General features: G+C 44.2%; 1 protein-coding gene across 3 annotated transcripts; it reads left to right on the plus strand.

Moving 5' to 3' along the window:
* The first annotated feature begins 31,037 nt into the window (after positions 1–31,037).
* On the plus strand, positions 31,038–99,176 carry Trpc3 (transient receptor potential cation channel subfamily C member 3). 3 transcript variants are annotated; one of them, XM_057756927.1, is made up of 12 exons: positions 31,038–31,390; positions 50,978–51,749; positions 59,729–59,896; positions 68,691–68,855; positions 71,008–71,224; positions 72,417–72,650; positions 75,014–75,278; positions 78,693–78,888; positions 80,785–80,994; positions 84,531–84,614; positions 94,783–94,858; positions 98,340–99,176. In XM_057756927.1, the coding sequence occupies exons 1-12, from the start codon at positions 31,209–31,211 to the stop codon at positions 98,480–98,482; spliced, it is 2,712 nt and encodes a 903-aa protein (XP_057612910.1). In that variant the 5' UTR covers positions 31,038–31,208; the 3' UTR covers positions 98,483–99,176. The 3 variants fall into 3 exon arrangements, with proteins under 3 accessions (XP_057612910.1, XP_057612911.1, XP_057612912.1); XM_057756928.1 differs by lacking the exon at positions 84,531–84,614; XM_057756929.1 differs by lacking the exon at positions 98,340–99,176 and having other exon boundaries at positions 84,578–84,614; positions 94,783–94,823.
* The last annotated feature ends 2,886 nt before the right edge of the window (positions 99,177–102,062 follow it).

Here is a 102,062-nt window from a genome sequence, read left to right on the forward strand (position 1 = left end):
GAAGGCACAAAGGAAACTCACTAAAATTTCTAAAAAACAAAGTGTTAAAAAGCCACCCCAAACTGAATGAATAGCAAGAATCTGCTTCTAGATAGATCAGAGCAACACATCAGAATAAAGCAAACTTTAGGGGCCAGGCATGCGGCCCACACTTATAATTCCAACACTTGGGAAGCCGAGGCAGCAGGATTGTGAGTTCAAAGCCAGCCTCATCTACATAGTAACACCCTTTCTTAAAGCAGAGCAAGAAAGAAGAGAAATGCTTAAAAGCCCACCCAGGGAAAAAAGTCAAATTACCTTCAAAAACAACACCCTTCACCCGACCTCATAGCAGTCAGTGGTTGATCCTGGGGTGTAGAGAGGTGTGCACAGGTCTGCCAGCCACGATAAGAAATTTTCATTCTAATGAATTCAAAACCATTAAAAAAATTGTAAGCCGAGGGATGACAGAATCTGATGTAAGTTTTACAAACTTAAATAACCCTGAGGGCTTTGTGAAGGGAGAATTTAAAAGAAAAACAAGAGAAGGTAATTAAAAGGCCATTTCTGTAGTCTACACAAAGGCCACACTTAGAACACATTAGTATATGAACAGATAACAACCAGAAGAAGCCTTTGTCTTGGTCAGCCTGTTTTTAGTTTTATAGAAGATTTTATTGACATTTTCATATATCAATATAATATGTTTTGATCAAATCCACCCCTAGTCTCTCTCCTCACTCCTCCTCTCCCCTGGCTACTTTCCCCTCTCCATCTTAAAAACTTAAAAAACAAAACCAAACAGAAAACCACTGCATCTACGTAGTGCTCTCTGTCTGCGTGAGCGTGGGCGTCTGCAAGAAGATGGCAGCCCCTCAGGGCCTCGTGGGAAGACAGCCGCCTCTCCCTCCTATAGATCCATCAAATGTCAATAGCTCCTGAGCAGGGGTGAGAAAGAACTTGTGGACACTCCCACCCCCCACACAGCCTCAATCCTCTGTGCTTTTATCCATTGTCAGCATCTGAATTCACTGCCAACGACTGCAAGGAGAAACTTCTTGTATTTAGGGTGCAGTTTATTACTGTGCCCGTGAATTTTATGCATTGTATAAAATTCTTAGATCTAAATGTATTATTCTTATGGTCTAACTATGGAATGCCCTCATTAGGCTCATAGTTTGAATGCTTGATCAGTCTCCTGGTAGTGATGCACTATTGGAAGGTTCTGAAGACTTGAGGAGGAGGGCTCAGTGGAAGGAGATGGACCACTGGGAGCAAGTCTTTGTGCCTATCGTCTTGGGTCCTTTCCTATCTCATTCTCTCCTTCCTAGCTGCCACTGTGGGACCTGCACTGTCTGTCATGCCCTCCCGCAGCATGAGCAGAAACCACGAACCGAAGGAAGACTTCCTCCCTTAATTTGTTCCCATCAGGCAACTGGTCACAACAATAGAAGTAACACACAAGTAGTCAAGATGCAGATACATCATAGAAACAACCTGAGTGGGGCCCAGAGAGATGGCTCAGCAGTTAAGAGTGCTGGCTACTCTTCCAGAGGACCCAGGTTCGATTCTCAGCACCCACAAGACTGCTTACAACCATCTGTAATTCTAGTTCTAGAAAATTCAATGCCCTCCCCTGACCTTTATAGGCACCAGGTATACACAGAATGCATAGATATACAAGCAGGTGGAGCACCCATACACACAAACGAATAAAATAAAAATAACTTTTAAATCTTACCAAATCTATAGATAATGTGCAGTTAGAAACAAGAGACTAACTTTAGGTGATAAAAATCAGCATCCCAAAGACTTCAGCTTTTTGGTATAGGGAACATAGAATAGTTTGAAATTAAACAGGATAAATGCAACTTGGGATAGTGTGTATATATATGTATATATATATATATATATATACTCACAGAGATCCACCTGCCTCTACTTTCCTAGTGCAAAGATCAAAAACATGTGCCATCATGGCCTGACATGCCATATCTTAATGAAGCAAGTCTACCACACCATAGATGAGGTATCTCCACCAAATAAGAGTCACATTCAAGGTAAGGGGATTGCCCAAGATCATAAGTAGAAGGATGTGTGTCAGGGAGCTATCATTTGGGATTTTGTCAAAAGCTTCTTGACATTCTGTAGGAGTTTAAAAAGATGTGCTTAGAAACTCAAGGAAGTTGTGCTATTAGAGGAACTGAACTGGGTCTAGTAAATAGGAGGAGGATTGTTTAAAACCCAGTGTGGTATTAATGTTCTTTGAGAAAACATCTATTTTACCAAAAATTTACTCCAATTATAACCCTAATAACAAAATCCTACAAATGTAGCACAAAACAACTACCAAACGCAAGTGATTTAAAATATCTTAACACTAGCAGAGAAATTAGTCAGGGCAGAGCAGTCCCCGGGGTGAGGTACGGCACAGCCACGTGGAAAGGTCTGACATCAGAAAACATAACGGGAGAAAATGCCACTCACTGCCGCTTCACACGGGCCAAAAATGACAATGAATTCAACAATCACCCATCCCTGAATACGAAGTCTTAGTTAAATAGGGGAAAGCATTTTTAGGAACTGTTTCAAGTGGCGAAGAGTCTGGGATGTGATAGGCTGACAGGTGCGGGCTCCAGTTAACAGCTTCCTTACATTTAGGACTTAAAATACCCTCCAATCAAGAGTGATGATGGCCCATTTCTCAGGGTCCTGAGTCTGAGCTGGCTTGATTGATTGCTTTGGCTAATAGCAGGCAATGGGTGTGAACTTCATGCCAATTTCAAATCCAGCCCTCGAGCATGCTGTAAGCTTCCTTTGACACCTTGGACTCCTGCCTCCACCGTAAGCAAGCTCTTAACAAGCTTGCAAATGAGTGATGAGGCCCGTGAAGTGGAAGGAGAGCCAAGTAATCCAGACCCAAAGCCAGCCAGGCCCTGGGGCAGAGCTACCGGGAAATTACAGAGCTGTGTGTAGACCCCCGGGGCCAGGTCAGCCTAGCGCCAACTGCCAACTCATTTGCTTGTGTCAGCAGCTGAATAAATGGTTGTTTTAAACCATTAAGCTTTGGGGTTGTTTGTTATACGGCAATAACAAATGAGACAGCAAGTAAATCCATGAGCCTTCTTAATCAATTCCTACCAATGGTAATTTCTGATTGGGAGTACTTCCGAGTCTCTGTTAAATTAAGCAGAAGTATCATGCATTGTTACTATTAAATTGACAACTAAGAGACAGATAAGGATCACTTCACATCAGAGATCTTATTGTTGTTTTGTATAAGTGATAAGCGGTTATTCTTCTTGTAATAAAGTTACTCCTAAGAATGATCTGATAAACTTGAAAGACAATCATCAGCCAGGTACAGGGCCTTGCAACTGTAGTACCATCACTCAGAAAGCTGAGCAGGACTAGTGCTTCAGCCTGGACAATATAATGATACCCTGTCTTAAAAGTAAGCTAATTAGTCAATTAACTAATTCTCTAAAAGACATTTTTTTCTGATTAAGAATTTTAGCTATTTAGTATTTTCCCCTTACACCTTGAGACATAGATTTGTGATCATTACTTAGGCTTTGTATTCGTTTTTGTGTGTTTTGCCAACATCTTTGTTATATGTTACACTTTGGATCACATGGAGACACTACATATCTAGAGATGGATCACACCAACTACCTGACGCTTTACACCCAGATGAGGCTGATCACACCAACTACCTGACACTTTACACCCAGATAAGATGGATCACACCATACCAACTGCCTGACACTTTTCACCCAGAGGAGGCTGATCACACCAACTACCTGACGCTTTACACCCAGATGAGGTGGATCACACCAGCTACCAAGATAGAGCACACCAACTCCTTACTGCCTGAGACTTTTCATCCAATACCCCCTGTCCTGTGTGTGTGTGTGTGTGCGCGCGCGCGTGCGTGTGTCATACAGAATTTTCTGTAAGGAAAATTACAGCTCAAACATTTGAGATTGTGTTTTGAATATTAATCATTATTCTAGTTACTTTCTTCCCTAAAAACAGACCCCTGGATTAGTTCACACAAGACAATGCAAATCTGAGTAAATAAATGGTCTGCGGACTAGCTAACATCACGGTTAAGAAGTTGAGTGATCCCTAGGCTCTCTTTAGGATGAATTTAGGCTCCTTGGAGCACCCAGAACACAATACCCCTGAAGTAGATGAGTTTCAAACCTGCTTACACACTCTGAAACTTAGATTTCCCTCTGACTTTACTCCCAATCTCACAATGAATGAACCAGTTATCTAGAGTGAACAATCTTTCTTCTTTTTTTCTACTCCTGAAAAATCTATTTTCTTTTCAGTTTACAGAGAATAAGATGTGTTTTCTTGGCATGCATGCTTTAGAATTATGTCAGTTGAAGCCTTTCCAACTTGGGCATTTTCGTTAGAATTTTATACTTATATTTATCTTCTAGATGCTTAGAGGGAAGCTAATATAATCGGGACACTAGACCCATGAGGAAGAGTGTACAGGAAGAGTAGATACTGAATTACTTACTGTCCTTCAATCCCAGCCCTTACCCAGGAGGCAGACGCAGGTGGACTCTGGTCTACATGTGTTATAAGCCAACCAGGGCTACCTAGGGAGGCCCTGTCTCAAAATAGCAACCAATCTACTTTTAAAGGGATAGTTCCCTGTATTATCAAGAAGATTTGGCATATCTGGAATAAGGGAGGCATTCACAATACTTTTTCTTGAACAAAAAAGACAATTATGTGGCAGCGAGATGCTGCAAGCTCACTTTTGTTGCTTAGATTGGAAAATGAATGCCCTACGATTGATAGCCAAATCCTGGAGACTTCACCTAGCTGCTTGGCGCTGGCCCAGTCGCGACAGCTCTGACAATAAGCTGGAGGATGCTGAGGGGAAATGAAGTCCAAACATGCCTTGCTTTGCAACACAGTCTCTAAGATGCACAGCCTGCCTCCTGCCCAAGCTGTACAACTGTTAACCCCAAAGAAAAGGAGTCTGTTTGGGGTAATTCCACCTACTTCCATCTATATACATACATATGTGAGTGTGTGTGTGTGTGTACATTACTTTTTTGTTGCTTGCTTCATTCTGCTACACTTATCGACTCAAACCAGCCTGCACATTGGAAATCATTTCACTATCAATATGACTGTGTAGAAAATGTAACATAATGTGGAGATGATGGAGCTCTGGGACTGGATTTGGTGACGCTGATTTTAATCGCATCAGACTGGCATGCAGCCTGAGCACCAGGCTCAGCTTCAGGAGCTGTCTCTCCAGGTCGTGCCCAGCCCTGATTCCACCTTCACTCTTCTCCTCTGTGCTGCTTTTGCCTCTGGCTCGCCCTCCCCAGTTCTAGCCAATCCTGGTTTTAACCATCTTGCGGCTAGCCTCAGTCATCTCCCTGACATACTTCGGATCCTTTTCTTTCTCTGCGCCCTACAGGATAGCAGACCTCTGCAGCCCCCACCTGTCTGGACACAACCTATTCAAACAACTCTCTTTTCTCTGACCTTATCTCTCCCAATGCCCTTTGCCCTTCTCCGTCCTTCAGCTACTCAATGTCAGCACCCTCCTCATCACATCTGGGACGTCCTGTCTTCTCCTCACAGGTCAAATCAGATGCCAGCATCTGGAGTCTTCCCAGTATCTCCCTACAAAAGTAACTGTTCTGTTCCCCTTCCCTTCTATGCAGCACAGGGAGATATTTTTCCTCCAAACCTACCTGAGATACTTTCAGTCCTAACTCACATGATGCGGAATGGCTTTTATGCCAGGTGGCGGCAACTCTGGTGCTCGGAGCATGCTTCTTCAATCCCAGGGGGCAGTGCAATTACCCGTCTCTAGGAAGGTAGGGGAAGAAAAGATGGAGGAAGGAAAAGAGCAAGGGTGAGAGTGTGTCCAGAGTGCCCCATCTACACCATGGCACCTTTCTCCTAGTTTCTCACAATTCTCATTATTGCTCTATGGTAATTTTGAACAAACAAGTCTGCTCTGGTTGTCTCTGTGTATTGTTTTGTGTTCATTACTTAAGAATCTTTGTCACCCTGCTATCCTGTGCCATCTCTGTCCTTTGAAGAAGTGCCCAGAGCCCATGTTGCGGATCCTCTCTTCCCAGGAGAACAAAAGGCAAGCCTCTTGCTTACTGGTCCATCCAAAGTCTTCACCACAAACCCCACTTCCTTGTAGCCTGCTCTTGGGTTTGCTGTGAGCCTGGTGGTACAGGCAGCTCTCCATTCTAGACACTCCTTCCTTTGCTGCCCAGCCCAAATCTCACTCAAGACCCAAACTTCCTATCCTCCTGCCCTAAGGTAACTCGCGGGCTATGGGGGAGGGGGACAACCTACACAATGATCCTGGTGGGAGTGAGAGGCAGTCACCACATCCACCGGAGAAGAATTTTACTCGTGCCTTACCCTAGCTGCTGTCTTTCTGAACTGATGCCGTGGGAATGCCTCATATTCATCGATTGCAGTCTCAGAGAGTCCTGCAATATTGCCCATTGTGTGGAAAGCTTTCAAAGCTCACAAACACAATGCCCAGCCAAAGCAGCCAACACAAAAGAGGACACATATTACATGATTCCATTTATATAAAGTCCACAGACATTCTGTTGTATTAAAAATGGGAGGAGTAGGGACTGGAAAGGCGTAGGTGGGGATTCTGGGGTAACCTTCTGTTTCTTGATCCATGCTACTTACTGCGTAAGCTTTGCTTGAGAAAGCACATAGACTCATACCAGTGTGATCCATGCACTGTCCAGGATGTATGTACTTACTGTGATTAAAAAGCTGAAAATAAGAGAAATGAATATGAAGTATTGTGATGGCTGTCCAGTTACTAATATGGCACACAGTTCTTATTAATTCAAGGGCCTTCAGCTTGAGTAGAGTTTGGTTGCCACCGGCTAAGCTACTACTACCCACTACTCTACAGTTCCGGGTGCACCAGGATACTGGGTGGGCATCAAGCCAAAGGTGGGGCTCGAGTGGTGGTGCACTCCCATAGTCCAGCACTCAGGTGACTGATGCAGGAGGACTGTGGTTTTGAGACAAGTTACACAGCGAGACCCTGTCTACAAACCAAACAAGCAGCAAAACCAGAAGGTGGGGTGACTGTGCACAACACAGTCCGGTTTTGTCTAGGGTAGGAAATGCTGGGAAGGAAATGACTGTTAGTTACGGCTTCTATTGCTGTGAAGAGACACCACCATGATCACGGCAACCCTTATAAAGGAGGGTTACAGTTTCAGAGCGTTAATCCATTGGCATCATGGTGGCATGCAGGCAGACATGGTGCTGGAGAAGGAGCTGAGGGTTCTACATCTTGGTCTGCAGACAGCAGAAGCAACTGTGTACCACACTGGGCATAGCTTGAGCTAGCGGACCTCAAAGTCTGCCCCACAGCTACACACTTCCTCAAACAAAGCCACAACCATTCCAACAAAGCCACGCCTCCTAATAGCCCTATTCCCAAGAGGGCTATTTTCTTTCTAACCACCACACAGACCTAAGAGGAGTTCCCTACGACTAAGTGTTGAAGGAATTTCTAGACTTCTCTCTAAGCCCTTCCATGTTGTTTCTTATTTAGATTGTGCTAAGGAGGTGGGCTTTATCCTAAAGCAAAGAACAGTCACAGACTGTCCCATAGCCAAGGCGCTTCTCTGTGTCAAGACAGGGGAAAAGTCATCCTTGAAGAGATGGCAGGGAGCAGGGCCAGGCTGAGAGAAACCAGAGAGGAACTAACGTCACCCAAGGCAGACACCCAGCTCGTCCTCTGCTTCACTGAGGAAGAGCAGAAGTCCCACCTCTCTGGGGCCTGACTCTCCTCACTGAGGTAGTGAAATGTCTGCCCTGGTCTGCCAAGGTCTTGTCTAGCTCCTTCCAAGATTCGTTGCTATAATTAGGGGGCAAATCCTTCATGTAGAGATTAAATGGAAGTGGGGGGGGCTAGTATCGTAAATTATACGCTGCCTTCCCTGAATTTTATAAGAAAAAGAACAGCCTTTCTAACCTTTGCTTTTCAATTTTACAGGAAACTAAATATTACTTAGTAGTAATTAGGGAGACAGAGATTTTTCTAAAGCCAGACCTTTGTATGTTTTTAAGCTTTATTATTAATATCAAAAAATATCAGTAAAAATTATTGCAACTTGATAGAATAACTTCTATAAACACTTATGTATGATGTATTACTGTGGTTTGGGTCATTAAAATAGCTTTTAGTTTCTCGTTCCTTCCTAATTCTATAACCCTCCCAAACCCATTCTATCTTGTTCTAATCCAGTGAAACCACCTTGGGGCTGTGACTGGGTATATCCACCCTGGGGCTGTGACTGGGTATATCCACCCTGGGGCTGTGACTGGGTATATCCACCTTGGGTCTGTGAACATCTGGGTATATCCACCCTGGGGCTGTGAACATCTGAGTGCATTCACCCTGGGGCCTTGAACATCTGGGTGCATCAACCCTGGGGCCTTGAACATCTGGGTGCATCCACCCCAGGGATGTGAACATCTGGATGCATCCACTCAGGCATGTGAAAATCTAGGTGCATCCATCATGGATCTGTAAACATCTGGGTGCATCAACCTTGGGTCTGTGAACATCTGGGTGCATCAACCCTGGGGCCTTGAACATCTGGGTGCACCCACCCCAGGGATGTGAACATCTGGGTTGCATCTACCCTGGAGCCGTGAGCATCTGGGTGCAACCACCCTGGGTCTGTAAACATCTGGGTGCATCCACCCCAGGGCTGTGAACATCTGGGCACATCAGGTTGGGTTGGGGTGTGCTTCATTGTTTTGCTATGGGTGATAACAAATGAATACTCAATGATAGGCAGTGATGAGGTTTCTGTGACCCGACTTTCTTCTGCCTAGTGAAGGAAATGATCTTGCGACTTAATGGCTCCATCCGCGTCAATCTCCCGTGTTTGAATGGTACACTCCAGATCTTAGGCATGGTATCTGTGAGACGAAGGGGACTGTAGGAAAGCAAAAAGAAGGGATCTTCTTGAGATACCTTGGCACTGTTAGAAAATGTTTCACAGGGCTGGAAAGTTGGCTCAGAGGCTAGGAGCACTTGATGTTCTTCCTAAGGACCTGGGTTAAATTCCCAGCACCCACATGGCAACTTAGAATCATCTGTAGCTCCAGTCCCAGGAGCTCCAGTGCTGTCTTTGAGCCTCCATAGAAACTGTACAGGTGTGGCACACGTACACACAGGCAAAATACCTGGACACATTTTTTAAAAAGTTAAAAAAAAATAAAAACAAATATATTGCCTGAAGATAAGTAATGCAATTATTAAAACTACTTCTTTTATTTTTTTTGAGATTATAATGTAATGGCACCATTTCCTCCTTCCCTCCCTCTTTCAAGTCCTCCAATAAACCCCTTCAAGCTCTCCTGCAAATTCCTGTCCTTCTCTTACATTAACCATTGTTTTACACACACACCAAGGTTTACTAGAGTGGCAGCCCCCAAACCTCTCAGGGTCCAGAGGAACGCCATAGCAAGAGAAAACTGGTTAAAACGGTCTGAGGTGAAAGGAATGAATCAGTCCACGCACGTCTTCTCATCACGCCTCTCCGTTCTTCAAAAAGGTTTCTCTCAATGCTCTCCCTCGATTTGCTCTCCATCCTACAAGGTTTCCTATTTACATACCCACACGGACACAGCTAGCAATTCTTTGGCAATAGCGGGGATACCAGGCATGCATTTCACAGGGCCAAAATAGGCAGATAGGGCTGACAAGACTGGTGCCTGTTTACTTAGTCTCAGAGGGGGCGTGGCTGTGAAGCACGGGACGTGTCTGAAAAACATCTCTTTGTAACAGAAGGAGACGTTTTCAGAAAGCTTCACCTTACCAAAGCCCAGGGCTGTCGGGACTGGGCTCCCTATACAGCACAATCCCTGCTCAGGGATCTTTTTGGAAGAGAGAGAAGAAAGATTAAACATGGGAATGCAGAGAGTACGTAAAATGTTCTTTCCTAAACAAGTGCTCCCCGCACCCTGATTCATTATCCAATACTAAGTGGTCAGCCCTGAGATTATATACATATGGAGATATTATACAGACTGAGCAGATTGCGAGTGTGTGTGTGTGTGTGTGTGTGTGTGTGTGTGAGAGAGAGAGAGAGAGAGAGAGAGAGAGAGAGAGAGAGAGAGAGAGAGAATAATTGACAACAGTTGAAGAAAAAGAGGCCATGAATTTGAGAGGGGGCGAGAGAGAACAAGAGAGGTTGCACAGGAGGAATTGGAGGTAAGAAAGGGAAGAGTTATGTAATTATAATTTAAAAAAATAAAAATTATATGAAACAATTTTAGAATTTGGGTTTTTTTTTTTTCTGTCACTCCTGCTATAATATTGCTTGTGATGAAGATTCATCATGTTTTTAAGAGTTTAAATATCCTGGCTGGGGGATGTAATGGGAGAAGCGACTCTATTAAATAAAACCCAAAATTCTCGCATCTGAAGTCAAGAATCCCCCCTCAGAGATAACCATAGTTAAGGGGAACCGTAAACACCCAGGAGGATAGAAAAGTGGGACAACCAGCCTTCCAGTCAGGACTCCTGAACTCCGTTTCATTTCCTCGGAAGATTTTCCTCAACAGCCACACTGTTCACTGGGAAGCATAGCTGGATGTAATAGGGTCCTGTAATTCCAAATGTCAGCCTGGTCTCTACCCAAGTAACCCCAGAGCTCCGCTTCCGCTGTCAGGAGTGATGTTGCCTTGGTATAAGGGAGAGAGTAATTAATTTCACCCTAGGAGAGATGCCGTACTGTGATTGGATGAGACTTTCAAAGCAGCTACCTTGAAGATGGCCAAAGGAAAAGAGAGAAACCACCCAGACAGGGAAGAGGATGTGGAAATCAGACATGAAGCCTACAACACAAAGCACGTGACCAGGAGCCGGAACAAGATGAGCAGTCTCAGAGATGGGAGTAGAGAGAGATGCTTCCTGAATGACAGAGCTGCGGCAGATGCAGAGACCCTGGCGTCCTCAACACGTGACTGCCGATTGCAGGAGAGGATGTGACTATGAATGACATATTTATCAGCAAATAGTATACATTTATTTATTCATTCATTCATTCATTCATTCATTCATTTATTTATTTATTTATTTACTATTGACTTACTCATTTTGAGATCTTGATATGTTGCCCGAGCTAGACTCAAGTTTGCAATGCTTCTGTCTCGGCCTCGGGGGTGCAGGGATTACAATATGGGCCATAAGTCAGCATGTTTAGCAAAAGATACAAAGTTTTTAAAGAATTATAAAATTATTATATTTTTAACTTATTTATTTACTGTTTATATAAACACATGTACATGCATGTGCCATGCCGTGTGTGGGAGTCTGTCCTCTCCTACTGTGTGGCTTCCAGGGATCGAGCTTCATTGCCAGCCTTCACGGACTGCACCTCTATTTGATGAGCCTTCTTGTTGGCCTAAGAAAGATAAATACTTTAGGTGACCAGAAAGGTTTAAAAATAATCAAGTAGAAAAAAAAATAATCAAGTAGGAATTCGAGGCCAGCCTGATCTACAGAGTGAGTTCCAGGACAGGCTCCAAAGCTACAGAGAAACCCTGTCTCCAAAACCAAAAACAGAAACAAAAAATCAAGTAGGATGTTTAGAAACAAAAGTTTTTAACTTTTAATTGATTTTTATCTACCTTCTATACTCTGTACACTTTTTCCACTTACTGTGTGTGTCTGTATAAACTTGTTGAAGGGAAGAGCCTCCTCAAGACGGTATACCTGCTTTATCAGAACACCCAAGAACCTGAACCAACACTGGCCACCCAGTGCAGCAGAAGGCCGCTTGTTTTTCCTGGCCACCCAGACTCCCAAAATAACCACTATGAAACTCTATCAAGTAAATCACTGCTTTGCCTGTTAGCTCTAGCTTTTTATTGGCTAGCTCTTACATCCTAAACTAGTCCATCTCCATTAATCTGTGTATCTCCACGTGGCTGTGGCTTACCGGCAAGGTTACAGCTAACAGCTCTCATCTTTCCCTTCTGGCGGCTCCATGGCATCTCTTCGACTCTCTCTCTCTCTCTCTCTCTATATATATATATATATATATACATGTGTGTGTGCATATACATACACATACATACCAGCCTGGCTATATTCTGTTAAGCCATTGGCCGAAAGCAGCTTCTTTAATAACCAGTGGTATATAGAGGGGAAACATACATCAACCCAGTGAAATCCTGAATGAATGTGTTGAGTAAATGAATAAATCTGTAAACAATGCAGCACACAGACATAAAGGCATGAGATATGAAGGATGTTTAAAACACTGAAGACAGAATGAGGCTTAGCGAACCTGTCATTTGAAATCCCGGAAGAAAGGAGAGGGTATTCTTACATCAGCCTGGCTAGTGATTTTCCTCGGGTCTTACATCAAAGTCTTAGATCCCCTTTGAACCCATTTTTATGTAAGGTGAGAGGTTCATTCTCCTGAATGTGGAAATCCAGTTCCCCAGCACCACTTGTAAAGGGACCATCTCTGCTCCAGTGTGCGTCTTTGACAGCTTTATCAACAAGTAAGAGGCCCTAACTCTGTGAGTTTATTTTGGAGTGCTCTGTTCTTCCAATCCAAAGGCCTACATGTGTATTTACATACATGAACAGGATCATGGCGTTCAAGGCAGTATAATTCTGTAATATAATTTGAGATTGGGAGTTATGGTACCTCAACTATCGATCTTTCTGCTAAGGGTTATTTTAGCTATTCCTTATTTTGTGTTTCCTTGGGAATCTTAGGATTGTTTTTCAATGGAATTTTTATGGAAATTGCATTGAATCTGTTGATTGAGTTTGATAATGTAGCCATTTCCACAATTTAATTTGACCTATCCATGAGCATGGAAAGTCTTTCACATGGATGGATTTTAGCAACACAATTAAATGTAAGGGGGACGATTTGACACAAATTTACAACGTTGAAAAAGTACAACTGAATGTGGACCAAGAGGAGATGCGCATGTGTTAGCCCTCTAGAGAGCAGCAAGGATGCGGTGAATTGTGGTGGGTGCTTTGAGGTAGGCGTTCAGACAAGAAGACCCCACGAGGATTCGACGGTGTGAAACATGAGTGCTGTGCCGTCTGTCTTTGCGGGTCAGCTGGGGTGACCATGGCGTTCACAGTTCAAATACTGTTTTCAGGTGTGTTGAGGAGGGTGTTTCTGGCTGATTGGCCACTCCTTGAGACGCCCCTCCTCCCAGTGTGGGTGAGCATTATCCAAGGCACTGAAGGCCTGGAGAGAACAAAGGAGGAAGGAGGTGTTCACCCTCCTGCCCGCTCACTTGAGTCAGGACATCCAGGCCCCTCATCTCCTGCCCTCAGACCAGGGCCTGCATCAGCAACTCAGCTGACTCTCAGACTTTGAACCTGGACTGAACTATTCCATAAGATTTCCTTGTTGTCAACTTGATTCTCAGCCTTCATAAGTAGATTGAGTCAACCCCTTAAGATAAATATGAAACTGTATTTCTCAAGTATATAAGCACAGGTATATGTATCACACACACACACACACACAAATACTTCCTATTTGTTCTGGAGAATCCCAATACAGAGGAGAACATAATGTTCATAACCTATATATGTTTTATACCCACTTTTTATTATTTTATATTTATCTATTTTTAAACACATGGTTCATTTATGTATCCCCAACTGGCCTAAAACTCAAAATTTCCCCATCTTCTTGTTATATTTGCCACACATTCAACCCCTTTGGATTCATTTGGAAACAAACCACCCTGGGCTGCATGAGAACCTATTTCTAAAACAGAATGCAAAAGGAAAAAGATCCTTGGCCTTAATTCCACAAGTATGAAGTATACTGAAGAACATAAAAACTCAGATAACAGGGTCAATCCAAAACCATTAAAAATGTCATAAAAGTTATTGTCCTTTTCCCATATTTGCACATTTTTCTTTAATATAGTTGTAAGCCCTTTGATATAAGAAACCTTGACAAAACAAACTTCCATGTTGTTTTGTATCTGCATATGATATATAGTAATCATGTTCTTATTGGAATTGAAATACTTAAAATGAAAAAAAAGCAACTTGGACAACAGGCGTGCAGGAGAGGGTCACAGGAGAGTGAGGGCATGTCATCCGGGTGTGGAGGATGATAGTGGCAGCAGAAGATGCCATGAAGTAGCCATTGGGAAAAAGAGACTGGAAGCCTGCACCATCAGGGCAATTAGGGAAGCACAGCAACTCGTTGCTGGATCTCAGGAGGCTGTGGGAGTAGGAAGCAGGAGGAGGGAGAGGGTCAGGGTGACCCGTGCTCTGGCTCAGGCAAGCCGAAGGACCAAGAGTGAAGGACAGGAAGGGGGCAGATCTGTAGGGAGTTCAGCAGTCCTTGGCTTTGAGAGGCCCCTCAGATTGGATCATGTCTGTCTCCTTCCTCTCCTCTGTGTATGGAGTTCCCTAACAACGCAGCCCCTCTGTGCCTCCACACTTAGAGGGGGTCCTCCTAGCCCACAGCTGCAGCATGGCACCTGCTCTTCACATCTGTGTGAGGTGCAAAGACCCTTGTTCAGGTCTTAGAACTTCCCTTTCCTTCTCACGAAATTATTCAGGACTTTGGAGCGGGGGGGGGGGGTTGTTGTCCTTGTTTTCATTTTGTTTTGTTTTGTTTTGTTTTTTTCAGATAAAAAACTTTAAGAATATTTTTTAAAATTAAAAAAACAAAAGCATCAAGAATATTCAGTTGGTCAACAATAGAGAACAAAGGGCTGCCTCCCATCTAATAAAAATCTCGGAGTCCCGACTCTGTCCTGGCTCTGGTACTCTTTACTTCACTGAACCTGGCGGCGGGCTGACATCGATTGGCGCCCCAGTGATCCTCCTGTGTTCATCCTCACCCCCACAACCCCTTGTTTTCAGGCCCCATGGATGCTGGGATCCATGATACTTCTAGTGCAGTAAGGGCTTTTTTTTTTTTTTCCCAGTGCACTGGCTCGTGTCAACTTGATGCAAGCTAGAGTTATCTGAGAGGAAGGAACCTCATTTCAAAACTTTCTGGATAAGAGCTGACTTAGAGCATTTTCTTAATTAGTGATAGGTGAGAGGGCCCAGCCCATGGTGGGTGGTGCCATCCCTGGGCTGGTGGTCCTGGGTTCTGAAAATAAGCAGAGCAGTCCACGGGGAAGAAGCCAGTCAGTAAGTTGTATCCCTGCATGGCCTCTGCATCAGCTCCTGTCTCCAAGTTCTACCCTGTATGACTTTCTGTCCTGACTTCTTTCCATGATGGTAATCCAAATAAATCCTTCCCGCCCCAACTCGCTTTGGGGTCATGGTGTTACATCACCCTAACAGACACCCTAACGAAGACGTGCATGTCTCTGCAGCTGCATCTGTAGCTATGCTGTTTGTAACAGATTTCTTTCTGTTCCACTGTGCAGCTGCTACTGTTTTTCTCTTTGAGCAAACTTACTTGTTTTGCCTCCATAAAGCAGTAGTTGTACCTTCAGGTGAAATCAATGGGGGAAGACACACTGCGCAGTCTTTGTCGAAAACCGGCTTCTAATATGGATATTCATCTGCTGCTTGAAAGGAAGGGAGGAGTGAGCCAATAGGCAGGAGGAGACTAGAATTTTCATCGAAACCTCAGATTTCTGCACAGCCCTTGAGTGTTAGAGAAGTATGTGGGGAAATATTTACCCTTCCTCATCCTCACCTACCAGCCTGGGGAAACATAAAGACCCTGCTATCCCTTTTACTGAAGCACTTTTTAAAATTTATCCTGTGCTTAAGTCACCTCTGGGGGAACATGCATATTTTCACATGTGGTTCTGAAAATCACTTTGAAGGAAATGTGTGAAAATTTATATAGCGTCATGGGATCATAAGATTCAACAATTATTCTGTTACCTCCCCACAGATGATACTTGCGGAAAATTAAAGCATCATTTTCTGATATTAAATGTAAGAAACACTGCATTTCATTGTTGCTAACTGGGTCAACAAACATTGCTAAATTGAGGGGGAGATCGATCTCTGACTGTCCTTATATAAATCTAGGGGGACCCCCTTGTGCAATCCTCTTTGTTTTGCCGCTTCACAGGCTGGCATGCAGCACTGAACTCTGATGTCCATGCACATCTATGTAGCTCTTGAGAACTGTCCTCGGGCTAAATCAGTTTGCTTTACTCTCTTCCGCAGCTGAGTGCCAGAGTAAAACGATGTTTTCCCTCCCGCATCAGGAGTTAGGTAAAGAAGGGCGCTTCATAGCCTCTGTCTGTATTAAAGTTTTGGGTTTAAACGGCTGAGGCACCGTGAAAATCACTTACGTGTAAGTAGAGTGTTTTATCATCAAAGCAGGGGGCCTCCAAAAATGGTGCTTTACCAAGATACTGACACCAAGCCCGAAAATGGGGTTATTCAGAAATGATGAGGTCACTAGAGAAACATGAGGGTTTAGTCCAAATGGGAAAGGAAAAACAGGGCCTGTTGGGTTCCTCCTGGGTAAGATTAAAAGTGATCCCCAGGATAGCTGCCCGTTTAATTAATTGCTTACTGTTCTCTACGGCTTTTCCTTCTGAATCATTGTGTTGTTATCACCTTTCTAATGTTTTAACTTTTTTTCTGTTTTCTCCTCCTCTTCCTCCCCCACCTCCTCAAAACAGGGTTTCTTGTAGACCAGGGCTGTAAATCAATGTGTAGACGCAGATGACCTTAGACTTCAGATCCCCCTGCCTCCATCTCCTGAGTTCTGGGGTTATAGGCACACAGTAGTATGGGAGCCATGTAGGGCAGGCAAGCACTCTGCCAACTGAGCAACATATGTCCCCAGACTTGTTTTTTAACTTTTTGAAAGATGTTTGTTTATCAGTTGTGTGGGGGGCGGTGCTGGTGGTCAAGGGTCTGTGGGGGCCAGAGGAGGGCACCAGATCCTGTGGAACCAAACTTACAGGCAGTCAGGAGCCTCCAAATATGAGTGCTAGGAACCAACGCAGGGTTTGGAAAGACGAGCACATGCTCCTAACTGCTGAGCTACCTCTCCCATCATTAATATTTTACAGTTACATCTTACATACAAATTCTTCAAAATGTATCTGGAAGTTTGCTCATAGGAAAAGTTGTCCTTTTAAAAATATCTTCCTGGGGTCTAGGGAGAAAGTCCAGTCAATAAAGCGCTTGACTAACAATCAGGAGGAAGAGTTCCATCCCCAGAATGCATGTAAAATAGCCAGGCATGGAGACATGTTCCCGCAATACACATGCTGAGGAGCCTGCTGAAGAGCTTCAGGCCAGCGAGAGACTCGGTTTCACAAAATGAGCTAGACAGTATCCTGAGTAAAGATAGCTGGGGATATCCTCTCATGCTCACACACACCCATGTGCACAGGCACACACAGGAACATGCGTGCACACACCCCCACATGCACAGGCACTCACAGGAACATGGGTGCACACGCACACACACACACAAAAGTGAAAACTGAAGTGTCTCCCTGTATATCTCTCACTGGGTTGATATTAAATTCTAATGGATTTGGGTAATGGAGTGAAATGGAGGCTAATTGTAGTTTGAGAAATCAAACTTCAAAAGGGATTCTATTTACAGAAACAATGGATAACCACTGAAAAACTTTGACAATCACGGAAAAACTACAGGAACGTTCACTAGGTCTTCAAAAACCCTGACATCTCTCCTCCTTCCTGCTCCCAGAGAATATACACAAATTTGCTGTCCTGTGTGTTTATGGCAACAGTTCTCACAGGAATCACATATCAGATATTACGTTATGATTCAGAATAGTAGCATAATTACAGTTATGAAATATCAATGATCATTTACGGTTGGGGTCACCACAACATGAGGAATTGTATTAAAGGGTCACGGCATTAGGGAGGCTGAGAACCACTGGGCAACAGGGAAAATGACAGAACTGTCCATGCAGCCCACACTGTTGTGCTCAGTGTCACCTTGACCTCCCCACATCTGGATGCATTCTTCTGTAATGTGTCTTTTCTAGCAGCGTGGCATCCTGCTGCATGGGAGCACCATGAATCCCACTAAACACCATCCTTTTGTTTTGGCGTATCTACTATAAGTTATCCTTCTGTGAATATTCATGTCTTTATTATATCCAATACACATCAGAGTTAATAATTAATCAGGTATTTTTGATAATAGAAGATATTTGATCAACAGGAAGCAAAAATTAGAACTAATAGTTTTTACAATCATGTATTAATGTTGCATTTCCTTGTGAAAAAATTACTAGGCCCTGAGTTCCAAACTATGACTGAAAAATAAGATGCTGAGATTTTATGGAAATAAATATACACATTAGTCAACTGACTGATTTATTTTCTAAGCATATAACACAGTTATAGAAAATCACAGTCTTAAATCACTTCACAATGGAGTAAACCAAAAGCTTAGCATTTATTAACTACACAATCTAGCATATCTCACTGAGTTACTAGGAAGAAATATGGGAAGAATTTTTGGTGACTCCAGAAAGTTTGCAGGCAAGACATTCTGGACAAATCGTACAAATGCTCAGTCCTCTGATACGTAGTCATCGGTGAGTTTCAGTCTCAGCTCTGTCGCATGCAGAAGTCTAGGTGGCTTTTCAAACTCGAGCATCACAGATCAGGATTATGTGCCTAGTCATGAGGTACAGACTGTGGCCGTTGTTACGGGCCGGCATCAGCTTTCTAATGATCCCATCACTAAAATAAATGGCGGAGAATCTCCCTCCACACTGGCTCAGAACCTGTCATTAGACGAACTGGGTCACAGAGCTAATTGTTTCTACTCCTTTTCATTGGCGAGGTGTTTTGGTAGCTAGTGGTTGCTTTGTAGAACACCAAATGTTTTATAGGTGGTAATGCATCAAATGATCCATGAAGAAATCCTGGGAGGGCCACTAATAGCATCATCTGTCTGTTCCAAATAAGATCCCCAGCTCCCAGAGTAGCTTCTCATGGGCATTCAGACCAACATGAATAATAAAGGAAATAGTAAGAGAAATAAGATGGATATAGGCCTGGGGTGGGGAGATTGACAAGGAATCTAAGACTTCTGCTCTAAACAAGTGTTCACACTGTTCTCAGAAATTGAAACTATCATCCAGACCAGGCCAGTGGTAAACACCCTTAGGTAGAGCTCTGTGAGTTCAAAGCCAGCCTGACCTACAGAGAAAGTTCCAGGCCACCTAAGACTTCATAGTCAGACTCTGCCTCAAAAAGAAGCAAATAAAAAAAGACAACTCTAATCCAGCCCTCCTATAAATGCATCCAATTATTGCTTAACAAAGCCACGAAGATTATCTGTCCAAAGGATGATGCTTAAATAAAGACATTTAAGAAACACAATGGTCCATGCCTCCAACACCAACCCTACTCCACTACAATGTTTATCAGTTTATCCCATTACCTACAATAGAGCAGTATTTTTAATTCTCAAATAGCTTATTAAACGCTAGTCTTTATTCTGAAAAAAAAAAAAGACACCTAAAAGGAAAAATAAAATGTAAGCGTAATAACAGTTGCCTAGAAAGAACACACATGTTTGTGCATGTTCTTCTGCCCCCATATAGAGCTGACCTGCGTATTCCCCATCACCCTCCATGTTATTGTTTGTGTCACACAGGTCAGGCGGCATAGAAAGCCACTTGCTCTTCTTGGCCCTTCTTTACTGTTACACCAGGCAATATCGTCCTGGGTTTTCCTCTGGGTCTAGCTGTGCACAGACAGCATAGTCAAGTGAACATAAGGAAGAGAAGAGGAACACAGGAGGGAATGCAGCAGAGAAGAGAGAGGGACACAGGAGGGACCACAGGGAAAAGGGACACGGGAGGGACCACAGAGAAGAGGAACATAGGAGGGACCGCTTTATTTAGAGAGCAGTTATGACCATTTGGATTCTCAGCTGGGTGGGAGGCATATGGAACAGAGGGGCAAAATGGAAGAGTGGAGGTTTGGGAAGATGGAGCATTGCTAGAATTATGCTACGAGAGAGAGTGTGTTTTAGGTAGTCACAATGACAAATTCCAGGATATGGTCAGAGAGCAATGGCTGAGGTACAGTGTAGAAGGAGACGGATGGAAAGGATTCAGAAACCGAGGCTGAGAGAATGGGAGGGATGCTCTGCACAGAGACCAAATCCCTGATGATCACTGCCGCAGTCTCTCTAAAGAGAGATTGTTGCACCCTTCACCTCCCACAGGTTGTTCACACAACTCCTAGGTCTCTGCAATTGGTTCCTCTGGAGCTCAGCGTCTGTTGCCAGCACAAGCTGCCTCAGCTTCAGCTTCTTTTCAGGAAGCTCCCTATACCTTCTGGGCTTTGCTCCAGGACCCTTCTCTTTCCTTGTCCCCGGTTTTGACATTAATGCCCACTGGCCTAACAAACTCATCCTTGTTGCTGTCACTGCTCACCTCCAAGATGTTCCTAACTGCTCTCTGATGTTAGTCCCCATCTGTCGTTCTCTTTAGAGAGACTGCAGCAGTGATCATCAGGTGGGAGATGCCTAGGAGGTTGATAACGTACACCCTGGGTGTGTTTATGCCTCTATTTTATTTCCAGAGATGACTTGGCCATGAGGGTGTTGGTATAATGGATAGTTATTTTTTGATAGGTTCACAGTTATGGTCTGCTGGGAGTGGTGAGAGGTAAGAAGATGGAAGCAATCACACTGTTTGGTGTTTTGGGGTTCATTCTAGATTTCTAGGGCATCATCCTAACCCATGATCAATAATAAGCAATAGTAGAAGAGTTTCTGGTGCTACCAGTGATGGTGATGATGAACATGGTGGTGGTAGCGATGGTGATGGAGATGATGAAGATAACAGTGGTGGTGATGATAGAAATGATGGTGGGGGTGAGGGCTGAGGGTGGTGAAGGGTGATGGAGGGTAATGGACAGTGGTAGCGGGGTGGTGAAGGGTGGTGGGGTGGTGGTGGAGGTGGTGGAGGTGGTGGTGGAGGTGGAGGTGGTGGAGGTGGAGGTGGTGGAGGTGGAGGTGGAGGTGGAGGTGGAGGTGGTGGTGGTGGTGGAGGTGGTGGTGGTGGTGGAGGTGGTGGAGGAGGTGGTGGAGGTGGTGGAGGTGGAGGTGGTGGAGGTGGAGGTGGAGGTGGTGGAGGTGGTGGAGGTGGTGGAGGTGGAGGTGGTGGAGGTGGTGGTGGTGGTGGAGGTGGTGGTGGAGGTGGTGGTGGTGGTGGAGGTGGTGGAGGAGGTGGTGGAGGTGGTGGAGGAGGTGATGGAGGAGGTGGTGGTGGTGGTGGTGGTGGTGGAGGTGGTGGTGGTGGTGGTGGTGGTGGAGGTGGTGGAGGTGGTGGTGGTGGTGGTGGTGGTGGTGGTGGTGGTGGTGGAGGTGGTGGAGGAGGTGGTGGAGGTGGTGGATGAAGTGGTGGAGGTGGTGGTGGAGGTGCAGGTGATGGAGGTGGTGGAGGTGGTGGTGGTGGTGGAGGTGATGGTGGAGGTGGTGATGGAGGTGGTGGAGGAGGTGGTGGTGATGGTGGTGGAGGTGCAGGTGATGGAGGTGGTGGAGGTGGTGGTGATGGTGGAGGTCGTGGAGGTGGAGGTGGAAGTGCTGGAGGTGGAGGTGCAGGTGATGGAGGTGGTGGAGGTGGTGGTGGAGGTGGTGGTGGAGGTGGTGGTGGAGGTGGAGGTGGAGGTGGTGGAGGTGGTGGTGGAGGTGGTGGTGGAGGTGGTGGAGCTTCTGCCGCTACTTCTGATGCTAATAAAGATGATAATAATGGTGATTTGAGACTCTGGTATATAGAGCACACTCTTATTGGATCTTTCAGAAATGATACACTATAGGTTTCCTGTAGTCAGATCAGACCTTTAATTCTTCTCCACATTTCTATCTTGGGATTGATTTTTTTTCTGAGACAGGATTTCCCTGTTTAGCACTGGCTGTGCTGGAACTCGTCTGTAGAGCAGGCTCAAATTCAAGAGATCTGACTGCCTCTGCCTCCCAAATGCTGGGACTAAAGGTGTGTGCCACCATGTCTGGCTCTCTCTTGGAATTTTTAATTCCTATAGGTATTGGTAATAATTTTTCTCGCTGTGCCTAACTCAGTTTTGTAATCTGCCATTATAGAAAATGAATTCTGAATTTAAATTCATGTATATCTTCTTATAAGTTTCCTAAGTGGTTACTCCAGCTAAACTCCCTCATTCTCCCCCACCTATCCCAATCCATAAATCCTTGGCACACCATTGCTATTCATGGCCACTTTTATCATTTCTCCCGAGTCAATTCGCTTCTAAATATTGGCTTGTTGCTGAGTTATCTCCAGAGCTGTCTGGGTTTTAATGCATTTGGCCACAGTGTACATCATGATTCTAGCCAAGGATGACTTGATTATTTTGAATGAAGCTTTATTGGTGGCAGAGGCCCTTCAATGCGGTTTTGGTTAGAATCCACCTATGATTCACTAATCTGACTTTGCATGAAAATCGGAGCCATTTATGGCCTGGGAGCCTGCCACCTTCTTGCAGTTGTGTATGAAGCTTCTCTCCCCCTTGGGATGTTGGAGCTTTAAGCTGTTGGCTAAAGGGGTGGGGGAGTCCCCAACAAACAAAATACCCTCCTGAAATGATGGATTTTGTTGTTAGAACCAAGGCTGATATAACTTTTGTAAGAAATGCTTTGGTGCGTAGGAATTGCTTGTTTGGCTTGGATCCCGAGTCTTTTATTGGTCCTAGGTTCTCAGAAGTACAGCCTTCCCAAGGTGTCAACAGAATCCACCAGACACAACTCCTGCTCCAGAATAAACCTCTGAGCTAAGATTCAAAACTTCTACTTTCCAATTATAATTTAGACTACTCTCCTGTGTTGTAGCCAAAGCCAAATCTATTGCATGCCAAGATATATATTATAACCTGTCTCCTTTCTGGTTTACCATAAAAGATTCTTGTTAATGGCTCCCATCTCCCCTCACACTTGTAAATACAATGGAATCTCTGATGGAGTTGTAGCCAAAGCTTGAATTTAAGGAACACACATTTCTGAGAGGATTGGAGTGCTTACTAAATCGGTTATTTGTGTGTGTTTAGTCAAAAGCATCACCCCAGCTCCCTAACACCCTTTAATACAAAGAGTCTGGATTATTATATTTGGGGGCCTCATCCCAGCTCCTGGCACCCATCTTTGGAATGGAGCAGGAAGCTCCATTTTAAGTCCCCTCCCCTGGGAGCTGCCTTGGTCAGGACTCCACCTCTGGGAAAGCCCACCAAGTGATGAATGACCCTCCCCAAGGAGGGTCAGGACCACTCCCACAGGCTATTTAGGCTGCTCTCCAGAGAATGAACATGTGGTCTCTGGGTTTTGCTTGGTCTCCCCTTTTCTCTTCCCCTGCCAGGCTTTCTGGGTGCCATCTGGAAGCACTGCATTAAACATGGGCATCTTTTATCTGGTCTAATTTGGTCTGATTGGAATTATTTGTGTCCATAGAGAGGCTCATCTTAAGAAATATTCCTAACAGTGTGTCCAGTTAGATGTCCCCAGTCTTCACACATACAGGTGGTGTTGCAGGTCCGAGCTTTCCAGGAACCTGAATAGATGTGATTTAAAGTTCCGCTGATCGCTAACCCCTACAAGGACAGACACCACTTCTTTAACAGACAGTTACAGTAAGGTGTCCATGAATTACCGTAGAAGCCACTCTGACATGCTTTGTCCTGGCATCTAAAACTCTTCTGAGAAAGCATTTGATGCATTTTATAGTTTTAAAAAGTGTTATATTTTATTCATTCATTCATTCATTCATTTCTTTACTCATTTTCTGTGTGCATACACAGCAGGATACTGGCAGGGTTGGGGGAGTCTACCTCAGCTCTCTCCTTCCCCGTGTGGATTCCAGGGATTAAATTCAGGTTGAGGTTGGTGCCAAGTGCTTTTTTTTTTTAACCTGCTGAGACCTCTAGGTGACCTGGACTCAATGCATTTTAAGAGATACAAAGAGGCAAGAAAAGTTACATTTAAAAATACATACATAGTAAAAATGTTTGTTGTGTAAATTAACCTGGACCAGAGATTCAGACCTTGTCAGGTGATGACCTTGAAAATATTTCAGACCCATACAGTTCATATTTTCTACATCCAGTAGTCTCCTCTCATTATTTTTTCTTAAGACCTTTAAAGGCATTATAATTTCACAAGTATTAACAATTGAGATATATCTTTGTGTGTTGTATGAATACATGACTTTAATGTTTATTTTTAATTTTGTGTATATGTATATGTATTTATGTGTTGGGGGAGTATGTGCACATATGTGCAGGTGCCCTTGGAGGCCAGAAGAGAACATCAGATCTCTAAATGTGACATTGAGTAGGTGGTTGTGAGTTGGCCAATAAAGGTGCTGGGAATGAAACTCAGGTCTTCCGTGAACGCAGGAAGTGCTCTTAATCACTCAGCCATCCCTCCAGCCCCTGTGACTTTAATTTTTAAACAAAATTGGCATTAAAGGAACCACTGACATGTGTGTAGGTGTCTCATAGATCTTTGAGGCAATTTATTCCATGTAAATACAGGGAGAAGTAGAAAACACTTTTGTTTTCTCTCCTGTTTGTCACTGTGCTTTACTTTGGCCTCGAGTTAAGAGTCACAGATAAAGGAGTAACATAGGAAGTCCAGGATAGTAGCAGGGAGATGCTGCCCTTTGTATATCCTAAGTGTGGCAAGCTCCACGTTCCCTTCCCTAAATCTGTGCTGCTCAGACAGGCAGTCTTGAAATGGTGTTTGTACCTGCCGCAGTGAACGGCAACTCATGCTTCTAGGCACAGGGAGACAAGCTGGTTCGTCACTTACCTGGTCATCTGGAGACAAGAGGGCCACCCTGATCCTATCACAGAGCAGATCGGAGCTGAGAAGGAGACTGTGCTGTCTGGGGGTTCTGAAAGACATTTGTGTAGCACAGAATGATTGTGACACAAAAGGGCTGCTCAGTCATAAAAACAGACTACGCTTGGGTTTTAGTACTTAAGGGAAATTTCTATTATTAGGAGAATGGGGCCTGGGTAGGGTGGATAAGCTCAATGACTGTTTCGAGGGACTGAAAAGACTGGGCTGTTCCTACAGCCTCTCCTCCCGACAGGTGACGCAGTGACGTACAGGATCTGCCTCTGCCGGTTCCCTGTGTGTAAGCGATTGGAACGCTCACTCGCCCTCAAGGAAGCACAAATATAACTTTGAGGAACACAGCTTTAAATAGCTTTTGGGAGAAGGTCGGCAGGGATCGCAGGGCTTAGGATGAAGCAGAGCCGTTTTTAACCCTACCAAAAATAAAGGTTGGCTAGCCTTCCTCTCTGAATGTTCACACTGAGTGGGGTCGAGACCAATAATGCAAAGGTTTTACCCACTTTTCCTCACATCTCCTAACACAATGGCTTTAGAAAACCTGGCTTAGTGAGGTGGCTTTTGAGTCGGCTTCTTCAGATCATCAGGAAAGCACCGTGATACTCATCAAAGCCGCCTACGAGGTAGAGAGCATTGATTCTTTGAGCATGGATTTCCCATCTTAAAGAATATGTTACTAAGTATGCAGTAGAGTCCTTAGGTATAGAGAAGTGGGTTAATAATAGGTCCGCTCATGTGGGAAAGTTATCACGAGCCCTCTCTGAACTTCATTTATTCTTGTGGGGTTGTGCTCTTCTGGGGAGGGTGGTGGGGTTTTTTTCACTGCAAGATCTAATACTCCTCCAGAGCTGTGACGAGTCTGGGTCCCCTTGCTTGTAAGCTAATGAAGGACCACTCACAATTTCCCAGACAGTGGCACAAGGATCAAAGCTCCTAGGTCAGAGACAAAGGACAGTGATGGCAGCAGCAGCAGCAGCCAGCGACATGACGCGGGCCAGAGGAGCTCTGCACCTGGAGAGGGTGGCTCTTTACTAACACACAGCTAGTGTTTCTACTCGTGTGGGGAGGGGGTTACTACAACTTTTGAGAACTATAAACCCGTTAGCTATTTATACACGAGTGTGTATCTGTGAGGCGTTTCCCCTTTAACAGCTAAGAATGGCCTGCCTGGAGGAGGAGCAACTCAGACCAATGGGGCTGCAGAGACCACGGTGAAGCCTGAAACTCTGCCAAGCAGGGATGAGCTGAGAGGCAACTCTGTGGGTGGATCAAAGTGATAAGACACCAGGGAAAATGGGGGTACCAAGAACATAGCGAAAGATGGAGAAGAAGAGCAGGAGATGCACCCAGGAGAAGACCCCGCCCCTTCTCAGGTGCCACGCACCGTCCGTCCGCACCATGTTACCTTCCCCTATCCAGGGAAGGACGGTGTCTCCCCACTCCTCACATAGATCTCTTCGCCTCACACATTTGCCAAATATCTGCTGTTCCAACTGCTGTGCTATTTGTCATCATCTTTTGAACACTCAATAGCTGCAGCTTCACGATTACACGAGTGTGGAAAGGCCAAATAGGACGTGTCCCGACTCCCCCGGTCTCCGTGGCCTGTCAGGATCTTGAGCCTAGTAGGGGCAACAGACAAGCGGGCCGGGATCCAGCATAGAAACGCACCTCGCTGACGCAGGACCTGCCTAGCATGCACGGTGTCCTCAGTCTGATTTCCAGCACAGCAAAACTAAAGTAAACGAAATGTTTGGGGTTTTGTTGTTCCTTTTTTGAGACATCTCACTGCAACCCTAGCCAACCTGGAACTTGCTACATAAACTGGGCTAGCCTCAAACTCACAGCGATCCACTCAACCTCAGCCTCCCAGATCCTGGGATAAAAGGCAGGCACCGCCACACTCAGCCTGGCTTTGGTTATCGTTGTTTTTAAGTCACGCACGATAGCACGTGCAAATAATTCTGGTGCTTGAAGAGCAAAGGCAAGAAAGTCAGGTGTTCGAGGTCATCCTAAGAACACAAGTGTGATGCCAATCTGAGCTGCGTGAGGTACCGTTTATAAGCATAAATTCCAAAGCAAACTAAAAGTAGGATTTAAACTTGGCAGGATGGGTCCTGGCTTTAGTACCCACACTTTGCAATTCTGTTGTCCTGAAGGTCACGATGGTTGATGACTAGTAGCTAAAGTTTATGTAGCACCTGGTGTGAGCTGGGCAGGACTGATGTCACGGTCAACATAATATCTTCACTGTTCTTACTGTGAGAATCATTCCCGTGATAGAAGCTCCTGGGGCTTGAGCAGTCTTTCCCAAGGCCCCTGAACCCTGGAATGGTGGGGGTGGGATTTGGTTCCTGACCTCTGGACAATTTGATATGCTCTTAGATGGTTTCTTCATACGGTTCCTGAAATTTTAAGCTAACTGTCCTGGAAGTACAACAATCGTTCATAACTTACTTCTACAATAGAATAAATTTCAAGTTCCAGACATAAATGAATACATATATGCATAAATAGACCAACACTCTTGAGTCAGTTTTTGTAGTTTGTGCGTAACGACTTCAGGGCTGACCACTTTGTATTAAACGACCAATAAGAGGCTTCATCCTTGAGAGAGACTAATTCTGTCTCTCCCAGCATCACTAGCTGCCTGTAATTCTTTGTCTAGGGATGGGACTCTGAAGTCTCTCCCTCTTCCTTGATGTAGCAGAAATCCTCAAGGAGGCCTAGGGTGTCTGCTGTTGGAATCCTTGCCATTCTCAGCAACTCTTTCTCACTTTTCCTTAATAAATCTGTCTGCTCTACTCACAAAAGAAAAAAAGAAACAGGTACAAAATGTTCTTAGAAATCAAGGGGCAAATTTGGAAAGCATCATCTGCTACCAGTTTTTTTAAGTACTATTTTACTTGGAATTAACATTAAAGTTCTGTTTCACGTATTCCTCAACGACTAAGTCTCTACTTGAAAATAGTTCAAGCTTTGAATATTGATTTTTGGTTCCCCAAAGAAGTAACAGGGTTTGAATGTTCCTCCGGCAAATGCATACTTAACAGAACACATAGGCAGCTGGTGGTACTTACCTGTAGTGAGAAAGCCTCTTCTGCAGATAAAGAATTGGGGTAACGCTGGCTTATGCCAAGAAGGGTCCACAGTTCCTCTTTCCTAGGAACTGTTTTCTTTGAGTTCTCCTCTCCTCTGGGTTTTCTTTAAGCCCAAGCCACGGTTCTTAAGAATCAGAACCACTGGACTCTAAGGGTATAGCTTGGTTGGCAGTGTGTTTGTTTAACATGCAGCAAACCATGCTTTGGTTCCCATCGCCTCCTAAGCTGGGTGTGACAGCACACACTTGTAAACACAGAACTCAGGAGGTTGAAATAGGAGGATCAGGAAAAAAATCCATCATCAAGTTCGAGGCCAGGCTGGGCTACATAAAACGGTGGGCCAATAAAAAGATTGTCAGCCTCTGATGGAATAGGTTCCTTGGACCAGAAGGGACAGCATGTATCACAGGCTGAACTGTGTGTGTGCCCCGAACTCAGGGATTGAAATCCTAAACCCCAGGATCTCAGAATAAGACAGCAGTTATAGATGGTTTTTCAAAGACACAATGAAGCTAAAGTAGGGTGACTGATTTAGTTGACCCATAATCTAATATGAATAGAGTCCCTATAAGAAGATTAAGATGGTAGACGGTGCAGAGGGAAGGACATGCAGGGACACAGGGCAAAGGTACACACATGCACATGCACACACATGCACACACTGCAAAGACACCAGAGAAGCTGATAAATAACCCTTGCTCACACTTATAACTCAGACATTCAGGACTGTGAGACTTGAGAGACAACAAAATTTTGGTTGTTTAAGCCACTCCATCTTTGAAATGTTGCTGTGGTATGTCCTTGGAAACAAATGCTGGGGACTCTGACAATCCCAGAGCCTTAGAAAGCCAGATCATGAATTCAACTCATTGTGTAATTTTAAGGCACCCAACGGACTTGCTAATTCATTCATTCAACATGTTCTGTCCTTGTCCTGGGCATGATGGAGTCAGCTAAAAGGCAAAGGCAGAAGAGAAGCTCTCAAATAGCCCAAAATAAGAAGGAATTCACAGTTGAAATAGGAGAGCAACGCATAAGGAATTAACCTCAAGTGGTAAGGCTGAGGGACATAGACACACAGTAGGGCAACCTCCAGTATCTCTGGGACCCTGAGGGCGGCCATCAGAGATCGCCAGACTAGAGGTCACCTCTCACCAACCCCTTGGGGAGAGAGATGAAAAGACAGTTCGGTGTTGGCGAATGGCACAGGCAGAGACAGGAATGGGAAAGTGACCTCAATGGCCCGTGATGAGCAGGCCTTACAGGGTTAGAATGTCCATGATGCAGAGCAAGAGGGGAGACTGAAGAATCTAAGAATCAGGGTCAGATCACACAAGGCTTGCGTGCCAAATGTAGATTTTGAAAATGAGAGCATGGGGGAGGGGGGGTCACCAGAGTTTGGTTTTTTGTTTGTTTGTTTTGTTTTTTTCCTTTGTTTTTGCTTTTGTTTTTTAATGGAGAAAAGTCACGACCAGACTTGATTGGAACATGATCTCCATCTTAGGGGAGAGGTGTACTCCAAAAAGCTAGGAGGGCAGTGGGGCCTGGCTGGAGGCAGGTTATCTGTGGAAACGAATGCTTTCATATGAAGTAATGCGTGAAAGGGGTTTCCGAATGTCCCCACCTTCCCTGAACCATGGCTTCCTTAGACATACGCTTGCTTACTGCCAGGGCAAGGCATACAGAGCACTCTGTGGACTTCCAGAGAACTAACTTAAAGGGAGCCGGTTCTGTACTTGTGTTTGTCCTGAGTTTGGAAAGAACTGTTTCTCCATGAAGCATGGTATCTGCTGGATAAAGTTAGAAGTGAACAAATCTTATTTCTCATTGTAACCCAGCTGGTATTTCTATGATTCTTCTGCGGTGCATTGCAGAAGGTGTCTGTCTGAGGTAACAGAAAGTCTTGAACACGCCCTTGGTCTGATAGGAGCTTTCTCAGTACCTGCTTACCTGGCTTGACGCACTCGGTCTCTCTAGCCCATGGTGTCCTCATCTGTAAGAGGCATACAGGCTAGTAAACAGCTGAGAGATAGAGACACCTAGCTCTGGACACTGGCTTCCCCTCCCAGGTCCATTGCAAACGGAACTACCATAACAAGGCACCTAGGTACTCTGATCCCTAAAATGCTCAGTGATCAAACTCTGTAACCGTTCCTCCCAGAAAACTGAGTGACCTTGGATTTTAAGGTGCATTCCTTTAAGTTTTAAAAATAATTGAGCGGGGACCTGAGTTCCCTACCCAGTCCACTCTTTAATGCCTGGCGTGGTGACACAAGCTGAGGAGGTGAGGATAGGTGGGTACTTGGGCTCCCTGGCAGGCCAGCAAGCCTAGCCTAAGGCAGGAGCGCAGGACCCAGTGAGAGATTCTGTCTCATAAACCAGGCTGGATGAACTTAAGAAAGGATGCCAGGGCTTGGTCTCTGGCCTCCGCACACACACCAACACCATGTGCACCAGTCGCTATAATTGAGAGAGGCTGAAGCGGAAGCGGAAGCTGAAGGATTGCGGTTGCGGTCTAGGCCAGCCTATGTCAGATACTGAGTTCCACGCCATCCTAGGCCACAGAGTGAGACCATGTCTCCAAAGAAAAATAACAAAACAAAAAAACCAAACAAAAACAATTTTCTTTTTTTTCTGAAAAATATTTCTTGGAAAGTAGAGAACGCTAGTTGGATGCTTGTAAGAACTAAAGCAGAGCGCACATTAAGAAACTGACTCGCTGTGAGGATCTGGGACTCAGGAACCGCACTCAAACCCCTGTGGATTCTGCTAAGCCTGACAACAGGGAACTAGCCGTGCTTTGGAAATCTGGAGAGCTGAGCGTGGGTAAAAACCGATTCCCGGAAACCTAACAAGTCAATGACTCCTTTTCCTTCCCTAGGACTCTTGCGTCTGCAGATGCAAAGGGGTTCTGGGGCTCCGGTAGAAAGCAGGGTGAGGGAAGTTTCTGCTGTTTCTCAGCTCCCCACCTGCTGGTCTGTCTGCTTCCTGCGCCGCACAGTCTGCCAAGAGACTGGTCCTCCCTCCCCTTCCTCCCTCCCCCCTCCTCCCTCTCCTCGCCGGGAAACCACGCCGTCTCGCTGCGATGCTGTCGGGCCGGCAGACCGCGCGCAGCCGGCATCGCGGCCGCGGTCCCCGAGTTCCGCTGCAGGTCGCGCGCTCGGCCGGGGCGTCCCCGTCGTCGCAGCCCCCGGGGCTTGTCGCGGGGCGGCTGGGCTGCTGACCGCTGCGCTCGGCCGCTATGTCCACCAAGGTCAGGAAGTGCCGGGAGCCCGCGAGGGTGACCTTGCCTGCGCCGGAGGAGGAGGAGGATGGCGAGGCCGAGGGAGCCGAGTCGCAGCGCCGCCGCCGGGGCTGGAGGGGTGTCAACGGCGGGCTGGAGCCGCCCTGCCAGCGCGCGCCGCCGTCCCCGGGGCCCGACGCGTGAGTACCCGAGCGCGGCCGAGCGGGGCGGGCGGGACCTGGATCGGGACCCGCTAAGCGCGGCGCCTTTCCGCTTGCCTGGCGGATTCGGGCTCGGCGCCCTGGTCCTGCTGAGCCGGGTCCAGCCGGGCTCACCGGCTCACGTGCATGCACTGCCCGCGGACGGTCACCGACGGCGGGACTCGGGCAGAAAGAGCGGCCACCCGGGCTAGGACCCCGGGAATCGAACCCCGAATTACCTGGAGGTCGTGGACCCTACTGTATGCGCACGACCCGGAGCGGCCCCGCGGCGGGTGGTGGATGCCAGTTGCCTCTCTGGCCCGTCAGGGTAGAGGGCAGGGAGTGGGGCTCGGCGGGGCACAGTGCGGTGCTGAGCGCATAGAGTGGGTGGAAGGCTTCCTCGACGGCGCACTCACACCCAAACCCCGAGGACAGCAGCTGAGAGGGTCGCTTAGGGCCAACTTGGGGCGGTGGTTCACAGATGGCACAGGCCCAGTGACTCTTCCCCTTCCCTCCAGTTCTGATTTCTTCTTCCTCCAATCTCTGCTTTCTTCTCGGCAAAGTTGACAAAGCAGTTGACAACCGAGTAAGTGAGTAAGAACCCGTTTCATTTCTAACACTGACAGCATCCAGGCAGCTTCCAGAGGCAACGACACAGAGGGCGCTGCTCTGCTTTCCCTGGCGTTGCGCTGCACTGCCTGGAAGAGCCTGTCCTGAGAGGAAGGGTCTCGGGCCTGGGGACCCACATCCGTCGTGGCTGCCAGGTGGCTTTCCATCCGGGCACGGGCTCTGCAGCGCCGCCTACTGCCCCAAGTCTGTCCGCTGCCGGGTCCGTGGCTGGGGGCGGTTCGACCCACGGAGAACTCAGGCCCTAGTCAGGCCCCGTGGGACTTAACGGGCTGGTAGGGAATATAAACAGAAATCAGTAACTGGGAGCGGATCTTTCAGGAAAGGCCCCGATTTAAAATCAGCTGCGCATCCTAGCGGAATTCAGTGACTGCTGAAAAAGCGTGCGAAGGAAATGGCCCAGGAAATGGAGAGAAGGAAGGCGCATCCTTTGGGATTACATCCCTGTTGGCTCGCTTCCACCATCTAAAGTTTCAGAATATCGTCCGTTTTTTTCTTTGTGCCAGACTTGGTTTTATGAACATGTATAGTTTCTTGATTTTTTTACAAAATTATTCTATTACCTCAAATAACAAGTAAAGAGATAGCACCCTTATCCGCGAGTAGGGCAGGTTAGAAATTACGGCTCTTGCTTCTGAAGTTTGAGGTCAGTTATGCAAAGCCAGGAGCTGGTTCTCTTGGAGTCTGACTACGTGACTGCTGTCACGGCTCCTTTCCCACGTGTACCAACTACACAATGCAACAATTGTGTCCTTCCTTATTTTTTTAAGGTCACCCAGTGTCAAGTAAACTTAAAGGAGCACTCTTTTCGCGTTTACTTGACACTTGGTGACATCAGAGACGGTTTGCTACCTGCTGCAGAGCCGCTCTGTTTCTCCTCTTGTGTTGGGTAAAGCCACCACGACGACGTCTCTGCATCAGGCACTGTTTAAAGGTGAGCGGTTCAGCCTTGGACTCAGCATACATGTCAACGGAGCGGAGCCAACCCCAGGGTCTCACTCAGTAACCCAGTGGCACAGCTGAGCTTAACACTCAGCAGAATCCTAAGAATAAGACCCCACTTTCTTTTCAAGTCCTTATTTTTTCATTTATTTTTTTTTAGGTTCTCAAACAAGTCATGGGTTTCCTTACTGTCTTTGTCGTTCCTTTCTTCCAACACTATTCTCTCCTGTGCCGTTTCCTCCCCTGCACTCGGTCTCCTCCTTCCCGTAATTTTCCCCTCTACTTATTGAACGTACCCCATTAATATATTTCCCTCCTCCCCGGACATTTCTTCCTCTCCACTCAATCTTCCTTGTAGTTTTATGACAGAATCAACACACACACACACACACACACACACACACACACTTCTGTTACTTATTTCTTTGGTCCACATGCCAGATTTCCACTTGGGAATTCTAATAGAACTGAAGGAGGAAGAATACCATCTGTTCTATCACAAGTGAGACAGACATCTTCATCCTTTGATGGGACTCTTGATTCAGCCATTGCCTCAAACAAAGCTGTTCTGTCTCATTTGTTTGCAAACTGGGACCAAATAGCATCATCAGAGGAAGCTCATTCATAAAATTTTCAATTATTAAATACATCTGATAAGCATAGAAAGGGTTGGAGGTGTCTTCTCATGAGTTTCTGCTCCAAGTTGTTCTCAAGGAGACCCTTGTGCAGGCATGATACAATAACCCACAAAAATGAGGAACGAAACTTCCCTCCGTTTGTGAGGCGGAGTGGGAAAGAGGCTGGGCATGGACAATGATGACATCAGTCTGAAGAATATGAGTATTATTCAAAACCATATGAAAGGAGGGCTGTGACGTGCTAAGTCCAGAGGAGAGAAGGTTATTTGTTTGTGGAGGTTTTAAGGAAACCAATATGGGCCTGGAGGGTTCACAAGATGAGATGAGGTGGGCAATTAGTCCACATTCACCACTAAGAATGCCAGGCATGTTTCAGGAGCATATTAGTTGAGTCTGGTTGGAGCATAAAGTATGTGGAGGAGAGCATGAGATTTGAAGACATTTTGATGGGCAGCAGGGAGCCTTCGACTGTTTAGAAGCAGAAACAATGTGATCGAAGTTACTCTGTGCAGCAGAAACTGCAAGGAAGTGGCCGTTGCCAGAACGTGAAGGAACAAATCGGGAGGCTGCTGTAGCTGTCAGTGCCTGGGATCGGTCACAGGGTAGTGTCAGTGCCTCAGAAGGAGTCTGGGAGAGGGAACATGTGAATGAAATCTATGAGGTTTTTTTCCCCAATGTACTCCGCATGAAGAGTTTTTAAAGAAGCTGGGTTAGGGACAGTTCGGGTATCCTGACATGAATAACAAGGGCCGTTGGTTCCATTGTTGAAAAGAAAGGAGCCGTGGGAAGATTCTGACTTTTCAGATGATTTTCCTCGTGGTGTCCAGCAAGAGATGGGAATTCCGGGCTAGGACTGGGGAGAAGGTGAGAGCTGGCTGTCAGGGGACTTGTTCAGGAGTTGTACGATCACACGAGACTGTCCCAAAGAACCGTGAAGACAGAAACAGAGGGAGTGTAAATTAGTGCCTTGAGGGAAAACTAATCTGATGGAGAGACGGGGAAGAGGGGCAAGGGCAGGGTGGTGCTAACCCTGGGCTGCCCAGAAAACTACGGTAAAGCATTGGCAGAGTGGTGGCAAATATCAAGACAGCAGATGCTTATGAGTCTACCGTAAACACGAATAAACCTAGTATGTGTGTTATCGCAGTTCTCAGAATGCTCTCATTAACAGAGGCCGACTTCTAGAAAAGGGAACTCTGTGCCCAAAACTAGTTATAATGAAAACAGCAGTTTGTGTTTATGTAAGCTCTGGCTTGAATCACAGCTCCTTAGAGCAGGTCTCGTCACTGTGGCTGACAAATGAGAAAATCAATACACACAGCCACATAGTTCCTAAAAGTTGCTAAGCAAGTCAACAACAGCAGTTGATGCGCAACTATTTGAAAGGGTGGTCAAGGCCACAGCGCGTCATATCCCATGCGATCTAGTAGGATGTTAGTTTCTGTGGGCTGATTTGGCTGTGGGATGAGGGCCTATGGTAGGGATTGGGTTAGTTATCAGACTTAAGTAACCCTCCTCCCACCCCTGGAGGAAAACGCAGGCTCTCAAGTGACTGTTGCGTCTCTCTCTAAACTGGGAAAATTCTGGTTATAAAGGAAAAGGCGGGCTGCTTTACAATAATTAATTTTCAAGTATCGCACAGAGTGGCCCTAAGCTGAAGACCTTTAGAATTTGACACCTTGCATTTTACTATCAGCTCTGTACCCTGGAGGCAAAGCTTCCTTATGTGTAAGAGAAAGTTGTCATTTTGTTGGTTTGTTCTAAATTATTTTTATACAATGTCAAAGTAATACACAAATATAACTTTGCCTGTTGACAGAGCACTAAAAAGCATTTGCGAATGGCAAGCCCCAGCCTTTCCCATTATCCTCCTGTCTTCTGTCCAGTTCTCCTCCCATCCCTGTTCCAGCACATCAGGTACTGACATTTTGTTACATATAGCATTGAGATAACATCAGGAATCTTGAGAAGTTTTGCTAACATAAACCTCTTATTTTCCCCTTATCTCCCACAACACGATTTGTTACAACTTCTGGCCAACATCTTAAAGTCTTCATTATTGAGTTGTGCGACCAAATTCCAAATTATAATAATATGACTACATTTCTTCTATAGTTCCATTTTTTCTTTCTTTTTTTTTTTTTTTTGGTTTTTCGAGACAAGGTTTCTCTGTGGTTTTGGAGCCTGTCCTGGAACTAGCTCTTGTAGACCAGGCTGGTTTCGAACTCACAGAGATCCGCCTGCCTCTGCCTCCCGAGTGCTGGGATTAAAGGCGTGCCCCACCACCGCCCGGCTTCCATATTTTTTTTTGAACTAACTATTTGTCACATTTGGGTTTTGGATTTTGAGCTGAGTCTTCTACGGTCTCCAACTGAGAATGTTTTTCCGAAAATATTCCTTCCAGATTTCTCTGACTTGCTTTGCATGTGGCCTTTTAGAATGGTCTCTGTATGCATGCTCTTCTGAAGCTGTGCCTTGGGGGGCGCTGTTTTTTCGCTGGGGAACCGAATACTTGGTGACCTGGAGTTCCTTTGTCCTGAGAAAATTGTCTTGTATTCATTCCTGAAATGTTCCTTTTGTTGTTGCAATGTTTCTTAATCACGATTTTCAGTTTTCCTTCTCTATTTCTTTCCAGAAATCCTATTATTCTAACGTTAGATTTCCTAAGCTCATCTAGTTTGTCTACCTCTTCTCTGCTATTTTTCAATATTTATCATTTATATTATTCTTCCCAAAAATCACATGCACAGGGTCTGGGTATTAAACCAAGGGTCCCCTGTATGCTAAGGACATGGATTTGCACTAAGCTCCACCCCCAAGGCCCAGCTAGCCGTTGCAATGTTTATCTCTAAGACCTCTTTACTTAAGTGTGTTCTTTTTGTAGCATGTTTTTCCTTCTTCTAAAAAGCACAGGGATGTGCTTTTAAAAATTACATTTCTCGAGTTGGGGGTGCAGACTGATAAAACTGCTGTCAGTGTTATGGAAGTGGGTATTTGAAATTCTTACTGATTCATGCCTGCCCTGGAATACCCACTTCTAGTGTGTCTTTTTTTCTGTGTCTTCAGAGAGTCCATATTCTCTCTTTCATAGAAGAGTGTAAGGATTGTCATTTGATTCAGGTTCAGGATCTAGGGAAGCACGTCAACCTATTCCTTGCCTAGACTTCAGCAAGTCACTCCTTTCAGATGCAGCCTGGTTTTTCCTTTCTGGAAGGCCCTGACCTTCTGGCCTTCTCTGCCAGTGCTGACCTGTTTTCTGCGGTGCTGTCTGGAATACAGCACCTTTCTTCTAAGTAATGAGCTACTCTGTGACCTCTCTTGTTATCTCCCTCATATATCATGATATTACAGATGTCTCTTTTTTTTATGGGCTTTGAATTACTCTTTGTTTTCTTGTCTGTGGAAGAATTTTGGAGAGAAGGGGGATAAGAAAGTCTTTTATTCCTTTGCTTGAAACCAAACACCCCTATGTTATGTTTTGTTTATTTACGTACTGACAGTATTTTTTTTAATAACAGAACCGAGACTGCAGAGGGAAGAATGCTTGCAGCCATGACATGGTTTTAAAGAAAGGGGTAGAAAATATTTCCACAGTGGTGTAAGGACCCCCACGCCCCCATCCCACCCTCTCTTAGAACTCCTCTACACTTAACAGACACTGAGTATTCTGAAGAGGGTTCTCATCTCTGAGATGGAAGCCATGCCCCTTGCTTTCTTTTGCAAATTAAGAAGTTGAAGCTACAACTGGATATCTAAGCCACAGCAGTCCCAGGTCATCTGAAATATCCAGGTTCCCAGGCTGTGCTGTTTGCACCGTGGCCTCCTTTAGTTAACACATTTATCTCTTCCTCAAAGACATTTTAAAATAAGTTTACTCCAGGGAAGAGCAATATAGAGAACTATTAATTAGTATTAACTCATTTGTGAGAGCCAATTAAGTCATGGTCGCCACGCAGCTGCTGATGGCAGATCTACTTGAGAACACTTGGGACGAGCGCAGGAGGATCAAGCCAGGGCAAAGGAGAGAAGAGGATCTCTCCAAACGAAAGCGACCCTGCCGTGTGTTACTGCCGTTATTTGTCTCAGTAATGCAGAGGTCCCCATCCTACACTGCCCGGGGATTTTCATTCCTGTGATGGGATAACAAGTTTCTCATTCTCCTCGTTCTCTCTCTCTCTCTCTCTCTCTCTCTCTCTCTCCTCTCTCCTCTCTCCTCTCTCTCCTCCCTCCTTCCCTCCCTCCCTCCCTCCCTCCCTCCCTCCCTCTCTCTCTCTCTCTCTCTCTCTCTCTCTCTCTCTCTCTCTCCTCTCTCCTCTCTCCTCTCTCTCCTCCCTCCTTCCCTCCCTCCCTCCCTCTCTCTCTCTCTCTCTCTCTCTCTCTCTCTCTCCATTAAAATTATCTTTAACCGTTAAGCTTTTCCTGTTTGCCATATCCCATAAACCATAACCCCAGTTTACATTAGGCAGTAGAACCCCATGGGAAATGTGTTGGAGGAAGAAAAGTGTTGGCACAACTCCTGTAGCCCTGGTAGGAAGAAGGCCTGCTCAGCCTGGCTCCTCGGGGAGCATAATCACCTTGCCTGGGCACAGGCGTCTGAGGAGAGGGCTCCGGCTCTCAGCCTACCTCATGCTGCCCTTAACATATACTGGTATTACTCTAAGTGGGGAATGTAGCTAGTGCCTGTGCAGGTAACCATCAGGGAGTTGGCCTTCCACAGAGCGACTGGGGTATGGACTGGGACTAGCTAGCTTCACACTTGTACAGAAGGGAAACAGCAAAGACATTATGAGAATAACTAGGCCGGCTACAGCACTCGGTCTTTAATTTAGCATCTAGGTCAGGAATATTTAACTACTGTTATCTAGTTAGAAACCATCCTATAAAGAGAAAACTAAGCTTCGCATAGTGACATCCCTGTAATTCCAGCATTCAGAAGGTTGAGGCAGGAGAATCACTGTGAGTTTGAAGTTTGGCTACATAGGAAAACCATGTCTCGAAAACAAACAAACAAAAGATATAGAAAGAATCCTCTCCTATCCTCAGCATTCAAAAATTAAGCGGTAAGATATATTGGATACAGGAGTTTTTAAATGATATTAAAATGCCCACAAATGTGAAACCTGTTAAGGAACGACCTTGACCAATGGTTTTTCTCACACCGCTTTTACACCTCTAGATGGATATTGTCAAATTAAGTTGGTGATCGGAACTTTCTGATGAAACACAGGTTGTAGGGTGATGAGATGGAGAGGAACAGATATCTGAAAACCTCAGGCTCTGGGCTTTGGACATGATGTTCATGAGGGAAAACGAGGTCTCTTTGTTTCTAATAAAATAGGAGGCAAAGCATGAAGAATTAATTAATAGTGATTAATATTTAAGTAGTCAAATATGAGTGTCTGGAATCAGTCGACTTTTGTCATTTGAATTCATTTTGTCTCTAGTCTTATTCCAGTATGCATTGAATTCATAGGAGTTTCTATTTTATTATCTCCAATCTTCTGAAATGATAAAAATCAGTTTCAAATGGTGTCATGAAAATGAATTTATTTTATAAGGAAGGACGTATTATTGATTAATCATCAGGGATTATGAATCTCATGATGTATCCCTTACTTTCCCTCAGATTTCCCTGGTAAGACATAACTTTATGTAAGGTTAAAATAAAAAGGCATCTAACTTAGCAAATGCTTCCGGGTTGGGGTGTACTAAAGAGCAAATGTAATTCAACAGAAATCTATAATTGAAAAGTTGATTGAAAGGGTGGTTGTTTATATTACTTTAATGACTTGTTATTAATTTTCATTAATACATTATTTATTCTTATTGAAAAGCTACCATTATTTGTACATATTGTCATATTGCCTAATGGTATTCTTTGGTCTGAGGCAAAATCTCTCTTCCTTGAGTCTTCAGACGTAGCAACTAGTATTGGCCCCATTCGTATACCCCTTTTCCAGCAGGTACTCTCCATTGTGTGAGAGCCAGGCTTGTGGGCAGAGAGGCAGTCTGTACTCCATGGGAGTTTTTAAGTCCTTGAGGAGACAGGTATGAAAATAGACAGACACAGTATTATGAAAGCTGGTTTAATGGCGTTAGACACAAATGCATTCCAGGAAGCATACGTAGGTACATTCTAGAAGGTGTATGCCTGATGTGTTCTTGAGATTTAAGAAGTTTCCTCAGGGGTCGGGCAGGAAATGCTGGCGCTTCCCTTTCTGTTCCTAGTGGGCTTTGGAGGGGACAGCAGACAGCTCAGATTTTTGCTTTGTCTGGTTTTAACTGCTAAGAATCTGAAAAATTACCATTCATGCTTCCGGAAGAAGATGAAGGGGAGTGAAGACTCACCTGAGCTTCCCTCCTCAGAATCTTCCTGTCCCCCACGGTTAACACACACCCAACAGGTTCACTACACATTAATAACTCTGAATGTCGACTGGGTACAGTGGTACACATCTTTAATCCCAGCACTTGGGAGTTAGAAGCAGTTGGATCTCTGTAAATTCAAGGCCAGCCTGGTCTATACAGTGACTTCTAGGCCAACCAAGGTTACACAGCGAGACCCTGTCTTAAAAAAAAAAAAAAAAAATTCTGATAGAATTCTGACTGGCAGTAACTTAGAGATCCTTCACTAGAAAGACCCAACTCCTTTCCAGGTCTGCTAAGTGTGGCAATCTCTACATAGTTTTTGTGGCATGGACATCTTTTTTGGTAACTTTTATGTATTTATTGGTGTGGCGGGGGGTGGGGGGGCTTATGGAGGTCAGAAAACAACTTGCTGGGGTCAGTTCTCATCTTTCACGACACGGGTCCAGGGAATCAAACTTGCCCACTTGTCAAAGAGCACCTTTATCTGCTGAGCCATCTCGCCAGCACGCTATAGGACTCTGGAGATGGAAGCTGTGCCTCCTTCTTTGTTACATGAAGCGTCTTCTCTTGCTGGTTTGGTTGTTATGGTGATGATGGGCTGTGGTGTCCAATGTGTGCAGGTCCTGACACCCTCAGGCGCTGCATAAATTCAGAGTAGCTTCCCCTCCCTGATCACATGTTTAGAGACACAAGTTTGGGGTAGCGCTGTGAGCTGTTTGTGGGATTTCTTTTATCGTCACGTGTATGTAGGCAGGCTGAATAACATCAGATGTTTCTAGCATTGGCTACGTTGATTGGCAGGCACTGCTTGCTGGGTCGTCTGTTTCTTGACATTTCATTGCTGATTTTCAGGTCCCGTGTCAGAGCCTGCAGTCACCACTGTCCCCAGTACCTCAAGTAGCAGAGTGGTTGACTTGTGATACATTTTCACTGCTCACCCATAGTTCTTTCCGGTCTTTCTGCCCCTCACAACATGGGGGGGGTCCCTTCTCACCTGTAGCTCCTTCCCGTCTTCCTGCCCCTCACCACATGAGGGGGAGTCCCTTCTCTCCTGTAGCTCCTTCTGGTCTTCCTGCCCCTCACGGCATGAATGGTGGGGTTCGCTTCTCACCTGTAGCTTCTGGTCTTCTGTCCCTCACAACTTGAATGGTGGGGTGGTTCTAGCCCACAGGTTCAAACTTTCTTCAGTGTTGCAAACAGACCCATGAAAGTATTTTTGTGTTATTCTCAGTGCCATGACCGTCGCTGGTGGTATTGCTTTGTTTACTTGCTACATGAACTGAATGTTTGGCTAATTCTTTACCTCATTTTAACAAAGAATCTGAGGTGACTAATATTGTTCATTTATCACTGAGTGATAGCCTCAAGGCATTGAGGAACCAATCCAGAGAGCCATTTTAGAAGCTGTTCACTGTAGAATCAAAGTTTTCCGACATGTAAGGTTAGTATATAATTTCACGATGCTATTTTGGTTTTCAAATTGATGTTTTTTTTTTTCCATGTTGGCATATAACATACAGAGTGTCTGAGAGAAGACTTCTGAGCTGTGATCCCTATGTCTCTGTCACCTCTAGGACCTTACTTAGCATTCAGACAGCCTTTTCAGCAGCAACAGTAGTATCACTAGCAAGTGTTTGGAATAGTGACGAGACTATTCTACACCTCGTAGAGAGCAAGACGTTTAAAATAAGCATTGAACACTTATCCTCTACGAAACGGTGCCACTCAAGAGCAGACAGGAAACAAGGAGAGCAATACCGTCTCAGTTTATGAAGCTATCCACAGCCCAGAAGTGCAGGCCCAGGTGGTCAAGAGTAATTGCCAAAAGGGCGGAAGCCCCCCACCACCACGTTTGAGAATGAACTCCCGGGCTTCACCCTGGGAGCTTAGCCTTCTATGTTAAGGTACAGTGTGAACTGGAGCATGGCAAGAAAAATTGATGAATGATAGAATTAAGACGTTCAGGGATGGAAGCAACCGCAGGAGGAACGTTCCAGAAGCAGGTATAGTAGAGTCAAGAAATCACTTACCACACCTTAGGTGAACAGAGCTTTCTCTTGACCTTCAATGGGCTGACTAAAAGAGACAAAATAACCCAATATCCAATATGTGGTGTAAATGAGTTTTAAGCTTTTTGTTTTGCTTCTTTGCTTACTAAACAGATACTTACTCAGCAAGTGAATTAAGCAATCAATCAATTAAGCAATTAAGTTAATTAAGCAATTAAGCAGTTACATGAGCTGACAGGGAGAGAAGATCTGCTCTGTGTCACCCAGGAATGTGGCAAACTAGATAGAGCAGCATCTTTCTGTATTCTGAGCCAGTGTGTAAGGCTTTTTCTTCCTGAGTCTCCGGCCAGTTTCCAGAGAGGTTCAGCCCTGCACGGCCCAGCTTTGCCTGTCACTGAGCATGCTTGGAGAGATGCTGGAAGGCTGGCCCCATTTAGCTGTTTGATGATATAATGAAAGTGTTCTTTGCTTGGTTTTAATACTCCGAGGAATTTGTTGGATTACAGCTGGCATCCCTGGTGTCCATGGCAGCCTCCGTCTCCCTCTCCGCACCAGTGGTCCACCCACCCTTGGTACATCACCCTGGCTTTGATGCAGGCTCCCTGGCCCTCATCTTCCATGGGAGTCGGGAGTGGCAGGAGAAAGCTCCCACTGTGCACCAACCTCTCTACTGACTCTAGGAAACACCCACTCATCCTGACCCTCCTGAATCCACATGTCACTTGTGACTGACGTTACTCTCTTTGTTCTTTTCTTTCCTGGGACAGTGAGCGTCTGCTCTGCTGTGGAAAATGGAAGGACTACCCTGTCCGTGTGATGAGATCATGCTGTGGTGGGGGTCCTGCAGACTGAATAAAAGGGGGAATTGAGCAGGTTCAGCCAAGGATAGCTTCTTTTTCCGCAAATTCTTCTCATGAAGCCTTACTTTTTCTTACAAAACCCAAAATAGTCATTTGATCTCTTGTGTTTCATGTTCACTCTCCCATAAGAAGGAAAGATACTCACTCAACAAGGCCAATGACCCTGTATTTGGAAACACAGAATAAAAAGGTGTCCTAACATATCTTTAGAAAGTATTCTTGATAGTACAGGAGGAAGAAGGATGGCGTGTTAACAGTATGGAGAGGGATGGATTTGAGAACGAGCTTAGCTAGGCCAAGTGGAGGGAGCTGTGGACATCCCTGAACGATAATGGGAGAAATATGTAGTAGGGGACCGTGAACTGTGAATGGTAGACCAGCGTCTGACGAAGACACTGTGCTGGGGAGATTGTGGGTGTAAAGAGGACTAGGAGCCCCAGGAAACACCAAGTAAACAGATTCCATGGTCTCCCAGACCTGCACTTTACTGGGTGTGTACCCTTAGGAAGGGGTTTCTTTCTTTTTTTTTTTTTTAAGGTCAAATTTTATATTTATGAGGTAGCGAAGAAAAAAAAGTTTGCTTCATAACATCGTTGGGAAAATTAAATCTGATAGTGCCTTGAAAACCCAGCATACATGTCACGTGCTAGCCAGTCTGGCCTGCTTTGCCTCCTGCTGCAGAGCTGCTGCGATAGCCTGGCGGGGATTTGATGAAGCCCCAAAGGGGGCTCAGGCAGGGATGGAAAGTCAGATCCCACATGAGAACAGCCTGAAGCTTCAGGACACTGCAAGGGACAGGATCAAACCCTGGGCCCCACATGACCTTCAAGCTGCCAGCCCGACTCAGACCTTGAGATGCACAAGCTAGGAATGCTAGTTTGATTTGGGTGTCTCTGAGTTACAGGATGGGTAGCAGCTGTATTGGGAAAACTCAAGTCACATCAGCTGCACAGATGCTCTATGAGCTCCTCTCCTCGGGCACTGGGATGATGGCTGCTAACCAGCTGCTTTAACTTTTAAATAACTTCAATGTTCTTTAAAATGCATGGAGTATAAGCTAAAAGACAAAACAATCATCTAGAAAGTGGCTTCTTGATGCACAGCAGTGAGCTGACTTTGGCACTTGAACTCTTTTTGTTTAAAATTGATATTATTGAGCTCTACATTTTTCTCTGCTCCCCTCCTACTTCTCCCCTCCCCTTCAACCCTCTCCCAAGGTCCCCATGCTCCTAATTTACTCAGGAGATCGTGTCTTTTTCTATTTCCCATGTAGATTAGATCCATGTATGTCTCTCTTGGGGTCCTTGTTGTTGCCTAGGTTCTCTGGGATTGTGGTTTGTAGGCTGGTTTTCTTTACTTTATGTTTAAAAACCACTTATGAGTGAGTACATGTGATAATTGTCTTTCTGGGTCTGGGTTACCTCACTCAAAAAGTAGCTCCATCCACTTTCCTGCAAAATTCAAGCTGTCTTTATTTTTTCTGCTGTGTAGTACTCCATTGTGTAAATGTACCACATTTTCCTTATCCATTCTTCAGTCGAGGGGCATTTAGGTTGTTTCCAGGTTCTGGCTATGACAAACAAAGCTGCTATGAACATAGTTGAGCACATGTCCTTGTGGCATGATTGAGCATCCTTTGGATATATACCCAAAAGTGGTATTACTGGGTCTTGAGGAAGGTTGTTTCCTAATTTTCTGAGAAGTTGCCACACTGACATCCTAAGGGGCTGTACCAGCTTGCATTCCCACCAGCAATGCAGAAGTGTACCCTTTCCCCACAACCTCTCCAGCATAAGCTGTCATCAGTGTTTTTGATCTTGGCCATTCTTACAGGTGTAAAATGGAATCTCGGAGTTGTCTTGACCTGCATTTCTCTGATGGCTAAGGATGTTGAACATTTCCTTAAGTGTCTTTCAGCAATTTTAGATTCCTCTATTGAGAGTTCTCTGTTTAGGTCTGTACTCTATTTTTTTATTGGATTATTTGTTCTTTTGATGACCAATTTCTTGAGTTCTTTGTATATTTTGGAGATCAGACCTCTGTCTGATGTGGGGTTAGTGAAGATTTTTTTTCCCATTCAGTAGGCTGTCTTTTTGTCTTGTTGATCGTGTCCTTTGCTTTACAGAAGCTTTTCAGTTTACGGAGGTCCCATTTATTAACAAGGGCACCCTCGTATGTAAAAAAAAAAAAAAAACACACTTCTAAAGTTTAAATCATACGTTAAACCACACACACTAATAGTGAGAGACTTCAACACTCCACTTCAACACTGGACAGGTCAGACAAACAACAGAAAAATAAGGGAACTAACAGATGTTGTGACTCAAATGGACTTAACAGACATCTATAGAATATTTCATCCAAACATAAAAGAATATACCTTCTTTTCAGCACCTCATGGAACCATCTCAAAAAATTGACCATATACTCGGTAACAAAACAAACCTCAACAAATACAAAAGAATTAGAATAACCCAATGTACCTTATCAGATCACCATGGCTTAAAACACTTGAACTCTTATGAAAGGCCTAATATATCAGTATCCTCGGCTGAATCTGCTCAGTATCTTCAACTCTTTAATTCAGTAACCTTTGTAAAATCTTATTGATGAAGCAAGAACACACCATTGAAAGGTCACAGGTAAAGACACTTTGTAGGCTGCTCTGGCAATCACCTTATGGAAATCAAAATTTCAATGGAAACAAACAAAACAGCAGCAAAAACTACACAGATATAGGGTCATACGTCCTTTAGTCTTTACTACTCAAATACGGCATTTGAACTTTAATTTTGACAGGGCCAGTGTGACAAGTGCTGAAAACCCTGATAACCCAGGGTCACTGGTCTATGGTGCAGGGTCCCATATTTCGGCATATAGGAATTACTAAAGGGGTTCATTTAAAATACATATCCCAGGGTCCCACCCCTGGGAGATGTAGAATAGTCAGTTCCCCTGGAATAAGACAGAAAATCTGCTTCTTAGCCCACGCTTCAGGTAGAAGTCAGGCCACCGTTGTAGAAACAATGTTAGGGAGGTCAGATGACTCCATGGAAAGTTATGACAACTGGGGAGTGTTGCTTGTATTTTTGCTTCTGAGAGGAGTGGAGCAGAAGGTTCCCAATGGCCGTACAAAAATAGTTCCCAGGAGAACTTTTCACCGGCTTAAATGTTTGTACAAATCCAAAGATCCCAAGGAACACTAAAAAAATTACTTAAGCAAATGTAAAGGGTCTTAGTTAATTCTGACTGTGCCAATAAGGCCCCATGGATTGTATCTTCAACAGAAAAACGTTTTCTGACCGTTTTGGAGCCTGGAGTTCCAAGATCAGGGTGCTGACATGGCCAGGTTCTGGTGGGAACTCTTCCTGGCTTGCTAACAGATACCTCCTTTCCCTGCATGTCCTCATATGGTCCTAGCGGCAGAAAGGAGAGGGAGAGGGTTCAGTCTGCAGCGGTCAAATGCTCAGGTTGTCCACCTTAGCACTAAGGAAGGTCCCAAACACAGCCCTGCAGAATTTGTACTTCAGTCAATACTGCTCCAGTGCTTTGTGGGAGCAAAGTCTCTCCAGAGCGCCCTCCAAGTGCTGAGTGGGTAGACCCTTTGTGGGAGCAAAGTCTCTTCAGAGCGCCCTCCAAGTGCTGAGTGGGTAAACCCATTGGTTGAGAGTCTGCGGAGAGGAAAATCCTGAGATGTTCTGTTAACATTGTCAGAGGCTGGCATCTTCTCGCCTTATTTCAAACGCTGAAAGTGACATGTAGAACACCTCTGACTCTGGACCTGTTTACCCACGGAGGCTGACTTCGCTGCATAGGCGCAAAGGAAGGAAGCTTATTTCAGCTCTGTAAGGAAAGCTAGAGAATTCACCTACTGTGAATCCCATGAAATAAGGAGTGCTCACTTGGCTCTTTCATTTTCAAGTGACCGTGTGAGGTATAGTTTGTTTAGCCTGAGAGATCAGGTCTCACCCTTAAGCCATTCAGGATCTTTTAAAGACAGCATGGGCCTGGCTCATTTGGCTGACTTACGCTGTATAGAATTCATCTTAGTCACTGTGGAGAGACACCACGACCAAGGCAACTCTTATAGAAGAAAGTGTTTAATTGGGGATTTGCGTATATTTCAGAGGGTTAGTCCATGCCCATCATGGGGGGAACATGGTAGCTTAGAGGCAGGCATATCTGGAGCAGTATCAGAGAGCTTTAGATCCTGATCTGCGAGGAGCAGTGAGGGGGGGTGAGGGGTGGGCTTTTGAAACTTCAAAGGCTATCCCACAGTGATATCGCTCCTCCAGCAAGGCCATACCTATCCAGCAAGGCCACGCCTCCTAGTCCTTCCCAAACAGTTCCATTAACCAAGCATTCAAACATCTGAACCTATAGGGGCCATTCTCATTCAAACCACGACAGTACTAAAATCAAACATTTTCCCTCCGATATATATTGTGGAGCTAAAGGTTCTGGAAAAAATAAATATTAAGGAAAACATTGACATACTAAGATAGTTGGTTTATACCACAAGGACTTTAGGTAGCAATATTGTACAGTAAATGAGACTCATGACAGATAAGTAGATTTTAGCTGCTCTAATCAAGCGACAGAACAACAAAAAGTAGTGACAGGTGTGTGGTGATATGTGTATTCCCCAGCACCATGTTCTTTAACTCGCATCTTTAAAAAATTAAAATATATATAGCTGATCATGGTGGCTCATATCTATAATCCCAGTACTTTAGAGACTAAGGCAGGCAGATGACCATGGGTTCAGGACCAACCTGGACTATATAGTGAGTTCCAGGATAACCCTGGCTAGAGAGTAATTGAGAGAGACATGTTTTAAAAGAGGGAGGAGCTAGGGGCTGGAGAGGTGGCTCAGAGGTTAAGAGTACTGGCTGCCCTTCCAGAGGTCCTGAGTTCAACTCCCAGCAACCACAGGGTGACTCTAGTGCCCTTTTCTGGTGTGCAGGAAGAACACTGTATACATAATAAACAAATAAATCTTTAAAAGAAAAAGGAGGGGTCTAAAAATACTAAGAAATACCAAGAGAAAAATTCATGAAATAGTCATTTTCTAGTATTCTCAACTCAGGCTCTTTTGCAAAATATTGTAAGCGTCTTTATAGCTACTTCTTTGTAAGCAAGTCATTAAATTAAAAATCTTGTTCATTATGATGAATGATAAAAATTCATTTTCCAAAGAAAAACATAATCCATATGTGTATAAGTTGGAGTTTCATAGACATACTCCGGATGTATATTTTGTTAGGCTTTAGGTAATATCAACATATTATCAATGGCAGAAACAAGACCTTTTATACAACATGGAAATTCTAGCCATTCCAAACTCAACTTATAACTTAACGGGAAGAGCACTGACCCAATGAAATTAGTACTGTCAATACCAATAAATCATCCTCAGTAGTACAAGATTTTCCTAAAGCCCTCATTATAGGGTTTGAAATTCTTCTGTACATTCTGTGATGAATGCCACTTTCTGCTTTGTGCCCATCTGAAAACCATCTACCAACCTTGAGTCCTTCCTGTGTTCCCCCACCTACATAACCTACCCCTACACTCCACGTCTTTAACTGCGGAAAGATTGTAATGTAGTGGTCACCAAAGATACCTACATTTTTAAATAATTGTCAATGACAAGGTTAAATGACACAAATATTTATACATTCTTAACCTTGCTCATAATTGTTCAAACTGTGCATGCGGGCACAAGAGCAAGGTGGAAGTCCCTTCCGTGTTCTTCAGTCCCATGCCCCAGAGTTCCAGGGAAACTGCAGCTGAGAATACAGTGCCTCGTTTTCTCAAGCTCGGAGTGTTGACCTTCCATGCCATCCAGACGTGGAAGTGGGATGTCCTTGAAGTACGATCTGCCCTGGGGTACATAAACACCTTCACTAGGCACCCCTGTTTTCTCAGCAGCAGGAACCCCCTCACTGGGCACCCCTGTTTTCTCAGCAGCAGGAACGCCCTCACCGGGCACCCCTGTTTTCTCAGCAGCAGAAACGCCCTCACTAGGCACCCCTGTTTTCTCGGCAGCAGGAACACCCTCACCAGGCACCCCTGTTTTCTCAGCAGCAGAAACGCCCTTACCGGGCACCCCTGTTTTCTCAGCAGCAGGAACACCCTCACTAGGCACCCCTGTTTTCTCAGCAGCAGGAACACCCTCACCAGGCACCCCTGTTTTCTCGGCAGCAGAAACGCCCTCACTAGGCACCCCTTTTTTCTCAGCTCCCGACAGCCAGGCTTGCTGTGTCCCAGGAGTCTACAGAACTGAGACGATCTGGGTGCCGGCACCCCCACTTCCTTTGCTGGGGAAGCTCCCTAATTTAGCCAGCCCCCCAGGGAGGCCGGTGAAAGGAGGCCTTTCCCATGAATTTTCAAACCCCAGCTCTGTGAATACATTTTTCAGTGGTAGGAGATGTTTCTGAAATATATAGAAATAGAGTGACTGCTTCCCCAGCCACACACTTTTAAGTTGAGTTTATTTGCTTCAAAAGTCAGTAATGTGGAAAAAAGCTTAAATGACATCTTTTGATATAGCTCATACTGAAAAAAAATCTGCAGTTTTTTTAAAAGAAAGTTATTTTGAGCATTGAATCAGAAAAAAATTCATGCAACTAGATAAAGGTAGAGATAGAGATTTGTATATTTGTACAATATTTGGCCAGTAAAATGTATCAGTCATTGAGCTGTTACAGAGAACCACAATGTGAAAATTATATAATTTATTTTGCAATTTTCAGAGACTCAGAACATTTACAAAAGCTTTTATTTATAAACTCACAAAATCTGGGCCTTTTCATTTTGTTCACCATTTTTGCAGAACCGGATGTTGAAACTGGGGCCTTGTGCATACTAAACAATTGCTTTACAGCTCATCTGTTTCCCCAGACCTTGTTTTAGTTTTTACCTTGAGACAGAGTTTACTAAGTTGCCCTGACTGGCTTTGAACTTAAGTGTGTTAACACCCCCTCCCCGCCCCCCCCTCCTCAATTCCTTCCCTAGTAACTGAAACCATAGGTCTGTGCCACCATGCCTGGCATTATTTATTATTTTAAAATGTCTTCCTTCCTTCCTTTCTTTTTGAGGAGACAAGGTCTTGGCTTTCTGAGTTCTGGGATCAGCAGGAGGATCCCCGGGTTTTACATATGGGGTAAGAAGGCCCAGGAAATAAAATCAATTACCCAGACTGCACACACCAGTTCACGGCATTGGCTTTGAGGCAGTTCGGTCTCAGCTGGTGTGGCTGGTGGCAGGATTGCAGGGCACATCGTTCTGGCCCGAGGAGCCATACCTGGAGCGATGTTCGTGAAGTAACACTAGTTATTTTTAATCTACTGGTCAAGCAATTTCCTTCTCGTTCTACAGGTGAATGTGTAATTTAGTAATTAATCAGCCCTTACAATGAGAGTTATATTCAATGAAGTGAATCTAGGTTGATGCTTGGGTTTTCTATTTGGTGAATCTTGTCTAGGTCACTGCAAAGATGAATGCTGTAAAACAAACAAGCAGACAAGCAAACAAACCGACCTTTGGTGGGGGAAGGAAAAAGTTAAAGCTAAGGCCTTGGGAGATGATACTCGACTTAATACTGGGCTGCGTGTATAATTTTGGTTTAGAATGTTATTCTGTCCTGATTCTTGACAAAAATTAACCTCCGTTGGGTACTCCAGCCTGGGGCATGGGTGCTGAGTGTCCATAGACAATGTTCCTAGGATGGGTTTTCTTTTTGTGATAGTGGAGACTGAATCCAAGTCCTCAGACGTGCTAAGCCAAGTGTCTGTCACTAAGCTGTTTAACAGCAGGAACCAGGCTGAAGCGGCAGGGTACAGAGTGGTATGGAGTGCTTTTTGTTCTTTTGTGTTTTTGACTAGGAAAGGGTATGTGCATGAAAATGATTCCGCTATTTTTCCATCCGAAGGCAGAATGAACTGGACCTGCTCTTGGGAAGGGCCATGGGCTCTTCCCTGAAGCTCAGGCAGCCTGTGTTAGGTGAGGGGTAGCTGGGGTGGTCGATCTTAGCAGTTTCCCCAGCCATTCCCTGGCTTTGGGTCTGCAGCCGGGTCTGCTGGGGGAGAAGGATACAGACCTCAAAGTCCCACATTGTTTTGTCACCCCACTGATCAGGTCCTCGGAGGGCAGCCCGTCGAGGTGGCGCACTGCAGGGATGCGTGACAAGGGCCGGCGCCAAGCGGTGCGTGGCCCGGCCTTCATGTTTGGTTCTCGTGGGCCCAGCCTCACAGCCGAGGAGGAGCGCTTCCTAGACGCTGCAGAGTACGGCAACATCCCGGTGGTGCGCAAGATGCTGGAGGAGTCCCAAACGCTCAACGTCAACTGTGTGGACTACATGGGCCAGAATGCACTGCAGCTGGCTGTCGGCAATGAGCATCTGGAGGTGACTGAGCTGCTGCTGAAGAAGGAGAACCTGGCACGTATAGGTGATGCACTGTTGCTAGCCATCAGCAAGGGCTATGTGCGCATCGTGGAGGCCATCCTGGGACACCCAGGTTTTGCGGCCAGCCGGCGCCTGACACTTAGCCCTTGCGAGCAGGAACTGCGGGACGATGACTTCTATGCCTATGATGAGGATGGCACACGCTTCTCGCCTGACATCACGCCCATCATCCTGGCTGCACACTGCCATAAATACGAGGTGGTGCATCTGCTGCTGCTCAAGGGCGCGCGCATCGAGCGGCCCCACGACTACTTCTGTCGCTGTGCTGACTGTGCTGAGAAGCAGCGGCTTGATGCCTTCAGCCACTCGAGGTCTCGGATCAACGCTTACAAGGGACTGGCCAGCCCTGCATACCTGTCGCTCTCCAGCGAGGACCCGGTGCTCACGGCCCTGGAACTCAGCAATGAGCTGGCCAAGCTAGCTAACATAGAGAAGGAGTTCAAGGTAGGCCAGTGGAAGCCCCCTGCCTGCTGTGCTTCTCCTATGCACAAGTGTCAGTTCTGCCCCGTGTCTGTTGGGATTTTGTTTGTTTGTCTGTTTTAAGATAGATCCTCACTTTACTGCTCCAGCTGGCCTCAAATTCACAGCAACCCTCCTGTCTCAACCTCCCAAGTGTTGGGTTGACAAGAATGTGCTACCAGGTCCAGTTTCTTTCTGGTATAGACAGGGTCCTAGGCTGTCCTCATACTTCATAGCTCTTGATGATGGCCAGCTACTCACAACAATCCCCCTGCTTCAGCCTCCCAAATGCTGAGCTTACAGCACGCCTTGCTTTGTGGCTTTTCTCCTCTCAGTGACATGCTGCAGCAAACTCTTTGGTGACAACATAGCACACAGCATTAGAGAGAGGTTGTGATGATGGCTGCTCCGTGTCCTGGATAAGTATTGAAAACCCACAAGTTCTGTGTCTCCCTTTGATGAAAGAGAGATTTGACAAGACTGTCTGCTTTCCAGATTCTTTCTGTTCTGTTGCATGGTATCACCAAGTCAGAAAGCGGGGGGGGGGGGGGGGGGGCTTCTCTTTCTTGTCTCGGATGAAGCGTTCATTTCTTTGAAGTTCTACTCATGACCCCGAGCCTTCATGTATTTCTAGATGTAGCCATGTCCAGCATGCATTTCATAGGCTGTGTGCTTCCCAGGAAAGCTATGATTTCTACTTGACATGTTTGTAGATGGCGGTGTCATATGGCAAAGTCAAGACTGGGCACCCTACCTGAATCAATTAAAAAAGCAAATATAGAATACTACCAAAGTTATGCTATTGTTAATATTAAAGTTGCTTCATTAATGGGACAGATGCCTTGCCTTGAATTCCATGAACGTGTTTAGAGCGGTGAGCTCTTGACTGTTGGGTCAGTCCAGAAACACAAAGGACTGCAAAATGGTTTGCTTTGTCATGGGGCCTTTTCTGTTTCACTGGTTTTCTTAATGGGTTACCTTTTTCTGTCAATCAGTATTATTTTATGAAAATCCTATATTCGTCATAGAGCATTTTAAAAATTGTATTCCAATGCCACCCCTCCTATGCATTTTAAATGCTCCTAGTCCTTAAAACTAGGGTAGAGTGGGTATTTGTCACAAAGGTGAAACTCGCCAGTTCTCGGCAGCCCATTCCCGCTCGCCTGCTCTCTAGGCGAGGAGGTGTTTACAAGCCCTTCTTCCTCAGCATCCAGTCTTTTTAGCAGAGTAATAGCATTAGAATGGGTGTTTGTTCTGCCCTTCACGTCTTAATAAATACTTTTGTAATTAAGTTGGGGGGATTCAAGCGCAGTTGGCAACATAACTCAAGCTAAGGAAAATCTACTTTCTCGAGGATTTCAGGAAAACAGCACAAATTAGCTTGCCCACCTTCAGTCTATAATCTGTCTGCCCACCCTCGCTGTGTCTTGGAGGAGTTCTGGCCTTGGTGTAAGAATCTTGTTAATCTATTCATGGTTTATTCTTTATAAATCTGAATGTTTTGTTGTAAAAAGATGGGGAAATGTGGGGAATTTGAAGAATAAAATAAGTCTTGCTTATGTAAGGACATCTATTATGGACCACTTGAAAACAGTTCTTTCCTCAAATTCAAGATGAAATTTGTTTTTGTTTCACATCTGAGTTTTTAAGACAGGGTCTCATGTAGCCCAGGCTAGCCTTGAACTTGCTGTGCAGCTGAGGATAACCCTGAACTGTTGATCCCCCTGCCTCCACCTCTCAAGGCCTTGGATTACAGACATGCACCACCACACCAAACTTGAAAACTTTTTAGACAGACCATAGCGAGAACATGTTTAAAGCTTCAAACTTATCAGGGAGAGTAGAAAAATATCTGGGCAAAATACTCTTAAACATCATTTCTTTATTTTTGAGATAGTCATAAAACCATAATTCTAAATTGTTTATTTGATACTTCAAATGTTACAGAAACTTGCTTTATGTACTTTTTTGATATATGTTGAAACTCTGCAAGAGAACTTCTATAAAAGGGAATATTTTCTCAGATTACATTTTAATAATTTACTAAAGATGGTGATGTTTGCTGTTCCACACAGAGAAGTCGCCTTGGTGGAGTGATGGAAGAGAATTTGTTATTCATAGTTTCCCCTGCAGCCAGCTAAATCCACGCTGGAAATGCTTAGACTGGAATCTCCTTTACTCTGACGGGAAGGGTCACCTCTGAGAACCTTCCAGAGGTGGGAAAACACGACAAGGGAAAAAGCAAAGCAGGGGAAAACACGCCTGAGTTCTCAAGGCTAGACACCATAGCCGAGGCTATGCAAAATCCATCTGTATCTCAGATGTCCCCAGTCCAGCCTACAGAGCGAGCTTGAGAGTCACAGAGACCTTGTGAGCCGGAACAGCAGCTCCTCGGGAGTCGGTCTCTGGAGAGTCACTCCGCCTCACCACCCACCTTGTCTTCCCCATCCTGAGCCATCTTTTTCGGTTCCTTCTTATCCCATCTCTCCTTTACCCTCTCACCCCACACCCCGGTCTGTCATCTGTCGGGGCTGTAGGCAGCCAAAGACCTAGCCCAGCCGTCCGGTCCCTGACAGGATGGGACGAGCGAAGATGGCTCCTGAGGAAAGCAGGTAACCTAATTCGCCCTGTTCTGTGCTGTTCGCTGTACTTCTTCCCAGAGGGATTTTCAGCTCGGAGTCCTGGCCTGAAAATGAGGAAACAGCGTGTTGCTCCCTGGTGAAGCACGGGCGATGTCTTCCCCTTCCAGACACCTGTTCTAGCGTCTTAGCACTGACCTGGAAGGCACATTTTCTCACCATTGCCTCACTCCCCACAGTTCCTCGGGGAGTACAGAGAACATGAGAAGGTCGTTGTCTCAGGAACCTGAGCCCTCAAGGTCACGGATTTAGAGGAACTGATCGAGGCTAGCCAGCGGCGTGTTATTCACGGAGCAGCGTGGCTGTGCAGATGGTGTCTATCGCTGTTCTGAGAAATAGAGACTGGGATCTCATCATCCGCCAGTCAATGGCAAGGGAGCCTGCCATTTATTAGAGACAAGAACACAAGTAGGAATTGCAAGATTCTAATTGGGCCGGTGATGCACTTTTCTGGTTAAAACAAATAAAAGAAAGGCAAGCGATCCCCCCTCCCTGTGCCTCTACTTTTCCTTCAGAGTAGAAAGCAGTTTCAGTTCCTACCATAGTAGACCTAGAAGGAAAAGGGGAAGGAACAAGACCACAAGTTAGAAGGAAATGCTGGGAACAATCTTGTCTGACAGACCTCTCAGTTTATAAGCGGGAGGAAAACAGAGGCCAAGGTCATATTGACTAAACCCATCACGGCATCTTGGTTCCCGGGCCTAGGTTTTATTTATTTAAGATTTATTTATTTTTACTTTATGTGTACCAGTGTTTTGCCTGTGTGTGCATGTATGTGCACCACATGTGTGCCTGGCGCCCTCAGAGACCAGAAGAGGGTATGGGGTCCCCGGGAACTGCAGTTACACACAGTTACAGGCTGCCGTTTGAGTGCTGGGAACCAAACTCAGCCCTTCTGGACGAGCATCTAGTGCTCTAAACCACTGAGCGAGCCACCTCTCCACCCAGATCTTGGGTTTTATGTTCAAAATAACATGCCTTCTGACACTGACGCGTGTCTCAGCCTCCTGGTGCATACCAAGCATGCTCTTGGCATTTAGTCCTCTCGGGACAAACAGAAGGTAGGATTCTGCTTAAGGAAAAGGCTGAGGAAATCCCAGATTAACCCAGCTGGTACATGGTCAGAATGGAGATTAAACCATATACATTATAAGGGGTGTGGAGAAGCCGTGATGAAACTGGACGGCATTGCTCTGCCTCAGGTTTAACAGGTCCTTGGAGTTTTTCGTTTCTGCTCTGGTCACCTGACTTGGTAGAGAGACCATGTTCTGAGAAAGAGCTGTGAAGCTGACTCCACAAAACTAAACTGAAAGCAGCTTGGTGTCTCTGCTGGTCTGATCTGGGCCGTGAAGCCGCGTGCGGTGGGGAGGAGCCCAGGGTGGACCAGCAGACAATGCAGATGTTGTCAATGGAGGGAAGAGTGTCATTGGCCAGAGTGCTTCATCCTTTTGTTTTTGTTTTTCTTTTTTTCTCCTTTTTTTAAATTGATTTTTATTGAGCTCTGCATTTTTCTCTGCTCCCCTCCCTGCCTCTCCCCTACCCTGCAACCCTCTCCCATGGTCCCCATGCTCCCAATTTACTTAGGAGATCTTGTCTTTTTCTACTTCCCATGTAGATTAGATCCATGTATGTCTCTCTTAGTGTCTTCATTGTTGTCTAGTTTCTCTGGGATTATGATTTGTGGGCTGGTTTTCTTTTGCTTTATGTTTAAAAACCACCTGAGTACATGTGATAATTGTCTTTCTGTGTCTGGGTTACCTCACTCAGAATGATGTTTTCTAGCTCCATCCATTTGCCTGCAAAATTCAAGCTGTCTTTATTTTTTTCTGCTGTGTAGTACTCCATTTTGTAAATATACCACATTTTTTTTAACTATTCTTCAGTCAAGGGGCATTTAGGTTGTTTCCAGGTTTTGGCTATGACAAACAAAGCTGCTATGAACATAGTTAAGTACATGTCCTTGTGGCACGATTGAGCATCCTTTGGATATATACCCAAAAGTGGTATTACTGGGTCTTGCGGAAGGTTGTTTCCTAATTTTCTGAGAAATCACCACACTGACATCCAAAGGGTCTGAACCAGCTTGCATTCCTACCAGCAATGCAGAAGTGTTCCCTTTTCCCCACAACCTCTCCAGCATAAGTTGTCATCAGTGTTTTTGATCTTGACCATTCTTACAGGTGTAAGATGGAATCTCAGAGTTGTTTAGACTTGCATTTCTCTGATGACTAAGAACTCGGAGTACTCCATCTTTTCCTGAGCACTCTGGATAGCTCTAAAAGCCATGACTGAAGCAAGGAACTCAGCAGGGGCCAGGCGAAGTGGTACCTGCCTGTAGGCTAAGCGGCTAAGGAGGCTGGATGGAGGACCCCAGGACCTAGAGTTGGAAGCCATCTTGGGAAGCAGAGTAAGACCCTGTGTTAAAACAAAAATCAAAACCCAGCATTATCTGTTCCTTGATTGTTTTCTGTACTTGGGCAGCAGACATCTTCCAATAGTAACTGTCTAATCTGCACAAACAAAACGTTATCCCTACAACTTACAGTATCCCTGAAGCTTTCTGTTTGTTTCTGTCTTGACTGATTGATCGGTCAGGCTATGTAAGAAATTACCCGGATTTAAACTGAACAACTTCCAGGTGATGATTTTAAAAGCTAGTGAAGCGACCCTGACCTGTCACAACTTCACAGCACGGAAGTCTTGCTGACTTCCGAGAGACAAAGAAAGGATCCACCCACCTCTGCTACACCAAATCCTATAGAACACCCCGAACCGAGGAATGACAGGAGGAACCTCCATGTACAAGGCTGTGTTAGGAAAGGAGCGTGTATGGAAGCGTCATGGATGTAGTCCTGTAAACCATGATAAAACACCATACCAGCTGGGGAACGGCAGGCAGATGGGCGTTTAACTGACACGCACTCTGCATAGGAACCAGAGACTGCGTGTTTGATTAATATTATCATGTTAATGGAGCCAGTGTGAATGGAAACTGGGGTTTTATTCATTTTATCTGTTCCCTTATGAGGGCATGAGGATTAACTGTTACGTTCTTTGTCGGCATTTGCTGATAATCGAAGTGGAAACTATTCCAGTCTGCGTATCCTTTAACGACCTCCTCTTCTTGTTTATTTTAGTTGGTGGTGTGGTTTCTGCCTACCAAATCACATTGTTTAAGGGAGAAGAAAATTGGAATTCCTTGTGTCTTCCTGAAATATAATGTTTTTGGAGCCTAGAAATTCTGTGAAGTATCACTTAGTTATCAAGACACAGTATCTCAGAACACATTGAAGCAAGGGATTCTATTTTCTCAAGTACATCAATTAGATTGTCATGTGGTTAACTTTTAAATTTTTTTCAAACAGGGTCTAGCTATATAGCCCAGACTAGCCTCCAACTTGTCATCCTCCTGCCTCAGCTTCTTAAATGCTATGGTTATAGAGTGTCTGGCTTAAATTTTTCTATAGGCTAAAATTTTAGTCAAAGCCGCCAAGGTAGAAATGGGGTTTCCGAAAGTAAGACACTTCCCCAAGAGACAGCCAGTGGTACCTTAACTGGACCCAATGGGCTAAAAATAGAGCTCCATTCTGAAGGTAACAGGGAGGCTGCCAACCACCCATCACACCAAATAAATATGCAAATGGCATTAAAGATTCACAGATTATTTTTAGCAAAGTGTTAGTTCCAGTGGCCTGGAAACTTTTCTCTCAGGTATTGATACTCTGTAACCCTGGAGAATCCAATTCCATAGAATCAGCCATTTCTCTCTTTCTGTTCCTGCAGGGAACCATGGCATGCCCTTCAACTGAACCAGAAAGATGGTTCTCTATTGGGACAGGCCCGCCTCCTCTCCAGTTACTGTCAATCATTCATAAACTCTGAGCTGAATAGGACTGCCGGGTCCTTCCTTAGTTTTTACTTCAGGGCAGGATGTAAGACTTGCATTTCCGGCAGGGTCCTTGGTGTCGCCGACACTGCACTAACAGATCTGGGTTTGAGAGGCAGTGTTTCTCGCAATGCCGCAGATAAGAAACGGGGTGCATTTTCATATAACGTCGCCTTTTTGCATCATTCTGCCACACTAGAAAGTTTTCAGTATGGAAGTGGCCCTAATTTAGCTTCAGAATAGCTATTGCTTATACAAAGAGATAAAACTTGTTTTGACTTTGGCATTCAGTATCGGCACTTAGCCATGGTCTCTTTTTTCCTTCATATAACAAACTTTTATATAACAGAAGGGTCCTTTCTGGGTCTAGTTAATTGCCTTTATAAAAGAGGAAAAAAATAGGGAGAAAGGGAACGAAAAAACACAGAAGAGAGAAAATCCCAGTGTTCTAAATCAGCTTGGAACTCCAGTATCCAGCGAGAGGTGCCTTCTCTGCTCTCTGGACCTGGAATCCTGGCATTTCTGCAGACTCCACAGGCAGGAGTGTTTGTAGTGTTAGGATGTGCAATTATACTTCTGTTGTTATTTAATACAAACCAGTGACTTGTGTGCATACCACATTTTTGTTGGAGCTACTTTTGGTTTTTTTGGTGAGATGGGATCTTACATAGTAGCCCAGGCAGACCTCAAATTCACTACATAGCCCAAGCTTGACTCAAATTCATGGTGGTGTTCCTCCTGTGAGCTCTCATGCCTGGCTCTTTTGTGGAAATTTTATTTTCATAAGCTGGTGTGATGTTGCACACCTAAAATCACAGCACTGGGTAGGTAGAACCAGGAAGATTTCTAATTTAAGGCCAGCTGTGGCTACAGGGTGAGTTCTAGGCTGGTATGAAGTACACAGAAAGACCCCATCTCAAAGGCAAAGGAAGACCCCATCTCAAAGGCAAACACCCCTACAAAATCTCAGCACCAAATGCACCTTAGGCAAGTCCTGTACTATGAGCTATGGCCCAGCTACACTTTGAACTTGATAAATAATAATTGACCATATTATGATATGCCATATAGTATGCTGATACAGGTATACAATACTGAATGGTTAAATCAAGCAGATTAGCATATTGTGCCTCTCTACCTCCTGGCCTCTTGCTAAGCACCATTCTGTTCTTCGTTTCTAGGACTTTGACATTTTAAGAGTCCACATATAAGTAAGATCATGTCCATATAAGTTTCAGAGCTCTCGTTCAGCTGGGCAGAAGGAAACTTAGTGAGGACAGGAGAATCCAGCTGTGTCTGCCTTAAGCAGCCTTGTATCCAGGTAGGGGCTGCCTACCCTACCCAGGCAGGGTCACCTTTATCTGTTCCCCCATCATCCCCAGGCACAGGCCCTGAATTAGAGAAATTCTTGACATTAAATACCAACCCTCTCATTTTAGAACGACTACAGGAAACTCTCCATGCAATGCAAAGACCTGTGCCGGGACTCGGAAGAAGTGGAGGCCATTCTGAACGGAGATCTGGAGTCAGCAGAGCCCCTGGAGACACACAGACACAAGGCTTCCCTGAGTCGCGTCAAACTTGCCATTAAGTACGAAGTAAAAAAGGTGAGTGAGCCAGTCATTCATAGACATGAACGGGTGGTGCTGCCGTCCAAAGGAACGCTTGGAAAACAATCAGAATAGATTGAGGACGCATGGAGCAAAGTTAAATGTCATTAGGTTCTGTCCCTTCTCAAGGGTTATCTGTTATAGGATCCAGGGCTTCTCGATGGCAAGGATGAGCCTTCTCTATATTTCCATTTCCTCCAATAAGAGGATTCTGTCTCTAATGTATCTCAGAGCTTTAGTGTAATTTAAATGGATTAGGATAAACCAAGCACTCTGCAAACTGTGCATTTGAATGTCGTTAATAATAACAGCATGGTCGCACACATGTCTAATACCAGCACTTGGAAAGTGGAGGCAGGGGAATCAGGAGTTCAAAGCCTGCCTCAGCTAACTAGCAAGTCTGGGTTCACCCTGGGCTACATAAGATGCAATCTCAGAAACAAAATAAAACAAAAAATAAAATAATGATAATGATAAGGCTGCTGCTTGCATGAGTTCGTAAGGTACCACAGCATACGTTCCTGTGTTGATCCTTACCACAAACCTGTATCTATTTTACCTACAAACCAGCTAAGACAGATGATAGGATTCCATTATAGAAAGAAACTGAGGGCTACCAAGCTTAAATGACGTGTCTGCTGTGACACAAATATGGAGATAGTCATGCCAAGGCCATAAATAAAGACTACGGTTACTTTTACTGTGGCTGCTACAGAAAAACTGTTTCGTATTTTCATTTTCTAGTTTGCATTGAGCTATTAAACAATTGATGAAAATAGCAGTTAAATTATCTCATGTGAAAAATCTGAGTTTCTGGAATTGGATAGTTTAAGTATATTATGTAACAGAGAGGGACTAGAGAGAGATTAGTGGTCAGAAACATATACCGCTCTTCCAGAGGACCCAATTTTAGTTGCTAACGACCATGGTGAGCGCCTCACAACTACCTGTAACTCCAGCTCCAGGGGATTCAATGCTGGACAACAAACTCCCACCTACACACACACACACACACACACACACACACTTAAAATAAAATAAATCTTTGATAATAAAAGCTAGAAGCTGACAAAGCAGCAGCTATGTGAGGAGTGTGTCTTGAGTATGATCTGGTCGTCTGTGAACAGCCATGTCGTCTGTTCTTCCTTTGGTGTGTTCTCATGCTTACAAGGAAAGGCGTAGATCCAAGCTGCCAGGGTCACCTCGAGATGTCACCAGGGGTTCTTGACTGGCCATGGACATCACTTAGACCCTGGTCTACTCTTCAGGAAAGTGGGGAAAATGACAGTTGTTTAAAGATTCTGTGAGATAATGCATATAATTATCACGAGGACCAATTTGTGCCGTTCACTAATGACTGGCTCACAGCATCTCTGCTACATAACTTTGTGTCAGAATGATGGCTCTTATGCAAGCTGAAGAACAAAAGACAATTTTGTGTTCCTTGCTCTAAATCCAACCCTTGGTATCAAACTAGTTTATCAAGAAAGAAGTTAGCAAAGGTCCCTTGGAAGTTCTTAGACTCGAAAGGAAAAGCAAAGGGACCTGCTTGTACAACCCAGACATCCAGAAACCTCGACCAGATCCAAGCCCAGGACTCCCTGGGACCATCTGCTGTGAGTGGCCAGTGATGGCACTAACTGGAGGGACACTGAGCCCTTGTCTGGTTGTCCTAAGACCTCTTGCAACTCAAGCCTGCCACTGGCCTCTGGCCAATGAAACCTAAGCCAGCATTCACATTCTAACAAAGCAAGGGTGGAGAAACATCTCTCCCACACTTTCCAGGTATGAGAAGGCTGCACGGACACACACGCATGTCCACTCACAGGCACACACACTTCCACCACAACACAGAGGACTTTGTGTCATATCCGTGGGATTTGGGTCAGTCATTAATGCTGGGAAGATTTATTTTCACTAGAAATTGGAAGAACACAACTTTTCTGGGAACAGATCCTATCAAAGATAACCAAATGCCTCTTGGGAAGTTCTTCCTGGGAGGTTTTGCTTATACTGGGGGAAAGATAATTTGGAACAAGACTGATGGCAAGCCGTTTTCAGAAAAGCGTCCAGACAAAGTCACAGATCTTGTAACATGAGTCTCTTGTGTTTGACACCTGAGAGGGGAGAATTGATTTCAGTTGTCACAGACTTTTTATCATCTCGTCAAAAGTGCCACGCTAGCAGAAACAGCTCATCTGCAGAGATGCTCTGTCGCCAACCCACTGCAGACTGAATGGCTTACCCAATTTCAAACAAGTGGATGCATCGATTACAATGTATGCAGTGTTGTAAGCAAAAATTTGTTACCAATCAACATGCATGGCTATGAATTTAATGTTTATTAGGAAAGGGCTTTTTATATAATAATATTAGACATCATGAAGGACTGGAGAGATAACCCAGAGGTTAAGGGCACTTGCTGCTCTTGCATAGGACCCAGGTTTGGTCACCGTTATTGACATGGTGGCTCACAACCAAACATAACTCCAGTTCCAGGAGATCCAACGCCCTCTTCTGGCCACTGTGGGCACTAGGCACACATGTGATGTACGTACATGCAGGTAAAACACTTATATACATACAATTTTTTAAAATCTTTTTTAAGTAAGCCTTAAAACAAAATTACAGATAACTTGACAGCATATAGTTTGGAACTTCCAGACACTAGAAAGATCATCAACAAAGTCTGGAAGGAAGGGGCCGGAGAGATTCCTTCGCAGTTAAGAGAATTTGCTGTTCTTGAAGAGGACCTGGGTTAAGTTCTCAGGCTCACAACCATCCGGTGGTTGTGCAAGGTGCACATACATGCAGGCAAAACACGCATACACATGAAATACATAAATCTAAAAACATTTGTTAATGAAAGTAAATAAAAGATGTAAACCCTGTGGTAATAAACATCAGCTAGGTGTGATGGTACATGCCTGTGATCTGAGTGTTCACGAGGCTGAGGTAGGAGGACCACTAGCGTCCATATTAAAACCTGTTTCAACCTTCATTCAGAGTAAAGAAATGCTATATATACACTCTCGATGAATAGTTACAGTGCTAGGTGGTATTGATGAAATCAGTAATTCAATTCTGTCTTTTCTGCCTTAGAGAACATTTACTCCTTTCGTTCTAACTCTGGTCATACCTCTCTGCTATTCTGTGCTAGGAGAGCAGGGCTTGTCCTCCCTGCCCCATTCCCCCCACCCAGAACACACGCCCCCATCTCTACCTACATCATGGTGAACAATCTTTATTATAGGAAATTTGTTGACTGGATATGGTAGGCTATTTAGTCTGTAAAACTAGGCTCTAGAGAAAAATAATTTCCGGAGTTCTTCCCCAGTGCTCTAATTTCATCCTTAACAGAAAAGTAATCTAAAAATTAGACCTGTGGCAATACGGACACATTCAGTTATCCACGGGTGTGTTTCTCCGCAGAAGGTGTAAGAAGCCTCAGACCTGAGGGTGCAGAGGGAGAATGAGGGACGTACACGTGACTAACATAAAAGGTCATTAAAACAAGAGTGGAAACCCCCAAGAATTTTGCATAGCATTCCACACTTGAGAGGAGTTTAAATAGATAATATAACACAGTCATTTTAGGTGTACGCTTATTCAGTTGTCTTCCATCTCCTTGTCCTTGTTGATGGTGCAACTGCCATCCTACTGCTCATTTGACTCTCTCTCTCTCTCTCTCTCTCTCTCTCTCTCTCTCTCTCTGTGTGTGTGTGTGTGTGTTCTGTAAGGCGTGATAGTTTTGTTCTATTGAAAGATTGAAATGTTTTATATATATATTGTGTACAATATTCTATCTGTGTGTATGCCTGCAGGCCAGAAGAGGGCACCAGACCCCATTACAGATGGTTGTGAGCCACCATGTGGTTGCTGGGAATTGAACTCAGGACCTTTGGAAGAGGTCTTAACCTCTGAGCCATCTCTCCAGCCCAATTGAAATGTTCTTATGTGTCAAGCCTTTTCTCTTCGAATCAGAAAGCCTCAAATCACGGTATTATTTCTGTAATGACTTCCATTTGCTGGTCCACTGCAGTTGGGAAACAACACAAGAATCTGACGCAGCCAGCTATGACCGTGTGGCATCATAAGGACATTTTCCCAGGAAACAGAGTGGTTTAAGAGATAAAGGCCTCTGCCTTCTTTTGAAGTTGTTGGAAAGAAAGAAAGGAAAAAAAAACCAATCTCCTGATGGATTAGGGTGTTTTGCTCTCAATTGCTAATATTGTATTGATTTTATTTTTTTAAGATGTGCCTTGTGTATTTGTATTAGGAGTTTTAAATTGTTGAGGAAGTTCTATTTGTATGGATTTTAAACATATTCAACAGAGATGACATTACATAGCTCAAGAGCATAGGCTGTGATCCTGGTGACAGGAAATTAGCCAGATATGCTGAGTTTACCTTCACAGCAGGTGAGGTGCTAGGATTTAACATGCACCAAGTGTTGGCACCTGTGGTACAAGCCCCAAGGGTTGATGTGTATCATCCCTCATACTCTGTGTGGAAAAGGTGGCCAAGTGTTGGGAGAGGCTCAGACCTATAATCCCGGCATGAGGGAGACTGAAGCAGGAGGATTGCTTTCTGCTCTAGGCCAGCTTGGGCTATAGAGTAAGACCCTGCCTCAAAATCAAAACAAACCAAAGCAGGCTGGTGGGATGGCTCAGCGAGGAAAGGCGCTTGCTGGGGAAGCATGGCAATCTGAGTTCACCCCCCTGCGCCCTAGTTGCCTTTTCAACTTGACACAGGCGGAGTTATCTGGGAAGAAGAACCTCGGTTGAGAAAATGGCACCATCGTTGCCTGTAGGCAAGTCTGTGGGGATATGGGAGGGGGAGGGCCCAGCCCCCAGCCCATCATGGGCAATGGCATCCCCAAGAGGATGGACCTAGGTTACACAAAAAAATAAAAAAAATAACAGCAACAACAAAGAAGCGAACAAAAACCAACAAATTAAGCAAGCCCCAAGGAGCAAGCCAGTAAGCAGCACTCCTCCATGGCTTCTGCTTCAGCTCCTGCTCCAGGTGCCTGCCATGAGCTCCTGCCCTGCCCTCCATGGGTGATGGAGAGTGTGCTGGGGTTTTAAATTGCACTCAGTCGTGGTCTCTGTCACAGCGATACAAACCCTAACTAAGACATTGCAGATCCTGCGTGGAGGCAGAAGGAAGCCTACTGGTTCCCTTCTGATCCTCACATTAGTTCCACGGCACCCCGATTCTCACACACACTCACACACATGCACACACACACAGAGAGAATAGTAATAAGACAGTGTTTGTACAGTGTAGGCCCTACGAGAAGCAGCATCTCGGTTCACTTGTACTGCTGTGACAATAACTGAGTCTGGGTGCGTTACAAACAGGATGCGTTTTCTCGCAGCGACGGGGTAGGAAGGGCTGTATCCTTCAGAAGCACTAACAGTGTCCTAGTGTGGTAGAGACATGGGAGCACAAACTGACAATCACCAAACGGCTCTTCTATGGTCATCTTTATCCTTCAAAGGACTGTGTTGTTTTTAATTTATTATTATTATTGTTGTTGTTGTTGTTATTATTTTATGTTCATTGGTGTGAGAGTCAGATGCCCTGGAACTGGAGTTACAGACAGTTGTGAGCTGCCATGTGGGTGATGGGAATTGAACTCAGAACCTCTGGAAGAGCAGCCAGTGCTCTCAACCACTGAGCCGTCTCTCCAGCCCAAAGGCTGTGTTGTTTTTAGATACCCGATCTTGCTGAGTTACCCAGACCAACCTTGAACTTCTAGACTCAAGCAATCCTTCCTAACTGAAACTACAGATGAACAGTACTGGGGAGCCCTTCCCTCTCCCACTTCTTCAGAATGTCACATGACAACACCAGAATTTTAAAGGCGATGCTTTCGAGCCATAGCAAGCAGATACTCCCTAGAGGGAAGTGAGTTCATCCAATGACATGAATGCAGTGCATTTGTCTCCTAGTCCTGTGGATACTCTGTAACTTATAGATACTCCCTAGTGGGAAGAGAGTTCATACATTCAAATGCATGCAGTGCATTTGTCTCCTAGCCCTGTGGATATTCTGTAACTAATAGATACTCCCTAGTGAGAAGTGAGTTCATCCATGCATTTGTCTCCTAGCCCTGTGGATACTCTGTAACTTACAGAAACCTTTGGGTTGTCCCAGAAAAGTGCATGCTTGACTCCCCAAACAGTAATCTTATAGGATGATACTCTATGTTCAACCTGTGACTTTCCTGGTATGCCCAGCTCCTTGTCCTCAGCCTGGCTGCCTGGGGTCTCCAGAGAGCTATGACTTGATTCCAGGCAGTGTCTTGTCTCTCAAATGTGGAGCCCTTAGTACTGAAACATTTCCACTAAGGCAACTTTATTTCAACTTGACGAGGATGTGGAGTCCAGTTTTATTATGACTTATATAGCATTTATTGACAACCTGCTGTCGCTGGAATTTTCTTTGTGCCACCAACAAGCTCCCAAATAAAGACATGGAGACTTATTATTAATTATGAATGCTTGGCCTTAGCTTAAGTTTGTCTCTCTAGCTCTTTTAACTTAATTGAACCTGTTTCTATTCCTCTATGTTTTGCCTCGAGGCTTTTTACCTTTTTTTCATTCTGTATATCCTTTCCTGCTTCCTCCATGTCTGACTGGCTGGCCCCTGATATCTTCCTGTTATCTCCTTTTCTTTCTTTTGCAAGCCCATATTCCTCCTCCTCCTTACTCTCCCTGCCTGGAAGTTCCACCTACACCTCCTCTCTCACTATGGGCCATTCGGCTTTTTGTTAGACCAATCAGGTGCCTTAGTCAGGCAAGGTAAACCGGCAACACATCTGTACATAATTAAACAAATGCAACACATCTTTGCACAGTTAAACAAAAAATCCTCAAAGGCCTGCTGTGTGCTCTGAAGAAATGACTGTTCATGGTTTACAGTGATACAAACTCTCTTATTTTTAATTAAATTTATTTATTTTACAACCTGACCACAATTTGCCCTCCCTCCTATCCTCCCATTCCCTCCCCTCCTCCTCCATCTACTCTTCCTCTGTTTCTGTTCCGACTCTCCTATTTTTATCTTGTGCCAAATGCCCAGTGCAGTGGCTGGCTGATAGTGTAGAAAGCCTTCTGAAGGGTGAATGAATAAACATGATAGACATTTAGGAGCTGTAGGGGGAGGAGTAAAACAGAAAAGAAATGGTCTGAATATAACACAGGGAAAAAGTGGAGATTTGGAGCTCTTCGCAGAACCCGAGGGAACACAGACCTGGGAATTCTTCTGTTTGGATTGCATCTACAGCATTTTCCAAGAGGCTGTTTCATGATTATTCTAGTGTGTGAGATGGTTTTGAAACCGTGAACTTTATAGTGTAGTGGCATGCATCTTTAAACTCAGTATTCACGAGCCTGAAGCAGGATCCCAAATTCAAGACCTGTTGGGCTCATAGTGAGTGAGATTCTGCCTTAAAAGAATAAGGAGAGGAAGAAAGAGAGGAAGACAGTAAGTAAATGGTTTGGAAAGAAGATCTAACATACTCTTAGCGACTAGCAACGGTGGAACAATCAGAAGAAACCTTCGGCCAGGTATTTCTGAGCTGTTTGGGAGATATAGCAAGGCACCCTAACTAGGGTGGTTTATAGACAACAGAAACCTGTTTCTTACAGCACCGAGGCTGGGAATTTGTGGACAACATGGCAGCAGGGCTGTTTCTATTAAATTGCAAAGTACTGGCTTCTCTTTGTAAGACATGGGAAAAGCAGAGCCTTTGGGGGGGGGGCGGTGTCTATAATACATAGGCACCAATCTCACCATCTCGTGTACTCTGTGTCCAGACCCCAAGTGTGCCCTGAAGTCCTGTCCCGAGGGCCAGTACTTTGAGAGTAAGGAGTTCAAAATGTGAATCTGAAGACAGCATTTGACCCAAAGCAATGCTGTTTTCATAATAAGTTATCCAACAAAGAGCAATTGCTAGGCCAGTCTGGGTTACAATATGAGACCCCATGTCAGAAAATTAAAAATATTTTAGAAGCAAGATAGAAGTGTATAGGAATTATGGATAAGGTTAAAAAAACAAAAACAAAAACAGGGCCGGGAAGATAGCTCGGCGGTTAAGAGTAGTGCTAGCGGGGGCTGCACAACTGCTGGCAGGAACAACTCTGCCGGCCCTTTCGTGTTCAGCCACAGCATAGAAGTTCAATTTGCATCATTTATGTATTTTCTCATTCGCGTAGTATTTTAGGAGTAACTCAGAAATTTACTAACACTTCTCTTCTAGTCAAGAATAAGCCAAGTCACCATTTGCCTTTTCCATTTTGAAATGAAGGCAAGAAAGCTGGCAAGAGACATGGTGGGGTCACGGTTTCCCAACAGAAAGCCAGTGTCACCCATGGCCAGAGAGGAGTCAGCTAGCAGAAAGGACTGGGAGTGGGAGTGACTTCAGCTTTCTCCTTTGGTTTCCACCTCCGTTCTAATAGGAAGGGAGGATTCAGGAGGTTTTAACAGGCTATGTTCTACAAAGGCATGTATTGGATATGGTGGCACACACCTTTTTTTAAGATGTATTTGTTTGTTTTTGTTTGTTTAGTATCCTTCCTGTAGGCCAGGAGAGGGCACCAGATCTCATTACAGATGGTTGTGAGCCACCACGTGGTTGCTGGGAATTGAACTCAGGACCTCTGGAAGAGCAGTCACTGCTCTTCACCACTGAGCCATCTCTCCAGCCCCAAAGGCATGTATTGGGATGCTCTGTTGTGGACGGGGCCTACTAACTTGTCTCTCCCTCTACTCCCAACAGTTCGTGGCTCACCCCAACTGCCAGCAACAGCTTCTGACGATCTGGTATGAGAATCTCTCCGGCCTTCGGGAGCAGACCATCGCTATCAAGTGCCTGGTCGTGTTGGTCGTGGCCTTGGGCCTTCCGTTCCTTGCCATTGGCTATTGGATTGCACCTTGTAGCAGGGTACTAGCCTCCCTCCTCCCCTCTGTGCTTGGTATACTGTGTATCTCTGTTGGGAAAGTGCAACAGCTAACGGTCAGGCTCCCAGCTCTTTAGCTCCGCCTTCTAAGTGACCATGGAACATGTTCTACTTTGTAGTGGGTGGATCAGCTCCAGGAGAGAGCTGGAAAGGATTTGGGGCTAGCAGAACAGATCACATTTGAAGGCGTGGCATAATAAGGCTTTCAGGGTAAAATTCCCATGGTAGACAAGAAGGAATACGTGTCTAGAGAGAAGTAACATTTGTGCAGTTACTTCTGACAGCAAGTAAGACGAGTATGGCCATAGCTGTAGTGCAGTGATGTTTCATCATAAGAAAAGAAACGTAGGCACTGGACCACCCATGGAGCCCATGCACGGCTGTGCTTATTTCACAGAGCAAAGAGATAACTGGGGTATTCTCAGGCTGGGTGCACCTCAGTTGATGAAGTGCTTGCCTTGCAAGCATGAATACCCAAGCTCCACCCCTAGTGTCAGCATGCAAAGCAAGGGATGATGGCAGAGCCTGCAGTCTCAGTGCTGGAGAGCTGGACGTGGAAGGTTCCTGGAGTTGCTAGGCAGCCAGTCCAGCTTACTTACTGGTGAACTCTAGGTCCAAAGACTAAGGTGGAGAGGCCCCAGAAGAATGGCGCTTGATCCTGACCTCCAGCCTCTGCACACAGACTTGGGCAAGGACGGCTTAGGCTGGGGACAAAGCTCAGCATCAGAGCACTTGCCTAATGTGCATGAGCCTTGATTGCAATACTGTTTAAAAAAGAAAAGGAAAACAAACAAACAGAAAACTCCGCATATAATCCATTTTTAAAATGAGTATACTGTTTTATTTTCTTCTTATTTAAAGTTTTAAAGATCAGTCTTTGAGAAAAACAGACTTGGCAACACCCAAGAAATTGCATGTGCCTTGACAGTCATGCCAAACACACCCTCTGCAGCTGAATCAGCACTGGGATGTGTGATTATTGTTGCTTGTTTTTCTATGTCCCGTTTGGAAACATAACAATTGTCCATGTGCATGCGTGTTCAAATTCAGAAATACTTGACATTGCTTGATCATTTGTGATAGCAGATTAAGGTTCTGGACATTAGTTTGAAGTTAGCCTTCCAAATGTGAACCAGATCTGTTTTTAAATTCATAGACAGAGTTAAAAACCAGGCTCTGAGTGTGCAGGATAGAGAACATACTGGACAAATGTGTCCCATGTACCTAATCCTTGGACTGTGGATACCCTGGGGACAGAAGGAACTGCTTCTCATTTCCTGTTAGAGCATGGGACTTTTAAGGACAGTGTATCACAGGATGTTTATAAGGCGCCACCTTCAAATAATTATAAGCTGGCCATTAAAACTGTCTTTATTATATGCATCATTTTTAAAACTCGGAGATTATTTTTAATCAAGCTACCTTTCTTGGAATTTCTAGTTATTTTACATCTCCCTATTATGTAGGTAGTAATTGATAAGATATTTATCTCAATTCTAATGCTTTCATCCTTCTATTTATTTTCTTTCTTCCTTTTAAAATATGATGATATGGTATGATGGAATTATTTGGAAGTGAGAATTAAATTTTGTTTACAGTGCAGCAATTATTTTACTCTTCAAAAAACTTTCAATGCCCTATTTTTTTAATTAAAAAAAATTGAAAACCTACAAACTAGGGTTTCCTTTTCAGGCCTACAAACTTTGACTTTGCAATAGCTTTTCATGCAAAAGTAAGAGTAAGAACCATCCTCCGTACAGAGTTTCCAGAAGTGGGCAGTCAGTGCAGCATGGTTTACAGTGTAGTAGGCATTTAGAAACTGAATTTCCAAGACTTTTGAAATAAATTTTAGAGGGAAAATCTCCCTAAAAAAGAGTAATTTTCACAATGCATAACCATCAGGGGACTTGATATCTACAAATGTGTTGGACAATGTTCATAACTATCCAAAAGTTGGACAAGCCTGAATAGCTCTTCCAAGGCAAACATCTCCTTCTCCCCCACATCCCCTCCCTTTCATCTCTCCCTAACCACATTTCCCCCTCCCTCCATTCTACCCCTCCCTCCCTTCCTTCTACCCTCCCTTTCTTCTCCCCTCCCTCACATCTCCCCCCCTCTCTCTCTGTCATATCACAGCTGGGGAAAATTCTTCGAAGCCCTTTCATGAAGTTCGTGGCACACGCCGCCTCCTTCATCATCTTTCTGGGTCTGCTTGTGTTCAACGCCTCAGACAGGTTTGAAGGTATCAGCACGCTGCCCAATATCACTGTCATTGACTACCCCAAGCAGATCTTCAGGGTGAAGACCACCCAGTTCACATGGACGGAAATGCTAATTATGGTCTGGGTTCTCGGTAAGTCTTTTTAGTTCCCTGATTGCTACCTCTCCTCCCCCCCCCCAAAAAAAAACAATAGTTACTGAAATGATGCTATTTTCTACTAAAACTGTTAATACTATATAGATGATGAGAGCATCATATATGACTATTAAATGTAAGTTAAATAAGAAAGGAACTGAACGATTCAGTACTAGATAATGCTGAAATGGTGACACTGAATTATTAGCTTAGGCCTCACTTAACTGAAATACTTGTGACTAGAGAGGCTTTGTTACCTATTTGTTTCAGGGATTTTAGGAGTGTTCTCATTTTCGGGTTGTTTGTTACTCTGATAACTCATTTTGAGAAGCTGTGTTTGGAGTGCTATGAGGGATAAATTCTGCTCCTTCTCAGGAGATGGGACCACTCTGTGCCTTGATTTCTATCCCCGAGTTGTTCTGTGTTCTGTCCCCACCAGTGTGTCCTCGCTGCTCTCAGTGAGGATGTCTCTTCACTCCTTCACCTCATGGCCTCAGCCAGCTGTGGACCTCACCACCGCTATAAACGTATCCCAAAACATCTGTACACGACAACACATCACAGTACCAAAAGGCTGGACATCTACTTGTACAAAGTCTGGATAATTTATTAAACTGAATACTTCATCTTTTTTTCACTCAAACGGTAGTTTTTTCAGAGTTGAGTCTTTTTCTGATGATGTTCCTGGCCTCCCCAGTAGGAGGGGTAGTGGGGAAGGGAAGTTACAGGAGAGTGAGTGTTCCTGGGTGACAGGACATAGTTTTTGTTAAATGTCTGCGGTGAATTTCCCATTCAGAGCTTACTCATGCCCCTACATTACTGTGATCTTAATTAATTAGCTTCTTTGTTTTCCTAGACTCCCTTTTCTCTCCTCCTCCCAAAACCTTACAGAACAAAGTCTTGGACTGGTGCTTCCCCTTGCTTCTTTCCTGTCCCCTTTTCCATGTCTTCTGCACGCACGTGGCTACCCGAGCAGCGATCCTGGCGTTATATATGTTTCTTTAAGTTCTGACGTGATGGAGTCCATTGGCTCCTAAGCGGGAGCTTCCTTTCCACTCAGCTCCACGGAGCCTCAGTGTCCGACTGCATCTCCCGTTGGTGCGGAGTTTCACCTTTTCCCGGGTGTGGACAGGGTATTGATTCAGCCCCGGCTGTAGACTCTACTCTACGGCTCTGGTTTCTTGTGCAGGGATGATGTGGTCTGAGTGCAAGGAGCTCTGGCTGGAAGGGCCCCGGGAGTACATCGTGCAGCTGTGGAACGTGCTTGACTTCGGCATGCTCTCCATCTTCATCGCCGCCTTCACCGCCAGGTTCCTGGCCTTCCTGCAGGCCACGAAAGCGCAGCAGTATGTGGACAGCCACGTGCAAGAGAGCGACCTGAGCGAAGTCACGCTTCCGCCTGAGGTTCAGTATTTCACCTATGGTGAGTTGTTAGCTGCGGGGTCCCTTTACATTTCAGGAAGGGCATTTTGGAAAGAAACAGCTGGGGAGATGACTCAGCCATTAAAGGCTAGGCTGACAGTTGGAAATAGAAGACACGGTACTCTCCTATGTGAGTCGAGGATGTTCCAAGATGCCGGAAACCATGGATAGAATCAAACTCTACACAGTATATATATATATATACTGTGTCCTTTCACATATGAAAATATATGCTTGTGATAAAGCTTGATATATAAACTAGAGACTATGATTGATTAATAACTAATAAAACACAAAAATTATAATGGTCTATGGCAATAAATTTCCCAGCATCACTACTTTTGAGTTGTAGGATTGTTACTGAGTAAGATAAAAGTTTCTTTATCGCAGCCCCTACTGTGTAGAGGCTGTCAGTCTGAGAAGCTCCACCGCTGCTCAGCCACCAAGGGGAAGACAGCCTGTCGGCCATGGACACACTGTGGTCCTATTGGCGTGGACACACTGGACACAGGGCGGAGGATAGGAAGGATGGACCCACTGAAGAATTAGATGGCTGGGCAGTCTAAAACACACACGCTGTTTGCTTCTGGGATTTGCCATATGATATTTCCAAACTACAGTTGCTCATCAATCACTGAAATTATGAATGCCAAACCTCAGATTAATAGGCAACCACTGTCCTTAGCATGAGAAATGTGTAGAGCGTTTGTAGGCAGTAGGGAGAGGGTGAGGTCTGGAATCTGAGAAGCTAGACGCTCAGAAGCATGGAAAAGACAAATGAAAATCCAGCAGAGGCAGGATGTGGGAGCTAAAGTCCCAACACATGAGAAAGTTGGCGTGGAAACGGTAGACACTGGAGAGGGTGTTGTATCTTTCCCGTGGCAAGGACATCCAGGTGAAAGGACACGGTTGGCTTCTTTGCCAGCACAAATCAGTATTATGCAGCTCTTACTGGCAAATTTTCACTATGGTTGTATGTTTGTCAGCCCTGCAATCCCAGCTACACAGGAGATTAAGGCAAAAGAACTGCAAGCTCAAAACTGGCCAGCCTACACAGACCAAGGTCAACCAGGGTGACTTAATGGGCTCCTGCATGTGAATAGATTAAAAAATAATGAATTAATTAAATAAGTAAAGGCATGGGGATATTGCACAGTCCTAGAGTGCTTGCCTAACCCAAATACCACAATAAATTAAGATAGAATAAATTATTGTCTGACATTCTTATGCATAAAATACAGGATTCCAAAGTGTGGCTGGGAGGAAAACCGTAAGTGTGTCTAGGACTCAATGATGTGAGGAGAACAGATACTTTAACATTTGTAGGAAGTCTCCAAAAGATCCAGTATTGCAGTGCATGCGATTTAAACCCATCATCTGTCGTCATCGGCAAGCAAGAGTTTTCATGTCCCGAGGACGCTGGCTCAAAGGAGCAAATGGACACCATTTATAATTAAAGAATTGGAATCTTGTTTGTGACATATTACTTTGACTGTTTCCATAAGCTGTGTATTCACATTTATCTTGTGTATTTAGTAACTGTTGGCTGGAGGGGGATTCATTAATTCGGGCTTCCCTGCTTCCTTTATGCATGTTTTTAAACGTTTCTAAGTCTTGATTTCTGTTTTTATGAAGAGAAATGACAGTGGGTCATTGAAGGCAGTGTCAGCAGATGTCAAGTTTGCAGGTTGCGAATGTCTACAGTGCACCCATTCTTTCGGCAGCGACTCGGTTTGCACAGAGTTAGCCGTCTATTATTTCATTGCCCTGCCAGGGACCTGGAGCTGATGTATGCTGTTAGGGTCCTCACTCTGCGTCTACCTCTAACGTAGTTACACTTCCTGGGAGCCTGCTGCATGGCTCACATCCCATAGGGTCAGCATCACTCTGACTTGTAATACTCCCCCCCTTGCTGCTGAACATTTTACTAGTGTTAATTGATAGATGAACTGGATTTCAAAATAATTTCCACTGACGTTTTGCCAATCGCATGGCAAAAGAGCCAGTAAATAAAGCTGATCCCTTCAGGGAGAGTGAATGAATATCAATAGTCTCTTGTCCTGGACACAGTTCATATCCATGAAACATTGAATCTCTCTCTTTTGTATTTTATTCTGTTTCTGTGCCATGTGAGGCCACCTTGGTGTCTTCATAATAGGGTTTTTTTAATTAATTGAAATAAAGATGCTGCTTCTAGTTTAACATTTAAAAATCATATCTGGACGGTTAATTAAATTGCCAGTCATTTCAACCAAAGCAAGAACCCCTTGTCTTGATAATAGATCAGTTTGCAGTATTTGTTTTGCATAGTTAGGAATAATTTAAAAAACCCATTTTTTTTTCTCTTTCTCTCCCCTCTTCTAGCTAGAGACAAATGGCTCCCTTCTGACCCTCAGATCATATCCGAAGGCCTCTACGCCATAGCGGTGGTACTCAGCTTCTCCCGGATCGCATACATTCTCCCTGCAAACGAGAGCTTTGGGCCCTTGCAGATCTCCCTTGGAAGGACTGTGAAGGACATATTCAAGTTCATGGTTCTGTTCATTATGGTGTTTCTGGCGTTCATGATTGGCATGTTCATCCTTTATTCTTACTACCTTGGGGCCAAAGTCAATCCTGCTTTTACCACGTAAGTAAGACATCATCCTAAAATGGTATAAAAAGAATTTTTAGCGGGTCCAGCAAGTGAAGAATGTCAGCTGTTGTAATGAAGCCCTTCTCCAGGGCAGAAAACCAATCCATCAAACCAGTGGCCACAGCCAGTCATCCAGACCATTGTCATAAAGGTCATTGGTCCACTCTTGGCATTTAGTGAGATTTCACCACAAAAAAAAAATTGATCAAGATTTGGAAAAATACCAGCCCAAAAGGGCTGTTTAAAGAAAATTGAATGGCAAATGTCTCACAGTGACTGTCTCTTATATTATATAGACACTAAATTTAGCTTCATCATTTTGAGGTTTCTTTCGGCTTCTATGTTGATGTGTCCATCAGTAGTGAGGACGGGGAATAAATAAGAGAAAGGACAGCTCCTCCAAAGAGAGCTCCTGCCCTGGAGATTCACCTCCTCTCCAAAGCCTTTCTTGATTAACCTCCATAGCCACTGTCACTGTAAGGTCCCCTGCCATGGAGCTACCCCAAATGTGAGACTTTCTCTCACCCTTAGGCGTTTGGTCGTTGTGGGGATGGGGCCCTCCCTGTGTGCCTCAGCCCCTGCAGATAAGAACATCACAAGCCCTCACCAGCTCCCCTTTGTTCCCCACAATGCCAGCTGCAAGCCAGCTACACAGTAAGTTCCCCGTAGATAGCACACAGCATCGTGTCCTTGGAGACATCGGGATTGAAACAGTTCTTGCCTTAAAGGTAAAAGAGACCAGAGGCTCACTTTCTTGTAATAAATGACAAAACAGAAAGTCCCAACTCCATTAGTGACTAGACAGGACCTGCGCAGTTCCCTGCCCTCCGAGCCTCACGATAGTTCATACGACAGATCACATTTTTCTCTTCTCTTTTGAAGGGAGGCCTGGCAGCATAATGCAGTGGAAAGAATATCGGCTGGGAAGTCTGGCAGGCCAGGATTGCAGCACAGTTCTGCTATTTTCTAACTGCGCCCTTTGGTTAAATTACTGAACATTTCTCAGTGTCATTCCCCTCGTTTTTAAAAGAAGCATGATAGATTTTAAATAAGGTCGCTGTGAGGCTTACGTAAGGCTGGTTATGTAAAACCTCTTGCCCACAGTAGGAGCTCAGAGCTGCAGTGTCCTTCTTTTTCTGCACATACCCAGCCCACAGAGGCTGCACGGAGTCCAGGCGGGGAAGTCTGCAAAGGAACAAGAGGAAGGGGAGGGTGGTGCCGTGGCAGGTTTCGTAAACGCAGAAACAGAGGCTAAACTGTGCAGCCTCCTGCCTCCACGTGCCGTAACTTCACACTCTAAAGTTTTAGAAACTTGCTCTCTATGGGAACAGAAGTCTTTACTCTCAGTCCTCTATCCCCAGGGACTAACAATACTTCTAGAACATACGAGATGCTTCAGTGATACTGGTTGAGTGGTTAAATGAATAAGTAAGTAAACGAGTATGGAAAACCGTGGGTCTATAGGCTTCATTATGATTTAGAATCAGTTAAAAAAAATATTTTAAAGTACCGTTTTATGAAGAGTTTCCTGGAGGGGGGAAAGAAAATTTTCCACCTGTGCTTCCTAATGAACTTGACCTGTGTGACCATCTGAGGGTTCTCTATTTGTGTCACAGATCTGAAGGTCCTATGACATCATGCACTAAATGCCAGTGGAGAAAAAGTCATGTGAGGGATGAAATTCGGTGCTTTGTGTGGCCAGGGCCTGCACACTACTTGTGCAGGAAGGGCTGGGATGCCCTCATTCTGTGGTCTCCCTCCTCTTCCAGCTGAGCATTGTTTTCACGGGGGAAGTGGAGCCGGCTGCCAGAATCTGTGTCCCACAGGCAACCAACTGTGGATCAAATGATTCTTTTAAAAAACTGTGTCTGTAGCCGGGCGGTGGTGGCGCACGCCTTTAATCCCAGCACTCGGGAGGCAGAGGCAGGCGGATCTCTGTGAGTTCGAGACCAGCCTGGTCTACAAGAGCTAGTTCCAGGACAGGCTCCAAAACCACAGAGAAACCCTGTCTCGAAAAACCAAAAAAAAAAACAAAAAAAAAACCTGTGTCTGTATTGAACATGCACGTTCCTTCCCTGCCAGTATTCCCTAAAGACTGTAGTGTTTTGAACAAGTATTTGCATAGCTTTGCATTATATTTGTTACTGTAAGCAACCAAGAGATGGCTTAAGTAATTCCAGGGATGATACCCTGGTAACCTGAAAGTACAGTACCATTTATTTGGGATTCCCTTGCACATCCTCAGACTCTGGTATGCATGCGGATCTCGGGAACTAACTCCCCACAGATGACGCGGGGTGACTGTGTGCCAAAAATTCAAACGGGGCTGTTTACAGTGAGAAGCCTCTCCTTCACGGGCTTGCCAGCCCTCAATCTATACATTCTCTTCCATTCTTGGAAGCCATGGTTTCTTTTGAACACTTTCAGAGATTTCTTTTTTCCCCAAAAGAAGACTGTAAGTATTCATATAGCCCTCTCTTTTGTATTCAGATGACTAAGCAGTTCACACTTGCTGCGTTTCTTCCCTTAATGTATCCTTGCTATCGTTTGTGTTATAAATGCATGCAGATAAATCCGCCTCGTTATCCCCTGCACAGCATCCTGCCGTCTAGATGCACCAAAGCTCTTCAGCCTGTTCCCTGGGTATTGAGTTTGTTTTTATTCTAGGTGCAAATTACTTCATGGCAAGTCATAATGAATGGTACATCCTTTTTTGAAGTGGATATTTAGTTTTAAACCTAACCCAGGAATTCTGATTTAAATTTCCAACCTGCCATCCTTTCAGGGGGAAAGCATGGGTATTGTGACGTCATGCCAGCTTTCTCCCAATGAGTGAAGCTAAGCGCTGACACCAGCTGCCGAAAACCGCAGGGGATACCTGCTAAGTACAGTAACAATGTGGACATGGTCTCATATGCCTGGAATCCTGCCACTGAGAAGCTGGGCTAGATGCAGGAGGACCACTTCAAGGCCAGCCTGGGCCACATAGTGAAATATTGTCTCAAAAAAAATTTTGAAAAGTAATATATCATAACAATAATTCTAGTTTTAAAATCTATGTTAGAAGCAGTTATTAGAGAGCTAGAGAGATGGCTTAGCAGTCAATAGCTCTGGTTGCTCTTGCAGAAGACCTGGGTTCGAGTCCCAGACTCCACAGGCTTAGTAACTCCAGTTCCGGGGTATCCGGTGCCCTTTTCTGACCCCCGCAAGCACAGCAGAGACATGCATGTAAAAAAAACACCGGTACACATGAAGTAAGCGGTAATAGCTCTTTAAAAAGCAATTGTTCGGAGTTTACGATGATAGTATTTCATAAGAATATTTTACATCTGCCCAGCATGAGATACTAACCTGTTTTTATTTTTTAACCCCGGAAGCTATTCATTACTGTGTTTAATTTTTCAACAGTGTTGAAGAAAGTTTCAAGACTTTGTTTTGGTCCATATTTGGACTGTCTGAAGTGACTTCCGTAGTCCTCAAATATGATCACAAATTCATCGAGAATATTGGATATGTTCTTTACGGAATATACAATGTAACCATGGTGGTCGTCTTACTCAACATGCTAATTGCCATGATTAATAGCTCATACCAAGAAATCGAGGTAAGTGTTTCCCACCCCCGTGTCTCAGAAGTTTTAAGTAAACTATTGCCTAGAAATATTGGCTGCAGGGGGATTACTACTCCTAGGCCACCCAGCCCTGCCCCTGGTAGAGAATATGGCAGTTGAGTTGATTATGTTCTTTAGGCAAAATATTCCGTCCCTGGAAACCACCCTGCTTTAGGCTCTGGATCTGTTGGTTCCATGGCCTTCTTCAGTGGTTTATACTTTTTCAATGTCTTCCTCATTTGGGCTTAGTGTCCTTGCTTAGCTGTGTGCTATCTCCACCAAACAGCTATGCTTGTCTGGGGTTTTGAAGACAGTGTCTCACTCTCCAGCTGACTTCCCAGGACCTCACTATGTCACCCGGCCTCCCACTCAGGGTGTTCCTTCTGCGCCATGTTCCCGGGTGTGGGGATCACAGGTGTGCAGCACCCCACCCAGCTTCTATGTGTGCTTCAGCGATGGACGTCCCTTACATAGCGTCCTCAGCACAGACAGAAGGCATATTAGCTATCTTCTTGTTGCTGTGATGAGAATCAAAGTAAGGGAGAAGAGTGTGTTTGGGCTGACAGTTCAAGGGTACCGTCCATCATGGCGGAGAGAACAGCGGCTTCAGGCAGCAGCTCACACTGCATTCTCAGCCAGGGCACAGACGAAGACGAGCATCCGTCCTCAGCCCATTTTCTCCACTTGATGCAGTCCTGAGCCACAGCTACCCGTTTTTACAGTAGACCTTTTCCACCTGCATAAACTCTAAAAACTCCATCACAAGAGTGCCCCAGGGTTTATCTCTTAGGTGATCTTAGATCCTGTCACAGTGCTAACCAGTATTTACCAGTACAGCAGGTCCTACAGAGCCAAAGGTACAGCACTGTGGATGCCTATGTGCGGGGTGACATCAGTGCAGTCTCTGAGGACCACAGGAACCCACTTCCTATACCTGTGGCCCTGTGTCATGTCCTCTGTCAGTGAGGAGGTTTGCACCAAGCACCCTGGGGACCACTGGGAACAGAAAACGGTGGAGACAAGTCCTGGCCTCTGTAGGATTTGTGACATTTGAGGACACGCAGTACAAGCACAGACTTCAGAACTGATCCAGTGAAGTGTGCTGGCATACGTCTGCTATCAGGCACTTAGGAGGAAGTGGCAGGAGGCTAGCCTAAGCTACGGTGTGAGTCCCTGGCCAGCCTGTGCTAATATGAAATCCTCAAAACAAAACAAATTAAGATGAATGAAGCAAAAATCAATGTATCTAAATGCCATTTTCTCCTTTGCCTTCTAGAGTAAGATGCATAACTTCTATAGCAACCTGGGGTAATGGGCCTGGGAGAGGAGGGAGGGTGCCAGGGAATGAGAAGCATGATGAATTGAAGGAATGGTTGGCGTGACAGAGGGAGACAGTGATTAATAGTTTTATCCTTCTTTGACCCTGAATTTTTCTTGCCTTTTTACTTTACTTTGGAACAAAGAACAAGAAGTGCTGGCTACATCTAAGTAGGTGCAGACAGAAACGTGTGGAAGAGAAAGCATTTGAGTAGCATCTTTGTGAGTCTATATTATGTAAACATGTAGGAATTACATGCCAATAAATGTAATTAATTCCTTAACTGTTTAAAACATAATGTAGTTACTCTAAAAATATGTGTCAGGTCTAGAATGTCTAGTAAAATCTAGTAACTGTGGGACTGGAGATGTCTTAGAAGTTAAGAGCAAATGCTGTTGTTGAAGAGGACCAGACTTTAGTCCCCTGAACCCACATCAGGCAGCTTACAACTCTGCAGTTGTGACCACAGTCCCCTTTCCTGGCCACCACAGGTATAGGTGCACGCACTAAAGTAAAAATAAAATCTTTAGGATTTTGTAACTACCTTAACAGTGAGCTTTGTCTTGTGCCAGGATGACAGTGATGTTGAGTGGAAGTTTGCACGTTCAAAACTTTGGTTATCCTACTTTGACGACGGGAAGACGCTGCCTCCGCCCTTCAGCCTGGTCCCTAGTCCAAAATCCTTTGTTTACTTCATCATGCGGATCACTAACCTTTCCAAATGCAGGAGGAGAAGACTGCAGAAGGACCTGGAGTTGGGAATGGGTAACTCCAAGTCCAGGGTAGGTATTAAGAACACGCCAAAATCCTAAAACAAATGCTTCATGTCTTTCCCCTTGTCTTTTGACGCCAGTTCGTTAATTTCCATGCGTGAACTCACACGATATTGAAGATAGCTGTCTATTCCATGGTCTCTCATAGACTAATACTATCTGCAGAGTGTTTCAAATAGTCACTTAGTCTATGTCCTATTTTGGGGGGTCAGCTTCTCATGTAAACTCCCATAACATAAACAAGCAAATGAGAAGCAAGCTATTGCCACAAAATGCTTTGACTCTGCGTTCCCCATGCTTTCAACCGGCCACTCTGAAGTTAACCCTAACTTCCGGTCCCTCCCCGGCATATGCACGTTCACTAGTGCTATATTTAGAGAGGCTGAGCAAAGTCATCTTCTTATAGTGCCATAGACAGGAGCCTGAGCATCTTCTCAGTAGTGATGGATACCCTTCGTAAGCAGGAACAAACGCCTCTGGGTTATGGTGGGACTTTGTCACTATGAACTTAGCTTCCATATATAGAGTGGGGTAGGAGACACAGCATTACAGATGTATTTAAAATAACAGGGAGCAAAGCAGATGGGAACAAATGTGTGAGATTCAAACACCATTTCTGTCTAAAATTAAAAATGGGGTCCGGCATAGTGATGCATGCCTGTAATCCCAGCACTTGGTAGACTGAGGCAGGAAGATACAAAGTCAGAAGTCAGGTTGAGCTATATTGCAATTTTGAGACCAGATGGGACTAGAATGAGATTCTGTCTTAGAAGAAAAATATGAAGATGGTGTGCTATAGTACTATAGACACCCAGGGAAGCAATAAAACCCAGGTCTTTTTGAGTAAAGGTAGAAGCTTTTTCTCTGTTGAAACTGGGGGAAAGACAAGATGGATGCAATTTAATCCCTTAGTTTTAAGGTAGACCTGTGTTTTCAAGAATTGTAATAACCCTAGAATCTTACTTCTACCGAAAGTGACCTTGCGCTGGGAGTGAGGTTCTGTGACACAGAACCGCCAAGCTTGCACAAGGTTCTCAGTTTTGAACCCCAGCACTGGAAAAAAGAAAAAAAAAGCTTAAAAGGAAGTGGTTATTTAAGGCTTTTTGTGTGACGTGGATGTGATCTCTCACTGCTGTCAGACTCTGCGTCAGTGACTGGCTGTCCGTGCCTTGTTCAAATAACATCTCACAGATACAGTGAGTTGCCGCGGTGTGCGAGGAGGCAAAGCCGCTGGGTTAGGCTGGGTCTGAGCTCTGGCTCATCAGCGAGGCTCACAGATAAATGGCCTCACCGAAAAGAGGTGATACACATGGCTTCTGTGTGGATTGAAGGGATGTACTCTCCTCCGGCTCATCAAACGTCATTGCCCGTCCTCGTCAGATCCCACACGGCTCTGCTGTGTGTTTGAACCTTGCGCAGTAGTGTGAGGCAGATATCATTAGCTCAGTTTTATAGCTGAGACACCGGAAGCCATTCCCCCATACCAGGTCACTTGTCCAGCAGCTAGTTCGGGGCATATTGAGGTTTTCCGTGCTTAGCCATTTTCAGTCAGTGGGGGTAGCTGGCTCCAACATCCTGGGCAGCTCTGCCTACTGTTAAGATTGACAGTGTTTTGATAAATGTTTTATCGCTTTAGGGAAGCTCAGCTTCTTAAGTCTTTATTAGCCTCTCTGACGTGGGCCTTACAATGTCTCATGCCTCAGAGAACATATCTTGAAGTTTTCTTTTTGTGGGCAGCGGAGTTCATGGATCTTGTACCTGAAACAGTTATAGTGTAGGCGGTGGCTACCAAAAGCCAGGTGACCAGAGTTCCTAGACCTCTCTGAAGGCACACAAGGAGAGCTGGCCACAGGGTGCTCACTCCTGCCATGTTGAGGCATTGCCAGGAGGAAGGAGCTTTTTTTCTCAGCTAGGAGAGCCTACCTTGGCCTCAAAGCTGACCTTGAACTTGTGATCCTCCTGCCTCACTCTCCCCAGCTTCTGGGGTTCTGGGCATGTGCCACTACATCAAGCTAAAGCTTTTCAATCTTACTCATGAGCATAGACTTCCTTCATTAAATGAATTAAATAAAAAGTCAAAGAAATGCCAATTTTTTGTTGTTGCTCTGTTTTAGAGGAACGTTAAGAAATGTTTCCCTGCTGGAGCAGGGAAGCTCAGTCAGCAGGCAGATACTGACCCCTAGTGGTGGAGGGAAAGTAACATAATCAAGCGCAGGTCCTGAAATGCCAGTGAGGCTCTGGAGGTAGAGAGAATTGGGTGGGGGAGGGAACTTTTGGATCATGTCATATACATGGCAGCTTGCCCTTGAAGGATGGGAAGTCCCTGCTCATGCCTGCGTGAATAGGGACAGGGGTAGGGTCTCTTCTAGTTTTTTTGCTCCTACCTACTCAAAACTTAAGACAAGAGAGAGAGAAGATATGTGATAGATAGAGAGAGAGAGACAGATAGATGATAGATAGATAGATAGATAGATAGATAGATAGATAGATAGATAGATAGATAGATAGATAGATAGATAGATAGATAGATAGATAGATAGATAGATAGATAGATGATAGATAGATGACAGGTGATAGAAAGATGATACTGTAGTGATATTTCATTTGTATTTTAATGAATAACGCTCTCCTGAAGATTAGAGAGTAAAAACAGCCACACTAGTCATCCATACAGACCAGGCAGTGGTGGTACACACCTTTAATCCCACTAGGCACACTAGTGAGCCATCAGGCTGGGTGGTAATGGTACACACCTTTAATCCCAGCGCTAGAGAGGAATGTAAGATGGGAAGAGACAGGTTTCGGCTCAGTCTCATTCTGAGGATTCGTGGAGGCAGGATCGCCATTTCAATTTAAGATAGAGGTAAGAGCCAGTGGCTGGATGCTTTGCTTATCAGATCTTCAGGTTGAACCCCAATACCTGTCTCTGGATTTTTATTATTCAGATAGATAGATAGATGGATAGATAGATAGATAGATAGATAGATAGATAGATAGATAGATAGATAGATAGATGAGACAGAAAATAAAGCTCCATTCTTGAACCCAATTTTTCCCCCAAAGGTCTGATTTTTGCTCAGAGTAAGGAAAGATGTTTGGGAAGAGGAATTACTTTAGGTGATATTGTAGGGCTTCAGAATGCTTGTAAGGCTACCAACACCTGTGATAGCTTCTGTTCAGCTTTAGGAGAGAAACTTGGGCTTAGCAGCCAATCAAAGCACTTCAAAGGCATTAGGGTTCTGGATGGTAAATGTTGCATGACCCCAGGAAAACTTATGCTACGTAGGGGCCAGCTTCTAAGCTACATTCTTAATAAATAGCTCTTTTACACTGCGTTTTGTCAGTGCTTTGATGGAAGGGAACACGTCTCTCACGTGGATGTTTGCATTCGGGTATATTTAACCCCCTCATAAAAACCAACCCATACAAAATGTTCCTCAGAAGTGCTGCCTCCAGAAATGCCAGCCAAGAGAATCAAATAGACTATATTTCTTATTCCAAATGATTGTATTCTAATTTACTAGGTTAATTGTATTTTTTCCTAGTTAAACCTCTTCACTCAGTCTAACTCGAGAGTTTTTGAATCACACAGTTTTAACAGCATTCTCCATCAGCCAACCCGCTATCAGGTAAGCACTCCTCAGCTGCTATCTATTTCCCTAACTATTGTGTGTGGTTCCTGTGTGTCTGGATGTGTGGAGCAATGCATTCTAAATTAGACTGTAAAGCCATACAGAACAGGGAGAGGAGGGCATTGGGGACTTCAAAAATCAGAGTTTAACTTTTTTTTGTAATCTTTTCCTCTCTCTCTCTCTCTCTCTCTCTCTCTCTCTCTCTCTCTCTCTCTCTGTTTTTAAAGAAGAGGTTTTGTTGGTTTTTTTTTAGTTCTTTTTTTTAAGATTAAAATTCTTTATTTCTTATTTTGTTAAGATTGAAGTTTGAACCCAGGGCCTTGCCCACGCTACTGCCCTGGTCTTTTTTATTTATTTTATTTTATTTTGAGTCGGAGTCTCACTAAGGTTCCTGGCTTGACTTCCAATTCGGACAGGCTATAGATTTTCAGTCCTCCTGCCTCAGTCTCTCCAGAAGCTGGGAATACAGGCCTGTGCCACCAGGCTCAGCAAGAAGGGCTGCTTTTGCAGTATTTACAACGAAGTGTTTATATGGTTTTTAAATGTTAGATTTATATATCTTATGTGAGAGTGTTTAGCCTATGTGTACATATGTACACCACACGAATGTTTGGTGCCCACGGGGGTCAGAAGAGGACATTGGGTCCCCTGGAACTGGAGTTACAGATGGTTGTAAACTCGAACTTTGATCGTCTGCGAAAACAAGAACACTTAACCTCTCAGTCATTGCTATGATTTCCAAAGAACAGATATTTGCATAAGCCCTGCCCTGGAGAAAGGAGTGAAAAATATTAGAATATTAGGATTATATTAGAATAGTGATGCTCTCGTATGAAGACACTGATATGAGTTTCACTAGATTTTATTTCCATGAAATTTATTCTGCGAATGATTGCTATTGTTTTGTCAGTACAACCTTTGGAATGGTGATGTTATATGCAGATTTGGACGCTGTTATCTAGCAGGAAGAGGCTATAATTCTTTGTTTCATCTGGCTAGTCATTTTGACCCTCGTATCTAAGGTGTAGAGAGGATCAAGACATTTATAGCATCTGTGGCGTTAATCAGTGAGAATAACCTGCCTCTGCGTACTGTTTCCTTAGAAGAGAAAAACTTGGCAAACTTGATTGACCATTGATTGTTGAAGCCTTTCTTTGTTTTGATGACTTTACAGTCTGTTAGATGGTGGTGCTTAGTTTATTTCATCCCCATGTTCCACTGAGAGAAATAAAGGCAGGATTTTTATTTCAGCCTAACAGAAATAACCAAGTGTTTTTACTGTGTGTTTATCATGGATGAACATGTTATATTTATTGATCTACGTGCCCTTCTTGATGACTTTCCAATTAAGAGGAATTTTAAATAGTTAAACTATCAACCTTTACCTGTGATCTGAGCTAAGGACGTTTTTACCAGTGTGTGAATGCCTTCAACTGTTTTAGCTGTTATTTTCCTGCACTGGACTTTTTCATTTTTGGAGTCAACTTTGCAAGCTCTTGTGGCTTTGGGAATTTATGTGCTATTAAAATATCTAGTATATAATGACCTTTAAACTTATATACATTCAGTTCTTTCACTTTTCATATGAAATAGTCAATGCATGTAGAATATACTTGAATGTAATGATTCCTGAAGGTCTAGACTTATTTTTTTTCCAGATAATTATGTTCAGCTAGGGTCATTATGTTGAATATTGTTTTGTTTTCTGTTGACATTTCATTTACTAAATTCCTATAGCAGGTTGACTTATTCTTAGGTGGGTGTTTTGTATTAGGCTCCGTTTTCTGTCTATGAATGCTATGTGACCATACATAGTTTAAAACAAAGTCAAACAAACCATATGCAAGTTGATATCCTTCCTTTCTTCAGGGCTTTTATTTTGCAAGATTACCTGGCTATTTTTTTTTTTTTAAGTTTGGAGTTTTAGTTAGCCTGTCTAGTTCACACAATCTCTGGCTAGTGTTTTAAGGAAGATTGGGTTAATGTTTCATGACTTGACTCTTTCTGGTGTTTCTTTTCTGGATTTTTATTTTTTTGTGTGGTTGATTGGTTGGTTGGATGGATGGATTTTTCTGATGTTTATTTGGTTTGGTTAATCTGAGATAACGTCTCCTATAGCTCAGATTGTCTTCAAATTCAGTATGTAGAAGAAGTTGGCCTTATACTCCTGATTCTACTGCCTCTGCCCACTGGATGATGGGATTTGCAGGTGTTTGCCATCATGCCCACATCTGTACAGGCCCTTGTGTCTTGTGTCATTATCTGTAACATATTCAGTTGGTTAAAAAGTCTCCCAGAATGGTCAAACAGCAACTACTGAAGGGCTAAAAGAAGATAGAATGAATTATTATTTCTTCTTATGTTCAAGAGTTCAGGCCACCAAGCCCTTCTGGAATGTGGCTGAGAGTGTCTGATGAGACCCAGACCTTCTCTGTCTATTGCTGTTTCTGTGACAAAGGGCGTGTACCACTGAACCTGGCTTTAAACACAGCAAAATTTGAAGGGGAAAGTTTTATGCCTCTATACATAAATTTCCCCGAGGTATCTTGTTTATTTTCCCTTTGGTGAGGTTTCGTTAAGGAGAAACTTTGCTCAGACTGCCTCTAGAGACTCTTGAACTCCAGAAGAATTTTACAGGAATCTATTTTCCATCATTGTCCGTTTAGGCAGTAAGTGCAAAATTCCGTAGACTTTTCCTAAGCATAGTTTCAAGAGACATGTAAATATCTCGCAGCATCTTACACTAGAGCATGTGGAAGTTTAGTTTCCCGGCTTTACTAAATAATACCACTAGCACCTAACGTATCTAAGCAGCAACTGTGCGTCTTGACCTACGATGGTTTGTGGGCCGAATTCCGTGACCTATCATGGAGCTGGAAAACAGAAACTCATGCGTTCTTTAGGATCCCACGTCTGCTAAACAAAGGCTTTTAGTCAAGCTCAGGTGTTCTCTTTTTACTCCCAACATGCCTGCCTCACCTTAACTCTTATTTGTGTATGTGTGTTGTATGTTCATGCAGGTATGCGTGTGTACAAGTGTATATTGTGTGAATGTGCCAGCTGTCTTCCTCGGTCACTTTCCACCTTATCTCTGAATGAACTCAAAACTGTGGATTTGGCTAGAAGGCTGGCCAGTGAGCCCTAGGGACCCACCAGTCTCTCCCTCCCCTCAATGGTTTCATGAGGGTGCTGTAAACCTGAACTCAGATCCTCATTCTTTTTTCAAGGTCTCTCTGTGTAGCCCTGGCCATCCTGGAACTCACTCTGGAGACCAAGCTGGCCTCGAACTCAGAGATTTGCCAGGCTCTGCCTCTTGAGTGCTGGAATTAAAGATGTGTGCCACCACACCCAGCCTAGGGCTTCATTCTTACATAGCAAGTGCTTTACCAATTCAGTAATCTCCCCACCTTAAGTTTTAAGAAGTTTTAGGCTGGGCGTGGAAGCAAGTACACATCTGTAATATCAGTATCTATGAGGCTGAGAAAGGAGTATAGTGGATGTGAGGCCAGACTGGGCTACATAACCAAGACCTTGTCTCAAAACAACAACAACAACAACAAAACAAAAGTTTTATTTTATTCTTTGGTAAGAGGTTTCTAAGAAAATCATTTTACAGAAGATCGTTTTAAATCTATACTTAGTCTCACTTTCTTTGGCGACCAAGGTGCTTACAGCTCCGTGGATGTTTATTTACTTATCATGGCCATATTATGCCACTACACCTTGCTTTAATAAATGCTAATGTTTTGACGTGTTCTTTTGGCATTCTTAAGTCATTGATGTAACGAAAACACTCTGCTAATTTGTTTCCTTCCCTAGATAGAGAGCTTCACCTTCTTAGGTCTCATGTCTCTTTTCTCATCCCTACTTTTGTATATTTTACCACTCACAAAAATATACCCATAGCATTATGCATCAGCTTTGTGGGGGGTTGTTTGTTTGCCTGGGTTGGTTTGTAAAGATTTATTATTATTTTTAATTAGAAGACGGTGGTGTGCATACATAGAGTGCAGTGCCTGTAGAAAAGGCATCGGATCCCCTGGAGCTGGAGTTGTGTACAGGTGGTTGTGAGTTGCCCAGCATGGGTATTGGGAATCAAATTTGTTTCCCCTGGAAAAGCAGTACGCATTCTTAACTGTTGAGCTATCTCTCCATCCCCTTACGTGTGTATTTCCTGTGTGTGTAAATAATATAATAAAAATTGTTACAGAGACACCTTTTTGCTGTCAAAAGTTTTCCATATTGCTACATGGAGATCTCATTTTTAATTATTGTGTGATTTTCCATTGTGTCAACAAACCACTTTGTTAACTTTTTCCAAAGAACATTTAGTTTCACTTTCTATTTTTGACTATTATTAATAGTATATATGACTATCTTAGGATATGTCTCTTTTCACATTATAAGATTTTTTTTCTAATTACATTCTTAAAAGTAGCTGTATTTCTATTTTAAGGATTTCTTAGCTTCCTCACAAGCTCTTGAACTTAGAATTTAAAAAAAGAGAGAAAGGAAAGAGAATGTCAACTACAAAACAACCAGCCTATACGCTCCAAAACTGATGCATCATGGTGCCCGTCTATAACCTTAACACCCAGGAGGCTAAGACAAGAAAAATGTCAGGAGGGGCTAGTGAGATGGCTCATTAGTACATACTGCTCTTGCAGAGGACTTGACTTCGCTTCCCAGCAGCCGTGGAAGGCGGCTCATAGCCATCTATAATTCCAGATCCAGGGAATCTCAGTCCCTCTTCTGGCTACTCACATGCACATACCCCCACATAGGAACACACAGATATATAGAGTTAAAAACAAAAGTTTTAAAAATAAAAATGACACTGTGTTAGAGATCAACACTGGCTTGGGGAAATGGCTCACTGGGTAAAGAACTTGCCCCACAATTATGAAAACTTGAGTTTGGATTCCCAGAACTCACATAAAACTTAACACAATTGTGCTTGCATATCTGTAATCCCAGTGCTCCTCCAGTGAGGGAGGCAGAGAGGAGCCTCCCAGAAGCTCAGGACGGCTGCCCTGGTGTGTGCAGTGGCAAACAAAACCCCCCTCACACAAGGTAGAAGACAAAGACCATGCCTCCAGCTTCCACACACGTGTCACATGTGTACACAGTCGTCTTCACACAGACGTGCACACATCACACACGCAGACACACACATGCTGTCACATGTGTATGCAGTCGCCCTTACACAGACATGCACACATCACACACGCAGGCACACACATGCTGTCACATGTGTATGCAGTCGCCCTTACACATATGTGCACACATCACACGCACACACACGTGTGTCACATGTGTATGCAGTCGCCTTCACACAGACATGCACATATCACCCACACAAATTAATTTATTCATTAATTAGTTAACAAATCAATGATGCATGATGTCCAAAAAGAACATTGTGTCTTTCTATAAACATTTAAATCTAGGTTCTGCATAGGAAAGAAATATTTCTCTTACCACAATGATCTCCAGTTCTGTTCTTTTTCCTACGTATGTTATGATTCCATTCTTCTTTAGAACAGAACTGAATTCCCTATGTATGTATATATTTTTAATCCATCCATTGATGGACATTTTGACTGGTTTCATGCCCTGTTGACAGTGGAGAGTGCAAAAATAAACTAGAATGTGTGAGAACCCCTCTGCTGTGTTGACGTGGAGCCCCTACACACATACCCAACAGTGGTAGAGCTGGATCATTTGCTAGTTCTCTTGTGGTTTCTCGAGGACCTTCCACCCTGATTTCCATAGTGAGATAATATGCTTGTCAGGCAATAAGAGCAAAGGTTAGTCCGTCCTTGTTCCTGCCTATGTCTTAGGTCTGTTTTCCCTCTGACTTAATCACCTGGAGCAAACCTGCAATGCATAGGACCACACAGTAGAGAGTAGGTCATTTGCTCCTTTTCTCTAAGACAAGTACAGTTTTAACAAGCTGTAGAGGAAGCACTTCTCGCTTTCTCATGGAACAATCAGAGAACAAAAGAGTTGTAGGACCCAGGAGTTCTTGTTTCTCAGGCGTTTTCCTTGTGGGTATGAGTGAGCCCCAAGGGAGCGGTATGGACCCAGATGCTGGTGAAAACATCCTTAGACTGTAAGGTAACTGGTGTTCTCTGTAACCAGCTTGGAACTATTGTTAATCCAGGGACAACGGCGGGGGGGGGGGGGGGGGTCTCATTTGATTTAAGACTGCATTTCACAGATATTGGTCCTCGACCTGCCTAGTGCTGCGTTCCTTTAATACAATATCTGGTGTTGTGGTGACCCCCAACCATAAAATTACTTTGTCGCTACTTCATAACTAACTTTGTGACTGTTACGAATCATAATGATGTAACTACCTGACATGCAGCCCACGGGTTGAGGACCACTGTTTCAGAGCATCGAGAATGTTTCTCTAGAAGTTCTCGTTCATACAGTTACACCTTCAATCCGCTTGCCTCATTTGTAGCTACTGTGTGAGGCAAGGATCAACTTCTTGGCTTTCCTACAGGACAGTCTATGACCCAGCACTGCGTGTAAATGATCTTTTCTCCATCTCTTTAAAAAATAGTTATTGTTTATTATCATTATTAATCGCCATCTTATTTTATTTGGATGGGTATTTTGTCTGTGTTTATGCCTGTGCATCGTATACATGCCGGAAAAAGGCATCGAGTACCCGGAACTGATGTTACAGACAGCTGTGAGCCACCATGTGGGTGCTGAGACTTGAACTCGCAAGAGCAGCCAGTTCTCTTGATTACTGAGTCATCTCTCCACCCCTTTATGTATGTATGTATGTATGTATGTATGTGTGTGTGTGTATGTATGTATTTAGTGTATGTGTAAGTATGTACATGAGCGTGTGTGTGTGCGTGTATACTATAGTATAAAACTGGCTCTCAATAAAATGGTAAATGAATAAGTGAGCTTAAAATCTGTCTTTCCTGGTCTGGCTTCCTTTGAATGAAGAGCCAGGTCAATCCAAGATTTTCTCAGAAGCTCTGATGGAAGGACAAAGGGAACACTAGTTCTATGTCCTTGGCTGAGGGCACAGTTGACAAGGTTGTGACTGGAGCTAGGGTTGAGGTCTCGATGGAGTTAAGGATTCACCGCCTGTGAACCCAACTTTTCCTTCTGAAGGCCTTGGTCATTAGTCTTAAGGCAGCTGTGCCTGAGGTATCCTACGTTCTTTTTGCCAACACTGTTTGATTTAGATTTCTGCTGACCTTGGCCCATTTTCCGCTTGTAAAATAGAATATAGGGGCTGGAGAGATGGCTCAGAGGTTAAGAGCATTGCCTGCTCTTCCAAAGGTCCTGAGTTCAATTCCCAGCAACCACATGGTGGCTCACAACCATCTGTAATGGGGTCTGGTGCCCTCTTCTGGCCTTCAGGCAATACACAGACAGAATATTGTATACATAATAAATAATAAATATTTAAAAATAAATAAATAGAATATAACATGATGTATTTCTTAATAACTTGCTTGGCATAAACCCTCAGATTACACAAGACCTCCTGGTCCTAGCTTTCTATCGTCCATATTTTCTCATCCCCAGTCCTCCCACCTGGCAGTTTGGGATGCTGATTCCTGCAGGCTTGGGTTGGAGTATGACTGGGGACACAGGATTTTTAAGAGCATGGGATCTCTGTTGTCACATAGCTGTCATTTTTCTCTGACACTGGCATTTCAGATTGTCCTTCCCCCCTTTTAGTCACCTTAATATCTCACAGATCACTTAGATTCAATGTTTTACTGCCTTAAAACTTGGGTGTTTTTTTTTCCATTCTCATAATGACTACCTTTTATCTCAGGCTCCCCAATCCCTTTCGTGAATCATCTTTTAAGTGCGATAGTTTTATATATGTGTGCACAAGAATATATACAGTGCACCCTGAATTATGAAAAACTCATGAATGTACAAAGCCACACCCACCTGAGTGACAGCAGTATTTGTTTGTTGCCACTAATTTGCATTTTCCCTTATCACACATCTCTGCCAACATCTAAGAGGCAGCTGCACTCCTAAAATTTGGGTTCCTAATCCTCTTGCATTTCTTTTCAGATGTAGGTCTAGCACACCTAAGAATATTCCAGGAAGACATAGAGCCTAGATTTCCTGGGCTCTGAGCACTGTAATATAGCTTTATACCGTGTGAGATACTTTGCAACTGGACATTTTCATTTACTGCCATGCTTCTTTCTCTTTGTTTGGTTTGGGCTTTGGTTTGTTTTGAGACATGGTCTCACTATGCAGCCCTGGCTGTCTTGGAACTCACTATGTACTCCAGGCTGTCCTCAAACTCACATATGCCCCCAAATGCTGGAATTAAAGGCAGGTGCCACCGTGCCCGGCTTTAGCATCATGCTTCTAAGATCCATCCCGTGTGTGTGGCTGTGGTTCATTTATCAGATAAATGAGCACAGGGAGATCACACTGTGTGAGGCTCTATTTCCCTTTCTTCCTGATGCTTGTCTAGATTGTTTGGTGCTTGCTGTTTAGGACAACATGGCTTCTAACTCTACTGCCATGTCTCTTGGCCACTTGTGCAGTTTTGGGAACATTTTTGCTAGTGTTGGGCTTTAGAAGATAGCACCAAGTTGTTCCCAAAGTGATTGTCCATTTGCTTTCAAGCCAGGAAAATGTAGCCGTCTCCATTGGCCCATGGCTTCTCCAGCAGCTGTCTTTATCGAGTGTATGCCTTGTTCATATTCTTTATTAAATGTCAACTTGTGTCTCTCCTTTGTTATAGTACGTACGTCCTCAGGAACAGACTGTATGTGTGTTCTATAAGTTTGCTACCATGAATGATTCCATTTCTGTGAAATACCAAGGTGTCTTTTTCCTGTTTAAAAATACCAATTATTTGAAATTTTCTTTGTTAAAGAAAATACAATAGTTGAATAAAGTAATATTTGATTCTAAATTTCTTATAGCAATTACTAATGTTTTCTCCCATTTTGTGATTTCCTTTTCTGTTTTTAATAGTATTTCTGTATGTAGAAGTTTCTAAATCATAATAAAGTTCAAATTATCTTTTTTCTATTAATTAGAATGTTTATTGTGTTTTTAAAAAATATAATCTAAGCCTGGCAGTGGTGGCACACACCTTTAATCCCAGCACTCAGAAGGCAGAGCCAGGTGGATTTCTGTGAGCTCAAGGCTAACCTGGTCTACAGAGTGAGTTCCAGGAAAGCCAGGGCTACAAAGAAACCCAGTCTCAAAAAAGTAAAACCAAAGCAAAAAAAAAAAAAAATATGTTCTGAAATAATGATATTTTTCTTAAAGGATTAAAAAGCTTCATCTTTCACGTGTAAATTCAACTGGAATTAATTTTTTATACATGGTATGAGTTTGCCATCCAAATTAAGTTTTTTCTCATGAATACTTATCCTACAAGAACACTTATTTTGGCTTAGAGAAATAGTTGAAATATATGTTGTTATGAGAACAAACATGTAATGCAACAAAATATGTGAAATTCAGAAAACACTAAATATAACAAATAATTATACACAACACACACACATACTACACACTTCATAAACATACCACACACACACCACATACACACCATACACACACACATCATACACTCACATACCACACACACACACACCACACACACATCATACACACCACACACACACACACCACACACAAACACACTATACACACACATATATACTCCCCACACACATAAAATTTTAAACAAAGATGCTAGATTGACCAGCACCCAAAAAACAACAGTAATTCTCTTTGAATGGTGGGGTTATTGGTGATTTTGTTCTTGTCTTTTGCTGTTTGCTCTAGAGAGAAATAACGTTGTGTCTATGGTAACAACATAGTTCAAAGCACCACAGAGAGAAACCATTAGTTGAAAGATAACCTTTGATATCTTCCAACCCAAGTTTTACAAAAAGCTTTTTCGTTCCTGAGATTAAAAAAGAAAAGAGCGCATGTGGGGGTTATGTAGTAAGTTCCAGCAGGAAGTGAAAGAGAGCAATGCTCTGCCCCTGGGGAAATTCTCTGAGAATAGTCATCTAAAGCCCTGCCTGTGCTGTTTGCGCGACAGGTATGTAAGGCTGTCTGCAGAGCGGCCTGGACGTTCTCATGTGTAGCATTGCTGATTTAATCATTTCTTTTCGCCTAACAGCAGATAATGAAAAGACTCATAAAACGGTATGTTCTGAAAGCACAAGTAGACAAAGAAAATGACGAGGTGAATGAAGGTAAGCATATCCAGCAGAGATACCTTTCCTCATAGCTAACTTAGGCGGGAGCTGAGGCAGGGCTATGTTGCAAGTTCAAGGCTGCCTCGGGCTACATAGTGCGTGCTAGACCAACCGGAAGGGCTGAGCAGAACACCGTTTCAAGAAAAGGGTTTTACGTCCCAAACCAAATAAATTAAAATTGGAGGCTAGCACCACAGCACAGATCTAGAATCGGAAAGAAATAAACCTGGGGCTGGAGAGGTAGCTCAGTAGTTAAGAGAAAGTGCTACTCGGAGGACCTGAGTTTGATCCCCGTCATCCATGTTGGGCAGCTCACAGCTACCTGAACTCCAGCTACAGGGACTCCAGTGCCTCTGACCTCTGCAGATACCTGTACTCATTTGCAGACACCTACACAGACACAGGCAGACATGCACAGACACACATGTACACGCACACAGACACACACACATAGAGACATAATTAATAATAAATGGAAGCTCTTTTCCAACCCAGATAAGTTCTCACTGGATCTGCCTGTCCTGATAAGAGAAAGGCTAATTTAGCAAACGCTGTTGATGAATGAGCTTTGAAGCCATTTCCTGGTGAACACAATGAATCCTTTTCAAATCTGAGTCAACCCAATTGGAATATTTTCATAGAAAAAAAACCTATTTATATATAATAAAGGACCAGGAAAAATTCCTATTATGCTAGCCTATAAGTAGGCTCAAGAAGTTGTGTTGGGATGGAGTTAGAATGGAGACACAGAAATCTTAGCAGTTGCTCCACTCCTTTGGAGCAGAGAGCTAGCTGTGTACGCGGGAGGAACTGTGTGACTGTAATAAAACCAAAAGTTAGCAGCGTTGAACCCTTGCCCCAAAGAGGGATGTCAGTGAGAAACGCGTTTAAAGAAAGTTCTTGTCCTATTGTTGTTGTTTTGGTTTTTGAGACAGGGTTTCTCTGTGAAGCTTTGGAGCCTGTCCTAGAGCTTGCTCTGTAGACCAGGCTGGCCTCGAACTCACAGAGATCCAACTGCCTCTGCCTCCTGAGTGCTGGGATTCAAGGCGTGCGCCACCACTGCCTGGCTGAAGAAAGTTCTTAAAAAGAAAGTTGACTACACAACATATAAGCATATTAGATGAGGTAATTCTTTTTATCCAGGAAGCAAAAGTTCAAGGCTGAATTCTGTATTTACTGGATTCAGAATCAAAGAAAGAGGGTCTAGGGGTGAAGGGGTTCACTGTGGGAAAAACTTCACTTGGGCCTCTAGACTTGTTTCAAACCAGACCACAATATTCCTCTATTTTCTTCCTTCCTTCCTTCCTTCCTTCCTTCCTTCCTTCCTTCCTTTCTTTTTTTGCCACAAAATGAATCCACAAATGGCTGGTGTATACTCTTGAATAAGAGTTAAGACTTTCATGTACTAAAGAGATGACTCCAGGACAGTTAGGACTGGTACACAGAAAAACCCCTCTCTTGAAAAAACAAACAAACAAAAGAATTAAGACTTCCTTAAAATAAAAAGATTTTCATAGTATGTTTAAATTTTTTGTGTGATGCTAAGGATTTAATCCAGGGTTCCGCACACGCTAAGCACATGCTCTATTACTGAGTTACAGCTCATTTGATATTTTATATAATAAAAACATACATATTGGAGCATGGTAAAACATGCCTATCATCCTAGCACTCAGGTGGTAAAAGCAAGAATATCAGGAGTTCAGGGCCAGTCTTAGCTGCACAGTGAGGTTGAGGCTTGGGTTACATGAGACCCTGTCTCCATAATTATAATTACCAATCATACAAATTATACTCTAAAAGTATCATAAAACTGTCATAATAAAAAGCCACCCTACATTGTACCCCATAAATATATACAAAATCACTATTTATCAATTAAAAATAAAGATTATTAATAACAGGAAATACTTTCAAAAATACATCTTCAGGCTATTCTATTATTTAAAAAGATGAATTCTGAGTTCCACGGATTTCAGAATGGAATCTCAGGATCTAGGTAATGTTCTGCCTCTACATCCCAGTTGGATAGCTCCCAGAACAGCCCTGTGTTCTACGGTAACCCATGTATGCTCAGAGTGCTGCCAAGCTGAATGCAGGAGCAGCTGGGTTTTAACCTCTACATGCTGTCTCCCCTGAAGAGATAGGAGCCTGCATGCTGTAGTGGGCATCTCTGCTGGCTTCCTCTGCTCCTCACACCCTGGTCTCTGTACCAGACAGACCCAGCCCTGTGTTCATGCCACTGTCCTCTCTTTCTCTTCATCAAATTTGATTTCAACTTTACATCTATATATTTGCAAATTAATGTAATTCGTTTTTAGTCAAGCAATGGACGATAACTAATGGAGGTATGTCAACCCTCCAAGGGAACAAAAGGACTCCATATGTCTAGCAAGGGGATAGTGTGATTGTTTAGGGGAAGGTGTAACTGGAGGGTTTTTTCCTGCCCAGTTCCTAAATAACCACTCTGAGACTTAATATTAATTACAATTGCTTGGCCAATGGCTCAGACTTATTACTGACTAGCTCTTGCATTTAAATTAAGCCATTTCTATTAATCTGTGTATCACCACAGAGCCCATGGCTTACCAAGAATCTTAATCCTGCAGCTGCTGGCATCTCCCTGGCTCCACCTTCTTTTTTTTCCTGTTCTCAGTTTGGCTTTCCCACCTAGCTATATTCTGCCCTGCCATAGGCCAAAGGAGCTTTATTCATCAACCAATAAAAACAACACATATCCACAGCATATAGAAGGGCATCCCATATCAGGAAGGGTTGTTTGTTTGTTTTTGGTTTTGGAGGTACAGTCTTTCTGATCTACATAGAACTTGTTATGTAGATCAGATTGATCTCAAGCTCACAGACCTGTCTCTGGCTCCCAAATGTTGGGATTAAAGGTGTGCACCATCATGTACTTCAAAAGTATGATTTTGTTGTTTCATCCTATGTAAATGCACCTTAATTGTTTGCTTTAACATTATGAGCAATGTTGTAGTTGGCTAACCCTGTGCTAAGAAAGGCTGGGCCATAACGCAGTGGCAAGCTACTTGCCTGACCTACACTGGGGTGTGCTTTTAAAGGCTAGCTTTTTCTTTTCCCTTCTTTCTTTCTATCTTCCTTCCTTCCTTCCTTCCTTCCTTCCTTCCTTCCTTCCTTCCTTCCTTCCTTCCTTTTTCGATACAAGGTTTCTCTATGTAACCCTGGCTGTCCTGGAACTCGCTCTGTAGACCAGGCTGGCCTCAAACTCACAGAGATCTAACTGCCTCTGCCTCCTGAGTGCTGGGATTAAAAGCCTATGCCACAACCACCCAGCTAAGGATGGCTTTTCTTGAACACCTTAAAGGACAACTTGAAATATCTACCTTGGAGACTTTCTGAAGCAAATGTATTCAGATTGAGTGAATTTCACTTTGTCTTTTTGTCTGAATATCAAGAACGAATCATCACTTACACATATTTTTTAATACAAATACTCTAGGTGAACTGAAAGAAATCAAGCAGGATATCTCCAGCCTCCGTTATGAACTTTTGGAAGACAAGAGCCAAGCCACGGAAGAACTAGCCATCTTGATTCATAAACTCAGTGAGAAACTGAACCCCAGTGTGCTGAGATGTGAATGAGGTAGCAACCTGCAGTCAAGCTTTGACGATAGCACAAATGTGGGCAATAATATTCTTAAGTATGAAATACTTGAAAAACTATGGTGTAAAGCTGTAGTCTTAACTATGTTTATCATGCAGAACTTTAAAATTAAGCTAGGTGGCAATGATTTCCATTACATAAAAATGATTTCAGCAATTGACCTCAACATTACAAACAGTGACATGCTATTGTATTTAGAAGCTCAGTATTAATGTCACTGACGTTTTTGTTATGTTTGTCTTTATATTACCTGTTAGCCTCTAAGAGACTGTAAGCCCCTTGGGGAACAGGGACCATATCAATGTCATCTTTATGTCTCCAACATTTAGTGCAGTGCCTGATACATAGTAGGTGCTTGGTAAATGTTGACACCAACTGACCTGAACAGCCAATAGCATCCAAGAACAGACAAAAGACCATTGCTATGTAGCATACCCTCTCAGCCGAATGCTGAAGTGATTTTTTAAGAATAGAAACTGAAGACGTTCTACAACCAGCTATGACTTGTTGAGATTTTTCTTAGACTTTTAGGTATCACTGACAATCCTCAGACCTTTGGAACTCAAGTGGCGAATTTCACAGTGAAATGAGCTAACTGAAAATAGAGTGACCCCACATATTTAAGTTTCATAGGATTGTTCAAAAACAATCATTAAAGATTTTTCTAAAATATATGTGTGTGTCCTTTCTCTTTGTATCTTTGGTTTGATGATGTAAACATAGTCAATAAAGAAGTGGTTTTTCAAGTTGGGGGTTATTGTAAGCTTTATTTTGGTATCTTCTAATGTGTACCTCTAATGTTTTAATGCTAAATTTCAACAACTGACTCCTTGTCTTGCCTTCTGCTCCTTTCTGGGGTTTATATCTTAGTTACTTAGTTACTGTTCTGTTGCTGTGAAGAGACACCATGGCGAAGGCAACAGTTATAAAAGAAGGCATCTCAGCACTCGGGAGGCAGAGGCAGGTGGATTTCTGTGAGTTCAAGGCCAGCCTGGCCCACAAGAGCTAGTTCCAGGATAGGCACCAAAGCTACAGGAAAACCCTGTCTCGAAGAAGAAAAAAAAAAGAAAGAAAGCATTTAATTGATGCTTGCTTACAGTTTCAAAGGCTCAGTGCACTATCATCATGGTGGGACATGGCAGTATGCAGGCAGACACGGTGCTGGAGAAGGAGCTGAGAGTTCTACGTCCTGATCCTCAGGCAGCAGGGAGGGACCCTGGGCCTGGCCTGGGCTCAGCCCCAGAGCCGAGCAGCTTCCTCCAGCAAGTCCACACTTCCTGACCCTTTCAAATAATCCTAGTCCCTGGTGGCAAAGATATGAGCCTATGGGGGTCATTCTTATTCAAGCTACCAGAGGAGCAAAAGCTAGGACTGTCTGTGGTGGCAGGGCCACTCATTCCTGCCATTCCTTTCCTAGCAAAGAATGAGCTTGTGAGGGGACTTCCTGGGACTTGTTTACATAGCAAAGCTGAACTGATTAGGCGCACAACGTCTGTGGTTCCCATAAAGGGACAAGAGCCAGGACAGACTATAAAACCTTTGTATCCCCCAGGTTTGGATCTCCCGTGCAGTTGGGTTTAGATCCTGTACATCTTCAATGCATTCCTGTCAAATCTCACTGGGGCACAAACTGGGATCACAGGACTTTCTAACAAGTCTTAAAAACTAACAATGATACCATGGCTATCACACAGAAAGACTTACTAGACATGAAGACAACAATGAACACCAAATGCAGCTTCCTAAAGCTCCGATAGATTAATTAATTTCTATCTTAGGGCAGTTAAGAAAAGGATTGTATGCATATTTTGCTACCACTGTAGAATTATGTCATCGGTTTCCTAACTGAAGTTAGAAAAGGAGCTGAAAACAACGTTCGATTCTCAGAACCCAGCACTGCAGAGGTACAAAGAGAAAGCCCATGGCTTCCCTACCATTTACATACATGCATTTTTCTTTTCTTTTTTTCCCATGCCTTCCGTGCAGCTAGAGAGCTTGTAAGATAAAATTTCTATTTGTCTACCTCCCTCGTATAAAGCTGGCACCCTAATGTTTTATATTTGCCCCACTTACTGGTATTGCTTGGGTTAGCGATGGACTTAATTGTGGCATTGTTGTTCTGTGTCCTTATACTTTGTTCTCCCTGGTTCTGCTCACTGCGCTCCACCATGCCCCACCCCGTGCTCCGTCCTGATAGCTTCTCCTCTTTGCCCAGCTTCTCCCAGCACATTGTCTTAGCATTTCATTTTTCCCCTCTTCATAGTTTTGAGCTATTCGTAGAGAACGGAGATAACGACAGGCTTGGTGGGTACTGTTTTTGCTCTGCCCCAACCGCTGTGGCGGCCTCTGAGTGGGGATGGGAAAAAAAGAGACAGAGCAGTCATGGATTGGAGACTTCAAAGGGGGTATGGACCATGAGCAGGGAATGTGTGTGAACGTGGAAACAGAAGCGTGTTGTGTTATTGATGAAGGAGGCTGCTGAGTGAGTGAAGGCAGGGAGGAACCTGATACCAGAATATAAACTGTGTTCTTAGTTAATCAACAAAACTGATCCAAGTATGTAAGCGGAGACTGCTCATTCATTTCCCGGCTGCCCAGACTCGAACAATCACACAGAAACTATATTAATTACAACACTGTTTTGCAAATAGCTTAGGCATATTCCTGGCTAGCTCTTACATCTTAAATTAACTTATTTCTATTAATCTGTATATCGCCACAAGGCTGTGGCTTACCAATAAGGTTCTGACTGGCGTCTTTCTCCTTGGCAGCTACATGGCATCTCCTTGGCTCTGCCGCTTCTCTATCTTTTCCAGCCTGCCTATATTCTGCCCTGCCAACTTCTTCAACAACCTCAAAGCAACTTCTTTATTAACCAATGGCAATAAAACATATTCATAGCATAGAGAGGAGGATCCCACATCAGAAATGTTTAACTTTTTTTCACTGTGAAGAAGCCTAAGTTAACATCAGTGAGGCCATGACAGGTTACAGACTAACAATCCTGGGACTAGGCCTCACCATTATAATAACCAGGAAAAGCCACAGACTATACCCTGCGGGGAGCCAATCAGAATTGAGACAAACAAGCACTAGATGCTCCAGAACATTAAGAAAAGCTTGCCTAACTTGTATATAGGTTGTCAATTTCCATTTCCTGTTTGGCAAGACTTCTGTTACCTCACTCTTCCCAATCAGGAGTTCAACCCCCATCTGAATCCAGAATTCACTTTCCCCCTTCCCCAATCCTTTGCTCCTTAAAAACATTGCCATAGCTGAGCTCAATCCTCTCCCTGATCCAACCGCTGCGTCGCAGTGGACAGAGAGTCCAAACTCCAGCTCGCAATAAAGGTTCTTTGCATTCGCATACGAACTGCTGGTCTCTGCGGGGCTCATGATGCGGGCATAACCACCCTCCCTTTTCTCACTCCTTTCTGCCTGGGAGATTCTCACAAGGAATCGCTGCTCCGAGTCTTACCAAGTTTTGTTTCTGGAAACACACCCTAAGGCATAGGTCACTGTGAGGGTTAAAGGATTACTGTCGGAATTAATATTTCT

This window comes from Chionomys nivalis, chromosome 24 (assembly GCF_950005125.1).
Source record: "Chionomys nivalis chromosome 24, mChiNiv1.1, whole genome shotgun sequence".
Classification (NCBI taxonomy): Eukaryota; Metazoa; Chordata; class Mammalia; order Rodentia; family Cricetidae; genus Chionomys; species Chionomys nivalis.

Coding starts and splice junctions, on each gene's coding strand:
- Trpc3 (XM_057756927.1), top strand. CDS start 31,209: ATGTCCACCAAGGTCAGGAAGTGCCGGGAGCCCGCGAGGGTGACCTTG. Junction 59,897..68,690: donor TTAAGTACGAAGTAAAAAAG/GTGAGTGAGCCA, acceptor TACTCCCAACAG/TTCGTGGCTCACCCCAACTG. Junction 72,651..75,013: donor GGTTCAGTATTTCACCTATG/GTGAGTTGTTAG, acceptor CCCCTCTTCTAG/CTAGAGACAAATGGCTCCCT.